Source organism: Malania oleifera, chromosome 2 (genome assembly GCF_029873635.1).
Source record: "Malania oleifera isolate guangnan ecotype guangnan chromosome 2, ASM2987363v1, whole genome shotgun sequence".
In the NCBI taxonomy this organism is placed as follows: domain Eukaryota; kingdom Viridiplantae; phylum Streptophyta; class Magnoliopsida; order Santalales; family Ximeniaceae; genus Malania; species Malania oleifera.
The window spans coordinates 136,390,391-136,534,569 of NC_080418.1; the positions used below are offsets into that span (position 1 = coordinate 136,390,391).

The 144,179-nt window shown below is 36.2% G+C and overlaps 2 protein-coding genes across 7 annotated transcripts; both read left to right on the forward strand.

Moving 5' to 3' along the window:
• The first annotated feature begins 5,242 nt into the window (after positions 1-5,242).
• LOC131149033 (rho GTPase-activating protein 7) lies at positions 5,243-120,441 on the forward strand. 6 transcript variants are annotated; one of them, XM_058099069.1, is made up of 22 exons: positions 5,243-5,719; positions 25,551-25,587; positions 35,095-35,171; positions 36,240-36,310; positions 36,457-36,535; positions 36,678-36,822; positions 37,068-37,187; positions 37,817-37,897; positions 38,004-38,059; positions 38,142-38,211; positions 45,126-45,213; positions 51,083-51,326; positions 55,039-55,260; positions 66,311-66,661; positions 74,280-74,329; positions 86,360-86,420; positions 86,509-86,592; positions 95,449-95,562; positions 95,646-95,815; positions 99,009-99,078; positions 119,383-119,589; positions 119,885-120,441. In XM_058099069.1, exons 1-22 carry the CDS (start codon positions 5,666-5,668, stop codon positions 120,071-120,073), a joined length of 2,640 nt encoding a protein of 879 aa, XP_057955052.1. In that variant the 5' UTR covers positions 5,243-5,665; the 3' UTR covers positions 120,074-120,441. The 6 variants fall into 6 exon arrangements, with proteins under 6 accessions (XP_057955052.1, XP_057955057.1, XP_057955054.1 ...); XM_058099074.1 differs by having other exon boundaries at positions 5,255-5,719; positions 37,820-37,897; positions 119,830-120,441; XM_058099071.1 differs by having other exon boundaries at positions 5,255-5,719; positions 37,820-37,897.
• An 18,308-nt stretch (positions 120,442-138,749) lies between these two features.
• Positions 138,750-140,849, forward strand: LOC131149656 (uncharacterized). Its single transcript, XM_058100296.1, has 3 exons — positions 138,750-139,036; positions 139,734-140,396; positions 140,520-140,849. Exons 2-3 carry the CDS (start codon positions 139,802-139,804, stop codon positions 140,669-140,671), a joined length of 747 nt encoding a protein of 248 aa, XP_057956279.1. The 5' UTR covers positions 138,750-139,036; positions 139,734-139,801; the 3' UTR covers positions 140,672-140,849.
• The last annotated feature ends 3,330 nt before the right edge of the window (positions 140,850-144,179 follow it).

Consider the following 144,179-nt stretch of genomic DNA (forward strand, 5'->3'; position numbering starts at 1 on the left):
TTATCATGTGATGGAGGAGGATTCTCTAGCTACTGTGTGGCGAAAGCTTGAAAGCCGACATATGTCTAAATCTTTGTCGAAAAAACTTTTTCTTAAGCAAAGATTGTATTGACTTAAGATAGTTGAGGGTTCGGATTTGAACTGACATATCAACATTTTTAACTAAATTGTGAGTGATTTGGCACATGTTGATGTAACGTTCAAGGAGGAAGACAAAGCATTGATGCTATTAAATTCCCTTCCTACATCTCAAACTTATGAAAATTTGGTTACAACTCTTACATGGGGCAAAGATAATCTGAATTTGGAAGAAGTGACAAGTGCATTACTTGGTTTTCGTCAAAGAATGGTGATTAACAATGAAACTTCACATGGTGAAGGACTTGTTGTAAAAGGTAATCAAGAACATGGAAGACATAAGTCCCAAGGTAAATCTCAGTTGCAGTTTGGGAAGAAGAAGAAGAAGGATGCGAAATGCTTTAAGTGTGGTGAAATTGGGCACATAAGGCCAGAATGTCTAGAGTGGAAGAATGGGAATTTTGAAAATTAGTAAGGTTCGTCAAAATCTGCATGTGTTGTGGAAAGAGATTCAAAATGCAGTGATGGAGATATGTTATGTATTTCATTGAGTTTGGAGTGCCTCACATAAGACTCTTGGATTCTAGATACCGGATGCTCTTATCATATGACAGTAAAAAGAAAATGGTTTGACAACTACAGGTCAGTCAATACTGGTTGTGTTTTTATGGGAAATAATATTTCATGCAAAATACTTGGTATTGGAGATGTAAAAATAAAAATGTATGATAGTGTTGTAAGAACTATATATGATGTAAGACATGTGGAGGGTCAAGGAAAGAGTGTTATTTCATTGGGTATTTTAGACTGTAATGAGTATAGTTACGGGTCTGAAAAAGGAGAAATGAAGGTGTGTGAAGGCGATTCGATAGTGATGAAAGGAGAAAAGATAGAGGAAAATAGGCGATTTGATAGTGATGAAAGGAGAAAAGATAGAGGAAAATATCTATGTACTGCAGGGGGTTGCGATTGTAGGTAAAGATGCAACTACTGAATCTAAATCAGTTACTTCGTGGTATATGCAGTTGAAGCATATGGGTGACTACATGTATTCGGACGTTTGGGAACCGATGATGATAGCATCAAATGAGAGACATATGTATTTTGTGAATTTATCACAAAGGGTCTTGGTGTTCTTCATGCAGTGGCTGAGGTGGAGAACCAGACCGGGAGAGAAATCCTTATGTTAGATGTAGGGTGCTGAGTACACTGATTTCGTTCAAGAAGTTTTGTAAGCAGGGTAGGTTATATGCAGGGCTTGCAGGGTACTTCTTGGTGAAGTTAGTGAGTATGACGCGTTTCTCGAGTAATTGATCGCCAAAGGTATCGCTAGATAGGAAAGTTGCAAGTGAATTTTAGGCATGTTTTTGCGGTAGACTACTGGTGTACTATTCTAGTGATGAAGGATCTAGGCTTGGTGTTTTTTCAAGACAGTGCCTCTTTCTTTATTCACTAAGAAAGGAGGGAACAACCTGGGTGATCTTGTGGCAAACAAAGAGGTGATCGAGGACATGACTTTTTGTTGATAAAGTCATGGGGTAGCGTACTCAGGTAAAGGAAGAGAAACATAAATGCTAGCAAACTGCGGCAATAGCAATCATGTCATTCAGGTGGAGTTAGGGACTCGGGGTAGAAATGCAGGGAGTTCTAACTCAGGTTAACAATAACACTGATTAAATGGACTTGTGATGCAGGTAGAGCAACAGACTCAAGGCAGAGATGACATTGGTCATATTGTAGGGAGTTTCAGCTCGGGAGATCCTTAAAATCATGGCAAGCTTATGTGCACTATCAAACCATCACTTAGATGTGCGAGGTGGTGAGGCTTCCAATATGGAAGAGGGTGATAAGATGCAGTGGAGTGATATGTTTGTTGTGTATGAATGACATGTTATTGGCTGTAAATGCTTTAATCGAGACTTTAATTAGCTGGAAACTCTGTTGAAAGGTTTTGACATGAATGTATTGGGTACAGCCAAGATAGGCCTTGGTTTGTTGATTCACATGGACAAAGCTGCAGGGAGATTGGTATCATCTCAAGGTGGCTTTGTGGACGGAACCGTAGGAAGACTTCGTTTGTCATCTCAAGGGGGTTGTGGAGAATCATTGTGAAATGTCTACCGCTCGGTACCCAAGGACTGGATGTGATGTCTGAAATATGTTAAAGGTCCTCCATGATTGTGTAAATAGGGTGTTTTAGCAAGCAACAGAGTGTACCGACAGTTGTGAGATTTGTTGAAGACTATGCAGGGGGCTTTAGTAATATAAGACTTGCAGCAGTGTTTGTTTACTGTTGTTGGAAGGCTTTGTTGGAAGCCTAGGGTGAAGTCTTTGGGTGATGAATTTATGACTGCAACGGGGTTGATGGTAGAAGCTGAAGCTGCCATTGGTAAGTTCAAACGATATTGTTTGGATTTGGTATTTGACTCCAAGTGTTAGAAAGGAGACATAACCCAATCGGGCGATTCAAGTTCAAGGTGGAACAGTTCATATGTTTTTCAGTATTCTCCTAAGGGGGCATATAATCGCCAAGGTGGAGATTGTTGTTTATGGTGTGGCTCTTATACTTGGAGTTTCATAGACAAGGAAGAAAGAAGAACACGAAGGGGTTGCACAGTAGGCACTCGTCAACGAGTAGATACCGAGAGTCAGAATTTCTCATAATTGAAGACTCGTCGACGAGAGTATGGACACGTTGACGAGTGGTCTCCTTAGTATCGATGATGAATCCTTGTACTCTTCGACAAGTGTCGCCTGGGTTGCAAATAGAAATTCAAAATTTGAATTTAGACGTTATGGTAGTTGGGTATTTAGAGGGAAACCTCTAAGAAACTTCTATTTATATACTTCTGAATGTATTTTTTTTAAAGAGAACTTTGTAAGATTAGTGAATTGTTGTTCCTCATATTATAGTGAATATTGAGTGCCATTTGCTTTATTCTTATGTGATAAATTGTTGTTTCTTATTCATATTGGTTGTGTGTTGTTGAGACTTAGTGATTTGTTGCAAGTTTATATCTTTCGTTGTGTATGTGTGTATCCTATACTCGATTCAAATCACAACAAGTTTGTATCAATGCTTTCAAAGCATCAAATGATTTACTAGACCTGTAGCATTGTTGTAATTGTATATTGAGTTCGTAATTAAAGGTCTCTTCCTTATATCTTGTATGAACAAAGCTATAAAAACTAAAAAGGATCGCCCCTTAGTCATTGACTTAATCCCTAACCTCTTTTATTAGCCATTCAAGTCGATCATTAATTTTTCTTTATCTTATCCTTATAAGTCAATTTCTTACATGCTTATGAATTCGCATGTGATAATTTGGTGATAAACTCGATCACATTTGCAAAAAGCATCTATACGAGACGAGATAAATTTTTATTCAACTTTTCTTTATTCCTTTTTCTCCTTCTTTAACCACTAGATCCTATTCATTTGCACTGATTAATTCCCTTTCGCTCTTCCCTTTTTTTATGTTTAGGTCAAGAAGTAGTAGGTGTGCTCCCATTTTTGTTTGGATTGTTTATAATTTCGACTTTTTACTTTGGAGAGATGTTCATGAGCTTGTTATAAATATTCTTTACTTGTGATATAATGGAAAACAATATTTCCAAATTTTATTTCAGTAACCCACTTCACGAAAATATTATGCAATAATTTTGCATAAGTTCAAATTTGGAAAAATTCGGACCTGGATGAGAATATAAAAGGAGTTTTTTTTCTTATTATTTTTTTAATTCTATTTTTTTTCTTGTGACTAAGTTTTTGTTTGTAACGATAATATTGTTTTTAAAATATTAAGCATGTGGTAGTGGCTAATAGATTTTTAAAAATCAATATAATTATGTATAAACGAACTCTAATTTAAGAAATTTTCAATAACCTTACAAAAATCTTATTAACTACAAACAAAAATATATAATGATTAATGTGTAAAATTTCATTTTGTGATTTAAATAATTATTATCTACTGTACATTATTGTTCTCAAAATAATATTGATTAATTTGCAAAAACTTGATTATTCTTACCTAGAAAATATTATTTGTAATGTATAAAAATATGTTACACAAGCAACACACCTGCCTATAACTAATTTAAGAGGATACAAATAAATGTGCATTTATGTAAAGGTTTCAATGCATTTCAATTTTGGAAATATTATCAAAATAGAGTATATTTTTTATTTTTAGCTATATTTCTATTTTTTGAAATTTCATAGGAATATCCAACTATACTTTTAATGAATGAGTAGATAAGCGAACATAACCAACAATGTCCTCACTACTATTTTTTTTTTATTAAGTGAACACGAGTGGATAAATGAGCAAGCATCAACATTATCTCTCCAAACTTAATTTGATTTTATCCTTGAAGCAAAACATTAAAAAAAAAATTTATTGCAAATTGCTCCGAACAAAGTAGAAAGAATAAAAAATATTAAAAAACAATAAAATAGGATAAAAGTTCATTGGGGGTACTAAATTAAACCGGTGAGATGAACAATAGAAACTCAACACGAGCAGCGGGAGCGAGAGCAGGAGTTGGACTAGTAATGCTTTAAATTTTAGTAAAAAAATATTATTGGCTGGTGTAGTAAAAAGATAAGAATCGATTTGGCTTGTGATTACGTGGCTTCTATTTAAAAATGCATTTTGATTTGCTGTATGAAAAATTATGTGTGACACTATAGTTATGTTTGTTTACATAAATAATCTACACGCAACCCTAAACCCATTTTACACGTGAACAACTTTATTTCACTATATAATCTTTAATTAAAACTTACCAAATACGATGCACCAAGAAAAAAGGAAATATAACTTAGGTTCAAAAACTTTAATTTCAAATCTCATATTCTACTATTAATAAGAAAGCTACCATTACCCTTACTCAAGTTTATTAACTCTCAGTTAATTAACAAGAAAAAGACTTTGACCATTTCATGTTATTTTACCTCTTAAAATTTACCTTCAATAATGTAAATTTACAAAAGCAATTCTGTTATGATTATGCAAAGTTGACTTAAAAAATCAACTGTTTTGTATGGACTCGAGTTTTAATTTTACCTTCTGCGCAGATGGCAGGTGTAATCCCGTGCCGACCGTAGAGGAACAAAGCCCAGTTGTTTCTCCCTTCTCACCAGAGTCCTCCGTCTGACCAAAAGTAGTTGAAAAGCAAAGACTAAGAACATAATCAAATGCCAATATACCACCGCGGCCACTATTACTCTCTACCTAATCGCACTACGGAGAGGAGACAGAGAGAGAGACACAAACACAGATAAGAGAGAGAGAGAGAGAGAGAGAGAGAGAGAGAGGGTGCTTTGGTTGGTGCTTCTGCTTACTCGCCATCCGGTATCCGTTCAAAACCCTAGCTTCAGATCTTGGCGATTCTCAGCCCGAGTGTTCACTCTTCGATCTCCGAATCTGCGCGGATTGGAACTCGGCGCCGACTGCCCGACTCTATGGGTGGGTATTGGGGCGATTGGCTGGCTTGAGATGTTGAGCATTTGGAGTAGTGACTGCTCGATCGAGGACACTCTACATGTCCTTACTGCAGCATTCATATTAGTATGTGAAAAATGTCAGCTTCTTTGGCGGCTCTCGAGCGTCCCAGAATCGGAGCTTCAAACACGGTATGCTGTTTCTTCGCTCCTCTGTATTGGCTTCCCAGGGAAGAAATGTATGGAGAGACTCGGATCTTATGTTTGGGTTCGTATTAGGATTTGCTTGTGTGAGCATTTTCGTTTTCTCGGCTTTTAAGTTGTGAAAAGTTCAAGGTTTCAATTTTTGTTTTTTTAGTTTTTCTTCCCCTCGCATTTTTCCGGGACACCAAACTGGAAGTTATTGTCGGTTGAATGGTTTTTATTGTTTGGGGGCGGGGGGTGGATTTTGAATCTTCAAGTCTTTTTGAAAACGTTGTAATATGTAATGATTTCCAATAAGCATTACATATCTCCCCTTTGTGTTAGTTTTGCAATAATTTGAGGGGTGTATGAGCAATGAAAAATTGAGTTGGAGTCACCCTTTTTAGCCCTTTAGTTGTCTATAGTGACATTGTACAAACTTTTGGGAGAGATTATTTGGAATGAGATTCTTAGTTTCATGAGTGTTAACGATGTTGTGTTTTTAGCTAAGGCTTCATTTGGTGATTAGGAAAGCCTTAATTGCTATTCTGGGAATATTGGATACTTTTAGGGTAAGAAAGATATCTGCTTCATCACTGTGGTGGGAAGTTGCATTCTTTCTAAATTTTCTGAATTTCTACCATTTTTCTCTGAAGCTATGCAAATTTTTTTTACTTGGTCTAGGCACTGTTTTGTTATTTTTTCCACTGTGCTTTTCTTACCAGCATCATTTTGGTAATTAGGGACTGAATTTGTGTTCATTTTTTTTTAATCAACTGAAGGTGCTTTAAAGTGATCAACACATTGTTATGCCTACTCTTCACCATTTCATGTTGACTAAAAAAATAAAAAAAAAAGCTTAATTAGTCACTATAAAGCAAAGGATGAAAATTTTGATTCTTTTCATATAATGAAAAATATATTAAGAAGAGAAAAGAATACAGAAAGAGGCTAGGACATCTTCTGAAGAACGAGAAGCAGAACTAAAGGAAAAAAAGTAAACCAATGGAGTAAGGAATTCTAGTGCCAAAATCTTGATATATCATTCAGGGATGTCCTCTAAAATTTGTAGAAGCTGAACACCAAAGAGAAGCTAAGAAAACTATATTGCTCCATAGAGGATCAAAGGACATTGTTCTTGCATTTTATTCCAATCAAATACAGTGAGGAGATGCATCACTTGGGTTGTCCTGAATGCCTCCTGAACGGACAACGCTCTCCTGGAAAGGGTTTCTTACGCCTTAGAATAACATAGGAATATTTTTGTTTGGAATCACATGGGTATTCTAATGCTATTTCAATAACATTACCAAAATGCCCTTTACTTGTGATAGTTTAATTACCACGGCAAAAACGACAATTGGAATTATTTAATCGTAAAAATGAAAGTAATAATGGCAGTTTAATAATAATAAAATAAATTAAAATAAAAAATAATAATTTAGGAATATTTTTTGGTAATATTCATAGTAATGAAAATAGAACAAATAATAAGATTAATAATAAATTTTTTATAATAATAACAGTAAGTATTGTCATTAATTAATAATAACAAAAATATGAAAACCAATAATAATAATAATAACAATTATAATAATAGTGAATAGTTATAAGAATATTGAAAAACCAACAATAATTATTATTATAATAGTGCATAATGAGAATATTGGGAAAACAATAATAATACCCATAGTATTAACAATGATAATAATATTTTTATTATTATTAGTGAACAAGGGAGAATCTTGTTACAGACAATAAATATTTGGTAATTTTTGCCCCATGAAGCAAGATTACCTACGGGAGATATGGGTGTTGAATACCCATTTTTTGGGGGCATCTTGTATTTCTAGGGAATCCAAGATGCTTGCCATGAGTTCTGAAAGAAGGGCACAACATTTCATAGATTATATTCCCTGGAATTCTGAGAATAACCCGAGCTGAATGCCCCCTAAATAGACATGAAAATGGCATAGTGCCAAATAATTTTGCCTCCTTACAACCTTCAAGACCCTGTATTTCTAGATAAAAGAACTTTCAAAGAAGAAAAGTATAGTGTCTAGTTTTCGATGATATCAAATAGGTTATTTTAGATTGCACTAAGGGGGCATGTAGTTGATCTAAATGGCTTTTGAATAGAGGCTATGCTTGAATCACGTTTGGTGGCAGCTCTTATTTTTCCTAAAATTGGTTTTGAATGAATCAAACATATTCTTATATCTGATTTGGTGAGAGAGAAAATTCAGAGGTCTAGGGAAAAAAAAATTGGCTGAAAGTCCAAAACACAAATGAAACTCTATAGCCTTTGACAATCCGCACTACAGATGATAGGCTGCAATTACCACCCATCTATCACCTTTGATGAAGAAGCTCATCTAGCTTGCAATAGCTTCCCCTTCCAATGGTTTGCCAAGGCAACAAGGTGCACTAGTTTCCCTTATGTGGGTGGTAGCTTCTTCTTCTTCTTCTTTGTTCTTCAATTTCTTTGCCGTTGCTTCTTCTTGATTTTTTGTAACTGATCGAAGTCTTAATTAGTGTTTTTTTTTTCACTTGTCCCCATGAAAATGTTGTATCCTCCATTTTCACTAATATGAAGACCTCGATCACCTCAAATCCTCATGCCAACTTAATTTGGAATATGACCTGATTGCTTTTTGGTGCAAAAAAAATAAATTAATAAAGAAATTATGAGCACCTTTCAATTTCAAAAGCCATAAAAACTATAATATGTGTGTGTGTGCATGTGTATGTGTGTGCATGATCCACAACTTGAAACACTGTTAAAACTTTTTGATAAAGAAATATTGATAAATTCAAGATCTAATCCCAAAAAAAAATTGTCAAAGTTAAAATAAAATGTTCTATTTTTGTCTAACAATATTTATAATATTAAATAAATATATGACAAGAAAAATATCATTAATATTAAATTAAAAACTTTGGTTTATGCAGTCACTTGTTAATTAGACCAAACAATTCTGCTCTAGACAGTTTAAAATTAAAAAACAACACATATTCAGGTTTTAAATAGCAAGTGATTTAAGTAATTTAATATTTAGATTCAATGATTGGTTTAAGTTAAAATTCTAAATGGGATCATGGAATCATATTTGAATTGGATGTTTAGCACTTAACACTCAATTTTTCCAAAAGGTTCCTGGGAGACTGTCGTATAAGGCTTCTTTTCTGCAACAAAGCTACTAGTATTGACTTGATTAAGAACAATGCTCTAGACAAATGCCCTAACTTTCAGCGGGTAATCTTCCAAATAAAAGCATTGAAAGAAAAAATGGTTTGAATTTAAATTATGGACTAATGGGAGAAGAAAGACTTGCAAGGAAAATGCTAGAAGTATCTGGAATCCAAATCTTTCGATTTTTTACATTGAATTTGATATTATAATGGAAGGGATTTATTTGTCGTTGTTTTGATAGAAACGTTTAGAGTTGCATGGACAACAAATCAAGATTGCTGAATTTAATAGCAACACTTGTCTCCTTGATTCAGCTCAATAGATGAGGCTATAGGTGAGCTGGATGTTGTAGGTACTAGGTAGTGGTTTAGGCATAGATGTGGGGGGCTTGCACTTTAGAGGTTCACGTTTTTGAGTGGGAACAAGTGCATGCTTGCCTTTAGGAGCTTCCAAGTTTTGGCATGTAGGCACCTAGGTGGTATTTAAAATTTTTGATTTGAAAATAAATAAATACCCAAGACAGAGGACAAGAAGTGCACCCCTAGAACACACGCACAAAAATTCAGCCAACAATGTAAAACTCAAGAGATCAAAGCTCTCCTATTGTGCTGAATATGAGTGGAAGGAACTCTTGCAAAAGAACCTACATCTGGAAATCAAAGCAAGGCAAAGAAAACCACTTCAAAATGTTTTATAAATACTGATATCTATCAAGGAATAGTTATAGAGATGAACAACCAGTTATTGTATATTTATATAAATTCATAGACCTAAGATCTTTCATTGCAATAGAACTGGTATTTATTTGATTAGTAGAGCTGCCCATTTTAACGACGTATAGGTTGGAAGGATTTCATAGTGCTCAAACTTTTAGAGGATGTTGCAATAGATTGAGCATTCATGTAGTCAACCTCAATTGTTGAGGTTTTAGGCATGTTGTAGTAGTGAAGGAAGAAAAGCTTAGCCCCTTTGGTTCGTCTAAGATTTTGTTAGAATTTGTATTTTTTAAAGGGTGAAGGCATTGGGTGAGGTATTTTATTGCCTGCAAGTTCAGAACACAGGCCACAAGGCTTGAGGGATTCTGGCTTATATTAGTTATGAACTTTTACTTTCAGAACAATGAAATGTACAACAACAACAACAACAACAACAACAACAACAACAACAAGTGTGCTACTAGGCAATTTCCTCCTCTAGCTTAAGAGCTATTAAATCCTTCCTCACAACCTTATTCTAGGTTATTTTAGGTCCACTCGTACTCCTTTTAATGTCAGAAATAATAACTAGCTTATTGCTCCTCACAAGTGTGCTACTAGGCTTGTGTTTCAAGTGCCCAAACCATCTAAGTTGCCCCTTTCTTATCTTGTCTTCGACTGGTGCTATGCCTAGTTTATTGTGTATATGTTCGTCCTTAATTTATCTTTTAGTGTTACACCACTCATCCACTTTAACATTCGCATTTTCACAATTTCTACTTTTTGTACATGCTATTTCTTAGTTGTCCAACATTCTAATCCATAAAGCATTACTGGCCTTATAGTCGTCTTTAGAACTTCCCTTTTAATTTTAAGGGTATTCTACAATCACACAAAATGCTTGACGTACTCCTCCATTTTAACCAACCTGCTTTAATTCTATGCATACATCCTCTTCAATTTCTCCTTCTGCTTGTATAATAGGTCCAAGATATCAAAATTTACTAGTGCTATTAATGTCTTTGATGATCAAGTTTAATCTTCTCTCCAATGCTACTCATTATGTTATTGAAATTACATTTCATAATTCTGTCTTATTCATATTCATCCTAAAAACTTAAGACTTTATGACAGTTGTCCAAAGTTCTAACCTAGATTCCACACTGCTCCTACTTTCATCAATCAATACAATATCATTTGCAACAACATATGTCAAGGGATCTCGTTTTGGATATTCGTAGTGATTTCATCAATCACTAAAGCAAAAAGATAAGGACTTAAATTAGAACTTGATGTGCACCTATTGTGATTAAAATTCTCCAGATTCCGCTCATACAGTCCTAATGCTAGTTGTTACTTTAGCATACATATCCCTAATGACCTCAAGTATATCTACTATGGACTCCCCTTTCTTTTTTTCCCCTAAAACCACCAAAAAACTTCCCCAAGTACTATATTATAGGCTTTCTCTAGGTCAATAAACCGTATGCAAGTCCCTTTTCTTTTTCTTAAATTTTTCCATTAATCTTATTGAAAGATAATGGCTTTGACCTCTCTAAAACTAAATTGAATCTTTGAAACTCTTGTTAATTGTCTTATTCTTTGTTCCATTACTCTTTCCCATAGTTTCATCGTATGATTCATAATCTTACTTCCGCGATAGTTATTACAATTTTGAATATTGCTTTTGTTTTTGTATAAAGGTATTATTGTGCTTTTTTTTTTTTCCCAATTTCTTCGACATTTTCTTAGTTTTTATCATAGTGTTGAATAGATTAAAGAACCATATAATTCTTTTATCCCCTTAATATTTCCAAACTTTAATTGGTATGTTATTTGGTTCTAAAAATTTCCCACTTTTCTTTTTTTTAAAGCCATCTTAACTTCAAGGATTCTAATTTTGTGAATAAATCTCCTATTTTTTAGTCTTTTCCTCATTTTTCACTTCCAAGCGCAAGCTTTCAGTTTGGTTTTCATTAAACAACTAATTAAAGTTTATTTGCCACCTCTCTTTTATGACTTCTTCATTGATTAAACATTATCGTTCTTGTCCTTTGTACATTTTATATTTTATCTAAATCTTTGCATTTTCTTTCTCGACCTCAAGCAAGTTTATAAATGTCTCTCTCCTTTTATATTTAGTATAGTATATAAAGTATCATAAACTCTATGTTTAGCTTCACTAGTAACCTTTTTTGTATTTTTACCTCTTTTTACTTTTCTAGATTTTTTATATTTCTACAACTTTGCCATGTTTTATATGGTTTATTTTTGTCTTTATGGCTTTTTGGACATCTTGATCCCACCACCAACTTTCTTTACTGCTTGAGCATCTTCCTCAAGATTTACCTAAAACCTCTTTTGCTTTGTTTATAATAGAGTTAACCACACTATTCCACATAGTGTTGGCAGCTACCTTATCCCCTATTGTCGAATCACTTTCTTTAATAATTTTATCTTTGAATTTTACTATATTTTTTCCCTTCAAGCTCCACCACCTAGTCCTCTTGCATTGATTTATGTTGCTTTTTCTCATCCATTTTTTAGTGTGTGTATATGTCTAATATTATGACTGTATGTTGTGTAGTTGACATAGTAGTTAGAGGTGCAAGGCGAGCCGAGGCGTAAAGGGTCTTTGAAGCCGAGGCGCTAGGCGAAGGCGCGTTTAAAATGTGTATTTGGGGTAATTGATATATGAACATATGAATATCTAGTAATATTATAATTTAAAATGCCAAAACATTCAATAATAAAATTGGAAATTTAATAAAATTGCCAGGACCGAAGCCCAAAAGCATCAACAATTCAACATAGTTCAACATCAAAAGAAAAGAGTACAAATAAAAAAATAGTAGCTAAATTTCAATAAAAAGAATAAATATTATGTATTAGTTATAATTTATAAACTTACATTAATTAAACTAAATATTACAAATTAAAAAACAGTAGCTAAATTTCAGTAAAAAGAATAAATATTATGTATTAGTTATAATTTATAAGCTTACATTAATTAAACGAAATATTTAATTTATAAGTTTACATATAAAGAAGAAGAAGAAGAAGAAAAAGAGAAGCAGCAGGCAGCAGTCAGCAGCACGCTGCACGCAGCAAGCAGGCAGCAGGAAGAAGAAGAAGAAAAAGAAGAGAAGCAGCAGGCAGCAGAACGCAAACAGCAGAAGAAGCAGGACGCAAGAAGATGAAGAAGAAGAAGAAGAAGACTTACGAAGGTTCGAAGGCAGGCAGACGAACTCACGAGGGCTCCTGCTGGTTCGAAACGAACTTGTGAAGGCTTCCAGCTGGTTCAAAGGCTCGTGGACGAGCTCATGCTGCTGGTTCGAAGGATTGCTAAGGCTCCTGTTGGTTCGAATGTGCAAGACGAACTCATGAAGGGCTTCGAAGGGCCGAAAGGGGCTAGGGCTCTGTTCGTTCGAGTCGAATGAGGGCTACGGGTCTGGCTGTGGCTTTTTCTCTCCTTTAGATGATTAAAAATTCACAAGGCGGGACTCACTGTGTCTTGTCGCCCCACTGCGCCTCGTCTCTCCTAGTGTCCCCTCTTGCAAGTCGCCTTGCCCCACCTGGTTTGAGGCGCAAGCCTCTTCGCCTCACTGCACCTTGCTCCCTGGCACGCTTTTAACTACTATGGTAGTCAAACTTTCACCTTGGATAATTTTACAGTTTTTACATGATAGATGATCCCCTCTCCTAGTTAAGAAGAAATCTATTTGGCTTTTATTTTGCCCACTCTTGAAGTTATTAAATGTTTTTCTTTTTTTATAAAGTAGGTATTCAATATGACCAAATCGTAGGATATGACAAAATATAAACTTGTATCACTAGCTTCATTTTTATATCCATGACCTTCATTTATCCTCTCATAACCTATATTGTCCTTCCCAATGTGTCCATTCAAGTCAGCTCCTTGCCCGGGTTATGATGTATTTTGTTTGACCTGGGAATGCCCAGTGTATTTGTAAGTATTCTTTTGATCAATATATTTTACCCCATTTTGATCAAAAAAAAAAAAAAAGTCAGCTCCTATAAATATCTTTTCAAACATTTGTTTCCCTTGCATAATACTATCCATATCTTCCTAAAAATTGTCTTTTAAGGTTTTCTTTTAAGCTTATTTGGGGAGCTTACACACTAGGCCTTGAGCTATCTTGATTTTTATAATCTTATCCCCTATTTTTTTAACTTATATTACATAATCTTTTAAGTCTTTCTCTACAATGATCCCCATACCATTTTTATATTTCTCCTTTCTAGTGTACCCAAGTTTAAATCCATATTTTTCAATTTCTATAGTTTTCTCCCTACCCATTTCATCCCTTGAAGGCAGGTTAAGTTAATTTTCTTTCTAATCATTTCCACTATCTCCATGCTTTTGCCTATGAGTGTCCCTATATTCCAAGTTGTTAATCTAATCCTAGTTTCTTGTGTTAACATCTCTACTTTCTCCCGTCTAGATTGACCCGGTCTACTCCACCCTTCTCAATTTTTCATTGCACTCGAGTGGTATAAGTGCAAAGTGTCGCTCATAGGGAACACCCTAGTGAATATTTGGTAAGGATTCATGTTAAAGATGTCAAGTTTTATATTGGCTGTCAGTTACCTAACGCAACCCTACTCCTTTATTCAAGCTTGGGACCGACATTGTGTACAAAGATAATTTGTGTTACATAGGCGAAGTACAAGAATCAACAATTTTGTGTGTGTGTGTGTGTGTTTTTTTTTATATGTTCATGCGAACTTGTTTCACAAAGACAGAGAAGCAAAAACTAAAAACCCATACAACTTACCTTGAGCAATCCAAACTAAAACAAAAAATTATCTAACCTACCCCTACAGTTAGGTGACAATTTTCTAAAGCACACCCTAGAACTAGATCTAAAAATCACACGTTCATCGCAATGAACCTAAAATCTAGAGCATGCAAATTCGGCTTGTGAAACAAAGCTAGACTAAAATAAAAAAACTCGTGCGATGGTACTTTTGGAAAATTTTTGTATACTCCAAGAGTTACAAAAGGTTTTTGTCTTGAGATCCAAAAAATGAGAAATTAAATGCATATGATAAGCCTATAACTCAAAACTTACTTTACTAACCACCAATTAAGGACATTTGAGAAAAAAAAAAAAAAAAAACAGATCAAGAGATTGAGAAGATCTCACCGGCGGCCAAAAAAGAAGCTAAAACATATTTGGTCACAACGAAAAAAAGAAATGCTTCAATTGAAAAGCATAGATAACCTTTGTAAGAATCCAATTCAAAACCTGGATCCTGAGCAGAAGAGCTCTAGGGCTGACGTGTGAAACCTTGGGGTTAATTTCAGGCAAAGTTGGATGCCCCAATACAACACCATTGACGGCTTGCTGTGAAATACAGCAGGAAGTACCCCTTGATGTCGGCTGGAAAATTTAATGCCAGCAGCGAAAAAATTCTACACCAAGATCAATTGATTGGAAAATATGGAAAGCAATGAGCGATTGCGGGAATTCTTCAATCGAAATTCAAGGTTTGGTGATGGAGTTGAGGTATTGCTGCTGCAGAGACATTGATGCTTGCTGAAGACAGAGAAAGAGAGATATTTAAACTTGCTAAAGCTAAAGAAAGGAAGAGTAAGGACTTAGGAAATGTAAAATGTATAAAAAGTGAGCATGATATTGTCTTGGTTAAGGACGAAGACATTAAAGAAAGATGACAAAGTTACTTTAGTAAGTTGTTTAATGAAAGCAACTAGAGGGCTTAAACTTAGAATTGTCAAATGAGGAAAATACTAAAAATATGAGATTTATTCGCAAAATTAGAGGTAACGAAGTTAAGTTTGCACTAAAAAAGATGAAAAATGGGAAAGCTATTGGACTGGATAACATCCCAATTGAAGTTTGGAATTGCTTAGGTGATAACGGAATTATATGGTTACCTAATTTATTTAATACAATTATAAAAACTAAGAAAATGGTAGATGAATGGAGGAAAAACACTTTAATACTTATATACAAAAATAAAGGAGATATTCAAAATTGTAATAACTATTGTGGAATTAAACTTGAGTCATACGATGAAACTATGGGAAATGGTAGTTGAACAAAGATTAAGGCTAGAAATGAAGGTCTCAGAAAATCAATTTGGTTTTATGCCTGGGAGATCTACCACAAAAGCTATATATCTTTTAAGAAGAGTAATGGAAAAGTTTAGGAAAAAGAAGAGGGACTTGCATATGATATTTATTGACCTTGAGAAAGCATATGATATGATACCTAGGGAAGTTCGATGGTGGGTTTTAGAAAAAAAGTGTGTATGTAGTAGGTATACTGATGTCATTAAGGATATGTACGATGGAGTAATGACTAGTATAAGGACTGTAGATGGAGAAACTAGAGAATTTCCAATCACCATAGGTGTACATCAAAGATCTGCTTTGAGTCCTTATCTTTTTGCTTTAATGATAGACCAATTGACTAAGAGTATTCAAAAGGAGGTTCCGTGGTGTATGTTGTTTGTAGATGATATTGTATTAAGTGATGAAATTAGGGACGGAGTAGAGGCTGAGTTAGAATTATGGAGAGAAGTTATGGAATCTAGAGGCTTTAGGATAAACAGAATATATGAACTGTAATTTTAGTTATAATAGGAGGAATATTGGAGACAAAGTTAAACTTGATGAAGAAAAAATAAATAACGCTTGTAGATTTCGATACCTTGGATCTATTATGCAAGCTGAAGGAGAAATTGAAGATGGTGTAATGCATAGAGTTAAGGCAGGTTGGGTAAAATGGAGAAGTGCTTCAAATGTGCTATGTGATCGTAGAATACCCTTAAAATTGAAAGGAAAGTTTTATATGATTGCTATAAGACCAGTTATGCTTTATGGATTGGAATGTTAGACAACGAAGAAATATAATATGCAAAAAGTAAAAGTTGCCGAGATGAGAATGCTTAGATGGATGAGTGGTATAACCGTATAACATTGAAAGATAAATTAAGGAATGAACATATTCACAGTAAGTTAGGTGTAGCTTCTATAGAGGATAAGATAAGGGAGGGACGACTCAAATGTTATAGACACTTGCAATGTAGGCCACATAATGCATTAGTGAGGAAGAGTGAGTTAATTACTATGAGGGACGGTAGAAGGGGTAGGGGTAGACCTAAAATAACTTGGGAGAAGATAGTGCGTAAGGATTTAATATCCTTGAATCTGTCAAAAGAAATTGTCTATGATCACATAAATTGGCGAAAAAGGATTCATGTAGCTGACCCCACCTAGTGGGACTTGAGGCTTGGTTTTGTTGTTGTTTGTATATATATTATATATATTAAAAGTTTAAATATAATATGTGTATTATTTGTTTTATATAAATATTAAAATATTAAATCGGTTAACCGATTTAACAGAAATTCAGTTTGCTTGGTTTTGAGTTCGGTTAATATGGAATTTCGGTTTGGTTTGGTTTGGTATGAGGCTTTTTTAATCGAAATTTTTCGGTTAATTAGTTGAATTAACCGTACTAACCAAATGCTCATCCCTAGTTACAGTGTACATATCCTTGCACTTGCTTTTTTATGCAGAGAGGTTGTTTCCTTGGACTCAAACCTGTGACAAGCCAGTTACAAAGGAGCAACTTTTCTGCTGATCCAAGAAGCCCAGCCTCAATAAAATATGATTATAATGAGTTTAAAATAATGAAAAATGTATCTTTAAAAACATATAAATTTAGTTGGTGGCTTTCTTCTTAAGTACTTAAAGAGGTTTTGGGAGGTGCAAGAATGTGAGCAGGCTATGGTGGTATGCAGTTTTGGCTGTTTTGTGGGTGGTTTTGGTGGAGAGGAATGCTTGCAACTTTCATTGTGACTTTTGGTCTATTCATTTGATTTGGAGCAGTATCATCTTTCTTTATATACCATAGGATTATACTTGGTGTACTACAGAGTTAGTTTAAAATTAAAATTATTAAGTAATTACTATTTTTTTACGTTTTTTTTTATCAGTAAAGAGATTTATATTAGCAAGGCATCAGGGGGATGCCAACCCATGGTACAAAACATCAACCACTCTAGGGAGTGTCACAAACATTAAGGATTACAGATCATTAACAATTTGCCCACTAAGCTAGCTGGAAACGACAGCAGTCCACTACTCTCTTTTGCAAATCTGAAGCTGATTAGTTGCATCTTTGACGGCTCTCTTATTTCTTTCTTTCCAAGCACACCAAAAATGACATGAGGGATGAGGTTCAAAGCCTTTCACTTCTCCTTGGTGGCTCTGATGCCTTTCCAAGCCCAAATCTCTCCAACTGAATTTTCCGTAACCCACTGCTGTCTAGTCAAGGATAGAACCAAATTCCACAAGCTCCTTGTTCAAGGCAGTGCAGAAGAATGTGGTTGATTGATTCTGCATCAGCCATACAAAGAAAACACCTATTTGTGACTGTAAGCCCTCCTTTCTGCAGATTGTCAAGGGTTATATTTCCATGTGTAGACTCTTAAACAAAAAGGGCAACCTTTTTATTACAATATCTTTAATTTACATTATTTTTATTTTTCATTATTTTAATTATATTTTAATCAAATTTTGTTATATAAATTGTATTTGCACAGCGGAAATTAAATGCAGCAAACAATGAAAGAAATAGAACACAACCATGCAGTATATCTAAAAGCAATGGAAACAACACAAGGAATTACGTGGTTTGACAATGCCTACATCCACGGGAGCAATTGACAAAGTACTTTACTATCTTGGTGTTAGAAGATACTTACAATGATCTTATTACATTACAAATACACCCAAAATAGTGTATATATAAAGTTCCCAGAGCGTTTTCCTACAAACCCCAACCAACTTAATGCCTCTCTTTCAAAATTCAAAAATCTGGCTGGGTTCCCGAGCCAAACCATTGACGGATTGGGCCAAATCATAGACGGTTTCAAACAAAATGTAAATTGTCCGAATTTTGGTACCAAACCGTCGACGGTCCTGGCCAAATTTTCGACGGTTACTTGTTGCTCCTCAGCACTATGATTTTTCCACTATGTCTTCTCCTTGTACAGGCATCCCATCGAGTATATGAGCCACATATCACAACAATCTCCACCTTGGCGAATATACACTCCTTAGGAGAACCCGAAAACATAGCCCGTTGCTCCACCTTGACCTTAGGATGTTATGTTGGGGACCGCTTCCTGTCTAGCAACTGGAGACAAACACCAAGTTGTAGATGTTACACCCGAAGACTTCACCCTAGGCTTCCAACAAGGCCTTCCCACAATAGTAAACACAAAAGCTGCTGCAAGCCTTCTATTACCAAAGTCCCTTGCATAGTCTTCAACAAATCCCACAACTGACGATCCACTATGTTTCTTGCCAAAACACCCCATTGCACCATCATGGGGGACCTTTCACATATCCTGGACATCACAGTCCGTCCTTGGGTACCGAGCGGTAGACATTTTACATTGATTTTCCACAGAACCCTTTGGGACGGCGAACAAAGTCTCCTTGCGACTCCATTTATAAAGCCACCCTAAGATAACACTAATCTCCCTCTAGCTTTGTCCACAAAGCCACCCTGAGATAACACTAATCTCCCTACAACTCTGTCTATGTGAATCTTCAAACCAAGATCCTTCTTGGCCGTACCCAACACATTCATGTCAACAGAATTCCCAACTGATTAGCCTCAGTCAAAGCCTTCTTAGCCAATAACATGTCATTCACAAACAACAAATCACTCCCTTGCATCCTATCACCCTCGTCTTCATTGGAAGCCTCACCAAGTCCCATATCTGGTACATATACAATGACTTCATCTCTTCCAGCATAGCACTTAACCATCTACTTTTCCTTTGCCGTGCACCGCAACTTGAAAAATAGTAGGAACCTTGCTGCAGGTAGTAATGAATACATGAAACATTAGAATGCTAAATTTGTACCTGACTGGTGGTCTGATAGTGCACATGGGCCCGCCGTGATCGTGCTGGTCTCTCGAGCTGAAACTCCCTACAATATGAACAATGTCATGTCATCTCTACCCTAAGTCTGTTGCTCCACTTGCATCACATGCCCATTTAAACTGTGATACGGTTGACCCGAGATAGAACTTCCCGCATTTCTGCCCTGAGTATCTAGCTCAACCTGAATTACATGTTTGTTGTTGCCGCATTTTTCTAATATTTGTTTCTCTTCTTTTACCTGAGTACACTGCCCCATGACTTTCTCACTGAAAGCTATGTCCTCAATCACCCCTTTGTTTGCCACTTGATCACCCAGCTTTCACCCACCTTTCTTATACCCCAGAAAGGTGTACTGCCCGGACATAACACCAAGCTTAGATCCTCCATCACAAGAATAGTGCACCAGTGGACATTCACTCATACCTGACTAGTTTACCGCAAAAACAGCCCACAATTCACATACAACTCTCTCATCTAGAAATACCTTTGGCAATCGGTCATATGAGAAACGCGCCATACTCACTGACTTCACCAAGAAGTTCACTGTAAGCCCTACATGTTACCTGCCCTGCACACAATCCTTCTTGAACAAAACCAGCGTACTTAGTCCTAATGTTTGACTTGATTATCTTTCTCCGGTTTGGTTCTCCAGCTCAACCACAAGTTAAACCTGGTAAACACCCTAGACTTGTGCCACATGAGATAAACCAAGACTTTTCGTGATACATCCACGAAAAACATATGTTTGTCTTGTGATGCTATTCTCACCGGTCCTCAAACATCTGAATATATGCAGTCACCCATATGCCCTAATCACATATGTCACAGAATATTTAACTCAGATTCCACAACTGCAGCTCTACCTCCACCTACAACTGTGATACCTTGCAAAGCATAGATATTTGCTGCTACCTTTTCTCCTTTCATCACTATCGGGTCGCCTGCACACACTTTCATTTCCCCACTTTCAGACTTGTAACTATATCCGTTACAATCTAAAGTGCCTGAAGAAATTACATTCTTCCTTAGACCCGGTACATGCCTTAAATCTCATCTCATATAGTTCTCACAACACTGTCATACATTTTGATTTTAACATTTCTAATACCAAATATTTTGCATGAAATATCATTTCCTATCAAAACATGACCAGTATTAACTGGTCTGTAGGTGTTGAATCATTTTCTATTTGCTATCATGTGATAAGAGCATCCGGTATCTAGGATCCAAGAATCATCCGTGAGGCACTTTGAACCCGATGAAACACATAGCATATCACCATCACTGCTCCTTGAGTCTCCTACCACTACATTTGTAGATTTTGATGGACCCTGCTGATTCTCAGCATTCCCTTTCTTCCACTCCGGATATTCTGGTCTTATATGCCCAATTTTACCACACCTTAAACACTTTATGTCTTTCCTCTTCTCGGACTGCAATTGAGATCCGCCCCGGGACTTACGTCTTTCACGTTCTTGGTTACTCTTCACCACAAGCCCTTCACCATGTGAAACTTCATCACTGTCCATTTTTCTTTGATGAAAACTGAACAATGCGCTTGTCACCTCTTCCAAATTCAGGCTTTCTTTACCCCATATCAGAGTTGTAACCAAGTTCTCATACGTGTGAGACGTTGGTAGGGAATTCAATTGCATCACTGCCTTGTCATCTTCCTCGAATTTCACATCAACCCGCATTAAATCGCTTATGATTTGATTAAATGCATTGATATGTTGGTTCAAATCCGAACCCTCTACCATATTAAGCCAATATTACCTTTGCTTAAGAAAGAGTTTATTTGTAAGAGACTTAGACATGTACCGGTTTTCAAGCTTTTGCCATACAGTGGTAGCAGAATCCTATTCCATGACGTGATATAGCACGTCATCTGCCAGACACATTCTGATAGTAGCCACCGTCTTTGCCTCCAATTCCTTCCAATTTGCTTCATCCAGGCCTTCCGGTTGAACATCATACAAGACTTTCACCATCCCGTGCTGTACAAGCAAATCTTTCACCCTTCTTTGCCATAAACCGAAGTTCCTGGTTCCATTAAACTTGACATCATCAAATTTTGCAGACGAAGTACCAGAAGCCATTACAACAATTGCTCTGATACCAATTTGTTGTATAAATTGTATTTGCATAGCGGAAATTAAATGCAGCAAACAATGAAAGAACAACTACAAAACACAACCACGTAGTATATTTGAAAGCAGTAGAAGCAACCCAAGGAATTACGTGGTTCAGCAATGCCTACATCCATGGGAGAAATCAGCAAAGTACTTTACTATCTTGGTGTCAAAAGATACTTACAATGATCTTCTTACATTACAAAACACCCAGGACAATGTATATATATATAAAGTTCCCGGAGGGTTTCCCTCCAAACCCCAACCAACTTAACGCCCCTCTTTCAAAATTCAAAAATCTGTGTTAGGTTCCTGAGCCAAACTGCTGAGAGATTGGGCCAAACCGTCGACGATTTCAGACATAATGTAAATTGTTTGAGTTCTGGTACCAAACCGTCGATGATTTACCTGCTGCTCCTCAGCACTATGATTTTTCAACTATGTCTTCTCCTTGTACATGCATCCCATTAAGTATATGAGCCACATATCACAACAAATTTATTGTTTGATTTATGGCAGTTGAAGGATGGTATAGAAATTGATTGATATTTGATCCAAAGACAAAAGTAAGCGTGTGTTCAATCAGGTTTTTGTTTTTTTTAGTTTTGAGAATAATACCATATGCATTGCCAAATTTTTTGTTTTTAGTTTATTTTATTTTTTTTCTTGTTTTGCTTGTTTTCATAATTTTTAAGGTTATACCAAACACCACCTTGGTTTCTTTGTTGGGGTGCAACTTGCAGAGTTTTAAAGGAGGAGTTTTCACATTGGGGGTTATTGCTCCATTATTTTGTTGCTTCCGTTTTGTTTTCCTTTTTAGGAGGATATCTTATCCTTGATCTTGTATTACCATTTCCTCTTTCTTTATAAATTTCTTCTTTAATTGAAAATAGTGAGTTTCCATGCATTTATTTTTCTCTTTCTCAAACAAATTTAGAAATGAAAATTTATCCTAAATATTGAAGATTAAGAAAGTGACGTGTTAAAAAAAATTGCTGATTGATTGACTACTAGATATTTGTTTCTTTTTTATGTATTGGTGGCTAAACAAAGGAAAGTCCGAAATAATATATCAGAAACAGAAGTTGCTGGAGATTTGCTCTATCATTGGGGATTTTTTTTGGTGCTGCAATTGGTTGTTTTGTCAAACTAAAAGGTTCCTTGGACCTTGAAGGTTTTTTAGGTTTTAACAGTTGGTTAATGCTTTTAGTTTTAGCAGTTGGTTAATGCTTTTTTTTTGTTTTCAATTATGGTTTCATACTTTTTAGTTTTTAATGTTGGTTTATTTTATTTAATGTAGCTCAGCAAAGAAAGAAAAATTGTTTACTGTATGGAAATATGTACCCATTAAGCATACACTGATACGCTTCAGGGCTCAGGCTAAAATCTGCCCACCAAATTCACTAAAGCTTATGCCCATTTTGAGGAGTGCCTTTTAAAACATTGGTCATAGTAACTTGAGGTCATGTCCAAAGATGGTCAAAGTTACATAAGTAAGCGTAGAATTGTGACATGAATCAGGAACGTCTTGTGACACTGAAAGTGATACCTCAGTTAAGAACTGTCAGATTCCCACTCTACCTTAAATCTTAAGTTGTTTGGTTGCGGGCCAACAATGCATATCAAGTCTTAACACTCCCCCCTATGTGCAGCCTGATTGCATGTGGAGATATAAACAAACTATAAATGTGGGCAACAAGGCTAGGACTTAGGACCTCCTGGCTTTCCGCAAACAAAGCTCTGATACCATGTTAGATTACCACTTCATCTAAAAGCTTAAGTTGTTAGGTTGTGGGCCAACAATTTACTAAGAACTAAAACAAGAATTAGCATTGTCGGTCTTAAGGATTAAAGAGTGATCTTTGCTGTACAAAGTATTGTATAATTATTTTTAATATTTAATTTGCATAAATCATAGAATATAGGACTTAAATCTTCAAGCATGCTTTACTTATTTCTATCAAAATTACACTTGTTGCTTATTCATCATGGTCAAATTTTGCGTAAATCAGTTGAAGTCTTCAAACTTTTAGGTGCATTTGAATGTCCTATGGATTTTTCTTAGTAGGTAAGTTAATAGCCTTGATTGAGATAGAGAATGTCTTGGCGGGAGGGGATGGGGTTGTGTTTGAACAGGTGACCATGATTCCTGTGGTGCAGATCATGCGGATTCATACCCCATTGGTTTTGGATGTCCTGTGGAATTTGAATGATCTCATTTTAGGAGAACCTCAAAATGATCCCATGGTATCAAATTGAGCAGTACTCTATTTTCTTAATGATTTTCAAGTTAGAGGAAAATGCAATGTGTCCATTTTAAATTGTTGGGGATGGGTGAACATACTCTTGCTTGATCTAAATATCAGTATTTTTTTTGATAACAAAACAAATCTATTGAAGAGAAGAACTAATTACAATGATACGAAGATAAGAAATCCTCCTAGAAAGAATGCTCAAAAAAGAAATAGATACTAAGAAATTACATTAAAGCTGCCTTCCAGTCGCTTTGAAGTTGGGACAGTGAGCCCCCCGAAACCCCAAAATTGTGTGCCCAAAAAGAAGCAAGAAAAATAACTTTCTACCATAGCAAACTTGGTGAAGTCTTCTGATTTTAAAAATTCTAGCATTTTTCTATCAATCCAAAGCAACAAAATAAATGTAAAAATAGTAGTCCCTAAAGATCCTTCCTCTCTTTTTCTTCCCAAAACCCTAGAACTTGACCATCCAAGAAAGTCCTGAATGGGTATCTGGACTCTGAAGCCGCCCAATCCTGACCGGAATACAAAGACAAATTGTTCAACATGTATCTTGCTACCTTACAATGAATGAAATATGGTTGATAGTCTCATTAGACTTACAGCACATCATACAAATATCTGGGCAAAGGGCTTTGTGAGGCCTCCTTATCTGTAATACATAATTTGTGTAGATCTTGTTGAGAAATAGAGTCCAAATGAAAGCCTGGATATTAAATGGAATCTTTGCTTTCCAAAAAACTTTATGTAAAAGGACAGGGCTTGGATTTGTGGATTTTGCGAGATTGGAAAAGAAAGACATCATTGAGAAATACCCTGAAATATCCCCAATCCAAAGCCTTGTATCCCTCTGCGAATTTGGCAAGAAAGAATCCAGCATGCTCAGTAAGCAAAGTAACTCATCAACCCCTCTTTTCTTGACAATCCAGGAAAATGGGACTTCCGTGAGAAAGAGCCCCCCTCAAAAAAATAGAAAGCTGAAATTAGTGCATTGTGAATAGAAGAAAGTCTAAACGAGTGCAGCCCCAACAGGTCCAACGATGACTCTCGTCAACCCCCAAACATCTTCACTGAAGTAGATCTTATCCCCAATTCTTGTTTTTAAACTTGTGAGAGGAAAGAAAAGGCAAGCAACCTGGGAAACAAACTTCCAAGGACTCGCAGGAGTGGCACTGCAACTCCCTCTTGAATGCCACCCATTCTTGTGTATTTCGTATAAACTCTATTTTACCTTGTGCCTATCAATATATTGATTGCAAGTGAAGAAATTCCTGGGGCCACAGGCATGAAAAAAGTCTAGAAATGGTTATAGACCATGTCTTTTGAATAATTAGATTTTTTTGGGTAGCTTGGGCAATATTTTGCTGCTCTCGTAAGCCATAAGAAGTATAAACAAAATATGTTCTTGTATATACTTTGATGTGTTCTCAGTTCTCTGTGCATTCACCCTTTCTGCGCATATAGACATTTGTTTTTATTTTTTCTCCTGTTCTGTGTTTGTTCTGGTTTTTCAAGTGTTTTTAATGCTGAGCACATAAATTAGTTTCAGACAATATTAGGCAGGTGGGTTGGTTTTTTTTTCCCCTAACTAACGGGAGAATTTGACAGGTTTTCAAGAGCGGGCCACTTTTCATATCTTCAAAAGGTTAGTCTGTTTTTTTTTTACCCTATTAGTAATTTTTTCCTTGCCTGAGTTTTCCCTTCTCATTTGAGTTTCAATTTTTTTTTTGTCATGTTGCTTATCCTGTGAGTTTTGGACATGTGGCTTATTTGTCTGTGTGGTCTGTTCATGATAATGATTGCACTTCAATCTGTATTTTAAAGATCTGCTCTTGTATTTATTAATCTCATTTATCTTTCAGTGGGCTGTTGCTTCATTCAAATCTTACCTGTAGATTCATGCATATGCTTTGCATGTTGTCAGCAATGTGTGGAGTGTATTATATGGCATATATGCTGCAAGATTCACTACGCGCAAGGGTTGATGTGAACCAAAATGTTCTTTAGTTATCATGCTTATAACTCTCCAAAACATTGCTAATTACTGCTGCGTATTCTCAAAGTGATTGATATTAATTGAATTTTAGTATATATATATATAAATACATGGCGCATGAATATATGCATGCATATGTGTACATTGTGGCCTGCCCCTTCCCCAGACCCTGCATATGCGGGAGCCTTGTGCACCGAGATGCCCTTATATGTTTACATAGATATAGATACACACTAACATGTGTGTATGTATATATATATATATATATATATATATATATATATATATCTGTTTGTATATACATGCACTTGTGTATGTGTGTGGATTTTGGGAATTTATGCATGTGTTGTGCATGTATTTGTTAGAAATAAGGGTAAACACAAGAATGGGGAAGGTATAATCTCTTCTATAAGGAGAAGGAAACAAAGGCGAACGCTAGAAGACTCTGATAGATCAGGTGATGGCAGCAAGGATGAGGAGTTACTGCCAAGAGAGAATTTGAGAGAGATGTATGAGAGAAGGGTAATGAACAGAACAGCAGTAAAGGAACTGCCTGGGGGAGAATAGGGAGAGGAGAGGGGAACGATGAGAGGAAGGAAGAAGGAAGAAGGAAGAAGGGTAAGAAGAAGATACAGGTGGGGGAAAAATCTCATACGTTCAATTTAATTCAAAGTCAATGAGAAAAAAACGAACTCTTATGTGGATTTGACACTGTATTTATAATTTATAAGAATTACACATAAACCCCTATGTGTACAAGAAATTACAAATAGATCCCTGAGGAATACATATTACGAACCAATCCCAAGTACAATGCACACACAAGCCTTGTACAAATTAAACATGGCTCACTTAATAAGCTACAAATTAATTGAACATGTTTGGGTTTAGGACCCAACCATGCCTTACTCAATTTTTCTGAATTAGTCTCCAACAAGGGTTTAACTATGGTCTGGTTTCTTGTTCTACATCAAATCCTCCCATTTGGAAAATATTCGGCCTCAAATTTTGAAATGTTGGAGGATCAAAAGTAAAAAGCCATGAACTTGGAGGGGATTGCTGTCTATTCAGATTGAATGGAAATCAATCTGACACTGGATAAAGTGGGTAAGGGAGATTTTATGTATGTTCTCGAGTGTCATCCAAAGCGAATCGATGGGCGAGGCATTCTGTGGAAGCAGCGAAATGTTTTCCCCGATGTTCTGACTTCAAATTTTTTGCAGGCTGGGAAGGAGTTCTCGAAGCATTAGGTTTAGTAGTGTTAGGTATTGGTTGGTCATTCGACTGACAATACTTGGGTAGCCCTTGGACTTAGGGCTGGGATGGAAGGGACGATGTTTTTTGCTGTTTGTTCCTGGAGAACCAAAAGGCAATGGATGAGGAGAATTCATGCAAGAACTCTGTACAGCAGTTAGGGTTTTCCCAAGTGAAAGGATGATGCTTGTAAAACTTTACCGGGGGGCAGATGTTCTTGGAGCCAGGTGGTGTCTGTGGGGATAAATGTAGTTGCATGATAGCAACAAGGAATGCAGCAGCAGCAGCGAAGCAGCAGATGCAGGTGCAGTATTAGATGCTGGTGCAGCAGCAGTTTGATTGTTCGTTGGTGGGACATTGCGTAATGGGACTATGGCTCTGTCAGAGGAGGCTAGGGTTTTGTTGGGTGATGGGAGTGTGGTGAAAGTGGGATGGAGTCGGCTGGGGTGCCTGACCATCAAGATAGACTTGGGCTGGATTTTGGGTACTCCTGGATTTGAGGACCCAGGCTAATTAATTAAATGAACCATAAGTCCAAATGTCCTTAGTTGTGATTTGGCCCAATTTCCAGTCCAATTTGGAAAAAAGCCAGAGATCTCTTGGAACTCATAGCTGTTTAGATCTTAATGGGCTCCCTGGCCAAGTCCAAAATTCTAATCATCACAAAGAAGTTAATGAGCCTGTTACTGGTTATTTTGGTCATTTAGCATGTATTATTGCTATGTTAGTAGGCGCGAGTTAGTAAGGGTATTGTGGTCATTGTCCTGTACTTGATATACATTATAAATAGAGGGAGAGGCCTATCATTGTGATTAGGTCTTCCAATTTAGCAAATACATCAAAATGGTATCAGAGTAAGATTTGATCTAAACTCCAAGTGCATATCCGCCACCAGGCCAACCCCTAAACCTCATAATCCTACACAAACCTGCTGCTGTAGAAGGATCATATGCAGCATCGAAGACTCAAAGCAAGTCCAGGAGTTGCCAGAAAACACTGTAGTCACGAGAAAATCCTGGATCCTGCTGTCCTTTCAGAATCTGATGAAACCCTTCATTTTTTTTGCAAAATTGACCCCATAACAAGCCACAGAACCTGCCAATCTGCTACCTTGCAAATTTCCACAGCAGCCCTCATGCATAGCCACATGGCAGCTGAAAGCCGGCATCTCTGATTTCACACATTGACATGTGTGAGTGTTTTGAGCAAACTTTTTGCTTTGATTTCTTCCATAATGTCTTGAACATTTCCATACATCATAACATTCAAGTTGTTGGTCATGTATCTTGTTCAAAGATCCAACCTTGTTGTTCACTTGTAGCGCTTTGTTAATGATTGTTGGGTATTGTTAGGGCTGTGTGTTGGTTTCTTGTGGCTGTGGCAGCCTGGTTTTTTTGTGACTCATTTGTGCATCCACCTTGTTTGTGGTTGTCTTGGTTGTTCCAGTCGTTAACCTTGTTTATTGTTGGTCTAGCTGGTGAGTATTGTGATGGAGTCCCTAATTCCTAAGAGTATGTTTCCTTCATCATTGCTGTAGATAACAACTGAGGAATTAAATGGAGTGAGTTATGTGCAATGGTCTAAGGCTGTCAAGATCTATTTGTTAGGCTTAGGTAAGTCCAAACACTTATTTCAGTCGGGGCCTAGTTATGAAAAAAATGTGTGGATTCAAACTCAATGGAACCCCATATTGCACAGGCACATGTGAATGGATGCAAGGAGATTTGGGATTACGTGAAGCTCTTATATTAGTAACATAACACTAATATATGATCTATCCTTGGAGTATTTAGTTAAAATTGGGGAGACATTAGTGTTGCAAAGTACTTTGCAGAGATGAAAAGCATCGGGAGGAACTTAAGCCATAACTGTTGATATCCGTGAGGTGCAAAAGCAGAGGAAGCAGGTAGTTATTCGTATCCTAGTGGTTTGAAGCCCAAGTTTGAGGCAGTCTAGTGACTCTAATACACATTTTTTAGCCCTACTTCTGATGTTTCAACTGATTGTTTTGTTACACAAGTTGAATCTGGTTTTTCACCAAGCAATCATAGAAGTTCTTGGAGTGGTTTGGGCGGTTGTGGTGGAAGGGATGGATGCGGTTCCCCTTGCAAGTGCACTCATTATGGTTGAGGGGGTCACTCAATCGTCTAGTGTTGGGATCTTCATAGTAAACCACCACACATTGCCAATGCAGCCACCAAAGATTCCTCACTCTGGGCTTGTATTGGTACTGTGTGATATAGGAAGATTATTCCAAGTTCCAGCAGTTTCTAGCGTCTTAGCAAGCTTCTCTTTTTATTGCATCTCTTACTCAGATGGTAACCCTATAGCTTGTACATTGTCTAGTGTTTCTTGCACTAGACCTTGGATTATAGATCTAGCCGCTATTGATCGTATGACTTGTAAAACTAATTTATTTTCCACCTTCAGTATTCTACTTCCTCTATTTCTATTTCTTCTATTTTTTATACACCCAAGTTGCGCTTTCAAATCTTATGTCAATAAGCAAGATTACGAAATCCATGAATTGTTAAGTGACATTCTTTCCTAATTTTGTTGTTGTTGGATTTGAAGATGAGGAACACGTTTGGTGGAGGACTTTAAGGTGGTGGACTGTACCACTTTGAGTCACTATCTCCTATTATTGTATGCACTGCTGCTTCTACACCACTCCAAATCCATTGTAGCCTTGCTCATTTTTCATTAGAAAAGTTAAGAACACTAGTTCCTATGTTGAGTTCTGTGTCTAGTCTTGAGTGTGAATGGAAAGCACCATCATGTTTGGTTTGATTCCCAAGTCAATAAAAGGGGAGAAAGCCCTTTCATGTTAGTCCTTTATGATGTTTGGGTTCTTTGTTGAGTAGCATCAGAGTTGGGTTTTCGATACTTTTTAACTTTTTTTTGTTGATTATCCAATGATGACTTGGCTTTATTTGATGTAGGAGTTGTTTCATAATTTTTGTGCCTTCTGTTTTGAAATAAAGACTCAATTTGGTTTGCCTGATCGGATACTTCGTAGTGATGATGCTAAGGAGTATTACCCAATTCACTAGCTATATTCTAAGCCTAATGTTGTCCATCGGTCATCTTGTCTCCATTCTCCACAACAAAATGACCTGTAGAGAGGAAAAATAGATATATCCTCGAAATTATTCATACCCTACTTTGTTAGATGAATGTTCCTAAAGTGTTTTGGAGTGATGTTTTACTTGCTGCCTGCCCTCTCACTCAAGAGAGGATTCCATCCTCATTCTTAGTGGTAAAATTCCTACTTTGTTCTCTTCCCATATGCTCATTTATTCTCTTTACCTCCTCGTAAATTCTATGTGTATAAGTTGGATCCTCATTTTGTAAAATGTGTCTCTCTAGGCTACTCATGTACTCAAAAGGGATATCAGCTATTGTAGTCCTACCTTGCATTGTTTCTTTGTCACTTTACCTTCCTTGCATTTGACCTTGATGAGTCCCTTGAGTCACACTCAAATCATCTAACCAAGGAGAACCAAGTTGTAAAGGGCCAATATCCATATGTATGATGTCACATGCAAAATTATCAAAATAATCATCCATTTGGATAGGAGCCAAAGACCTTTTGTCAAAATGTAAAGTAGTGTTATCTACCCAACATATCTTATAAGGTTGTGGGTGAGGTTATGAAATTGCATACGAATAATACCATTTTTAGAAACTACATTCACAGGCACCTTCCATTGATGGAAATTTTTGGAACACTTTCTCCACACTTGAGAAAGGTATGGAATGGCTTGATATTGGGCCTGAAGTATCACCAAAGGCATTCCTTTTTCCAATAATTTGTTGCCATGTTGCTGAACACGCACACCCTGCTATATATCATCGAATGCCCTTAACACAATTTGCCCATAATTCTCAGTCTATTCTGCAAAACTTAGCTCTCAAATTTTCAAGAACTACCTTCAAATTCACCTTTATTGTAGACTCATGGAAATTAAACAAGCTCTCATCAACAACTTACACATTGCAGCAATTTGGTCTGATTTTGTTGGTGGCAGTGTATGAGTTGCTTGAATCTCCAGCAGTGATTTTTTTGTGATGACAATTGTGGTGAAGGTAGATCAGAGGGTGATTCAGGGGCGGTAGTGGTGTGATGGGAAAAATACAGGAAATTAATGATTTGAAGAGCCAACAGTTGGGGACTCTTTCTCTGGCGCATGGAGTCACATGCCTTGTCAGATGGTGATGAATTTTGGGAAAGGGGCTAATTGGCAAATGGTTTTATATATTTATTTATTTCCGCTGATGAACATGGTAACTGTAGACTCAAATAGGGAGAGGGAAGGAGAAAGAGGAGGAAAGGAAGAAGATAAAAATGGAGAAGAGAAGTTGGGGATTCTGCCGAAGTTTTATCACTGCAGAGGGGAAAAAAGGAGGCTGGAATTTAACAGAAAATAGAGGAAGAAGAAGCGATAGGCGGAAAATAGGGATTGAAAGCGGAAGAATGGTGATCGTGGTTGGGCGCTGATACAAAAACAAAGTGGCAGCAGCTAGGATGAGGAATTACTGCTGGGGGAGATTTTGGGTGAGATGGAAGAGAGAAGGGCCATGAACAGAACAACATTAAAGGTGCTGCCCAGGGGCGAATAGGGAGACAAGGGGGGAAGAAGAAAAAGGAAGAAGGAAGAGGAGGAAAAACAAGATTATACAGGTGGGCGAAAACTCACACATTCACTTCAATTCAAATTCAACAAAGTTAGTTAACTCTCACATGGCTTTTTACACCCTATTTTAAATGAAAACCTAAATTACTAGAATTACACATATACCCCTAAAGATACAATAAATTACAAATGGACCCCTAGAACACACATACTGCAATTAATCCCAAATACATATAAGCCTACTATAGTAACTACTAATTAGCTAAACAAATTTGGGTTTAAGAGCCTGCAATCCCTTGATCCAATTCTTCTTAATTCATCTTCAGCAAGGGTGTACCCATTGTTTGGATTCTTGTTCAACATCATGAGGAAAAGGGAAACAAAGGACATAAAAGGTCTCCAATAAATATCTCCAAGGTAGATGCTCCTTGCTCTCCGATTGTGATGATCGCCTTAGAATTGTTTGATTTGTAATCCAAATTTATCAACAGTCATTCATGAGTTGCGTGGTTAATGTCAATGATTAGCCTGGATTGGGCACTTGGCCCATGGGAGGCATAAATCCAATTTTGCTCAGCAGACAATGTCAATGATTAGAAAGAAAGAATAGTTCTGCCTGGATTTGAAGGCATTTTTGTTTGCTTCATTATGTGGTTTTGTTGGGGATGAAGGAGCTAATAGGTCATAGAATAGTGTTGTTTTGGAAGTAGTTTGTTACCTGTTCTCGGTGAGGAGTATTTATGTTTTCAAGGGCTACTTTCTGCCTTTGCAATTACTTCATGAGAGGATATTGGGTAGTTTCTCTTGCCTCCTTGTGGGCTTGGAGTTTCTAGGAGGATTTCTCCTTTGTATCTCTTTCCTCCTTTAATGTAATAATTTTTTTGTCTCTTTTCTCTATAATATAATTCTTTTTCTATCCAAAGGGAAAAAATTGATAGCTTTTGGAGATAAATTATTGTGGCAAAGATGGGATTATTTACAAAGATGGATTTTTCTCGACTGGATAGGTTGTTTTGGTGTTGTATCATGTCTTTTTGTTTGGCTGTTTCCTTTTGTTTATGGTTAATATTGAGGGTGATCGTGTTCTTGTGGTTAGTAATGGAATGGCTTAGCAACGTCTTTAGAGAGACTAGAAGGTTTAAGGGATCCTTGAATAACTTATTGTTAAGCTTTAGAAGGCTTGAGCTTTTCTTTAGAATTATTTTTTTTTTCAGTTGTTCCACGTATTATAAATTTACGACTTCATTTTTGAAGGGAGCACTCAATGAGGTTTTAAAATTGGATTGTCTCATATATAGAAATCTTTAAATTACATGTGTCAAGTGCAACGGCTTGTTTGTAGGAGATGTATCAGTTTCTTATTTATGACACGGCACATATATGGTGTTAATTCTTTGAAAGATTTGAGGATGTTCATGAAGCATTTAGAAGTTGGGAAAATATGTTGAATAGCTTGATATCTACATTGTTGGCCCACATCCTATAAACTTAAGCTTTTATGTAATGTGGTTGACTGGTTGGCTAACATGGTGTTAGAGCTATGGTTATAGGAGGTCTTGGGTTCTAGTCTTTTTAGCTGCATTTTCACCTGTTGTCTCTGTTATAGTGTGCTTTGTTTTGTTGTGCCTTATATCTTGAAATTAATTCATCAAGTTGATGATAAAAACCCCTTAGAGGAATTCCGGTGGACATTACGCAATTATTACACAAAAACCCCTTAGAGGAAGGGCTAAGTAGGGGGGGCAACGAGTAGGAGAAATGGAGATTTGGGCTCTATAAGGATTTGGTGCTGCTTATATTTTACAAGAGACGCTTACTTATAAATCTGATCATATTTGAGCTCGTTGAATGCGAGAGCAAGTGTTTAATATGTTGATATGCAGTTGGCACATCCGAACTGCCAAAGCTTTTAGGTGAAGTGGTTGTTTAACAAAGTCTAAATATCAAATAAGAGAAGATTGCTCTTGTTGGAAATTATGCCCTTTGTGGTCATTAGGGGTGTACACGGTTCGGTTCGGTTCGGTTTTTGCCAAAACCGCCAACCGAACCGAACTCCTAGGTTTTCAAAATGATTGAACCGAAACCAAACCGTATATCGTCGGTTTATGAACAAACCAAACCGTGAACTTTGCGGTTCGGTTTGGTTATTTTCGGTTTTACTGAATTTTGAACTATCAAACAACAATAACATTACTTGAGCCCAAGTTGGGCTGCATCAATAGGCCACAGCCCATTATATAACAACTGGGCCAAGGCATTAATTGCAAAACCAAAAACATGAGACATGCCAAAAGTAGGATCCAAATAAAATATATAAGGTGGGGATACTTGTTTTCTTCCCATTTCCAACCAATGTGGGACGCAGGGACGGCTAGCATCTTGTGGTTCCTGCGTCTTAAATTCTTCTCTCTGGTTTTCTGCATGAGAAGGTCGCCGCCCACCGGGAAAGGCTGCAGGCTAGATTGTTTGGCGAGGCTATCTTGCCGGAGTTCATGGAGTTGGAGTTGTCAAACATGTTGGCGGCAGATTTGAAGGCCCAAATGGCGTCAAGCTTGGAAAGAAAAATTGGTGTTGAATGCTGATTACCCAGATCTGAGGATGCATACAGCTTCGGGACTGGTTATAGTCCATTCCAGATCGAAGATGGAGATTGACGATTAAACCTAGAAGAACTACCATAAGCACTTGAAGATGAAGACGAAGAGACCACACTTTAACTATTCCGACTTTGGTAGCCATGGTGGATTCGGAGGTGGTTTCTGGCCGGTGACTGGCGATCCAACAGGCAGCATCTATAATGATCAGTATTATATAAAATTATACAATTATTATTTATTAATTCGGTTTTCAATTTTTCGGTTTGGTTTTGGTCCAAAACCGAAACCAAAATTTTTTATATTTCGAAACCGAAACCGCAAACCGAAAAACCGAACCGAAATGTGTTTCGGTCTGGTTTCGGTTTTTCGGTAATTTTTGTACACCCCTAGTAGTCATATTGATGATTTGGAATCAATTGTCATTTGTCTGAGGATTGTTGATGCATTTTTGGTAAATAATTTATTTCAGAAATACCTATGAAAATCGCATGGGAGCCTTGTGCATTGGATGTTGCGCTTCCTTCGTACCTAATATATTTTTTACTATTCTTTTACAGAAGCATATAATACAGGGGGAGGGAGATTCCTTGAATGTTACTCACATGGTTTTTCATTATTTTTTTTCTCTTACGATATGCTCAAAGTTAATGTTGAACTTCTGCATGCAGGAATAGGTTGGAAGTCTTGGAAGAAGCGTTGGTTTATCCTCACTCGCACTTCTTTGGTTTTCTTCAAAAATGATCCTGTTAGTATTGTCCAATTATTATTCATTTTATTTTAAATCATTATAATGTCTTCCATTTCTTTCTGTTCTCCAATTCTACATTCCCATTATTTTACATTAATCACATGATTTTATTTATTGATGCAAGCGCTTTGTGAGTTCAGCCCCCAAAATGATATGTGTCAGTTACCATTGATGCAGAAGCAAGTGATGATAATGGGTTTTAATTTTATGATGTAAAAAGATACTGAAAAAAATTGCAGATGCAAATGTTTGTTTTGACCTCACTTTTATATCCCTTTATGATATTATGGTTATGTAACAATATTTTTTTTAATCATTAAAGGAGATACAGAACATTTTTATGGTGGGAGTGGCAAATTGCTGTTAGCATTTATCGCAATTTGCAATGATATAGGCGGTGCAATGCAGTTTGCATGGATATTGATTTTGTTAAAATTTTAGTGGAAAATTATAGACCCTATGTTGTGCATTAAAAGTTGCTGTTGAGCAGAATTAGTGCAACTGAAGGATATCTCTGAGAGATTAAAAAGGGAACTAGAGTAATGAGTTTCTGCGGCTTTAGCTGCAATAGACAACTAAAATCTGAATTTTTATTACAATAAAGCTTGGAGAAAATTTTGCAGAAGCCTCCATAGTAGAGTTGTAATCTGTAGAAGCTGTACGATCCTGGCTTTCAGTCTATCTTGAAATCTTTTAATCTCAACCCTACCCTCCATTTTTTTTGAAAGGCTGAATATTGGTCATGTGACTACTTTAAAAGACTAGGACAAGAGTAACCTAAATAAAGGAGTTGAGAAAGATGTAAAAGCCTGGAAAAAAAATCTGCTACACTATCATGGTTAGTAGCATGAGCAATTCAATTGTTGAATATTCGTATGTGAGGTTAGGATGTTAATATGTTTGTATGTGAGTGTTATTTCTGGTCTGTTGATGGAACGCCAGGATGTTATTTGATTTGGCTCAGGCTATAGTGTTTCTGGGACAACCTTATCTTTGAGACGCCTATTTTCTTCATAGTATTATGAGATTGTGATAACAACTGCTCATTACTTTGCTTTCATGTAGAGTGCACTTCCGCAAAGAGGCGGTGAAGTAAATCTGACCTTGGGGGGTATTGACTTAAACAATTCTGGGAGGTATGCATGATTTATGTTATCTCAAAGTAGTCATTTGTATTTAATCTGGCTTATTGTGGTAACTTGTCATCTGTAGTGTTGTTGTGTTATCTCAAAGTAGTCATTCATATTTAATCTGGCTTATGGTGGCAACTTGTCATCTGTAGTGTTGTTGTGAGAGAGGATAAAAAACTCTTAACTGTACTGTTTCCTGATGGACGTGATGGGCGAGCATTCACTCTTAAGGTGCTTAATTCACCATCTGATTTCTTTGTTATTTTGGGTTTCTTCTTGTGCATAAGCCATAACTTGAATTGGTCTTCATTTTTGAATGTTCTTTTACTATGTGCTCATAATTTTTTGGCCTTTCCCCCCTTTAATATTTCAGGCTGAGTCATCAGAGGATTTGTATGAGTGGAAGACTGCCTTGGAACATGCTCTTGCGCAAGCACCAAGTGCTGCCCTCGTCATGGGACACAATGGAATTTTCCGGAATGACACAAGTGATACAATTGAAGGGTCTTTCCATCAATGTTTGTACTTCACCATTATGCCCTGACATTTTTATTGGATTAGTAAAATTAGTTCTCTATCCACAGGCAGTCACATGTTTTTTTATTTTTGTTTAGTGGTGGGGCTCAGAAAGAATTTAGGTTTTTATTTTATTTCATTTTATTTTTGCAAGGGGCTTAGAGAGAATTGTGAGTTTCTTTTACTGCAACTTCATCATATATTGTGTTTTTTTTTTTTTTGTTTTTTTGTTTTTTGTTTTTTACAGGGAGGGATAAGCGCCCTGTTAAATCTTTAGTTGTTGGACGACCAATTTTGCTTGCACTAGAAGATATAGATGGTGGCCCATCTTTCCTTGAGAAAGCGCTTCAATTTCTTGAGAAGTACGGTCAGTATTGATCTCTGATTCTCAACTTTGATTGGGATGTTTTTGGAGTTTCTATGTCACCAGTGTTCCCCCTCTCCTTCCTTCTCTCCCATCTTTTTTTTGGTTGATGCTGAAGCTAAGGCTGCAGCTTGTTCTTTTACATTCTTTTTGTTGAAAGTGTATTGTCATGCTATATATAAGTATGTTCTGTTATTTCTATATTAACTTGTTGAAAGGGAGAAGTCTTTTCTCCTTTGTGTAAGTTCCTCTCTTATCTATGAAATCTTTTTTTTGTTATCGGGGGAAAAAAATCTTTCAGTTACTATTTATATAGTTTCACCATATTTTTCCAAGGATCTGCTATATTGTTGAGACTTAGAATTTAGTTGGAGGATTATAAACTAATAATGAGATTGATTTTATTAAAAGAAAAAGAAAAAAATTACCAAATGTCTCTACTCCTTGGCCATTTTGAGAAAATCTTTGTTAATCTGAAAACAACATTTGGAAGTTTGATTGATCTGGATGTGTCGATGAAAACAATGTCTGGTGATAGACAAGTATTCGGTGCAGAACCCCACAGGAAGAAAGTCTAATGTTGTGCCCCTATTCATGATATGACTTAGTTTTTCTGTAATGTTTGTCTCCAGCAGCAACTAAAGTAGAAGGAATTTTGCGCGAGGCTGCTGATGTTGAGGAGGTAGAACGTAGAGTTCAAGAATATGAGCAAGGTAGCTTCTCTTCTTGGTGCTTGGTTGAAAGTTCCATTTTTGGTTATGTAGTGTATACAATATATTCATGCACATGCCATCATAATGAGGATGTCCTCTGTTTTAGGCAAAATTGAATTTGGTTATGATGAGGATCCTCATGTTGTTGGTGACTGTGTTAAGGTACTCTTTCCTGATACTTCATTTGATATCTTATCTTCTGTGCTATTTTGTTCGATAATCAGCCAACTCTTTTTGTCTGCAGCATGTTCTTCGGGAACTACCTTCATCTCCTGTTCCAGCATCCTGCTGCACTGCCTTGTTGGAAGCATATAGTAAGTCCAGCTTACTTCTTCTTCTTCCCCCATTCTCCAAAAAAATGGTTGTCTCTAGTGATTGAGAGACTTAAATAATTAATGTGGTTGTTTGGTTATTAAAAGATTCATTAAGTTTGGTTATCGCTATTTTTTGTGGCATTTTTTGGATAGATGATTGCAGTGGATTCTTTGTTTGGTCATTGAGATGTTTTTTGTATACCGTTATTTATTCATGAATGTATGCAATTTTAAATTTAGGTCGCAAGACTTGTTTTGATATCCTTGTGTCCCATTATATATTTTAGTTTTTTTTCGTACTTGGTTATCTGCTGACTGCCATACAAGCAGCTGTGACATACAACAAAGAATAACTGAGAACATGTAATTGCAACAGGATGGATAATGTGATTGTGGTTTGGTTCCTTTAACTAATTGCTTGGAGGCCTTTCTGGTGGCGCAATCAAATCCAGAGCAAGGGAGGTTGGATTGGAGTCTGATCTCAGAGGATAGGGCTTTGTGGGTTAGAAAGGTCTTTTGAAGAGGAGTAGATCAAGAAGGCTACGTTTGGTGGATGGAGATGGGGCTCTGGGTCCTGATTGTTTACTTTGGATTTCCTTCAGGATTGTGATTGGTTATGAAGGATTTTTTAGAGGTTTTTCTGGAGTGTTTTTTTTTTTTTGCTAATGGTGTGGTTAATAGGAACACGAGTTCTATTTATTACCTTAATTCCTAAGCAAGGTTGTTCATTTAATTTTATTTTACGTGTTAATATTGCTATATGGATTCCAGGATGGAGCCACCTAGTACATGGAAGAAACTTGACATTTTAAAAGCCAGGAAACAAATATGTAATCAACAAAAGGAATTAGGGCTAGATAGTAATCTTATACCATTCATAAGAAACCGTCATGGACAGTGATTCCATGGGTGCATTTAGGATAATCTGAGCCGGATGTTCCGTCCCTCAAGAGATTGAAAGGGTTCTTTCGACTTTGTTGTCTTGCCTTCCTTTTAGCCCCACTGTCTATAAGGAGGTTAATGAGTCTTGAGACAATCTTCCTGCTCCTTATCATAAAAATTACTCCTACATCTCAAGTCCTGTCATAGTTTATTCCCTTCCATCCAAAACCGGCAATGGACAGTTGTAGTATAACTAGTTGCTAACCTGAAAATCCTCAGAAATTGTTCCTTGTGAGAGGCTTGCCTACACCTCACATCTTGCTTAAAAACACGGACTTCCGTCACTCACTTTGAATGCAAGCCTGGGGAAATGCTCTTTTCAACCCTTATATCCTCCCAAAACACATATTTTGAGTATCCATTTCTCTTTAGGCATCCACATATTAAAAAGTCTGCAAATATACGAGTCATTGGTATCTTTCACAAATTATTTTTCTTCTGTATAATTCTCGATAGTTACTTCCCAAGAACGGCCTTGTTGCTAATGTGAATATCCTGGGTTGGAGTTACTTTTTTGATCAGGTTTACCTGCTTGTTATTGAGACTATATTTTTGCATAATCTTCTGATTACCTTTTTTTCAATTTACAGAGCGGCACCTTTCTGTGGGATTTACATTTCTCTTGGAATCTAGTTAAAGCCAAGTTGGTGAGCTTGTCATTTTGATGAATATTTTGGATTCTTTTGTTCCTTATTGAAGAGCAATCCTCATATGTGGAAACATTTTCATCTAAATCTTCCCTCCTGATTTGGGATACTCCTCAGTGTGCTTGTAGGATATATTTTCTTTTACGATTGTTTATCCTCTTTAATCTTTTGGAGATTCGTGGAGAGCTCAGGTATGATTTTCTTTTGTTTATGGAGATCTGTGGAGAGGTCAGCTATGGTCTTCCTCTGTTTATGTCCTGGTCTTGGGTTCTTCATTTTGTATGAGTTAGTATTTTTTGGTTTTTCTTCCAAATATTGGGTGGTACAGTTTGGTTTTATTGTCATTAGTTTCCTAATGAAGAGTGTGGTGGTTCTGGACTGGCTTCTTCTATAATGGCTTTTGATAGCATTATTTTTGGGAGTGTGAGCTGTGGGATATCCTATCATCTAATGCCCTATCTACCTGGTCTATGTAGAGGAGGAGGAAGAGGGGGGTGAGGAACTTTTGGGTCATCTGAATATATTTCTTTGTTTTTTGGGAGTGGCCTTTTTACCATCTTTCTCAAGAGGTTCTTTCTAGACATATTTTGATCATTTTCCTGTAGTGTTTTTACCGATTCTTTTTGCCCCCTGGTTGATTGTGGAGAGCTGTAGAGGCTGTTCTGCCACATGGTGGGAGCCGGGAGGTATATAGAATTATGAGAAGTTAGAGCATCTTAAGGTGGTTTTAGAAAATGGAAAGTGAAGGTTTTTTTTTGGGTACTTCATCAGATCATCTGGTTACTGGGAGAGTAACTTATAAAAGATTGAGCTTGAGCTGTTGGTTTTGAGGGAGTTCATGTGTTGGAGATAGATGGTTAGGTTTGGGGGACTGTGACACAATTTCTTGTTCTAATTGTGCCTTTGTTGGTGGTAGCTGATTCTCAATTCAAATTTGGTGGCTAATGAGGTTCTTGAGGATATGCAAAAGTGAGGAATAGGAAGGGCTTGTCTTAACATGGGGCTTTGACAAAGCTTATGATTGGGTTAACCAGATTTTCCTAGATAAGGTGCTGGATAGGAAGGGCTTCGGTTCTAGATGTGGGAGTTGAATTAGATGTTCTTTGTATTCTTTTACCTTTGGCGTTATTAGTGGGGGGAAATCAAACTTGGTTTCAGCTTCTAGGGCGTGCATCCAGGTGATCCATGTCTCCTTATATGTGATCCGTCGTCTCCTTATCATTTCATGCTTGCGGGAAATATTTTTGAGTAGATTGATTGATAAGTTGATTGAGGATTCTTTGCAACTGTTCTTTCTTGCTGTGTGGGAGTATCACTAGGTTGACAAGGATTCCTTGCATGTTATTTTTCCTTATCTTTACCCTCTTTTTCTTCTTCATAATGGTCCTATTTCTAGTTTTGTTCTTGGCAATGGGGATTTTTTTTTTCCCTGACGTTTTCATTTTTTCGGAATCTCAATGATGGTGGGTGGAGGATTTATTGTTGCTTTTTAGCTTGTTAGTCCTTTTTCTAGGAGGGATACGGAGTTTGTGGAAGTTGGAGGCTTCTTGGTTCTTTAGTCAGCTCTTGACCTTGAAAGCTTAAGTTGTTAGGTTATGGGCCAACAATGCATATCAAGCCTTGACACTGCCTTGCATCTGCAGCCTGGTTGCATGTGGAGAGGTAATTGAACAATCACTAACACTGTCTTCAGGGAATATGATAGTTTTTAGTGAACACTGAACAGACTATCAAATCTGAAAAAAAATGAAGTGACATTTATGGCAGTCAAGGACTAGAACGTGCTGGAAACCATGTCTGTGATACTCTGTCAAGGAACTGATTCATCTCAATGCTTAAGCTGTTATATGAGGCCTCAAGAATGATTTAATTATCTCTGACACACCTGTGTTCACAATTTCCCACTAGGCTTGAAGAGTGGATAAAAACATGATTATTTATGTTTGTTAAAATTTTAATTTTAGTTGGAAGATATAGGATGATGAGGTTTGAAATCTTGACTTTTTATCAACGAAGCTCTAATACCATGCCAGAGAACAAATTCATCTAAAACCTTAAGCTATTGTATGTATTATGTGTCCTTGGGAATTGTTTTAGTTTTCTCTTTGACTTAAAGGCCTATGGTTTAATCCTCCTTGAAAAGCAAGGTGTAGTCCCAAGAAAAAGGGGGGGGGGGGGTGAATTTTCTTTTAATTCCTTTTTAGAATCCTTAACCTTCTTTTATTTCTTTGAGCTAATTCTTGACTTGTTTGTTTAATCACTCAAGAACTTAGTTCTTTTAATTCAATCAATCAACACAACTATGTAAACAACCAAGCAACCAAACCAATAATTCAAGTAACCAAGCCAATCATCCACAATTTGAAAACAAACAACCAAATGATTTGCCAAACACAAGTTACCTGCAGCACTTAAAATAGTTTGTTTGTTTATATCCCCTGTATATATAAAATTTGTACTTGTTGATATAAAGCCCTGTATTGATTGTTTTGCTTCTTCAATATGATGTGCAATACAACATCCAATCAACACAATATCTACACTCTTCTCAACATTCAGAATCAACTAAACTCTCAGTTAATTTATCCTTGGGCTGTTAACCAAGTAATGTACTCCCATATGGTTTCTGCAAGGTATGGTACAACCAACGTACTCCCTTTCGGTTTCCGCAACCCAAATCAAAATTAGACTTTTAGTTTACTTGATTTCTATATTACATAGTATATATGATTATCAATTAAACCATCCACTCAATTTAAATATGCTGAAAATAAAGAGTAAGGGAAAGAGAGAGTAAGACGGAGATTTTTACGAGGTTCGGCTTATACCCAGCCTGCATCATCATCTTTGGCAAACCACCAAAGGATTCACTAAACCTGTTCCTTTGACGGGTGGAACAAACCTTTACAACACTCCTTGGTTAAGGCTAGAGCCTGCCTTCTCTGAACGGTATCCCCTCATCCGGTCACTCCTTTAGGCTAGAGCCCGCGTCTCTAAGCAATATCCCCTTGCTTAGCCAACGATCCAAACAATCCTTGGAATCGTCAATCTACAAGAAATAAATCAAATAGATGCGTACAAATAATGCTACACAAAGAGCTGATTAGTACACTTTAGAAACTAATATACTTCAAATTCAAAATACCAAAAGAATGAAGTAAGAAGCCCAATGTAAATATCACCGGTTTACTTCTCTTTGATGAGGATCAAGAACTTAAATCAGATACTTCAGAGAAGATGTAAAAGCTCAGAGATTTCTCAGAAATTTCGCAACAATTCAAAGCTTTAAAACAGATAGCAAGAAGCTTTGAGTGAAAGAGATCTTGAAAGACTATTCAAAGCTTGGTTTCTATGTGAAGATCATAAAACATGTATTTATAGACTTGAAAAACATTCACTTTCGTGCTGCACAAGTTTACTTGGAGTGCCCTCCAAGTTTCTGAAAAGATTGGGGGGCGCAAGTCAATTAGATTTGAAAATTAGAAGTTTAAAAAATCTGACCGTTGCTGTACTTCGGTTGCTTGAAATGCAACCTCGGTCTCCTGAAGTGAGTTTAGGAGCCTGAAGTTACAGGGTCAGGCGCCTGAAGACACACTGCTTGTTTTAAGTTTCTTCAGCAAAAATCCTCGGTCGCCTGAGGATTTTACCTCGGTCGCCTGGACAGTACAAAGTCAGTTTCCTTCTTTCTTTTTCAAAGATATTTGGCTTCCTTGCTTTCCAACTTTTGAAAGATATTTTCTGGGGTTTTAATATAAAGTCTCTATGTCCATTTATGTCCCCTAATGAGATTCATTTCATTCATAATGATATTTTTACCTTTGAAGTACTTACATGAAGATTTCCTAACAAATAAAACATTTCTTGTTCTTTGAAAACTTCATGGTCTTCTTGAAGCTTTGAGTTCATTTCATCTTTAGATGTCTTTGAGCTTCCCTTTTTGATCACTTCATCACGTGCTTTTAAACTTGTTGATGATCTTTCAAAGCTTTGTTGATTTTGGCTTGTTTAAGTTTCCTAAAACCATCATTACTTGAACACATAATGATATTAAAACCTTTTATTTGTTACCATCAAAACAAGAGGTGAAAGCCTTGTTAGGCTAACACTCATCATTCCCATTCTTCTAATTAAAATCAAAATTTTGAATGCAAGGTTTGGTGGGTCTCTACTTTGTCTTCTCCTCAAGCTCGTTGGCTTTCTTGTATGGGGGGAATGTTATAGAGATTAGAAACCATTTCTGGGGCAGTGGAGCCTCACCTAATGGCCTAAGATTTTTGGTTAGAGTGGTTGTTTAGCAAGGTATCGCAACCATGGTTGCGAAGGGGTCTTGGTTTCTTATCTCATTGCTTATGTTTATAATCATTTTCTTAAAAATTATGTAGTACCCTTAAATGCATGATATATACTGTTAGCCTGCAACCTAATGGCAAAATTTTTAGGTTCACTGGTAATTATATAAGTTGCAAATCTTTTTATTCTCATTTGATTGCCTTGCCTCCTCTTTCTCCTTTTCCATTATAGTATATTTAATTTGGAAAGCCAAACATCCTTTGAATAATGGGGCTTTTTGTTTTATTGAGTTCTGAACGAGTTATAGGACATTCTGTTGCACGTTTGAAAACTGAACAAGGCTATTCCCCTTGATGTGTGTTTTGTGTTTGTATAGCAGGGAGACTTAAGAATTTGGTGCAGCACTTCTTTGTGGTGACTTGGTGGGAGTGAAATCCATGAATTTTTAAGGATTGTTTCTTGTTTTTGCTGCTGCTGTGAGTGAGGATAGTTCTTCTTGCTTCTTTGCAGTCTTTTGCCTGGTTTCTTCAAAGCAATATGCTTTTGTGATGTTCAGCATAATTGGAGTTCTTCTCTTTTTATTCTTTTTGTTTTTCTGGTTTCTTTGCTTTGTTTCCTTTTTGAGTATTCCTTATGCTCCTTTAAACTCTCAGTCCTTAAATTAATTATATTCTTCTTTTATACTGCAAAAAGATGTGCGCACATAAAATTTAGCCATATCTAAAAAATGAGGCTTGGGTTACCCTTTATTTGTATCCGGAGTCTTGAATCATGATCTTCATCATGCATAAATAGGTGTTAAAAAAATGGATTTAAGAACATTCTTGTCAATGTGCAAAACTATCATGATAAAGGAAGGGAAATAGAACTGCTGGTGAGGGGATGGACTGAACCAAGAACCAGCTCTGCCTGCATTGTGTGTGTGTCTGTGTGGTGTGTGTATTGTATCTTCGTTTACGTGTGAAAATTTTTGCATATTTTATTTGTTGAAATTAAAGTACCTTGTGTTTTATGGTTTTCTGTTGTATGGATAAGGAATTGATCGGAAGGAAGCTCGTGTTAATGCGATGCGCTCTGCTATATTGGAGACTTTTCCTGAACCAAATCGGCGCTTATTGCAGAGGTAAGATCTGTTTATTCCTTTTAGGTGATTCCTTTTTTCTCATCTACAAGTTCTACTTTCTTATTTGGTGTTAAGTTCTAATCACTCCCTTGTGATATATGGTATGGAAATTAATATGTAGTGCAATCTGCAGTTTTTCCTATCATTTTTTGGTGTATGACTTTCATTAATTGTAGATCATTCTTGTAAGATGATTTTGAGTTTTTATTGAAGTTGAATGTGCTATAGTTGAATGATGATACGTGGAAAACATGCTTTTAGAATGATGTTCTAATTATTAGTGTTAAGGGTTGATATACATTGTTGACCTACAACCTAACAGCTTAAGCTTTTAGGTAAAGTGGTAATCTAACATGGTATCAAAGCCATGGTTGCCATGAGGTTGTGGGTTCTAGTCTTGTTGCCCGTGTTTGATATATGTTTGTTAAGAAATCATGTGTTCCTATTATGGGTGTTATTCGCTGTGTGTTTATGTCTACATGTGTAATCAGGCTGCACATGTTTTGGGGGGGGGGGGGTGTTAAGGCTTGATATACATTGTTGGCCCACAACCTAACAGCTTAAGCTTTTAGGTAAAGTGGTAATCAAACAATTACAAACAAAGCCCTTATTATGTAGTGGCTTTTTAGACTTCCAAGAGATAAAGCTTCTATATAGGCTTAAACCCTAAATCCAATTAAGGAATTAGATAATACTAAACAATATCAAATCTCAATCTCTAAACAAATAAAATTACAAAATAAATTGTTTTTTTTTTCCAGTAAAATGAAGCCTAACATTGAATGTATATAAAATTGAATATTTAATAATTAAGTATCAATGAATCTCAAATCTTTTTTTTTTGCTCTCATCAGAACACCCCTAAAGAAGGGGTATTGCAAAATTATTGTGCGAAAACAGACAATGTGATAAAATTATATTCAAGAGTCTTCAAACTCTGTTTGAAAAAAACGTATGATTTTAGTAATTAGATGGTGCAGATGGGCTTTTTTATTATTAAAATTTAAAAGAAGGCAGACCTGGAGCTGTATGTAACTCTTTGTGACTCGTGACTGCGGCTTCTACCTCTGACCTCATCAACTCAACTTCTATTCTCCTTTTCTGACCCTAAGTGTTTTATTTTCTTTAATATTAATTCATTTCATATTTCTAACACAGTATCAGAGGATTGATCTCCTTCAAATCTGATTAGTCTGAATAGATGTTGAGCACTGTTTTTTATTTTTTCTTATATTTGCCTGATTAGTTCTTAAAACTGATTGTCTGTTTTGTGGGAGAGTCATTTTAGGATGCTCTTCTTCTCGGTTCGGTCTTGCAGCAGCATTGGTTTTATGCTGTGTGTGTTTGTGGACTGCTCTTATTTTTCTGATGTTCCTTGGCTGGTTGTGGCATGAAGATGCTTTTTAACGCTCGATGTGTTCGTGATTGACTTTTTGCATTCTTGTATGAGTTGCCCAATTGGTTTTTGATTGGTATTCGATGACTCTATTTCCTGTTCTTGCCTGCACTTGCTTCTGGTTGTTGCCAGCTATAATTCCTTCAGCCCTGTAACTGAGTAATTTTTTTGTTCCTTTTATTCTTTTGGGTGTGTGGTTCCAAAGTTTAAGGCATAAGGGGAAGTCTAAATATCTGCTGCATTCTCCTCGGTGGAATGTCATGGAACCATGAATTGGTACAAACATGATGTTTTGTTAAATTGCTGAATCTGTATGGGATGATCTTTGTGAGAGCTTCTCACTTGATGAAATTTAAAACCTCTTTTTTACCTGTATGAGAAGTTTTTTCAAATTTAACCAAGAAGGGTAGCTCCATCAATGAGTATTATAACACTCTTTAGGGCATGTGGGAGGAACTCAATATCTATCAGAGTTTGTGTTGACGTTGAGATGTTTAAGAGGCAACTGGCAGAGTTCTTGGTTGCCAAATTTTTGTCTCGGTTGAGTTCTGAGCTTCAACCTGTCTGTGCTCAAATTCTTGTTGATGAATCCATATTAGATGTGAAAAAAGCATGTGCTAGAATACAACATCTCACCAAAGGTTGCTCTTAGTCCTTCTGAAGCTTCTTCCTGTGACAATTTAGCTATTGTTGGGATTGTCTCTTACCATGGTATGGGATGTGATGAGGCTCATTTTGGAGGGTGATTATGTCAAGGGTGGTGTATGAGAACGAGGAGTTCATTGCGGCGATTCTGGCATTTGCATAAACTAAGGTGTGAAAAATCATATAGATGATCCATGTTGGGATCTCCATTGGAAATTGTCTTTGGTCAAAAAGTCTCTTTGCAAAGATGACTGCATTGTTGACACTTTGAGTGCACTTGAATTCTCCATTGGGAGTTAATGTACATTATCATGTCCTAAAAGGTGCATAACAATCTTGTTTATTTTTCAAAAACTTAAACTTTCTGGACATTTCTATCTCAGATTTATGATTATTTCCTTCCTAAAGTCAAGTATTGTGTAATGGGCAGATAATTCTCTTTTGGGAGGACCTTTGGGTGAGGGACATGCCTTTGGCTGTTACCTACCCTTGTCTTTTTCGGTTATCGAATCTTTATGATACCCTTATTTCTGCTTTTCTTTTTTATGAGAAGGCAGGCGTTCTTAGAACTTCCATTTTCAGAGAAATTTTAAGGAGAGAGAGAGATTAATGAGTTGGCTCCTTTGACTAGGTTGCTTGACTCTTTTTATGTTCAATTGGGTAGTGATAAAAGGATTTGGGGCTTAGATGCTTCTGGGGAATTCTCTTGTAAATCTTTTCTGTTCTAATTGACTTTTGATGCTATTGCGGATCTTTTTTGCATTTTGTACTTTGATTTGGAAGCTAAAGGTCCCTCAAACATAGAAGCTTTTGTTTGGACTACATTCTTCTCTCTAATACAATTCTTTGTTTGTCAAAAAATTACACTCCAGCTTGAGGGGGAATGTTAGAAGGGAATATATTATTATGTTATTTAGGTGGTGTGAGGTGGGGGCTATTTATGCCTTTTTATTACCACCCCCTAATATAATGTATCTGGCAGTAGAATTTTTCAAGAAAACCAGTCCAATCTTCTCGAGTGTGTCCCACAGGTAGGGTTTTTTTTAAAATTTTTTTTGTATTACGACCATCAAATGTGTAGTATTTTTTTCTTATTGATATAATACGTTGACAATTCAGATAAATTGATGAAAGGTTGAAGAGAAACTCCAAGGCTCTAGTTTTGAATAAGTTAAGGAACAGGAAAGCAACTCTGGTTAAGGATAGGGAGAAGAACAAAAGGCTATGGATCAGGTTTGGGCCTCTCTGGAAATGGTTGCTGAGTTAGGGTTGATTGATGCTGCATTCATGAATATGAAGTAAAATGGAAGAGGGTAAGAAATTATGGTCAGTAGGCTCAGCCATAAGGAGAGACATGAAAAGTTGTAATGTAATGTGGTTGTTTGGAGTACTGGCTGTCATAACATGACAAGGCAAAGCAAGTTGAAAAAGTACCTTCATCTCGTAATTGTATATTTAATGTGTTTTGAAGAAACTAATGTTGCCCCATTTTTTGGCAATTATAGTGTATTTATCATCATCAATGTCAATGTTAAAAAGGTCAATTTGGAAAAGTTAAGGAAGATGGGCTAGGATGGATGCATGATGTAGGAAAAAACGTAAAGAATATCTAGCCTAGAAGCTTTCGAAATTTGTGGGGAAGATTGCTTGTGTAAGTACATTTTACTACAGTGATGGTCCTGATTGACTATCTACTGCATCCTTGATCTATGACAAAAAGTTTATATTAGATATTTTATTATTTATGAGAGAATTATTAAATATGGAAGTCTAATTTGAATTTCTATTCTCAAATGCAAAATCTTATCTTTGTAATGAATGAGACTCGTCTAAGTTGAGTAAAAATATCTAAAGATGGTTCCTGTGGTATGTTGGAGAGAAGTTTAGGTTTTTCTTGTAGTTTATGACATTTTAGAGTTTGCATTAGGTTTTTCTTCTAGTTTATGACATTTTAGTGTTTGTATTTGGAGTATTGATTAAGATAATTTGCTTACCTTGTCCTTGGGAGCTTGGGTCTAGACTTTGGAATTGGAATTATATGGATTTGGGCCTATTGACGACCTCGCAGTAACAAGATGTTCTCTTTTATTCTTGCTTGACCCTAACTAGAGAAAGTCATGCATTGTCCTCTCCAGTATCGATGCTACACTCTTGGGCACACTAAGATGATATAGGAAGTATATAGGGACATTAGATAGGGCAACACTAATGAGAGTGGTGTGGCTCCCTAACGAACAGTGCCCCTTGTCCCACCCCTCCAGCCTCCTACTAACTCTCTCAATCATATGATCCCAAAAAAATCACAGAATTAGAGTTGCCTCCATGAGGGAGGCTGGGATAGGAGAGTGGTCATTCCATAATAGCTCAAGGAGCTCGTTCATTACATATACGAGTGATTCCTTGCCCAATTTTAGGCTTGTTCAACAAACAAGACGAACTTGTAGATTAATGGGCTCTGATCATTTTGGCTTGTGAGTGGCTCAGTTGGGCTTGTTTAGTAGGCTCAGATTATGTAGACTTGGTTAATAGGGCTGAATTCCGCTTGATAGATTGTAATGGGCTTATTAGCTTAAAACACCTCTTTAGCCCCTAACTTCATAATCTGAATTCAACAAAAGGACAAGGTCAATGCTCTAGGCTGGCTTCAACCCATGGTCAATTGGCTGGCTTGATAGGAGCAAAATCTCCTAAGACAATATGATTAGTGCCCGTTTTAACTTTTGCCTATGAAAACCCTAAGAGCCTTCTGCATATCATAATATGAGGTTCCAAATAACCAAGTTATTTGTGGGCAGCTTCCTAGCTTGGCTCAGTAAGGGCTTTTGCATTAATGAACAAGCTTGAGCAAGTATTTTCAAGCTTGGTTTGAGCTTTGCTCGAGCTTAGTTAAACAATTTAATAAACAAGCTTGCACATGGTAAAGCACTGCTCGGATGGGCTCATTTGCAGCCTACTGCCAAGGCCTTAAACTCCTCCAACTCCCTACCTTACATGTTAATGCCAGACATGGCGCCACTCCTCTCTTGGACAAGTTGATGTGCAATCTTGAAACCTTTTTGAAAATTTTTAATTGCCTATCAGATTTTTTTTTTTTTTTTTTGGGACAATGACCTTTTGGACTTTTTCTACATTGTTCTCAAGAAACACCATAATGTCATCAGAAAATTGGAGTTGTTGTTAAGAGAGGTCGTGAGGTTGCGCCAAAAAATGAAGGTGCAGTGGGTTACTGATGGGACTGTAACTCAGGATTATTTCAGAGTGGCTTTATTAATGACCTGGAATTGGATTCTGGGAACAGGGTTAGTACTCAGATGCGTGCAGAGATTATGAACTTTTAGAACACCTATTTGCTGAGGATTGCCCGAGTCGGCTGAGGTTGGAGGGCTTGGATTGGAGTCCTATCGGGGCATCCTCAGCTCGATAGTGGCTTAAGAGGTCTTCTGAAGTTGAAGATATTATTTTATTTTATTTGAAATTTTAAATATGGCTGATGTATCCCTCATTAATTTTTTTTAAAAAATTTTAAATATGGCTGATGTGTCCCTTATTAAGTGATTGTTAGCCATTTTTAATGATACTTCTGTTTGATGATAAAAGAGGAGCCATTTTTGACAACCATAATTATGTAATGCTGATATTGAGCAACTAATCGACTATATCTACAACTGAAACAAAAAGAACACTGTTATGTGTGAACGTTTCTTTGTGCTGTTATTGTTACTTGACATTACTTCAATTCTTTGTCTTTTGGAGTGAGCGTCCTTCAAAGTTACAGATAAACTTGTTAATGCCTTCCTTATTTCCTAATATTTCTTTTTTCTTGTGCAGAATTCTGAAGATGATGCATACAATTTCTTCTCATGCTTCTGAGAATAGGATGACTCCATCTGCTGTTGCTGCTTGCATGGCACCCTTGCTCTTACGTCCTCTTTTGGCTGGTGAATGTGAATTGGAGGATGATTTTGATGTGAGTGGGGATAATTCTGCTCAGCTTCTGGCAGCTGCAAATGCTGCAAATAATGCTCAAGCCATAATCACAACTCTTTTGGAGGAGTATGAGAACATATTCGATGTGAGAATATCTCAATCCAGTAATCTGTCAATTTGGTTAATGAAATAATGATCTTATTTTTTCCTGTATTATACCCTTTACATGATTGATCACAGGTTTTTTATGTTACTGTTTTCTCAATAACCTCGTGGTCTTGAGTTTCTGAAAGGTAAAGGTGAATTTGATATGAAGATGAAGTGGTTGCTTACTTCATTGCCCTTGTAGTTGCAAGTTGCAACTCACAACTTTAAAGCTTAAGCTTTCAATATTTAATTTGTAATAAAAAAATAAGGGCAGCCCGGTGCACAAAGCTCCCGTGTATGAGGGGTCTGGGGAAGGGGCGGACAACAATAGGTCTATAGTACATAGCCTTTGTAAGAGGCTGTTTCCACGCCTCGAACCCATGACCTCCAGGTCACACGACGGCAACCTTACCATTGCGCCTAAACTTTCCTTCTAATTTGTAATGCAACATGTTATATTTAGTAACCTAAAATTTTTATTTAATTCCATCCATTTCTTCTAAAACTGAAAAAATGGAAGGAGTTATGAGTGCAAAAATAGAACTGATTAAGGCTCTCCAAATGATTTATTGTTCAAGGAAAATGCTCATGTTCAAGGAATATATGTGGCTGAAGTATTTCTGGCATGAGTTATTGAGGTGCAATAGCTTTGTGGGCTTTTAGTCGAGCTGGTGGTTGTAGTATCAACAAGGGGGAATGATATTGCTTCAATCTAATAAAGAAATCAATAGTAACAAAGGTGGTTAATCTGCTGCTTCGTTGTGGTGTAAGAGGGTTTGACGAGGCTAATTTATTGCTAGGCTTTTGCTCTCCTGTTTGAGATGTAAGAAAATCTCAAATAAGATGGCTTTCTTGGGTCTACCACCTCTCCTATGTTGGCGCTTTCTTTTTCAGTTGGTTTGAGATGTTTTTTTGGTTTTGTCTTTGCTGATTTTGGGGCTTCAAAGATATGTCCTGGATCATTCTGGTTTTTTAACAGGAAGGTGTAATAACAACAACAGCAACCAACCAAGCTTTGTGTCCCATTAGGCGGGGTCGGCTACATGAATCATTTTCTACCAATTTACGCTATCATGGGCAATTTCCTACACCAAATTCAAGACTATTAAATCCTTACTTACTATCTCATTTGAGGTTATTTTAGGTCTGCCCCTACCCCTTCTATTGCCCCTTATAGTAACTGGATGACACCTCCTCAGTAGGGCACTATTTTGGCCTATGTTGCAAATGCCCAAACCATCTGAGTCGTCCCTCCCTTATCTTCTATAGAAGCTATACCTAATTTACTGGGAATATGTTCATTCCTTAGTTCATTTTTAATGTTATACCATTCATCTACCTTAGCATTCTCATCTCGACAACTTTTACTTTTTGCATATGTTGTTTGTTAGTTGCCCAACATTCTGATCCATATAGCACAACTAGTATTATAGTGTCCTATAAAATTTATCTTTTAATTATAAAGATATTCTATGATCACACAACACATTTGAAGCACTTCTCGATTTTACCCAACCTGATTTAACTCTATGCATTACATCTTCGTGAATTTTTCCTTCAACTTATATAATAGATCAACGTATATAAATCTACTAGTGTTATTGATTTCTTGACCATCAAGTTTAACCTTTTCTCCAATATCCTTCTATAAATGAAATTACATTTCCTTTATTCTATCTTATTTGTACTTTTCCTAAAACCTTTAGGTTCTAAAGCTTCTCTCTATAATTCTAATTTAGTTTTTACTCCACCCCTAGTTTTATCAAACAAGACAATATCATCTGCAAATAACATACGCCATGGAACCTAATATTAGATACTCGTAGTAAGTTCATCCATCACTAGAGCAAAAAGATAAAGGTTCAAAGCAGATTCTTGATGTACACTTATTGTGATTGGAAATTCCCTAACCTATCTACTTATAGTTCTGATGTTAGTCATTGCTCCATCGTACATATCCTTAATGACATTGTTATACTTACACATATGCCCTTTTATCTAAAACTCACCATAGAACTTTCGTAGGTACCCAAATCATACGCTTTCTTGAAGTCAATAAAAACCTATCCAAGTCCCTCTCCTTGTCCCTTAACTTTTCTATTAATCTTCTGAAAAGATATGTAACTTCTGTAGTAGATCTCCTAGGCATAAAACCATATTGATTGTTTGAGATCCTCATTTCTAGCCTTAATATTTGTTCAACCACTGTTTCACACAGTTTCATTGTATGACTCATAAATTTAATTTCACGATAGTTATTACAATTTTGAATAACTTATTTATTTTTGTATATAGGTATTAAAATGCTTTTCCTCCATTCATCTGACGTTCTCGTAGTTTCTATTCTTGTGCTTAATAAATTAATTGACGATATAATTATGTTTTCACCTAGGCATTTCCGAACTTCAATTGGGATGTTATCCAATCCTATAGCTTTTCCATTTTTCATCTATTTTAATGCAAACTTAACTTCATTAACTCTAGTTTTGTGAATAAATCTCATATTTTTTTGCCTTTTCCTCATTTGTTAAATTTAAGCTTTCTACTTGCCACTTGGTTTTCGTTAAATAGCTTACTAAAGTAACTTTGCCACCTTTCTTTTATGTCTTCTTCCTTTACCAATACAATATCATCCTCACTTTTTTATGGGTTTTGCATACCTTAGTCCTTGCTCTTTCTTTCTCTACCTCTAGATCTTCCCCCTTCTTTTGGATCTAAACTAGCATATAAATTATTAAATGATATATATTTAGCTTCACTAACAGCCTTTTTCACATTTTTTTCTCGCATCTGTAAACTTTTCATAATTTTCTATGTTTTTCTTTCTATGAATATGTCCTTGATTTGATGGTCATGGGTAATAAAAGACTTGAGCTGTGTTGTTAGCAATGTTGAAGATGATGGTGGATCTGCTGATTTTCATTGATCAAGTTCTTAGATGGGTGTTGGTTAAGCACTTATGCGTAGGCCCTTCTCAAATTGATGGTTTCTTGTGTATATCAATTAATAGGGTTCAGAGTTACTGTTGCCATGAGTAGGGGTTTCCCTACAACTTGTTCGCTTGGTCTTATGTGTTGAGATATATAATTTGCTATGGAAGATGTTGTGTTTTTTGGTTGAATGTTTTGGTCCATATATAATCTGAAAACTTTTCTAAATTAGAAACAGCTTATATTAAAAGGGATAAAATTTGTTTTTGCCCAATGATGTTGATGTAGTTTTGTATAGGCCATCTGGTCTAATTATTAGTGGCAAAGCACAGGTGAAACCCAAGGCAAAAAGCTGAAGCTAAGAGATGCAACTAGTTCATTTCTTCCCCCTGCATTCTCTAATATGCTTTATAATTTTATTTTCTCTATGAAAATAGAGAGGGAGGGTGTGAGAGAGAGAGAAAGGGAAGGAGGGACGGCCCATATGATCTCCATCAGAGGGAGGGAGTTTTGCTGCCATAATCCAAACAGTATTCATTTCGATGTAGTGATTCTGTGGTGTTGGATTCTTATGTTACTGCTAAGATATTGTTAAAAATATGCTTTAGTATGTGCGTTCATCCCCAATACTTTTATGTTTTGTTGTAAATAGTTTTATTTGTTTTCCCCTCTTGATTTATGATTTTGCATATTTTTTCCTCATAATTGTGGATTTAGCAGCTAGTGTATTTTAATTTGGTGTTTATGGCGGTGCTTACCAATTGTGATTTCGTGCTTCAGGATGAAAATCAACATAGATGCTCTATTTCAGCTGATTCTCGGATTGAAAACGGTGCGAGTGAAGATTCAACAGATGAAGACAATTTGGATATGAAAGATAATGGTTTTCATGATGCAGAAAATGAAGTTGATCCGGAGACAGATGATGATCCTGAACGTGTACTCAGTGGAAAATCAAGTGAAAGCAGCTGTTATGTTGGTAGCGATCTTTATGACTATAAGGTTTCTTCTGCACTCCTACTCTCCCTCCCTTACTCCCTTTATTTCTCTCTGCCTATATGTGTGTATGCTGTGTATTGTTCATTTTTGTTTCAATAGACCTATGGTCTTTTTTGTTGGATTTTCTTGATTCCAAGCTGCATTATGCATGAGGAAATGTGTGCTGCTTTATTTTATTTTCTCACTTATAGGCAACAATAAATATGTTATCCTTAATAATCTGTGGTTGGGATCAGCAATAATTTTCATCTAAATCGCTTACTCTTAATGATTAATACCCCTTTAGGAGGGATGTATGGGGAATGAGGGGAGAGTGTGCTTGGGCAAAAATTTCACATAATCATCCGTTAAAGTAGATAACCAAAACTTACAAAGTAACCCAATTACAGATAATCCCAAAGTAATTATATCCAAAATAACACCTAAATTTTATACAATTCATAGAAATATCCATATTTCTCAAATTAAATCCCTAATTTCTAAATCTTCGAGCTGAATGTGGTCCCCTATCAAACTCCCCTAGTTAGAGAAAACTCGACCTTGAGTTTTGTGGTAGAACAACTTGTGACTTGTGAACAACTTCAGCCAAATAGCAAAATGAAGAACTAGATCATATCCTCAATGGGCATTAGAAAGTAGCAAATTGGCCCTCAAACTAAGGGCTTATTGCTGGAAAAATCCAAATCATCCATTTCATGGTTCATATGTGATAAAACAGATGAGAACCATGTAAGAGAGAACTAAAGAAGATAGTGACTTCTTCCACTCAAAGAGAGAGAGAGATGCACATCATACATAAAACATATTGCATCATCTCATACATATATGGTTCTTATTTGCAGCTGGGTCTATAAATAAGTAGGCTTTCAATTTAAACCTTTGCATTATTAATGCTCCCCTTTCTGTCTTGCCTTCCAAGACTCATGATTTCATCCTTTTTTCTTTTAGCTTAGCTTCCATGGCTTCGGGCTGTTCATGTGCTAATGTTGGGCACAGAGTTTACAGAAACAACTGCCACATTTGCACAGGTCCAAACATCATGTCCTTTGACAATGCAGCGGCTCTTAAGCAGCATTTTGAGAAGGCAGTCCCTAATGCCATTATACCAATTAGTCACATCTGATATGCAAACATCCTTTAGATTGACCAGAAAGAACACCTCGACAATGCAGGTTGTTTGAAAAGAAAAGAGTGGGTTTATATGTGTGTGGAGAGAGAGAGAGAGAGTGGTCATCTTATAGCAGGGCAGGGCTGGGGCTTTTACAGGCCAGGGACTCGGGGTTTTACAGCATAGTCTTAAAGCAGGTTTCTGCAAAGATAATGTGAGGGTTTTAAATGAATTATTGTCAGATGGAATACTGCTGGATTGTTTGCTTGCCTTTTTGTTTACGGTTGCACTATTAACGAGCGGTAAAGGGTTTTCAATGTGAGAGAGCTTTTAACAAGAAATTCATGCCCCTCAAGCATGCAATCCTCATATTATGATAAGTACAGTCTCTTTTACATACAATGGAAAGAACCCTCTTATTTTCCATTCAGAGCGCTAAAAGCCACGTACATAGGGATAGACTTCACTGCTTTTCTTTTATGTTTTTAGGAGACTTGTCCTTCAGCCTTAAGAAACAAAGTTGAGAGATACAAACAAAAGCTGGAAGCACAAAATAGTCATTCAACAGAAGCAAGAGACAGTTAATTTTTTCTACTTCAAAATTCTAACATATGCCTAACCTTATATGCTCTCATACTTGCAGTCCTCCATAACAATTGTATAAAATTTGTGTTTACAAATGTGAACATCACATTGTAATCATTAGGCATTCTAAAGTGCTTTACTCTGGATCAAGTTTATTGTTATATTCTGTCTAAATTCATGTTCTAAAAATTGTTCCTTTATGCTGCACTACTCATTCATGTATTCTTTATTTATTGCCTCTATACACTGGGCTGTTATATGCCTAATATCCTCACTGATTTTCTGATCTTGTCTATTTTCATGAACAATTGCATTGGACATCTATACCTATCTCAAATTAAAGTTGGGCAGCTTGAAGCTTTGGATAAAATGAATCCCTAACATGTACCTGATGAAAGAAGAAGAAAAGAAGATTAAAATAAAGATCCCATGTAAAATTGTTGTACTCAGTTTTGACATGAAAATTCTTTAAAGGAGGAGACAAACAGGATCCTACAAGCCATACCCTAATTATTTGCAATTGAGTTCACAAATCAATGCGCAATCTGGTATCATTGAGACGTCAAGCGTTAATAGATTGGTGCCATATTTGTAGAACTCATCAGTTCATGGGAGGAGAGGGGGTTGTGGCCAAGGTTTAAATTTCAATTTCAACTCAAATTTTGAAGCTCTAAAAGTATGGAAATTTTGACGAAAATTTCAATTTCGATGTCAATTTTGATTTTGATTTAGAAAAATAATGGAAATCAATAGTAAAGCATTGAATTCTTTGTGAAACTTTAGAAATGGTTAATAGACATAATAATGTAAGTTTTAGGACTAATGTATTACAAGTTAAATATATCTATGTTGTGTATGAGGTGGAAAAGTTGTAATATAGTATGTGTATAAAAATTTTCTAAGATAATGTACATTAAACATATTCAGTTAATACAAATGAAATTCATAAATCATTTAAATATTATTCATTATACAAATAATGATAATTTAGACATGAATGATTAAATAAAATGTTGCTGTAAGTTTATTTTTTCATATAATTTCAAAAGAACTTGTAATAATCTTTTGTTTTGATAAAAGTAAATAAAATAAATTAGGAGAGAAATTTCACTTCACTCCTAAATCTCTCATTTGAATTTTGAGGAAATTTTATTGTATAGTTAAAATTTTGAGAAGTTTCGCTAAAATTTTGAGATTTTGATAAATTTTGAATGATTAATTGAGATTTCGATGGAAATTATGCAAGATGGAAATTGACTGCCATTTTGATTTCATGGGCGATGGAAACCGGAAATTTTGACGAAAATTTGGACAATTTCAAGTTTCGTACAAATTCAACGTCTGAAATTTATGCTCCCAAACACAACCTTGCTAAGTTGTCAACACACACACACACACACACACACACACTAGAACTGGGCTTGCATGCATGATACCACCATTGAGTAGAATATGATTGCCTTACATTACCCATGGGTGGCCCAGTGGCTATCCTTTATGGCTTTGTGTGATCCTTTAATGACCTTTTCTCAGTTAGTATCAAAATTGGTGGCCAATCCTTTTTAATATCATTTGAGGAAGAGGAAACACTAACCTTCTGTAGTAGTTGTCTCAAAATTGGTCTTTTTGAATGAAAGCATATATACGTCATGACCTTACTCTAATAAGAATCTATGCTTCAAATTTTGTTGATTTTTTTCCAGCCTGTATGAGTTTTAAGGCGTTAGATATATATATATTTTTTTAATGTTAATGTCCGAAATTAGGAATAGCTTCCCAAGAGGGGGGGGGTGAATTGGATTCTAAAAATTTCTTTTAATTCCTTTTAAGTTACCTTGAACTTCTTTTATTTCTTTTAACCAATTCTTGACTTGTTTGTTTAATTTTTTAATCAATCAAGAACTTAGTTCTTTTATCCAATCAATAACACAATTAAACAACCAATCAATTAAGCACAATCAAACATTCAATCTTCAACCACACTTTGAAAGTAGAAACAATTAAACAATTAATCACAATTTCCAAACATACACCCAATTTGATTGCCAAATATAAATTCACTTCAGCACAATAAGATTGATGTAAAATTCAAGATTTAGCACTTTTGGAATACAAACACTATCCAATCAATCTTAAGCTTTATACCATTCAATCACATCTTTTATTGTCAGCCCTGGATATGAAATTGTAAGCCCTGTAGTTGAATTATAATTTATACTTAGCTGATATAGATTTGCTTCTTCAATATGTTTTTCAACAACGCATTCACACTCTTCTCAATATTAAGAACTCAATTAAACTCTCAGTTAATTTATCCTTGGGCTGTTAACCAAGTAACGTACTCCCGTAAGGTTTCCGCAAAATATGGTATAACCAATGTACTCTCTTTCAGTTTTTGCAACCCAAATCAAAATTAAACTTTAAGTTTACTTGATTTCTATATTACGTAGTATATATGATTATCAAATTAAACCAACCATGCAATTTAAATATGTTCTGAAAATAAAGAATAGGGAAAGAGAGAGTGAGACGGAGATTTTTACGAGGTTCGGCTTATACCTAGCCTACGTCCTCGCCTTTGGCAAACTACCAAAGGATTCACTAAATTTGTTCCTTTAACGGGCGGAACAATACCTTTACAACACTCTTTGGTTAAGGCTAGAGCCCGCCTTCTCCAAACAATATCTCCTCGTTCGGTCACTCCTTAACTAGGCTAGAGCCAGCCTCTCTAAGCAATATTCCCTTGCTTAGCCAACGATCCAAACAACCTTTGGAATCGTCAATTTACAAGATACAAATCAAATATTTGTGTACAAGAACTTGCTCACATAAAGAGTTGATTAGTACAACAATTACAGCACAACAATAATACTTCAAAATAATTCAAATATAAAAGAATTTGAAGCTCAATACTTAGTATGAATCACCAAATATCTTCCAAAATATGAAAGATTCTGACTTTGAAAGCTTTGCTTCGGAGTTTGAATCAGTAGCAATTTAGTAATTGAACACAAGAAAGTTTGAGTGCCTTTGAGAACTTGGATTGCTTGAAAATTGCTTGGATGTCTCATACCTTTGAGGATTGGGGCTATTTATAGATGTTTAGAAGCAATTTTTTACCCCCAAAGTTTCCTTAAAATAGTTTCGAAGTTTTTTAAAATAATTATGTCAAAAACTTTGTTTAAAAAAATCTTCCCGTTAAGAGTTTTTAAGCCAACGTTCGAGTGACAGTCGCCTGTCATAGAACAAACTCTCAACACAGAATACTGGTAGTCGCCTGCCAGAACCAAGGCAGTCGCCTGGTGTCACGAGCTAAGCTTGTTTAGGGCATTATGCTTGCCTGTGACCGCTTATCTCGTGTGCTTAGAATGTGTTTCGATCATATAAATACTAGTGTAGGGTTAATTTCTGCTAGTAGAGTCTTTGTAAGCCAAATAAGGCAGTATGACTCCTCGGTCATTTTGATGTTTCCTAGTGCCAGGATGATAATTACATAAAAATCTCTTTAGGGGAGGGTGAGTGTTCATCAGTTATTGTAAAATTCACTAGCAATTGTCAACGTGCTTAGCCTACTTGCCTCCCTCGCTAAGTACAACATGTCAACGGAGGATTTGTTAATGAATTACGTTTGCTTCAATGCTTACTGCTTGCTTGCCACAACTTTCATGAATTGATTACTGTTTCCGCTGCTATCTGAATGAATGTTAATGAAAGTGTTTCGTGGATGAATGTTGGTAAACGATAGGCTGACTAGTTATGCAAGAGTGCTTTAGCTAGCGCCGCACGGCCCTTCACAACGGTGTGAAAATAGTCGGACCGTGAAATTTGGTATCAGAGCCAAGTCGGTGACACTTGGTGAGTGCCCAAGGTTGAGTTGCTACGTGAATTCGATTGCCTTCGTTGTTGGATTTGGGAAGCTTTGGTAAGTGACCATGGCACCAAACACTGCTGAGAGGATCAGCGTGCTGGAAGCACAGGTTGAGACCATGACCAACACTATGGCCGCGGAGGTGGCCCAGATGAGAGAACTTGTTGATGAGGTGATGGGATCACAAAAACATCAAACAAGTTTGATAGGCGACATGTTAGAGGACTTTCGCCACACCGTTGAAACTTTGCAGTCGCGGATGGTTGATCTGGATGCAAAGGTGAATCTGATGGTTCTTGCTATGGGGAACTCCAACACTCCGGGAGTTAGCAAGACCAAGGTGCCAAAAACCAGGACGTATGGGGGTGCCCGAGATGTCAAGGAGTTAGAGAACTTCTTGTTTGATGTGGAGCAGTACTTTCGCGTTGCGAGGATGGCCTCAGAACAGGAAAAGGTGGATACTGCGACCATGTACTTGATTGGTGATGCCAAACTGTGGTGTCGTACCAAGCACAGAGAAATTGAAAATGGAAGCTGTGTAATTGACAGTTGGGCAGACTTGAAGAGAGAGCTCAAGGCCCAATTCTTTCCTGAGAATGTTGAGTATAATGCAAGGAGAAAACTGAGAGATCTCAAGCATACGGGGTCAATCAGCGAATATGTGAAACAATTTTCTGCTTTAATGTTGGATATTCGGGATATGGCGGAGAAGGACAAGTTGTTCTATTTTCTAGAGGGGATGAAACCATGGGCAAGAACTGAACTTCATTGGCAAAGGGTTCAAGACTTGTCAGCTGGACAAGCGGCTGCAGAACGCTTGATTGACTACGCTGGTGATGATACCGCTTCATCCAAACGGTTTGGCGGAGAGGGAAACAGTGGAACCTCTTTCAAGAATGGCAAACCCAAGAGTGGGGGAGCCGACTCTAAATCATCAACCTCAAAGGAAGCTTCGTCGTCTCAAGGGTTCAACACACCAAATGGAAAGGGGAAGAGTAAACTTGAGTGTTTCTTGTGTCGAGGTCCTCATAGAGTTTTTGAGTGCCCTCACAAAGCATCACTTAATGCTTTACAGGCTTCCATTGCAGAACAAGCAGTGGAAGACGATGGGGAAGAGGATGATGCTCTAAGGGTGGGTTCAGTGCGGCTGGTGAACGCATTGGAAAAATAGGCCAAAACACCGAAAGTTACACGAGCAAAAGGGTTAATGTTTGTGGACTTGAGGATAAATTGGAAGAGTACTCGTGCTATGGTGGATACGGGGGCTACTCATAATTTTGTTTCGCAGTTGGAAGCATGGAGACTCAACTTATCCTTAGAGAAGGATACAGGACGCATGAAAGCAGTTAACTCTGTAGCTCAGCCTACTCTAGGAGTAGCCAAGCAAGTGGCTATAAAGTTTGGACAGTGGGAAGGTCATGCGAATTTCACAGCGGTGCCATTGGATGGCTTCCAGTCATTCTAGGAATGGAGTTCCTAAGGGGGACGAGGGCAGTGCTGATGCCTTCGGCTGGTTCTCTGTGTCTGATGGGAGATCACTCGTGCATGGTGCAAGTCGTTGCAACGAAAGGAGACGACGGGAAGTCCCTTTCAGTCATACAACTCAATGAAGGATTGGGTCAGGGTGAGCAACACGTCTAGCCACAGCGGTGGTAGACAAAGAAGTAGGCCAAGAGCTGGAGCCTACGACCATCGAAGCGGTGTTGGATGAGTATAAGGAGGTGTTGCCGGATAAGCTGCCTCACAATTTGCCTTCACGAAGGACTGTGGAGGATGAGATCGAGTTGTTATCAGGAGTGAAACCACCTGCTAAAGGGCCATGTTGGATTGCGCCTCGAGAGATAGTAGAGTTGGAGAAACAGCTTGATGAATTGGAAGCGGGATGTGTTCGCCCTTCCAAAACGCCGTTGGGAGCATCGGTGTTGTTTCAGAAGAAACATGAAGAGCATCTACGGAAGGTGTTCGATAGGTTGAGGGGAAACAGTCTAGATGTGAAGAAGCAGAATTTCTCTTTCGCTCGGCGGAGCAACAAATTCCTTGGTCAAGTGGTTGAACAAGGTCGTATCCAGAGGGGTATGGAGAAGGTAAGGATGATTCAAGAACGGAAGATCCCCACGATGGTGAAGGAGTTGCGTTCCTTTCTTGGCCTTGCTAGATACTACAGGAAGTTCGTTGAGGGGTATTTGCAGAGAATGACTCCAATGACAGGACTACTGAGGAGGTATTATTGGCCGCATACGCGGGATGATGTGGTTGATTATACCAAAACTTGTCTCACTTGCTAACAAGACAAGGGGGAGTGGAAGAAGTATGGTACTTTCATGGCCGCACCAAAGTACTGTTGGGCAGAGGAGACGACACAATTGTTCCTTGTGACTGTTGTGAAACATTGGGGTGTTTCCCAAGTTATTATTTGTGACCAAGATTTAATGTTCACTGACAACTTCTTAACAGAGTGTTTTAGGATATTCAGGTCACACCTTGACATCTCTTCGAGTTATCATCGACAGACAGACAGACAGATGAAGAGATTTAGAGAGCTGCTAGATGAGTACTTGTGCCATTTTGTTAATGACAACCAGAAGAATGGCGTGCAACTACTTGATGTGGCTCCATTCTGTGGCAACGCCCAAAGGCGCTCAACAACCAACAAGAGCCCTTTTGAGTTTGTTAAAGGCGAGCTGCCGCTGTTACCTCACACAGTGGGTGAGCCGTACAGACGAAAGAGTTTTAGGGCATACATCTTCACCAGTGAAGGGAGACAGAATGCAGACTTTGCCCAAGCCTATCTGGAGAAAGCTTCTAAGCAGATGAAGAAGTGGGCAGATCAGGAGAGAAGACCGCAGTTTCATGTCAACTACCTCAAGCCATTCAACGCCAACACCAATGACCTAAGCAGAAGACAGTCAAACAGCGCAGAGTTGAAGACAGTGCAACTTGACAGACATGAAGTTGAAGAGATCCTTGCAGATAGAAAGTTCATATCTTCAAGGAAGAAGCGGAAAAAGTTCCTAGTGAAGTGGAAGTGCCTTGATGACAAAGAAATCAGCTGGATTTCTGCGGAAGGTATTCAATCGTTCGTGGACAAATTTGAAGTGTACCTACTGCCAAAAGTCTACGAGGACGTCGACCGCATAAGTGGGGGAGAATGTCATGAGCTAAGCTTGTTCAAGGCATTATGCTTGCCTGTGACCGCTTATCTCGTGTGCTTAGGATGAGTTTCCATTATGTAAATACTAGTGTAGGGTGAATTTCTGCTAGGAGAGTCTTTGTAAGCCAAATAAGGCAGTATGACTTCTCGGTCACTTTGATGTTTCCTAGTGCCAGGATGATAATTACATAAAAGCCTCTTTAGGGGAGGGTGAGTGTTCATCAGTCATTGTAAAACTCACTAGCAATTGTCAACATGCTTAGCCTACTTGCCTCCCTCGCTAAGTACAACATGTCAACGGAGGATTTGTTAATGAATTACGTTTGCTTCAATGCTTACTGCTTGCTTGCCACAGCTTTCATGAATTGATTATTGTTTCCGCCGCTGTCTGAATGAATGTTAATGAAAGTGCTTTGTGGATGAATGTTGGTAAACGATAAACTGGCTAGTTAAGCAAGAGTGCTTTAGCTAGCGCCGCACGGCCCTTCACAACGGTGTGAAAATAGTCGGACCATGACACCTGGCATGTTCACGCAGGCACCTTACATGTTTAGGCAGTCGCCTGTCTTGCTACTGTCTTTTTGAAAAAACCCCTTACTTAATTTGGTAGTTGCCTGGCCTTTCTTTATTTTAAAAGTTTTTCTTTGTCAAAACCCTTTCTTTTCATTGATTAAAAAAATATTCTTTAGAGTATATATAAAAATATATTTCTGAATATTTTGAGAGCTTCAGTTCAATTCATATTTGAAATTAACTTGAAGTACTTAAATTTTGAACATCCTTAAAAAAATGATCCTTTGATCTTCAATATTGTTAGTTTTCGATCTTTTCTTTGGGCTTTCAATGTTGATCACTTGAGCTTTTATTCTTGAAGCTTTTTCTTTAATATCAATGCTCTCATGATCTTCAGGATTTAAACTTTAAATTCATTTTTGAATCCATGCTTTAAGCTTCATATTGAATTCATTGTTTGAAGTACAAGCTTTCATCAATTCTTTAACGCTCTATCCTTGAGTCCTGAAAATATATCACTTAAACAAAACATGCTAAGTTCTACTTGTTTGTTAGCATCAAAATAAGATGTTTGGCCTTGTAAGGCCAACAATGTCTACAAGAATAAGTACAACCATATACATGTTTAAGCATAGTTTCTGAACTGAAGATGATATGAGATGACTTATCCTGAGTGTGTAGCCATATAAGAGTGTGGCATATTGATATGTGCATGATCTAGCTACTATTCTGTTTCTAAAGCGAAGGTTTGATTGCATTTTGATCTCCCAAAAAATATGCATTGAGTGTGAATTATTAACAATGGTTGTAGCTTGATATGCATTGTTAGTCCACTCCCCAACAACATTAGCTGTTGGGGTGATGTAGTAGCTTATGGTATTGGAGCTCTTGTTTTTTAGAGGTGTTGGGTTCAAACCTCTTACAACTGTTTGTATAATTAATATTTTGGAATGAAAGATTTTATTTAGCTAGGAAGAAAGAATGCAGAGGATGGGGAGCAAGAAGTCCACCAATAGGAAAATAAAAAATAAAATACTGACAAAATAAAATTCGGTCCATCAAAGCACCCTAGTTGCACTGAATATGAGTCAATGGAACTTCTGCAAAAGCCTGAACCAATTTGATTTTTTTTTTGCTCTTCTTCTATTAAAAGATCGTGTGCCTTTATGTACGGTGGGGCTGTAGGTGAGAAAAAGAAGGAAGGATGGAGTTGCCGGGGGGGGGGGGTGTTTGCTTGATAGTTTTTCCACTGCTAAGAGTTGAAGCTTTTGGAACCTAGTGGTATTTTAGTGAGGATAGATGGGCAAGATGGTTGTATTTTTCTTTGGTATAGGAAGGAGATGAGAAAGTGACTAGGAACTTAGAAATACTTATTTTGATATTTTCATGTCTCTACATTTGATTGGTTGATTAAAGTCTAGGTCACACAACTTGGATTGCTCCATGCTATTGTTTGGACATTTTGCTGATTGTGGTTTCTTCTTGTGCAGTCTTTGCCTTGGCAGGGTACCTCCTTCCACTTATTAATCCTTTATTTTCCCCAACCCTAGTGGATGGGTCTTTGATGGATTTACTGTAATAAAAATTAGTGGTCTATGTAAACTCACACGCCCCCCCCCCCCCTTTCTGCAGCCACACACACTTTCTATATTTCAAGCATATGAAATTTCTGATCTCGAGTTAGTAAGACATATTGAGCTTGGTTTATTACATGCTGCTTCCTTTTAAGTTTTTCTCTTTTTTATTCAACAATTATCCAGCTTCATTATTATGATTTTTTTTTTTTGGGGTTCTCATTAACATGTACATTCATTTTGTAAACATACAGGCATTTGGGGGTGATGATATAGACATTGGATCCCCTAGAACAAATTTTACTTCGGGAGTGAATACAGATTTACTCATCGATCCTCAACCAATTAGAGATTCCAATGTTCATTTTATAGAGCAACTAGCTAAACAAAAGAAAGGATCTGAAAATTCAGTTAATGAGATGGAAATGCCTAGTACTTTACCTACTGGCGAATCTCACCGATCAATGGGGGAAATTCTATCTTCGATGGAACAAGGCATTGCTTTACCTGGCCCTGGACCTGAATCTTCTGCAGAAAAGCCTATGGGCAAGCAAATGAGCTCCAGCTTCAGTGCAAAGCGATCATCATTTTGGGGAAGAACAGCTGTGAGTTGCCCTTCCTTGCACATGAGCTATGTAGTGACGTTTCGATATTTTTTTTTCATATAACTATTATATTCATCAAATGAAAATGATAATAATAAAAAATACATAGTCTCTCATTCACATTTATTATATTTAAAATTATTTTTTGTTGGCATTATTTTATTTTATTTATTTTTTTATTTTCACTTCTGCTACCATATGTTATATGTTTTGTAAAAAAATATTTTCTTTTCATTGCCAGGACTAGTCGTTTTCTTTGATTTAATGTTAGATTGTATCCTTTATTTTTTTCCACTTGGGACATGCAGCCATTTCATTTATTCTTTTGATTATTTAGATTTTTTGTTTTTCTATGTGAATTGTTGCTTGCTAAAGTTTTGCTTCATTGTAATTCTGCTTTAGTGGTTAAATCAATTTGCATTGATAATAAGTTCATGATGCTTTCTGTGATTGATTTGCATTCAGAAATTGTACTTAATGTCACACTTTATTAACTTAGAAGCTTGGATTTCAAGCTATGCTGCGATAGTGTGGGCAGTGGAGTTGGAGTCTAGCTTTGGTAAATGGTTCTAAATTTATGGTCTGGGGTGGTGGCTTTTGGTAAGCAAATTTTTATATTTTGGTCTTCACTAAAATTTCTAAGCTTAAAAAAAGACAAAAATTTCTGTGGAAATTTCGAATTTGATTTTGATTTCAATTTTAATTTTAAAAAATGATGAAAATACATACTTCTTAAGTGAAACTTTAGAAATTGTTAGTATGCAATAATACAAGGCTTAGGACTAAAATATTGTGAATAAAATACATCAACTTCATGTGTATGGTGCAATAATTATACAATAAGTTCCATATCAAAATTCTTCAACTAACATAAATAAACTTTTTGAATCAGTTAAATTTTTACATTTTATGCATATACAACTGGCTTATACATCAGTAGGTCGAATAAAATGTTCTAATCATCTAAGTTTTATTTTGCATAAAATTTCGAATATTCGGAAGCTGTTATTGCTATCTTTATTTTGAGTAAAAAAGGAAGATTTATTGATTTGAATATTTTAATTTGGTGGATTTTGAATCTAAAATTTCAATATGAAGGAAATTTTGTTCCAATGTCAAAAACTCTTAGAGAAATTTTTTTGGATATCGGAAATCTGGATTTCCACAAATTTCAGATGATTCATGGCATCTGAAGGAATGGACTGCTATTTTTATTTTTAGAGTGGTGGAAAAGGTATAAGGGGTGAGATTGTCTAATTTGAGGTTAATAAGTTGGAATGTTAGAGGGTGAGGTGATTTTTGAGAAAGGGGTTTAGTTTAGGAATTGGTGTCTAGATGCTGTTTTGATATTTTATTCTTACAGGAAAATGAGCTAGAATGCATTGGTGGAGGTCTTGTTAAGGAGATCTGGCTGAGCAGAGGAACACATTGAGCTATTTTTTCCTGATGAGGGGCATCTTGGTGAATTTTTGACTGTGTGGGGCACTCAGATGGCAACTGCGGTGATCTATTGGAATGAGGGCTGTCACAGTTTAGCAAGCTTGTGGTATTGGAATGAGGGCTGTTATGGTTTAGCTCAGGTTATTGTCCTTCAAGACCTACCGTAAGGTCCTAGTTTTGGGAGGAGTTGGGGGGCTGTCAGCTGTCTATGGGTTGTGTCATCCAGGTTGGGTAGTTGGGAAGTGACTTAAATGTAGTTAGGTTCCTGGCAGGAAAAAAAATGATAGTGGGAGATTTTCTGCATGCATCGGAGATTTTCTTCTTGAAGGAGAGCTTAGGCGCAATGGTAAGGTTATCGCCGTGTGACCTAGAGGTCATGGGTTCGAGGCGTGGAAACAGCCTTTTGCAAAAATGCAAGGTAAGGTTGCGTACTATAGACCCATTGTGGTCTGCCCCTTCCCCGGACCCTGCATATGCGGAAACTTTGTGCACTGGGCTGCCCTTTTTTGTTTTTTTCAGAGATTTTCTTCTTGCACGCAGTTTTTTGATAGGTTCATCAGGGAGTGTGTGCTGTGAGATATTCTTTTGCAAAATGTTGGTCAGGGGGAGGGCAGGACGGTTGCTAGTTGGCTAGCTAGACCTGTTTTTGACCGTTGTCCTGTTTGGCTGGAGCCTTGAAAGGTTAAGTGGGACCCTTCTCCTTTTTGGTTTGTGAACATGCGAACTGATTATCTTGGATTTCGTCATTTAATTAATGTGACTTGGATCAATTGCGATATTGTGGGTCGGGAGGGTTTTAGGTTTATGGAGAAGCTTGTGGGGGGTTAAAGAGATGTTAAAGAAGTGGAACTTAGAGGTGTTTGGAGATGATATAGTGAAAAAAGTGAGTATTTTGAGCGAGTTGAGTATGCTTGAAAGTACAGGACATGAAAGAGATTGAGGAGGGGCTTTCAGTATAGGATGGGGTAATGAGTTAGAGATTGTGATGGTTAAAAAGGTGAGGAGTTGGAGGCAAAAGCCTAAGTTTAAGTGGGTGAGGGAGGGGGATTGTAACTCAAAGTTCTTTCATAAGGTGATGAATGGGCAAATGAGACATAATTATTCAAGAGAATAGGAGTTGAGAAGTGGCAAGGTAGTGAGTGATGTTCAATTGATAGCATAAGTGGAGGCCTTTTGAGGTGGATGAGTTTAGGGCATTATTGTGTACATAGCCTTTTTGTTTCCCCTCCTCCATTTTTTTTTCCCAGGAGTTTTGGGGTTGTAGTAATGGAGGATTAAGTAATGGTGTTTTATGATTTTTACGGAAATGGAGTGGTGGGGAAGAGTGCTAATTGAAAATTTATCATCTTAATTCCTAATAAAATTATGTTGACTATGGTGTTGAAGTTACAGTCTCTTAGTTTGGTCCTTGCTACTAGATTGAATTCAGTCCTTTGTTATTCCTCTTGCTCAGAGTGCCATTCTATGTTTTTTGGGGGGGGCAGATTTTGGATGCTATTTTAGTTGCTAATTATGAGGTGGCAGTGGATGTACGTCTTAGAAAGAAGAAGGGCATTGTAGATCTGTTGGTGGATAAGGTGCTACGGAGTAAAGGGTTTGGCAATAGGTGGTGAATTGGTAAGGGAATGTTTATTTAATGGTTACTTTTCTGTGATAGTTAATGGGCTGCCAAAAATGTGTCTCAGGTAATCTAGTGAGGTTTGGCAAGGGGAACCTTTATCCTTGTTTTTATTTGTCTTTCTGGTGGATGTGTCAAGTAGGATGATAGTGAGAAGTACTAAAGTGGAAATGGAGAATGTGGTAGTTTCACATTTGCAGTTCGTTGATGACTCTACTTTTTTTAGCTGACTCTGTTGACTCTTTTGTAAACATCCTCACTATATTGCAGATTTTTGAGAACATCCAGAATTAATTTGTGAAGAGTGATGTTGGGCCGGTTAAATATTTGTTCTAAGGGGGTTTTTGAGTTGACCTCCCTAGCTGAGGGCAATGTTTGCGAGTGGAATTTGACTTATTTGGGTGTCCCTTTTGGTGGAAAGTTTTACTCTTTAGCTTTTTGGGATCCTGCTGTGACCAAGGTAGTCAAGCTGTTGGATGGTTGTCCCGGTGCATTATTCTCTTTATGAGATAGAATTACTCTCATACAGGGCTGCTTGACTGCCACTGCTTGGCACTTATGATCTCGTTTAGGATTCTGGGAGTATTATCTCAAAAGCTTGAGAGGGTTGTGAGGGATTTTCTTAGGTCGGTTTAGGGGTTTGGAGAGATCATTTGATTGAGTGGGAGGTAGCATGTAGTTGAAGAGGGAGTGAGGGTTGGGTCTTGGTCATATGGTGTCTAAAACCAGTGCCTTTTTACCTAAATGGTTTGGCGGTTCCTTGGAGGTTAATACCCTTTCGTACAGAGTTATAAAAAGTAAACGTGGTCTGCAAGAGATTGTGTGGGTTGCTAATTTGGGTTTTGGAAGTTGTTTTGAGAGTCCTTAAGGTTCATTTCACAGGTAGCTGTTTTTCTACCTCAAATGAAGTTTCAATTGGGTGAGGGTAATCATATTTGGTTTTTGGAATATGTTTGGGTTATGTGTGCGTGTCTTTTGGGGGTGGTTGGGGGAGGGGGGGTGGTGGGGGTTGCATTACCCTGTTCCTCTGCTTGATCCTGCCTCTTTTGTTCTCGTCACAGTGATGTGATTGCCTCCTCTCTTATTATTGGCAGGGATTTTTCTACCTCAAACAAAGTTTCAATTGGGTGAGGGTAATCATATTTGGTTTTTGGAATATGTTTGGGTTTTGTGTGCATGTGTTTTGGGGGTGGGGGGGGGGGGGTTGCATCACCCTGTTCCTCTGCTTGATCATAGCTCTTTTGTTCTTGTCACAGTGATGTGATTGCCTCCTTATTATTGGCAGGGATTCCTTTTTCTTGAAATTTTCATTTTGGAAGGGATTTAAATGATGAAGAGTTGGAGGAGCTTTATTATTTGCACATTGTGCTGGATGGTATCCATATATCCATAGAAATGGTGCTAGAGTTTCGACTTTGGGGTTCATCAGGTGATCATTTGTGTAAACCTTTCTTTTCTCTTCTTGTTAATGTTGACATGTCTTTTGGGGCATATGGGATTCTAAAGTTCATTCTAAGATAAAGGTGTTTTTGGCTGGTGGCCTCTTAAGAGAGTTAACAGCAACAGCTTTGTCTCTAGATATGTGTCTCATGTGGGAGTGGTTCTCAAAATGCTTCATTTTGTTTCTACACTTTATATCGATGGGGATTGTGGGAGACATTATTTGGAGAAGTTTCGGTTTGGCCGTAATTGGTGGAATATTTATTTTGTTGGTTTTACGAAGGGTGAGGATGTTGAAAGGCTGTGGAGGTGTGCTTTTTGTCTTGTTTAATGGGGAATTTTTTTGGAAAGGAATGTTAGAGTATTTTATGCAACGTGACCATCAAGAGATCTTAATTGGACAGTGTGCAGTATTTGGATTCTATTTGGGCTTATAATGCCGGCTGTTTTAAGCACTGTTGTGTTTAGGATGTTAACAAAGATGATGCTGGTTTTTCTTTCTATTTTTATCTTTGAGGGCTTCTCTCTCTCTCTCTCTCTCCTGGCTAATTTCAATAAAGCTTTTTTTTGTATCCAATTTTCTTTTCCTTTTTGTAAAAGTGGTGGAAAGTGGAAACTTTGAGTGCCATGTGGTTGGATGATGGGAGGTCATGAGTCGAATCCTAGGGAGCTGTTTTGGCTGGATTTTAATCCATGACCTTTGTTCTCAAGTCTATGCCTTTATTCCAGTTTGCCTCTGGTAGACTGGGTCAAGGTCTTAAATTTCGATGTCGACTTAAAGTTTGAAGCTCCAAATTTCAACCAAAATTTCAATTTTGATTTGAAAAAGTAATGGAAATCAGTGATAAAACTTGAAATTCTTTTATGAAACTTTAGAAATGGTTAACATGTGTAATAATATAAGTTTTAGGAGTAATGTATTACAAGTTAAATACATATATGTTGTGTGTAAGGTGGAAATGTTGTAATATAATTTGTGTATCAAACATATTTGTAAGATAATGTGCATTAAGAAATAAGCATATTCAATTAATACGAATGAAATTCCTAAATCATTTAAATATTTTATTTTACACAAATAATGATAGTTTAGACATGGATGGTTAGATAAAAAAATGTTATTGTAAGTTTATATATTTTTATATAATTTCAAAAGCCTTTGTAATAATATTTTTGTTTCAATGAAAAAATGAAATAAATTGAGAGAGAAATTTCACTTCGCTCCTAAATCTATGAGGAAATTTTTTCTATAGTTAAAATTTTAACAAGTTTTGCTAAGAGTTGAAGATTTCGATAAATTACAGATGATTCTTTGAAACTTTGATGGAAATTATGTAAAACGGAAATCAACAGCCATTTCAATTTCGAGGGCGAAGGAAATTGGAAATTTTGACAATTTCGTGAAAATTTAAGACCCTGGATTGGGTCAATGACAGTTTCCTTCAGATTGGGCTGGCTCTTTTTAGGATCTAAGGTCTACAACTAGATACTACTTTGTGGGAGGTGATGTTATTACATGGTGTAGAAACAAATAGCAAGATCTAGTGTTGAAGTAGAATAAGGAGCTATGGCTCACAATGTAATTGAGCTCATGCGGTTTAAATATAGATGTGATTCTTGGTAACGAAGCCCATAGGTATGCTTTGTGGTAGTCAAGCTGCTATTTCTGTTTGCTAGTAGTCCAGTGTTTCATGAGAGGGGAAAGCGGATTGAAGTTGATTACCATTTTTGTGTGGGATGCTGTGTTGAAGAAGGTTGTGAGGACTCCTTTTGTGATATATCTATGGGTCAGTTAGGTGATGTTTTCATGAAGGTTTTACTTGATCCTGTCTTGTCTAATGGTTGTGACAAGTTGGGGTTAGGTATATACTTATACACCTATAGTGCGAGGAGAGGTAGAGGCGGAGGGGGTTTAGAGAGATTATATTATTTTGGATATTAGGTGGTGTATGGGTATTTTGGCCTTCATGTGTTTTTTATTATTAATATATTAGGGCAGACCTTGATTTGTACATATGCTCCAGGAACTTTTTGATTGGCTTTCTCCCTTTTTTCTCTTCTTCTTTTCTCCATCTTTAACCCTATGTGCTGTATTCCCTTCATTGAAACTTCAACTTATTTCAGATTTACAACAAATTTAGTTTCCTAGAGGCAAGTTACTTTGCTCCTCTGTTTGCCAACATCTAGAATCGTGTATGAATTCGTGCATACTTGGCATTGTTTCTAGGCACTATAAGGATGGGTTACTTCTGGGTGATGACTTACCTCATCCTTGCCTTTAGTAGCATAAGTGCAACGCATCGCTTGTAAAGGATGCCCCTGTTAATAATCACAAGGATCTATATTTGACAATTTTCTCATTGGCTGTTAGTTATGTCACGTAAACTTCCTCCTTTATTGGGGCTTAGGATTTCTTGTGGTTGGTAAATGTTTATTAACACTAGGGATAACGAACACGTAGTTTTTCGTTCCGCGTCAAGTATGGCGTTTTTCTGTTGGTTTAAGGCTGCATATCACCATGTGTATATTCTGCTGTAGATTGGAATTTGTAATATTTTAAAAAGGAAAATTTGAATTTTGTGCTAAAATCTGTCGAGGTTGGTTGGGTACATGCCTAGCGTGGTAACCATGGTTAGTAGTTGTATACGTGGCTTCATGCAAGACAGGTTTTTGGTTTATTATTTGGCATGACTGTAACATGAAGTTTCATTTGGAGGAAATCTAATATGATATAAGTTATGTCTAGTTTCAATATTTGAATTTGGAAAATGCAAATATAGTGACATTTAAATATTATTTAGGGCAAAAGACATTCACCTCCCTTGCGGTTTGGCAAAATGGCAGATACCTCCTTTGAGGTTTCAAAACCTCCCTTGAGGTTTGCCAAAAAGACACAGACCTCCCCTAAAAAAGCTTATCTTTTTGCAAGATATAAGGGAAGGTTTGTGTCTTTTTTGCAAACCTCAAGGGAAGTACTTGGAATTCTTGAAACCTCAGGGGAAGTTTGGAATTTTTGAAACCTCAAGGGAGGTCATTGTCTTTTTACCAAACCTCAAGGGAGTTTAGTGTCTTTGGTCCTATTATTTATTTATTTATTCATTTATTTATTTACTTTTGCAGGCAAGGAAGACACCCTCAATGGAGTCAATTGATTCTTCTGGGGAAGAAGAGTAAGACATAGACTCTAATCCTTTAAAAAAATAAAAAATAATATACACCCTATTAAACTTCTTATATTCTTGCATTGATTCACAAAATCTCAGCATGTGGATTTTAACTTTGTGCTACTTAGCTTATAATGTTAGATGAGAAGCAATTAAATTATTGACCTCTTTCTATAAATCTTGTTATTACTTTATAAAATATTAAATTGCTCAAATGCTTAGATGTGAAACAATTTGTGGTCTTTTAGTTTATAGGAAATATATTGTCTATGATTGGGCCAACATGCCTGATTCAAAAATAGCGATGTAGAATAAACCTTTTGCTTTTTGGGAAATCTATAGTTTATTTAAAATATAATTGGATGATCTTTTTATTTTTGGCAATCTATATTGTTGATGTGAGCTTGTGCTCATTGGTACTAATATTTCTAATAATGAAAGGGAAACAATGAGCTTAGTTAAGCCATTGTCTTGTTTTCTTGAGAATGGATGAGATCGTTCATGAATGTACAAGTGCAATGCAGAGCTTCATGGGCCAAATTCGTCACATCTTGTGAAGTGCTACGCAACACTAGTTATAACACTCTTGCTTAATTAGTTGGTTGAAAGTATACTGTGGTTTCACAACATGAGCAAATTCACAACCATCAAATAAAAAGTTAAGCAGAAGCAGTGAACAAGCATGTCTAGACACGAGTCAAGAGGTAAATTGTAAAGCAATGGAATTCATCACTTGCACTTCTTTAGGCAATGTGTGTTTAACAAGGAGGCTGAACACATTTCTAAAAGCTAGTGAGTTCTACAATGGTTGATGGGCACTCACCCTTCCTTGAGTACTTTCTATGCTATTCTAGCTTTGGCATTGCGAACATTAAAATGATTGAGGAGTCATACTCCCATTTTACTTTAAGGCATTATCCAACCAAAATAATAAATCTAGCACTACTATTTATAAGATGGTTACCAATCACATGCGCGCAAAACAAGCAGTAATAAGTAGGCGTAATGCCCTGAACAAGCTTGGCTCGTGACATTCGTTTTTCCACTTCACTGAGAACTCATGTCGTTTCTTCCTTGATGATGCAAGTTCTCTATCTGCAAGGATGACTTCGATTTCTTGTTTGTCAAGTTGCGATGTCTTTAATGATGCTTTGGTTGGCTGACTTATGTTTGGATCTTCCGTGTCGATGATGAGTGGCTTGAGGCAATAATGTGAAACAAAGGATGCGCCTTCATCGAAGTCAAAGGATCAACCTTGTTAGATGTATTTTTTGACTTTGTCCAAGATGGGCACTAATCCTTTATATTTGCGAAGTGATATCCTATCTCAACCTGTGACTTGATTTCTTCTGGATGGAGCTTAACAAGCACCAAGTCACACATGTTGGTGTGCAATAGTCTTCTTCCTTGATCTACCAACTTTTTCATTTTCTTGGAAGCTTTCTTGAGGTAATCTTGGGTGATCTTTGCATTTTATCTCTATTTTTTGGTGAAGATGTATGCTCTCAGACTCTTTCCTCTATACAACTCGTGTAAGGGAACAACAATTGCTGGCTTGTTATAGATTCAAAAGGACTCTAGTTGGTTGTTGAGTTTTTCTTGGGCATTGAAATTAAACTAAGCCACGTTGTGTAGTTGCACCAATTCTTCTAGTTAATAGTGAGAAAATGGCGTAATACTCCTCTAGTTGCTTATTGAATATGTCTGCCTAACCATTTGTTTGTGGTGATAGCTCAAAGAGATGTCAAATTGTGAATCAAGGGTTTTGAAAAGTTTTATCCAAAAATTCTTCGTGAATCTTGCGTCTCGATTGTTGTCAATGTCTTGGGAAATCCCAATTCATCACGATATGCTTGAAGAATAACTGTGTTGTCTCCTTTTTTGAGTTGTGCTTTGGTCTTGATAAGAAAGTACTATGCTTGAAAACCTATCTATAACCATGACAGTAGGCCCTCCTTGACTATGGGTAGGTTGGTGTTGAAGTGAAGTGAAACACTTGCTTATGGTCATGTTGGTACTTAAAGAGGCTTTATCTAGTTTTTTGGGGCGGGGTGGGGTGGTGGGGGAACAAGTTTGGGTATACTGAAGCACCTCATCACACATATGTGGCCAATCCTCAACTTCAACAGTGCCAAAGTCCATTGCCATCTTAGATGAATTGCCCACATGGTGTGATGATGCTCTCTTAATTGTGTCTTCCTCAGGTCACAAGCTTGAGGCAGAAAGAATGGGATACCATGTGTTAACAACAATGCATCCTTTATTTGGAACTTATGCATTTTACTTCTTTTTGGGGTTAATTACAAGAATGATCACTAAACTTGTCACTTAAATCTAATTTGGTCACTGTACTTTATTTCCTGCAATTTAAGTCATCCATGTTCTGGAATTGGTTCAATGCCATCCAAAATCCAACCCTTGTTAAGGAGATTGGACGAAATGCTGCACTGATCCCTCTCAGATTAAAGCAATAACAGTTGATAAAGATATAAAAATTGTAAATGAATTTGATTAAAATTATATAATTAATAGCCCAACACTACTGTCCTTTGCCTCGCTGTCCTCTGCACCACCACCTATTGCCCTTACCCCCTCCCCACCCCCACCATCTCACCGCTTTCCTCTAGCCACTCTTGTGCCATTGCGGCTGTCCTCATCGTTGCTCCACATAATCCAAGGAATTGCTGCTGATAGAGCTCGCAATCCCGAATTGATGAACTTCGATGCGCCCACTCAAGGATCACCTAGTGGCCTCACTAGACCATGTTGATGTTGCCTTTGCCGTTGCTGAGGTATTGGGAGGGGAACTTTCTAGTGACTCTCTCAAGGATGATGATGCCGAGGTAGTAGACGTTACTTTTAGGGGATGGTGGCAACAATTGGCGGTTGTTGGTGGTGCGGTCGGGGGTAGCTTCAGAGTAGGTGAAGAAGATGGAGGTATAGATGATTTCCATGGCAAGGTTGATGGTGTAGATAGTGATGATGAGGGTGTTATCAGGGTGAATTAGGGGCAAAGATACACATGCCGGCCAATTGCCCCTCTCACCTTTTCAAGAAAATTCTAATGAACTTACCAAACTAATGAAAAGAAAGGCTCAAATTTAAAAAAAGAAAAGAAAAAATAATTATAATAAAAAATGAAATCATGGGCCATGTGGGGAGTAGCTTGCATGCATAGCCCATGGGAAAGGCCATGTGCCCTCTCTCGTAGCTGTATAAAACATAAAAAAATTGCCCTTTTGCATGCATGTGGCTGAAGGGGTGGGGTTGTCTCCAATTCTTCTTTTTCTTCTTGTGTAGCCATTTGCCTTCCCAATAATAGCCTGTGCTTTGGCCGAGCATGATGCTTCTATTGCGTTGACTTGTGTACTCCTATGGCCTTTGGTGAGGACTTTTATGTTGTTGACAAGTTAGTTGTCGAATTGGAGGTGGTGGAAGATGGTGGGGTTTATGACGTGGGCGGAGGCGAGAAATAGCCATGGTGGAGGTGGATTCCAGAGATGTCACAGGAGGACTTTCTGTTGTTTACGTGGTAGTTTTCGAATTCGAGGTGGTGGAAGACAGTGTGGTTTATGATGTAGGCGGAGGTGAACTGGGCACAATGAAGGTGGATCCCAAAGATACTGTAATCGGAGAAAGTAGATGTTCATCATCCTCACCGTTTACGTTGGGATTTCTACTTGGAGAGGATTTGTTGGACCTTGACCTTCCACTATGTCCATGTTCAAGCACTTGGTTAGTCCCCATTACCAATCAAGTTGAGTAACTATGTAAAAAAAATTATGAGTATGCATGTGAGGGAGAGTCGTTTATTGATCATAAATTGAGTGGGTTTCAATTGAAACTTTGATTATAACTCAATGAGGCCAATTGCATCATACACCTAGAAAAAAGATAAACAAATGTTCATCTTTACCAAAGAGAAATAATCCATATCATTAATTTCTGCAAATCGAAAATCTCGTTGTAATGATAATTGCCATCTTCGAGATAATAAAGGTAAGGAGAGGGTGGAAGGCGTGGTTAGTGAGGATGGGTGGGGAGGGGCCATTGGTGGTGTTGAGGATGGCGAGGTGGAGGGCAAATCATACTCATTTATAATTTTATATTTTTATTAATTTTGATAAGAGAGGATTGGCTGCTGATTGGGACGCTAGTGCAAAAATCCACTTATAGTCATTAGCAAACTTTGGATTTTGGATGACATTGAACCAATTCCAGAACTTGGATGACTGAAATTGCTGGAATTAAAGTATAGTGACCAAATTGGATTTAAGAAAAGTTCGGTGACCATTTTTGTTATTAACTCAATCTTTTCCATTTACGTCATGAGGTTTTGGGTGACTGTATCTTTGGGACAAGATTTTCCTTAATTTGCTCCTGCATTGTTGTGGTATTCTTACTATTACATGTGTTACCCAATTGCAAGGCTACAAACTCGACCTTCCTGCTCAGTGCATTCATGACTTGATCCATCCGCCTTGCTTTGTGCTCAAAAGAGAAATCAAACTCCAGTAGGAATTTCAACAATGTATCACCGCTAGCATCTGCTTGTCTTGAGTTGTGCTCTTTCGATTAGATTCACCAAGCTTATAGCTCTTGTGTGCTACTTGATGCCCATCTTGTAACAAAATTTTACCAAGGGTATAGTCTGATGCACTTGTCTGTACTTTGAAGGGCTTCACAATGTCTAGAACAGAAAATACCTGATCTTACATCATGGCTTCCTTCAAGTTGTCAAAGTTTCCTTGGCAGCTTTGTGCAGTTCCAACTATGGTTTTTTTTCCCCCAGTGGTTTTGTCAATGGGTTAGTTCTCCTTCAATACCCCTGCACAAACTTGCTATAGTAGTTTGTGAGTCCAAGAAAGGAATGTCACTCCTTGACTATCATTGGGATCTTGCAATCTTGAATAGCTCTCACTTTCTCCATATCCATTTGGACATGACCTTTATATAGCACATTACCAAGGAATTTGATGCTCCTTTGAGTGAAAGAGCTTTTCTCCTTCACATTAACACTACCATCTTTTAGCCTTTCAAACATGTCCAGTGAATATGACAGACGCCTAGTTCATTAGTGTGCAGAAAGTTGTTGGTGCATTCATCAGTTTGAAGGGAATCACCAAGAATTCATACGCCCCAGACTGTTTCAGGAAAGTAGTCTTTGGCTCATTAGCATATGCTATTCTCATGTGATAGTAGCTTGCCTACAAGTCAAGTTTGGTAAAGTACTTGGCATGACTTGGCTGAAATAAATCAACCGTCAGTGGGGTGAAATACTTCTTGTGCTAAGTCACTTTGTTGAGTGTGCGGCAGTTAAGCACATCTTCATGCTCCTATAATTTTTCCTTTGAAACAACACCAATGGTCCGAACAATGCTTTAGAAGGAGATATATAACTGGTTCCAATAAATCATTAAGTTGCTAACTTTGGGGGCGCCATCCAATATGACCTTTTAGTAGGAGGCTTCACCTCTAGTAACAACTTGATTCCATGCTCTACAACCCATGGAAACAAGTTGTGCAGTATCTTATTTGACATCACAACTTAGTTCTCATCCAACACTTTTTGGATGGTAGTAGGAATCTGCTATTGACCAACTTATTTATTCATCGCCAATGTAGCAAGATATGTTTACTCACCCCTTCGTAGTCCATTCTTGAGTTGCATGGCTGAGCGGAACTTCTTGTCGTCCTGTTTTTTTTGGCAGTGACATGCACGATGGAAGGGTGATCTCCCCTTAGACAAAGGGAACCAACAAACACATTGGTACCTCCTTAGTCTCTCTCAAGAATTCCATTCTAAATATCACCTGTAAATCGTCCATATGCATAGCTGTGGAATTTACATGTCCTAGCCACTATCCAAGCTTCATGGTCACTTACTTGGACACTCCTAGAGTAGGTTAAGCTGCAGAGTTAAGTTCTTTCATGTGTCATGAATCCTTATCCTAGTTTAATTTGAGTCTTTACACGTTCCCTTTTGAGACAAAGTTATGGGTAGACCTGGTTTCCACCATAGCATGGCTGCTTTTCTCATTGATCCATAGATCCACAAACATCAACTCTTTAGCTTGCATAACTTTCAATTCTTTCGTTTGCCTCTCCAATGTGTTGGGTAACTGCATTGCACCCTTTCTCAGGGTTTCCTTTTCCATCCTCATTCTGTCCTTGTGTCTCCTTTACAATGGAAACTTGCAAGGCATTGAGTGGTAACTTGATAGAGCAATCGACAACTCTGTGGGGGCATTGACATAAGAAACATTCCAACTTACCCTACCACTGGATGTATTGAATGTTTGAAATTATGAATCTTCCTTTGAAGTTGATGCCTTGGTGTTGGTACCCAATGCGCTACTCTCTTTGGACGTGGTGAAACACTCTCCATTGTAGTCGGTCAAGCGTTCTGCGAGAGTATGTGCAATAGGAAAGTCTAGCACTCTTTGTCGATAAGTTTAGCTCTTTGTCAATCCTTCAAGGAAATAGAACAACTTGTCTTTCTTTGACATGTCTCAGTTATCTAATGTCAAAGCAGAGAACTGTTTCAGATAATCCTTTACTGTACTGGTATGTTTATAATCTTGTAGTTTGGGTTGAGCATTGTAATCAACGTTTTTAGGAAAGAAATGGGTGTTGAGCTCTCTTCAAGTCTGTCATTCTTGGTTGGAGTTGCATGAAACTATAGTTGTAAATGAGAATTTGATAGACAGAAAATTTTTCTAAATGGATAGTTTATTTGACTTGTGTAAAATCTTTATTTTGAACAATTTGACCTGAATTGATACAATAGTAGTGGTTTCTAAAAGAACAGCCGCATCTTATATCTTTATAAAAGGTTTTGACTGCACTAACCCTTTTGAGCATGTTTCTTTCTCCGGGGTCAAGCTTTTTGTTGAATCATGTATTTTCTGGAACATAATTCATCTTTTTTCTTTTGTAATTGCATTGCAATTTTTTCCCGGAGTTCTTGTTGTCCTCAAAATGTGTTCTAGTTGAAATAATTTTGTTTTTTCAATCATCGTCCCCATGTAGACCCAACTATGGGTGTCGGGTATGAGCTTTTGCTTATGTGTCAGCTTGGCTTGATTTCAAAGCATGGGACATGTGGATACGCTAAACTATACAAGTGCTTACATTGGATATGAATGTATGGGTGAAAGTGTTTGTCAAGGTGTGGAATCAATTGGCTTGCTTGGTGGAGGCCATGGATGTGGGTCAAGTTGTAGATGAAATGTGGTGATTGGGCTGCTATATAGTTTAAGGAATTTGAGTAGCATTCTCAGTATGATCTATTGCTTTTGGTGCAGCAGCAGGCACTTGATCATACAAGTTGTATGTGTGCAGAGGTCTTAGGCATAGTTGTTAGAATCGTACGATTCTTGATTCGAATCATACAATTTGTATCAAGGAAGGCATAAATTGGTTCAAATCGCATGAGAGAGTCACAGAAGGCAGTGAATCAAGGTGAATTGGTGAATCAAATCGAATCGTGCAAATTGTAAGATTCGGATGCTACTCCTCTAAAATCCAACTTAAATATTTTGAAACCTTTTTCTTTTCTCATTGCGGCCTTCCATTTGCTATTTACATGAGTTTTGTCCTTAACAAGGGAAAAAAAAAGTCTGTTGGCTTGGCCCTCACATTCTGCACCTCTTATTTTTGCCATTAGATAAGATTAGAAGAAAACCAGAGTTAGATAAGGAAACCTGTCTTGAGAAGAAAACCAAAGTCAACTAGGTGGGTGAACTTTTGGTTTGGAAGTTGCCCTCTCCACTCCTCTGGATTTAAAGATCTGATTTTCATTAGTTTCTATATTTTAGTGAGTTTGGTTTATGCTTTTTATTTACTTTCTTCTTGTTTTAGTTATTAGAGCAAGCCCATGCATTAAAAATGACTTTTCTTATTAAACGCCATAAAGTTCAAATTTTTATTGTTTTCCATTGATTCATTCCCTTAAAAACCATAAATTTCAATTTTTCATTTAGTTTTTCTTGTTTCCTCTCCTTATTGTTTTTTTAAAGAAAGCATATGCATGAATTTTTTATTGTTAAACATGTAAACTTACACCTTGAGCATGAATTTCAATTTCTAAATTTTTTTTTGTGCCCTCATCTTACATTTTAGTGTATCTTGAACTCTTAGACTTGGTGCTTTAGTTTTGAGTCACATAACAAGTGTTATAGTTTCATAGAAACTAGTATAAACTTGTTAGTTGATTGAGGTGGAATGGTTAGATCATGGTATATCTTGCTTATATGGCTTGTTTTACTCTTATATCAATGCATGTATGAGTTAAATAGACCATGGTAGGGTTTAGACATACAGAACGTGCTTTAAAGCAAGCACCATTTAATTTATCAACGTGGATTATCCATATTTGTTGAAATTTCATTGTATTTTACTATTTTATTTGTTATATGTATATGCAATAATGCAAGTCATTAGGAGTTGATTTTTCAAATTTTGCACCAAATTTTATAATTCTATTCGATTCTTGATTCCTAACATTGGGATTTCAAGTCATGATTCGAAACTCGATTTCACAACTATGGTCTTGAGCTTGACGCCCAGTGCCAGTGGGCAGTTGCTTTTCTTGTTTTTATTTTATTTTATTTTATTTTTTTGGGGGACATGGCCAAGGTGTGGTAGCAGTTGGCTCTTCTTGTACCTGCTGTACTACAATATGAGAAAACTTACTGTTTTCATGCTGATCTGTAGTACAATTTTACAAGGACAGCATGCCTTCTGGAAAATCAGCCAGTATTGCTTTTCTTTACATCAGATGAACCTGAAATTATTCATAGAATGAAGGGAGCAACTGCAAGCCCAGTAGATAACTCTAACGTACCTTTATTTACTCAGTTGCTCCTTATTTATGAAGGAATACATATGCGTATAATGAACATGAATATACCCATTGTTCCAAAGAATTGTCTTAGCTGGTGTTACCATTACCAACTTCTAAAGAAGCAAATTCATTCCCACAGAATTGCCAATATCCAGCTTTGCCAACAACTGTGTAAAGCAGAAATACCCTTCAGGGGTTGAAGGCCTTTCCCCCCCAAGGGGGCCACAAACCCTACTTGTTGGAATCCCTTACAAAACATTTCTATTGTATTTGAAACTTTACACAGAACAAATAATCAGCATATAATTACAGATAAAATCAATTTTCCCAGTCTTTTCGTAATTGCAATTAAGACAAGCTGCCCCAGTTTTATTCTGCCATAATTCCAAATGTAACTGTATATTTTGATTGCAATTTTTTCTTTTTGTTCTTTTTCCTTCTTACAATGATTTCTTAATGTCCTTTTTGTACATTCTTTAATCCTAATGATATTTCTTCTTTTTCTCTATCTATAAGAAAAGGTTAATTTAAAAATTTAGTTACACTTTTTCTAGACTTATCAAATAATAATTATGCATTTAGTTTTATCACTGTTTTTCCAAAAAGATTCAAAGAGCACAAGTTTAATACTTGTTAGAAGAAATAGGCTATTTTAGTAATTATGTGGTGTAAGTAATGGTTTTTTTTTGTCTTTCAAGCATTTCAATTATTAATATATAAAAGGGCAGACCTGAAGCTGATTGTCACTCCAGGGAACTGCCGCCTCCTCCTTTCTCTTTCTTTCTTCTTTTTTTCTTCTCTTCTTCTCGCCTCCATCTCTAAGTTTGCAACATGAAATCAGAGCTAATTACCAGGAGGCCCTGGGTTCTAGTCTTGTTAACCTCGTTTATTGTGTGGTGCTTAAAAAATTATTGTATCCCATATCTTGGATGTTATTATCGTGTGTTTATCTCTCCATGTGCTGTCAGATTGCATGTGCGGGGGAATGTTATGGCTTGATATACATTGTTGGCCCACAACCTAAAACCTAACAGCTTTAGCTTTTAGGTAAAGTGGTGATCTTACAGTACTTAACCTTCATTTAATTTCTTTCTCAGATGAATTTCTAAGTGAACAATGTGAATATTGAAGCTACCTACTATGGCTTCCAGATTTTCCAACTTCTGTATTGTTGTCTGCAAATTTTCTGTACTTCCTCCCTGATATTTCTGAACTTTTACCAAATTTTCTGTCTCCTTCTTCCTCTTTTTCCCCTCTTTTTCTTTCTCTCTCTAGAAGTTAGGTTTACAGAAATTGACTTGAGCGTTTGCTGGAAGTAATGTATCTAGATAACATTGCTGGGAAAGAATTAAGCAGTTACTTAAGTGTGCTACCAATTATATCTTTCCTAATTTAATAATGTCCAATTCTTTGGCTTTTTATGTTTTGATCCCAAATCTCTATATTGTTCTGTTTTTAACCTGTTTCTTCATTGCTGATCATATGCATGCCTACCACGTTTAAATTCAATGCACACTTATGTTTATCACCTTAAAGTGTGCATATTGGTTTCCTCTTAAACAATTGCATGCATATGTTTAGCATAAATTATTCAACATAATAGTTGATGAAACATAGACAATCATGCCAAGCATGCAATTATGTTTAGTAGCACAGGTGTGGGTGGGTGTTAGACTTGGCAAAATAGATAAAAATTTATTAATATGAGCTGAATCCAACTCTTAAACCGACTCATAACCAATTCCCACATTAAATGAGTCGAATATGGTTTGAAGTTTTTTTATCTACTTCTAAATGAGTCAATTGGCGGATTTAGAATTTTATACCATGGATATCCGCCTATCTGCTAACAACTAATGTTTAATTCATTGATAATCCTATATGCCCATGCTTATTAGGCATTAATCCAATTAACATAAGTTTTATTGGCCAAGACCTAGTCCCACACTTCCAACTCTTGCATTATTGTATGCGTCTTTGGGTCTGTCCATGCCCACATTCAAACTCAAGCCTAAATGCTCAATTTTTTCGCAATCAAAACAAAAGCCTCTAAATTCATGTTCTAAAAAATAAAAAAGTTATAATTTTGTGATTAGTCATTAAATGTCTAACAATTACCAAATTATAATTTTAAAAATAATTTCAGTTATTTTACAAAATAAATTGTTCGTTTGATGGTAAAAAAATTATATTAGGGATGGGAATGACAGATTATCCGCCATCCGCCATGGATTATCCGATCCGAACCGCCATAAATTTGCAACTTAAATGAAATAGATATGAATTATAATATCCTCACCCAATAATCCACCTAATCCGCCAAGGATTGTCCTACTCGATCTGCTTTGCCAGATTTGGTGGGGGTAGACACATATGTACACAACACCTTTTCTGGTTTTCCTGTTGGTGTAGTACTGTAGTTTCTTTCTCAATTGTGGTGTAATATTGATTATTATAAATTATGGCACAATTTAGAAGCAGAAACAAGGGAATTGTTTGGTGAATTGTCAAATTGTTTCTGAAAGAGTGGGAAAAGAACTTAAATGAGTATGAGAGAAACCCCACATCATTGCCTCCTTTATTATGGTTAAACATTCGTTGTCAGTCATGTCCCTTTTTCCTGTTTTGTTATTATTCTTACACTCTTACTATGGTTGGATAGAGGTTATTTAACGTATCAGCATATTGCCTTATCCTGCATTCCACTGATTTGTATTGGTTTTAGGAGCCTGTACTGCAGCACATCAGGGTTTCATCTAATGCTCGAGTGTACTTGCTTGGACAGTCCCTACTGTGTATACCAAACTCTAAATTGGATCAATACTGAATCTATATCACTGTGTGTTGACATCCTTTATATTAAGCTGATTCTTGATATGATGATTGAAAAATTAAATTTTTGAAGAAATTGATTACTAGTTTGATCAGTCAAATATGTTCTGTATCATGGTTCTTAGTTCTTTGTTATTTTCTTGTGGCAAGAGTGACCTGTAAAAGGTCTAGCAATGTGTATTTAACAGCTATTTTGTTCACATGGAATTTCTTAAATTTGTTAATGTTCTTATAATTTGCCTCTTGATTCCTAAAGCTATGGAAAGTATTTTGTAATTGCAGCTTGTTCTAGTCAATTCACCCTTTCTTATTTTTTGTGTCTGTTTTGACAAATTAATTTGTTAACTTGCATGTAGACTTGCTATTCAAAGGCTTGAGATTACAAAAAATGACTTGCGACATAGGATTGCAAAGGAGGTGAATTTCTCTAAATGTATATGGTTATATTCTCAATCATAAAATTTTGGTTTTGTCACTAATAAGATTTGACTATCACCTTTATTAGGCTAGAGGAAATGCAATTTTACAAGCTAGCTTGGAGAGAAGAAAGCAAGCTTTGCACGAGCGACGCTTGGCACTTGAGCAAGATGTACTAGTACTTATTGTCCATTTTAGGCAGCTGTTATGTTTTACTTTATTATCAGTAAATTTTGATTTCCTTTACTTGCTGTTGATCTACATTAATTTTTTAAAGTTGTGCGTGAGCTTCATCCTCAAATTTTTTTTTTCTTAAATTTTGATTTCAACTCAAATTTCGAAGCTTCAAAAGTACGGAAATTTCAAAGGAAATTTCGGTTTCAATGTCAATTTCGATTTCAATTTGAAAAAATAATGGAAAGTTTTCTTTGTGAAACTTTAGAAATGGTTAACAAACATAATAATGTTAGTTTTAGGACTAATATATTGCAAGTTAAATACATCTATGTTGTGTATGAGGTGGAAAAATTGTAATATAGTGTGTAACAAACATATTTGTAAAAATAATGTACATTAAACATATTCAGTTAATACAAATGAAATTCATAAATCATTTAAATATTATTTATAATACAAATAATGATAATTTAGGCATGAATGGTTAAATAAAATGTTGCTGTAAGTTTATTTTTTCATATAATTTAAAAGTATTTGTAATAATCTTTTGTTTCAATGAAAATAAATAAAGAAATTAAGGTAGAAATTTCACTCACTCCTAAATATCTCATTTGAATTCTGGGGAAATTTCGCGGTATAGTTAAAATTTCAACAAGTTTCACTAAAATATCAAGATTTTGATAAATTTTGGATGATTCATTGAGATTTCGACGGAAATTATGCAAGACGGAAATCGATTGCCATTTCAATTTTGAGGGTGACAGAAACTGGAAATTTTGATTGAAATTTTGACAATTTCGTGCAAATTTAAGACCATGGTTCTTACCACTCGATTAAAGCAGGTGGTTTCATAACTTTTGATGTGCATAGAAAGATGCAGAATTTCTTGGATTTAGGGCTGGGCTGGAGAAGAAAGCGAGTCTCGGTAGTTGTACCTCATAGGTTTAAAGGGGTTGTATGACAAGGCTTTGTTCAGGAATTGTATGCTCTGTGTGCGAGTTTTCTTTGTGGTACTGGTGTTGACGGTGAAGGGTTAGGGCACACTGCTTGATTGTGGTATCCTGTTGTGGCAGGCAGAAAGAAACAAGGTTTTCTAATTTGGGGTGCAATGCAGGCTGCATTGTCAGCAGCCAACCACCTGCGCATGGGGGTACAGCGATCATAACAGAGCTGGCTTGGGAAGCTTAAGACATTTGAAATTTGTGTGGGAGCCAGCGTGAATCATCTAAAGTTATCGAAATCTTGGAATTTGGGAAAAGTTTTTGAAAGATATGCCCATGGAACAAAATATTCTTGAAATTGAAACCTGATATACAAAGCCTAAAGTTGAAATTTCTTAATGGATCTTTTCTATTTATTGAAAATAGAGACCAGAAAAAAAATGGATATGAATTAAAACTTCAAAGATATTTGAAATTTTGTTAAAAATTGAACTTATATATTTAGATATAAGTTACTATATTATTTGACTTTTAGATTGGGGAAATGTGCAATAAGGCCGACTCGACCAACTTGTGTACTCATAGGACAGGGAGGCAGGAGGGGTTGGATAAGAGGAATTCTTTTGTTGATAGTTAAACGACTTCTGATGTGTGGGTGAGTAAAATTTTACAATGATTGCGTGATCGTAGCATGTATGTTGAGGACGATGAGCATTGCACAAAGATAGAAGCAGGTAAGAAGGATAATGAAGTAAACTGTTTGATGGAGAAAAAGATATAGGGTGATGCTTTGGAACATTGGAGTTTGATGATGATTGTTTCCATGATGATGGTTTATTATTGGATGGGGTTTGCGAACAACTTTGGCATGCTTTGATTCATCTGACTTTCTTTGGGGTACTTCTCATGTACTGCCATCTCCACTTGAAGATTTGGAGGATGTTTCTGTTTTGAAGGAAGATTGTCTGGGTAAAGCGCAGCAGGAGAATAAACAATGTAGGGATGGTATTTTGCCTACTTCCTGGCAGGATATTAGTAGGAAGAATCTCAAAGGTCAATCAATGGGCAAGATAGAATGATGGATTGTGGTTCTCTGGTCCTGGAGGGAAAGAAGTTTTCTTGGATGGTGGTAAAAGTAAAGCGAAAAATGGACAGTGTGAATTAGCAAAGTCGCAATGCTTTGGTAACTATGGTGGAAAGTGATTGAAGAGGTTTTCTGTGTACATATTTTTTAGGTTTCTTTGTTTTTCTTTCGTTTTTTTCATTTCTGAGGATTGGTTGTCCTCTAGTTTGTAGCTGACTCATAGCAAAATTGGGTGGTTTTAAAGCTTTCCCCAGAATGACCATTGCTTTGAATTACCAGAGAATGTGCAGGTATAAATGATGCAAATTGGGCAATACATTTAATCATGTAGTTCTTCAGAATAGATGGGAGCAGATTCAGCAGAAGGGAAAAATAGAATGAGGTTAGAAAGTAAAAGGTGGATAAGAATGAGGAGAGATGACTACAGTAATCTCCCCATTTCTATTAAAAAGCATGTACAAAGACATAGTTATTGCCACAAAACCACATGGCACTCTTAATCTCCATAACACTCCCCCCTCCCTCAATTTGGGTTGCAAAACATGCTGAAAGATTGTACTAACACAACTCCTTTTGTAGGTGTGTCTGCAAAACTAAAATAAATTCTGGTTATTATAGAAAGCATGCAATCTCCAGCTTGTCCTTGATCTGCCCCTTATATTCTTGGCCCTATCAAAATGAAAAGGGTTGTAAGCTATACTGATGGCTGCCTTGCTATTATTCTACAGTTTCATCAGAAACTGAACTTCCTATGTAGCTGCTTGTGAAGAAACTTCAACCACATGAGCTCACAATATGAATGACAGCTCTATCCTCATCTTCAGCACTTGATTGAGCTTCCATAGATTATTTCTGAGTCTTACTTTATGAATTGACGAAATTACAGCGTTTAAAAATTAATTAAATTTTTATACCTCCTTTCAGATATAGAGCTTGTCCATTCTGCCTCAGTGCATGCTTCTACCTCGGATTGCACACAGGAAAATCTTGCCTGGGCAAGATTTTTCTACTGTACCCTATACCTGTCTTGAACGGTTGGGTGTATCTGACTTAATGCCTAGCTTGTTATTCTCTTTTGACAGGTTTAGGGCATACTTCATCAGGCAGACATACAAGCTCATTTCTGAGTGTACCACCTCAATTCTTAATAAGTATCAAGGTTTCAGAAGTACTTGATTTCTGATTACTTCCCTATCTACTCGCCAATGAAGATACGTTACATAATTCATCACCCACAGGCATAATGTCGTTAACATGGATGATGGGAGTTGTAATTTTGTGTTCATCATTGATGGAGGGTGACTAGGAAAAATTACGAATATTGCTTTACACTTTGGTTGTTTGGAGGAAAGTGAAGAGAAAAGAAACTTTTAGTAGAGAAGTTAACTTGTTCTAGTCCACTCTATTTGCTGTAATGGGAGATATTTGAAAAAGCCTAGAGAAAGAAAAAAAAAGTCAATTATCATTCACAAAAATACCTATTTGGCCGTTTTTAAAATTTTGAAAGGCGTTTCAGTCTTTCTGAGTAGTTTCTCTTTATTTCTCTTCAAATTTCTATCATTTGAGCCGAAAATAATGATCCTTTCCCCCCCTTTTTCTATCCCCACTACTTTCTAGTTTTCTCTTCTCAACACTATGCCATCCAAATAAGAGTCATGGAGAGAAATGATGTATCTTTAATGGTTTGTCGTTGTCCTTTCAGGAATATGATTGCTTTCTTATATGTGATTGTGTGTTTTCTGAACTTTTTGCAGGATCGGTTGGCTTTATTTGCTGGATCTTTCTAATGTTTTGTTTTTGTTTTTCTTTTTCATGTATAATACCTTTTGTTTTGGTCTCTGCCTTTTTTATGTTTGCTTCCAGGGGATGCCTTAGGCCTTATCCTCCCCTTTGTATCTCTTTTTGTCCACCCATAAATTTTCTTTTATCCTATAAAAAAAATTAATGAGAGGAATACTATGTGTGCTGCTGAGCATTCTCTTTTTAAAAAAGGACTATTAGGTTTGGCACAAGAGACGGATGCAGGTAATTAAGAGAAAAGAAAAGGAAATTAAGAGAGTAAAAGATGAAGATGAAACTCAATCAGGGCTGAATGCTTAATATTCTAATCTGCCTCCCCAGGGTTACACATCAGGCCTTTTATATTGGCTTTCTTCTAATACTAAATAACTAAACAATTGGTAGGATTAATATTAAATTTTAATTAAAGAAACACAGTTTCAAATCCTTGAAACTGAGGCCAACACATAATTATAAAATATTTAAATCATAAGAACCTTATATAATCATAATGACCCCAGATATCTACTAGGCTGTTAGCTTATAAAATTCTAGTATGAAAATGCTGCAAAAATAGGAAAAGTCTTTAAAATAATAAACTTCAATATTTTACCCAAGATGGCAAAATTCTAAAATGCCGAAAAATACAATTTGAGCCCATGCAATGTCCACCACCCCCCTTCCCCCTCTCTTCTCTCCTGCCATTAAGATACCTTCCCCTTGCATCCTGAAGCTTTAGAACTGGGAGTCATCATAGACCCTTCTTCCTGGATATCACCATGCAAAAATGACTTCTGTTATTTCTTATTGGAAGAGTGGTCAACGTGGATTAGCATCCTGAGAGAATATTCTGAGGATACAATGTTATAGAAATTTGACTCCTAGACTCCTGGTTGATTTTTATATTAGTTAGGCACTTATGTTTATTTCCAAAAAAAATTACTTGCATTAGAATTTTTAAAGGGACTAATTAAAGTCTCCAATGCAAAAATGAGATTAGATTTGGATTAAAAAAATTTTGAGTTTCCAAGATTTGATCATCAATATTGAACTCTATGCTGTTTGATACTTTTAAATTGATTCACGATCATTTCTTATTTTCCATTTTATCCCAATCAAAATGCTTATTTGCACAAGTCTATATGATTTTCTGCCTGACAATGCTGTGTATTTTCCAAATCCTTGCAATATATCCTCGGAAGTATACATTTTATTTTATGTTTCTTCTAAGCATGCAATCCATTGGCTAAGGGCATACATACATAGTTACATGAATGTACACAGACACACACTGAGACAGATGTGTGTGTGCCCCGTGGTTTCTCATATACATTCATGCAAACACACACAAACAAACACACACACACAATATATAAGCATAGAGTTATTAAGAAAGAGTATTGCAAAGAGGATAAGGTATCCTGTAACTAACAACAAAAGACAAGTAAAGAATATAAGAAAAAAAAAAAGCTACAAGATATCTAGTGAAGAACTGCCCATCAATCCTTTTATAAAACAAACAAGCAAAACCAAGCCTTAGTCCCACTAGGTGGGGTCGGCTATATGAATCCTTTTCCACCAATTTATGCAACCATCAATCCTTCTCTAGATAAGAGAAAAATTCCTTTGAGGAAACTGTCACCATAACATCACAGAAGAAACGATCATCGCTTTACGGTGATATTTGGTCAACCAGTGTGGTGGAGCCTTATAAATTCTTGCATTGTGCTCTAACAAGATGCACCAAAGGACTCTTTAAGTGTTTCCTTTCTTCTGTTCTACCAAAATCTTTGAAAGAAAGAGAATTCACGCTGCCCTGATAGAGAGGACAGCCCATTGTTCTCCAAAATGAGTCAACAAATTATTCTGGATTTCTGATGAGTGGGATTAATGTAAGAATGAATGGGAAACAGTCTCCCTATTCTCTTGACAAAGCACACACGTATCTGGAGATAAAACTCATATCTGTAGATAAAGCTTTTTTTTTCCCCTTTCTAGAAGATCGCCTGTATTAATTTTTCCTAGGACTGCACTTTGAGTGAAAGCCTTGATTTTAGAGTGAAACTTGTACTTCCAATGGGGAAAACATCACTGGGATTATTGGTCAAATGGGTGAAAGAAGACTTCACAAGAAAACATGTCAGAAGAGTCTAAAACACATCTATCATATTGCCACCCCCAGCCCAAGAACAAAAAGAACAGAAAGACAGAAAATTCAATCAAAAGGAGCATCCCTAACCCAAAGATCTTTCCCAAACAAACCCTTTTCCCATTCCCTTCTCTGGTAGCCAGTTGTTGCAGCATGCCTGTACTGGTATTTGATGCCTGGCAGGAAGAAAATGGGGTAAACTGTTTCTAATTCAATTGATCGCCAATATTACGTTTGTGTGTGTGTTTGTATTTTTTTTAAAGTGTGGTTAGGTCACTTAATTATCTTCCAATTTAAATGAATTACTAACTTGTAATGTAGATTCATTAAAAAGGGCAGATTTTGGTCCGTGTTATAGAGCTAGATTCAGTAGCACGATTATGTGTAGAGAAGCTATTAATGTACCTTTTGTACCTGTTCAACAAACTTTAAAAAAAAAAAAAGGGGCAGCCTGGTGCACAAAGCTCCCGCAAATGCCGGGTCTGAGGAAAGGGCGGATCACGATGGGTCTATAGTATGCAGCCTTGCCTTGCATTTTTGCAAGAGACTGTTTCCATGCTTGAACTCGTGATCCCCAAGTCACACAGCGACAACCTTATCGTTGCGCCTAGGCTCCCCTTCAACAAACTTTACCAATTAAAATTGAATTATCATAAACTTGACTAAGTGGTCTTTAATTTTTCTTAACATCCAAAATTCCTTCCTTTAATATTCAGGTCTCCAAGTTATCTACCAATTTAATTGAATTACTCAGTGGCAACCTAGATTCACAAAAAGGGCAGGTTTTGGCCTATGTTATAGAAGTAGGTTCAGGTATGATTATGTGTTGAGAACCTATTAACGCCCCCATTGCAGTTGTTCCATAAAATGGTGCCATTTAAAATTGAATCATCATAAACTTGACTAAAGTTGTCATTCTTTTTAATCTTGTCAGCCAATTGTCTCATTTCTTTTATATTCATTTGCCGTGCAACTTTTCTCATAGTTAAGTATATAAGATTTCTCTCATCTCAAAAGGGAGCACTAATGCACCGCCCTTGAGACTCTATTGTTGGATTGATCAATAGAACAAACCTACCATGATCTAGAGTGAAAAGGAATCCAATTGGTAGAACCACATATATCAAAAGATGAGTAGCTCAATATTTCATGAGAAATATCCTTAATTACTCATTTGGATGCGCATTTTTGAAAACACTTCTTAGGTAGGAAAGTTCCTTAAAAGTGTTCCATTGCTCGTTAGCTTGTTGCTAGTGCAATATGACCCAATGATCCATCATGAGGAGGAGCACAATAAGAAAGATGGCAGGAACACAAATTTAGGGTCCACAAAAAATAATATAGAGAAAGGAATAATTAGATGCACATCAGTGGGTCTTGACGACCTATCAATAAATTATCCTCCAATGTGCTTCCCACATTTTTTCTGACTCCCCCCCCTCCCCCAAATTTTCTATAATGTTTTGGGACTTTTATACTTTCTATGAATTTTTAATTGAAAATAAAAAAATAAACATAAAAAGCAAAAGGGCATTTGGCTGCAGATTTGTATATGGGATCCTTGACTAGGGAATCAAATCAGAGTTCGAAAGCCTGTATGGACTAGGGTGCCAAACACCACATACATATGCACCATAGTGAGAGAAAATATGAGTAAGCATGCAAACAATATGAAATTAAAATCAAGTTATACTTTATCTGAAAATCTACCAGATTTTTTAAAAAGCTACATAAAAAAGGATGTACTTTTACTTGACAAGTAAGACTTTGTAGTCTTGTGTAACAGGATTTGGCAGTCTCGCTCCAACTCTTGCACTTCTTATGTAGTCTTATGTAACAGAATTTGGCAGCCTTGCTCTCTCAACTCTTGCACTTCTTACTTTCATTCCCTCATGTGTTTTTTTTTTTTCCTCCCTCCCTCCTAAGCTCCTGTTTATAGGAAAGCAAAAAGGTTTTTCCTTGGAGCCTAAGTCAGCCATCTAAGGTTGTTGAATCACTTACAGATTTATCAATGTTAGAAATTTGAGAATCTTCAATTCTTGGGCCTGACTTTGGGGGAAAGCATGGAAAGGGAAAAAAGGATAAGTATACAAACAGTGAGGAGAAGGCATCGCTTGGAGGTTGCCAAGGGCACACCCTCTGTCATTAAAACGAAAAAGGATTACTCTCTCTGTTCAAATTCAAGTTCCCTGCCCCTTAAATTATTTGGACAAGTTGGGGCTACATGCCTTAAAACATCTGGGCAAAGTAAGTTGTAGTCTACAGGGGCAATAAAGCAGTTTCTTCATGTGTTATAAAGTATGACATTATCACAATATGCTGGGTTAATTGAGGACTCGCAGGGCTGATATGGTTGGGTGCTGGGAATATTTGATGGAAGCTAATCTAGTAGAAGAGTGGAGGCTGTTTGTATGAAGCTCAAAGCAAGCAAAGGAATAAATTCCTTTTATTGTATGAAGTGGGATTACATGGACACAGTAAGCTCTTATATATGCATTTGCATGATCGGCTTGGGGGCTGGCCGGCTTATACATTATATGCATGGCCCATGCACAGCCAGCTCATGCCAGCCTGCCATCCCCTAAGCCTTGAGGCTTTCTCCATTCTTCTATGACCTTCTGCTTCCAAAAATTTCTACAGCCTTATTCTTCTTATTTTTCTTATTTTAAACACAATAAAAAACTACAAATTACATTTTTAGCAAATACATCAGTAGTTCGCAGTGATTTATCTTCTTTTCTATATTCAATTCTATTCCAAAATATTGAGGCCTGCCCATTTTGCTGTGATTGGAAGGATTTTGACTCATAACATATCATGTTGAGAAACTAACATTTGAGGGTTTTTTTACGTTCCTGTTGCACATGTTTATTGACTTGTGGGTGACTCTTGATATAGGTTTCAAGACTGCAGGAGCAGTTGCAAGCTGAAAGAGATCTTAGAGCTGCATTAGAGGTTGGTCTTAGTATGTCGTCTGGACAATTTTCCAGTTCGCACAGTATGGATTCCAAGGTTTGTGTAAGACCAACACAAGTTCATTGTAATGCTTATTGACTACACATTGTAATGACTGACCCCCATTTAAACTTGTGAAGACGAGGGCCGAGCTTGAAGAGATTGCTCTTGCTGAGGCAGATGTGGCCAGATTGAAGCAGAAAGTTGCAGAACTGCACCATCAACTTAATCAGCAACGACAGCATCACTATGGTTCCCTTTCTGATGCATCTGACCGCCATCAACATGCACAAAATCATAATTCTCAACAGTAAGTTGTCCTCAACTTTTTTTTTTTTTTTTTGCCAAAGAATGCTCGTAAAGAGGTTGTTGTTGTTTCATGCAGTTTTTCTTAACCCCCATGGACTAATCTTGAGGACACTTTACTAACATAATTCCCTTTTGGCAGTGTTTCTGTTCTCATTTGCCCTAATATAGTGGTCTGTTTATTTCCATAAGTTAGAAGACAACACCCGTTCACTTGTGGTTGATTCATAAAGCATCGACAGAAACTGTTTCATAAAAATTCTTTTGATAGAAAAAAAGCTTTATTGAAATTAGGAAGGAGAAACCAAAACACTAAAGGAGAACAAGAAGTTGTGGCTCATGAAAACAGGAGGAATAACAACAACAACAACGACAATCTAATAACCATACGGTCTCAGTTGACATATTGAAAACTGCATCCCCTTAAACAGCTTGCACTATAAGGCCAAAGAGAAGCCAAATACCTCACCTTATTGCAAAGAAGCCTTACTGATAATCTCTTTAAAAAAAAAAGAGAAAAAATTCTGGAACTCTTTTCCAGCCAAATTCCCCATAATATAGCACAAAGAGCACACCTTCACAACCTCTTTACATCCTCTACCTTTCTCAAAAGCAGTAAAAGAAATAGTCAAGAGCTCCTCCATCGGCTTTGGACAAGCCCACACTTCACCATGAACTCCAAAAGAGTATTTCACAAATTCCAAGCAAGGGAACTATGTAGGACAAATGGGACACGCCTAACTATTACCACACATGAGATACACATTGGAAGAAAAAGCTTTAGAAGTCCTACTCTGAAGCAGATTGTTGGTGTTAACCCCATTAAGGGCCGCCAGTTATGCAATGCCTTTATCTTTGAAAGAACTTTAGCCTCCCATATACCCTGATTGAGAGGGAAAACCACATCAATCTTATTAAGTTGAGAAAAGAAAGATTTAGAACAAAAATCCTCCAATGAATCCAAAGACCAAGCTCTACCATCACTCCTGCTAGATATTTGGCGACCCTCCACAACAAATGAGCAATGAAGACAGCTCGTCCACCTTTGTATTATTCAAGTCCCTTCGAAAATGAAATTCTGGAGAAAAAGAATCCCTCTCATGAATAAAAAAGGAGGAAATTACATCATGGTGATGAGGAGAAAGATGACACAAACAAGCAAAAGAACAGGATAATATATCCCCCTCCCCAAAAAAAAAAAGGGGGGGGGGGGGGGGGAACATACATCCTCCAAAACCTGGAAAGGCTAGCCTGTGAGTAATTCTATCACCTAACGAGAACGAAGCTCCTCTCCAACTATCCAATGGCTTTGCTACCTCGGTCATCATGGATCACAAAAGCGGAGGAACAAGGCTAGCCTCCCAAAGGGACTCCCAAGTAGCTCAAAGGCCACTTTTAACACCTCACCTAGCTAGGGAGGACAGCTTCAAAACCCTCTCATGACTATGCTTAGCCAGTCATGAGAACAAAAGAGTCAACATGATCATAAAAAAAAATAATGGTGTCATCAGCAAACTGCGAAGGGGACATCACAAGCTCCTTCTTACCTTCTGTAATACCCCTCAGAAGCCCCCTATCTATTGACCCTCTATCTTCTGCTTAACACATGCCACATGGGCAGATAAAGAAGGGGATCAAAGGTCCCATTGCTTAACTTCCCTAAATGAACCAAAACATTCTTTGGGCTGCTCATTGATAATCACTGAAAAATAATGCATTAATAAAACACTCCTTTATCCAATTCCTCCGCCCAACTCCACAATCTTTCCTCATAAGTACCCTATCTAAGAACTCCCAACTAACTATATCATAACTCATAAGCCTTCTCAAAGCCTAATTTAAACACAATACTCTTCTTCTTTCTGTCACGAAAAATTGTTGCATGAAAATGGTTGTTGGTTCTATTTACTTGATGCTACATTAGGAATATTTGTAATTTAAAATGATTCCTTGCATAAAAAATTATCTCAAAAGCTTAAGCTGTTAGGGGTTGGGACCAAAAATGCATATCTAGTCATGGCACAATTTCCCTCAAGCAGTCCTCGTCTCTCATGTGGAGAGGAACGAATTGAACTTGGACAGGCTCATGAAAATGCATTGCACCAAGTGGATTCCAATAAACATGATGGGAAGTAAACACATATCACAAGAAGTAAACCCCTAGTTGCCAAAAATTGTTAACACCCTAATGAACAGAGAATTGGTATGCCATTTCAAAATTCAAAACGTTTTCTATTTTCTTTCTTGAACACTAAATCTCGTGTTCTCGTGATTCAAATTTTTAAGTCAATATTTTCCATATGATATTCTATTAGTAAAAGCAGAACATTATTGCACTACATTTTTTTCCAGGCATTTAAATTTAGAGACACCTCAGTGACCTTGCTTAATTATGTGAGCATTATTATACATATTTCCCCCATGTATCTATACAAGTGTTCCCCTGACATACCCATTTTGGCATGCCCCATTAAATGCATTTTCTGTTCTGATATTCCCTTCCCTTTCCATGGACTGGATATTTTTGCATTTTAGGTGATCACAACCTCATTGAAACAAAGCTTTGATATAATGCTAGTCAACCAAATGCTTAAGATTTTCATGAGTGTGCCTGACAGTGTGTGTCAAACTATCCAACAGGTGTTTAAGTGGTATGAATATAAAATGCATTCTTATCTTTTTTGTGTGCTTAATCAGACACAAGTTTCTTGCTTTGGCATGGGTGTAAGGCATCAGATATCACTGCTTCCAATCAGACAGTTGTGAGTGCAGTTGTCTGTGGCAAGCACACGCATTTTATAGAATTGCATGTACATGTTTATATGTGAGAGGGTGAGTGCATAGGTGGATGGGCCATAATATAAACAATATGAATTGTGTTTTTTTTTTTTTTTTTGAATATATATATAGATGGAGATGTTTGAGAATCCACAAGAAATTATTTTCTATGATGTCAAATAAAGTAAAGGTGATTTTATTATATCGTGGACTTCCATGCTTGTCTATAGAAAGGGAATGTAATAACTTAGAGTAGATTGTGATGAACCTTAGCTTCCATATTTCTTATTGCATTTTGAGTGAAGATATTATTGCATTCAAGAAGCTTGAGTATGAATATTATGGGTGCATGATGTGTTTATTTAATCTGTTTGATTCTTTCTATTTGTGTTACTTAAAAGGTATGATTGATGTTACAGGAAATTTCTTCAGCAAGATTTTGACACAAGCCTTGCTTACTGTAATCATGAGAGGAAACAAAGAACTGAGGTATGTCTATGAGATCATTTGTTTTTTAGTTTTTTTCTTCAACAACTTCCAGTTTATTTGAAACAGGTAGGTTAAAAAAAATGGCTTGCGAATCATTTCAATTCATTGATCGTGCATCATTTCTTTTCTTCTTTCTTTATTTCCTCTCTTATTTTGTTCTCCTTTCCACCAATTAATTGATAACTTTTTTTTTTTTGTTCTTCTCTTTTGCATTCTTATCCCAAAATACATAAATTTAATCCTTATCACAAGTGTTAGCATGACCAGCATAACTATCATACTAAAGCCTTGGTCAGACTCAAGAGCTCCAACCCAATTGCCTTAGATGCAAAGATAAAGATGCAGTTCACTAAACAATTAAATAGAGGGGAACAAAATTGGTGGCAACGTAGTGGCATGCAAATATAAGTAATATGATTTAATAAGAGTCTGTAACGATTTAAAAAAAAAAAAAAGGCTTGTGGAAGGCTAAATATATGTTGTCATGCCAACTCCTGAATTCCTAATAGCATAAGCATTTATGCAAGTGGTGATTTAAGGTGGCATAAGAGTTCCCTATTATGATTTTCTAGTGCACTTTGTCTGTATTAATGCTTCCGTTCAAGTTTGGCATGTTCACATAGTCATGTGCAAGATGGTGTCATGTGTGATTGGTAATTTTGGATAGCCATCTTTTTTTTTAATTTAGTGAGAGAGTTGGATGGATTGGAAAATGTTTTTGGTTTCATATTCTGATAGATTAAGTTACCAATATAATTGGTGATCTAAGAGACATGAAATTGAATTGCTCAAAACTAAGATAAGAAGAACAAGTACCATATATGTGCATGGATCCTTTTTTGCCATTCAGCATGATTTTAGGCATGGTTTTAAAAAAAAATGCAGCTACGACTGTTACATTGTTACTTAATGGTTTTTTGGGTCGCCGATGCCATTACACAAAGCTAAATTAGTGTGTTAGAGGTTATATATATGTATGTTAGTATTATTATTATTGAGTGTGTTAGTATGTTAATTAAAAAGAGTTAGTATAAGTAGAGAAAGAGAAGGGGAGCTTAGACGCAACGGTAAGGTTGTTACCGTGTGACCTAGAGGTCATTGGTTCGAGGCGTGGAAACAGCCTCTTGAAAAAATGCAAGTTAAGGCTGCATACTATAGACCCATTGTGGTCCGCCCCTTCCCCGAACCCCGCATACCCAAGAGCTTTGTGCACCGGGCTGCCCTTTAATAAGCAGAAGAAGAGACCTATCTTCTAATTAGGTCATTCATTATAATCAAATCTTAACATTGTATCAGACCGTGATCCAATCTAAACCCTATTACCCTCAGTCTTCCCTAGAAAACACCATTCCCGCGACTATCCCTCCCAGATCCACCTCCATCGCATATTATTTCACAAGACCAACCATACACCCATAAACAGAACACCCCCCCCCCCCCTCTGACGACCCACTCCACAAAAGCCCATCGCCGGAGGACACTCCAAGCGCCCCCACACGCCAGCGCGTGAGTGAAGTTCCATCCACTTTTTCCCCTTTTTTTTTCCTCTGCCATGCTCTGATTCCTTCTTTATACTATATTATCAAGCTGTTAGGCCAGTTTTTTGCTAAAAAATTCTTCCTTTTTCAACCATGCGCTCACGGTATTCCATTAATTTCTGTTCAGGGTTTGTGAAGGCTTCTTTGTGAGTTTTTTGGAGCCGTGGCAGCGTCTGTATGTTCAGTTGTGAGGCTGTGGCAGTGCTATATCTGTCAGTGAGTTGTTCACCTTGTCCATAGTTGCATCGGTGCTTCACATGGTTTGTGATTGGCCCGATTATTGATTGTTCTTCTTGTTTTTGGTGTGGTTGCTGATTTGTGAGTGCTGTGGCAGCGCTATATCTGTCGGTGAGTTGTTCACCTCATCTGTCGTTGTGTCGGTGCTTCACATAGTTTGTGATTGTCCCAATTAGTTTTGATTGTTCTTCTTGTTTTTGGTGTGGTTGCTGTTTTGTGAGTGTTGGGATGGAATCTATGAATCCAAAAAAATTGTTTCCTATATTGCTGCCACGAATAACGACTCAAAAGTTGGATAGAAAGAACTATGTTCAATGGTCTAAAACTATTTGGCTTTATTTAGCAAGATTAGCGATATCTGACCACTTGCTCCAGTATGATTCTTCTCATGAGAAGAGAAAAGACGTGTGGGTTTAGGAAGATACCTTGATTTTTTCCTTTTATGGAATTCGATCGAACCACAAATTGAATAGATGTGTATGCATCTAGATATGTGCAAGGTCATTTGGGATTATGTCAAACTTTTATACTCTAGTAACATTACACGTATGTATGACTTATCCCTAGAGTACTATCAGTTACAACAAGGAGATAGGAGTGCAGAGTATTTTGGACAGATGAAGTGTATTCATAAGGAGCTTAGCACTGTGCAACCTATAACTACCGGAATTCGTGAGGTGTAGGTGCAAAGAAAGCAGATGACTATTCTTCGTGTTTTAGCATGCTTGAGACCTGAGTTTGAAGCAGTTTGGTCCCAGATACTCAGTAGTGTTGAGCTGCCATCATTTTCCGATGTTTATTCTTGTGTCGTTCGTGCTTCCTTTAGCACGCATTCTCCTACTTGTGCATCTGGCTCGGAGAGGACAACCTTTGCTGCACAGAGGGATTCTATTTCTCTACCAAACAACTGCAAAAGTTATCATGGTGATTCGATTGGTCGTAGTGGTAGAGAAGGACGAGGTAGAGTTTCTTCTTGCAAGTGCACTCATTGTGGACGGAATAATCATACTATTGAGTAGTATTGGGATCTTCACGGTACACCTTCATGTGTTGCCAATGCAGTCACCACTAACTGGACACCTTTGGGGGCAGCCAATGCAGCCACCACCAACTCCTTACCTTTAGGGTGGAGTGGGGGGCAAAATACTGTATCTATGTTAGAGGAAGAGTATTCCAAGTTCCAGACGTATCAAGCGTCACAACAAGCTTCTCTTAACCATTGCATCTCTTGCCCAAATAGGTAATCACACAATATGTTTGTCACCTAGTACCTCTCGCCCTAGTCCCTTGGGTCATAGACTCCACTGCCACTGATCATATCACATGTATCCCTCAATTTTTCTTCGCTTTTCAATATCCTAACAAATTTACCTTGTGTTGCTCTTGTTGATGGATCCACTACTGCAATCAAGGGATTTGGAACTATAAATCCCATTTCTTTTATTTCTCTTCCTTCGATTTTATATATTCCCAAATTTCCTTTTAATCTTATCTCCGTTAGCAAAACTATTAAATCTATGAATTGTATAGTGACATCCTTCCCTGATTTTGTGGTTATTTAGGATTTGAATACGAGGAAGACGATTGGTGGAGGGTGTGAAGTTGGTAGACTCTATCACTTTGAGGCGCTATCTCCTTCTACTGCCTACACTGCTGCTGCACACCTTTCCAAATTCATTGTCGCCTTGGTCATCCTTCATTGGAAAAGTTAAAATGTCTTGTTCCTAGTTTGAGTTCTGTGTCAAATCTCGATTGTGTCTTGTCAATTGGGAAAACACCATCGTGTTTTTTTGTCTTCTTGAGTCAATAAATGGGCTGCAAGCCCTTTTATGTTTGTTCATTAAAATGTTTGGGGTCCTAGTAGGGTCATGTCCAAGTTGGGTTTTCAGTACTTTGTAACTTTTGTGGATGATTATCCAAGAATGACTTGGTTATATTTAATAAAAACCCATTCTGAGTTATTTCGTATATTTTGTGCCTTTTGTTTTGAAATAAAGACTCAATTTGGTTTGCCGGTTCAAATACTTCAAAGTGATAATGCTAAAGAGTTTTTCAGTGCACAATTCACTACTTGTATGACTCGATTCAGTATTGTTCATTGATCATCTTGTGCCCACACTCCTTAACAAAATGGGGTTGCAGAGCAGAAAAATAGGCATCTTCTTGGAGTGACGCTGTACTTACTGCTTGTCATTTGATCAACAGAATGCTATCCTCTGTTCTTAGTTGTAAAATTTCCTACTCCATTCTCTTTCATTATTCACCTTTATTTTCCTTTGCTCGTATATTTGGGTGTGTGTCTTTTGTTCATCAACTAACTCTTGGGGTGGATATGTTGAATCCTCGTGCTATAAAATGTGTCTTTCTAGGCTACACATATACTCAAAAGGTATGTCGTCGTTATAATCATGTGCTGCATTGATTTTTGTTTTTGCTGATGTTACCTTTTTTGAGTCTACACCTTACTACGCCCAGTCATTAAGCGTTTCTAAGCTTAATGAGTCTTTTCCTTTGCCTAATCTTCCAAATTCTACATTGTTGTCCTTGCCCAACCAACTATCTGAGTCTCCATGTAGTTTGAGTCCTTCTCATTGCCTTGATCATCATAATTTGCAAGTGTATGCACGACAGCAGCTCCAAAGAAGAGAGACCCCTCTAGCTTCTATTATGACACCTTTGGTTTCCTCGTATGATGATCATACTTCCTATGATGTTGATCCTCCTATTGTTGCTCGAAAAGGTAAACGCCTATCAGTACGTCTGTTTATGTCCTTGGCTGCTACTTGTCATTGGCCTCTACCTCAGCTAGATGTGAAAAATGTCTTCTTGCATTGTGACCTTGAGAGAAGGTTTATGGTTTATATGGAGTAACCACCAGGGTTTGTTTCTCCGCCCCGGGGGGGGGGGGTTAGGCTTAGTGTGTCAGCTCAAAAGACTTTATATGGTTTAAAATAGTCTCCTAGAGCATGGTTTGATCATTTCAGTGTTGTAGTACTTGAGTTCAGTCTTCGACGGTGTGTTGTGGATCATTCCATGTTTTATCGTCATACTTCATCAGGTAGGGTCCTTCTTGTTGTTTATGTGGATGATATTGTTATTATAGGCGATGATGATAAAGGCATTCAGAGTCTCAAACTTTTTCTACAGACTAAGTTTCAGACCAAAGATTTGGGACCGTTGAAATACTTATGGGTATAAAGTATCTAGGTCTCGTATCGAAACTGTTGTGTCATAGAGGAAGTATGCTTTTGATATGTTAGATGAAACTGGCTTGTTGGGATCTAAACAGGTCGTTAAACCCATGGATCCTAATAGCTAGTTAATGCTGGATATGGGTGATTTTCTACCTAATCCTAGACTACACTGAAGACTTGTTGAAAAGTTGAATTATCGCATAGTGACTCACCTTGTGAGTCAAAGGTGCAGTAATTTGCATCTTGAGATATCTCAAAGGTGCACCTAGAAGAGGTCTTTTATATCATGATCAGAGTCACACTTATATCCATGGATATACTGATGCAGATTGGGCTTGATTGCTTTTCGATCAAAGATCCACCACTGGGTACTGTATATTGGTTGGTGGTAATTTGGTTTCTTGGAAGAATAAGAAACAAATTATGGTGGCAAGGTCAAGTGATGAATTAGAATATAGTGTTGTGACTCACACTGTTTGTGAACTTGTCTGATTGAAGAACATGTTGGAAGAATTGGTTTTTTGGGATTCTCAGCCTATGTAGTTGATGTGTGATAATCAAGTTGCTCTTCATATTGCCTCCAACTCGGTCTTTCATGAGCAAATGAAGCACATTGAACTTGATTGCCACTTTGTTCAGGAAAAACTTGTGCAGAAGCTTATTACAACTGCTTATGTGAAGCCGAACATGCAGCTTGCTCATTTGTTTACCAAAGCGTTGGGGGGTGCTCGTGTTCAATTCATTTGTAACAAGCTAAGAGCATGACATTTATGCTCTTGATTGAGGGGGAGTGTTAGAGGTTATATATGTCTTTTAGTATTATTATTATTGAGTGTGTTAGCATGTTAATTAGTGAGAGTTAGTAAGGGTATTATTGTCATTAGAATGTATTTAATTTGTATTACAAATAGAGGAATAGACCTATCTTCAAGTTAGGTCATTCTAATCAAATCTTAACGTGGTGGGAAGAAAAATCACAGCTGTAGTGGCCTTCACAACCTGCTACCGTTGCATAACAGCCGTTATGGACTTCACATAACTGGCAGCGGCTGTTGCATTATTGCTATAGAACTGTTATGATAATTTTTCTTTAAAAAAAAAAAAAAAAGTTTCTTCTGTTTTTTCTTTTTTCTTTATCATAAATTATTCTAAGTAAGCTGTGAAAATGGATATTATGACGAGGATGATAAATTATACCAAAATTTATCTTCTTTGTATTCACAATACTTGCATTAATTGAGAATTTTATATGAATACTATTTTTTTTAAATATATATACTTATTTTATAATATAAGGAAGCTGATTTTCTTTTTAATTATATTTTTCAACATCAACTGTCTTTTTCTTTTCTAGTTTTTTCTTGTTAAATTTGTTAGTAATTTATTTATTTAATGATAATTTTTATGATTATATATTATATCGTTTATGCTTAGGTTATAGTTATGCAATATAACTTGTTAGTATACATTTATTAGTTTTTTATTAATTTAACAAGTAAAATAATAGTACTTGTTTAATTTATTGTATTATTTGTATGATTTATGTGCCTCATATATTAGTGGAAGGTATAATGATTTTTTTGTATTAATTTATTTATCAAACATATGATTAGTGAAAAAGTGAAAGTATATATATAATTTATTTGTCAATAGCTGTTTATAACGAATATAAAATTTGTTGTATTTATTAGAAAATGCTAATTGGTTAACTATAGGATCCTAAATGCACTACAACACTTTTAAGAAGAGTTAGGAGTTTAAAACATGCAAATCTACGAATATACATAAGATTGTGTGTGCTTGAAAAAAAAAAAATTCACAGCACTTACACCTGCTTCCCATTATGCGACCTTTGCTACTATTGCTTCTTGTTACACCCATTACAATCTCGGTGCAAGTTATTGTAGGCCTACCCTCCCCCTCTACTGCCTCTAGCAACAACTAAATCACTCCTTTCTAGAATGATATTTGGTCCATCATGCAACTGTGCGAACCATCTTAGCATCCCTACTCCTATACTAACTTACATGTGCCACACTTAGCTCACCACATATATTTCCATTTCTTACTTCGCCATTTAGGGTCATACTGCTTGTCCATCTTAGCTTTCTCGTTTTGTGCACTTTGCTTATTTGATATGTTGCTTCTTTGTGCCCACATTTGTCAAGTTTGATATTTTTCTCTATTAATATTAATCCTCCTAGAATGACTGAAACCTTATTGTATGTTTTCTGCTATGGTTCTACTTGTCTCAAGCCTTGTAGATTCTAATGCCTCTCTCTCTGTAAGTCCAACTTAGATTCTACTCAACCTGTACATTTTTCTACAACAACAACAACACAACAAAACCGAGCCTTAAGTCTCACTAGGTGGGGTCAGCTACATTAATCTTTTTCTGCCAATTTATGCGATTATGGACAATTTCCTTCGACAAATTCAGGATATTAAATCCTTACTATCTTATTTCAAGTTATTTTAGGTCTATCCCTACCTCTACTACTGTCCCTCATAGTAACAAATTCACTCTTCCTCATTGGCATACTATGTGACCTATATTGCAAATGTCCAAACCATCCAACCCCTCCCTTTATCTTCTACAGGAGCTACGTATAACTTACCACGAATATGTTCAATTATTAATTTATCTTTTAACGTTATACCACATGATTAGAAAAGTTTTATGTTGGCGGTCAGCTGCATAACACAACCCTCCTTTCAATAAGATTACCAAATTGCACACATGAACAATAGCCTTATTTTCATAAATATTATAATAACAACAACAACAACAAAACCAAGCCTTAATCCCACTAGGTGGGGTCGGTTATATGAATTATTTTCCGCCAATTTATGCGATCATGGACCATTTCGTTTGATAGATTCAAGGATATTAAATCCTTACTCACTATCTCCTCCCAAGTTATTTTAGGTCTACCCCTACCCTTTCTATTGCCCCCCACAGTAACTAAGTCACTCTTCCTCACATGTGCACTATGTGGCCTACGTTGCAAGTGCCCATACCATTTGAGTCATTCCTCCTTTATCTTATCTTCTACAGGAGCTACACCTAACTCATCCATCTAAGCATTCTCATTTCAGTAACTTTTACTTTTTGGATATTATGTTTTTTCGTTGCCTAACATTCGATCCATATAGCATAGCTGGTCTTATAGCTGTCCTATAAAACTTTCCTTTCAATTTTAAGGGTATTCTACGATCATAGAGCACACTTGAAGCACTTCTCCGTTTTACCCAACTTGCTTTAATTCTATGCATTACATCATCTTCAATTTCTCCTTCAACTTGCATAATAGATCCAAGGGATCGAAATCTACAAGTGCTATTTATTTCTTTATCATCAAGTTTAACTTTGTCTCTAACATTCCTCCTATCATTACTAAAATTACATTTCATATGTTCAGTCTTATTTCTACTTATCCTAAAGCCTCTAGATTCCAAAGTTTCTCTCCATAATTCAAACTCGGCCTCTACTCCGTCCCTGGTTTCGTCAATTAATACAATATCATCTGCAAACAACATACACCATGGAACCTCCTTTTGAATACTCTTAGTCAATTGGTCCATCACTAAAGTAAAAAGATAAGGATTCAAAGAAGATCCTTGATGTACACCTATGGTGATTGGAAATTCTCTAGTTTCTCCATCTATAGTCCTTACACTAGTCATTACTCCATCGTTCATATCCTTAATGACATTGGTATACCTACTACATACACCTTTTTTTTCTAAAACCCACCATAGAACCTCTACATTTTTCTATTGACACAATATCACCCACAAACAACATAAACCATGGAATTTCCTTTTGCATATGTTTAGTAAGTTCATTGAATTCATTTCTAAAGCAAAGAGTTGTTAAGTTAGAGATATAGAAGAGAAGAAGAATAAAAGAAGAGAAGAGAAGAAGAGAATAAGAGAAGAGGAGAGAAGTAGTTGCAGTTTCCTGGAGCCTTACATACTGCTCTTGGTATGTCCTTATATATTTTTTATATAAAAAAATGGAAGATAAAAATGCCACCACTTAATACAATATAATTACTAAAATAGCCTTATTCTCCTCTCACACTCCCCCTCAAGCCGGAGGTGTATAAATATCACCTAACTCCAACTTCTTATACCCACTAGACAAGGTTGGCTTAAATAAGGCCTTTGTGAAGACATCCCTTAATAGATCCACGGATTCCATAAATGGAGTTCTCACAACCTTCTTCAACATGCCATTCCCCACAAAATGATAAACAACTTCAATGCGCTTTGTCCTCTAATCTCAGTTTCTAGCAATATAAATGGCAGCTTGATTATTACAGAACATATGGGCTTGATACCAAGAGTCCCAACTTTGGCATAAGAGACTTCGGCCGCATAAGTCCACTCATAGTATGAGCATAGCACATTATTCTGCTTAAATAGTAGATCTCCCTACAATAGTTTTTTCTTGCTATGCTATGTAACAAGATTACTTCAAACAAATGTATAGTGTGCAGCAAGTACTAGACCTTCAATATCAGCCATGCCAGCCTAGTTTGCATCAAAGTACCCCATGATCTCATAGGAGAGCCTTGAAGATAACCATAGAATTCTACAAGCAGCATCCCATTTCCATAAACGGACTCACCACCTCCACAACAAAGAATATGTTTGGTCTATTAAGAGTCTAGTAGATCAACTTGCCAACGAATTATCTATAGCGATGCTTGTGTCCAAAGTTCTAGGTAATATCCCTAGACTACTTCATGTTCGGATACATTGGAGTATCAATTGGTTTAGCTCCGTCATACTAGTTTCACTTAGCAAGTCCAAGGTATATTTTTTCCAGGACAGATTCAACCCTTTCTTACACCATACAATCTTAATATCATTAAAGTAACACAAAGTGCCCAAGTCACTACATCACATCCTCTAGTCACAGTCAGTGATGATGATATTGTCATCATAAATTGCTAAAAGTACCACATTTGTTTCTTTTTTGCGAGCAAAGATTGGATGTTCGTTGTAGCATTGGACGAACCAAATGTGGAGACCATCATATCAAATTTGTGAAACCAAGCTTGAGGAGACTGCTTAAAAGCATAAATGGCCTTATGTGACCTTCATACCTTACTATCCTCCCCTTGAGCAACATATACAAGAGGTCGTGCCATGTATACTTCTTCTTGCAAATCTCCATAAAAGAAGGCATTTATGCTTCCAAGTTCCAAGCATAAAGGCCAATCAAAATTTACTACGATCAGTACACAACCATAATTTAGTTGAGTAATAGGAGTGATGGACTAGGAATAATCAAATATTATATGTTTGAGTATATCCCTCGGCAAACAATCGAGCCTAAAGCCTTTTAATAGAGCCATTTGGAATAAATTTGATGGCATAGATTCAACAACCCTAACCAACTCCTTACCAAGAGGAAGATCTTTCAAATCCGATGTCCTTCAAGTGGTCAAGGCATCTGTCTCTACCTCCATTGCATGTTTCCACCCTGTATTAGCAAGTGCTTCGACAAGTGGGGAAGGGATAGAAAGGTGGAGTACTGAAACATAATGAGCAATACGATAAGCAACTAACGACTGTTGAGAACATGTTTTGGTACCTTTCCTATGAGCAATTGGCAAATCCAAATCATGTTAGGATGGATCTCCGGAACCAAAAGTTTAAACAATGAAGGGTAGAAGAGGCGGTTGCCTGGTGATAGTGATGTCTATGCCTACTTGCCATCATTTATAAACCTCTAATTTTTATTTTTATTTTTGTGTTAATAATTGATCAATTTGGTAGAGGAGTGGAACTTTTCTCCAGAGACATAAGGGTAGGAATAGGAGGATCAACTCTATAGTGGGGACTAGAAGTCATTGATGGAATCTAATAGATTCATCCAAGGAGGACTCAATGCTAGAGAAATATGGTGTCCCCTTGAAAAAGGTAACGTCTACATTAACAAATTTTGTGCGAGTTTGGGGATTACAATATCTATATTCTTGATCCCGCAACAATGACACATTTAAGAAGAATGAACTTGTGTGGAACATGAACAAAATATGTGTACCCAAATACAGGAGGTATAACAAAGAACATGGTTATTTCTCTTACACAATAGGGAGGGTAATTTGTCCCCCTAGAACATTGGAGGGCATATTTTATGGGCAGTAATAAGATGATCAGTCGAAAGGGTTGTCGGAACTTGCATATGAGAGAGTAGAGACCATGCTATTTCAAGTAATTGTCTATATTTTTTGTTTAGCTACTCCCCTGACACATGAGATTTGATGAATAACCCCTTTGGCCAAGCAAAAAGATTGAAGCTCATTTTGAACACATTCAAGTGCATTGTAGGATTGAAACTTTGAATATTAATGCAAAACTGAGTTCTTTAATTTCTTGGTAGAATTGAGTAAATACCAAATACATTACGCAATTCAGATCAGGTCATGCATGAAAAATCATCCAGCTGACACAAAATATTGATGAGCGGTCAAATTCTTGACTCTACACATATGCCAAATATCTGAATCAATAAGAGAAAACAAAGACCTACAAAAATGACTCTAGACACATGAAGTGTCCTGATTTCCTAATTCACACGCAGAACATTTAGAAAGAGAAACACAATTGAACATGTGAAAAGTTGTTACAATTTTTGAAGAGATGGATGACTTCAATGAGTATGGAGTTGCATGACAAGAACTAGGTCTAGCACCACCACCACCACCACCATTGAAATAGTACATCCATCCTTCTCAAGATCCCCACCAATCTTATTTTTTGGAGATCCTTAATAACACAAATGAGAAGGGAAAAAGGTCACTGGACAATTATAAGATTTAGTTAATTGGCTAACTAATAAGAGATTGAAGGGAATTTAGGCACATATAATGCAGAGGATAAAGGAACGGATGGAAGCAAAAGAATATTTCCTAAACTAGAAGCCGAATCATAAGCAAGAGTAACTTAGAGTGCAAAGTAATGTGTTTCAAGTATTGAAATAATTTAAGACTACCTGTAGTCATAATGGGAGGATGAAGAGCAAAGAATATTAGCTATGATAGCACTAGATGTAGAAGACTGAGTTTGGAGTTGTTAAACCATGCAATAGATTGTTATACCCCTCTTGGAACATGATAGATGATGTACTTGATCCCTAGCGTGTCCAAGTGCACTTGAAGTGTGAACACTAGAATCACACATAAGAGACTTATTGACCCAAGTATGTATCTTTAACTTCAATCAACATTATGATTGTCCTTGACACAATGCTTGTAAATATGAGAATTGTCACAACAAACTCCTCATCCTAATACACTACCTCTGCCATAAGTGCCGTCCAGATCTCCTACGGTTAGTGCAAACCATGGCTGAACTATCACATGAGTAAGCTTGAGAAGACTTGAGAGCTGTCTTTGTTGATTCGTTGAATTCTAGCATACACTTCAACAGGAACGGGTTGAAGCTCAGGACTCAAACTTGGCAGCCAAGAACTTTGTCAATTACCTCCGTCATCTCAACACTAGAATTAACTTCAGGAAGAGGGGTAGTCTTGCATGTAAGCATAGGATTTCTGGCCAAGCCCACCCAACCCAACCCAACCCAACTAAGAAGAACCACACCTAGTAGACACATCTTTTTCCTTTTGGGAGGGTACTTGTACTCATAGGACCTCTACTAGCCTACTCAGGTCTTGCATGGATATGCTGGAAGGGGATTTCTGGCCAAGCCCACCCAACCCAACTAAGAAGAACCACACCTGGTAGACACATCTTTTTCCTTTTGGGAGGGTATTTGAGTAGTAGGTACTCATAGGACCTCTACTAGCCTACTCAGGTCTTGTATGGATATGCAGGAAGGGGTGCTTCTACGTTCGTGTAGGGGTTGCATTTTACCCTTCAGAGTGCTATAATACTTAGTGGTGGACCTACTTTTTTATCATATTTAAAAAAATTCCTCATACCTGTCAAAAATACTGGTAAAAAGCACGAGTTTGATTTTTATACGTTCGTGTAGGGGTTGCATTTTACCCTTCAGAGTGCTATAATACTTAGTGGTGGACCTACCTTTTTTATCATATTTAAAAAAATTCCTCATACCTGTCAAAAATACTGGTAAAAAGCACGAGTTTGATTTTTATCTTGTGAGAAGGTTTCACAAAGATCATCCCATACAGACTTGGTTGATCTGTGGAATATCACATTCGTAGCAATTCATGGCTTGATTCTACTCCACAATCACATAAGCACTATGTCATTCTCTTTCATCCAATCTTTGTAATCTTTGGATCCTGGAGATAGAGGAGAATGCAGCTGATACTTCTGTTTTGCATTAATATATACATGCATTGCCAGAGACCACAACAATTAATTAGAGGATCCATTCAATTTGATGCCTGTGACAAGCTTTCCATTACTACACTACAATCAGTGTGCACCAGTATACAGAATGAACAACAGAGCGACAATGCCGAGTCAGGCAGTACACACTATTGAAGAACATTATTTCTGACCTTAAAAGGTCCAGAACATCAGTGGCAGATATGACCATAGAACTGTGTTTACAGTGTTCTTGGAGGAGTCTCTTGACCACACTGAGAAGCGAGTGCAGCCAAGAACAAGAAATAGAATCATTGAACACCAATTGAAGCAGAGACTCGTACAATATATTGCTAGCAATCAGTCATGAGCATATGCAGCATGAGAACTGCCGACAACCAGCCAGTGGAGCATCACAACAGAAGCAGTATACTTCACATTAGAAAACTACCACGAAGACACATAACATCCAAACAAGGACGCTTCAGTCAGAAGAGTGTCTCTAGAGGACTCTTAAACCAATCAATCTGATTTAAGAACCAACTGTGGGAAGATAAAAAAAGGATTAAATAGAGTACCCAGAAATGTACAGAATGTCCTAGATCAACTCTGATAAATCAGAGTTAGGGGAGATCAGTGCTCTAATACCGTTTTGTAAAAATTAGATATAGAGAAGAGAAGAAGTAGAGAAGAGGAGAAGAGAGAGAAAAAACTGGCGGCAGTTTCCTGGAGCCTTACACCACTGCCTCACCCCCATGGTTTGGGAGCACTTTAAAAAAGTGCTTATAGCACTTATCACTTGAAAAAACTTTCAAAAAAAGAAAAAAGTATTGTTTGGCTTGCAGACCAATAAGTTCTTGTTGCAAAAAATGGTACTGTGGAACCACTCAAGAACTTTTTAAGTGATTATGAAATCAGGATGGATTTTTTACCACTTAATAGTCACATTATGGGGAGGCAATGGCACAATTGTAATTTTCATAACATTTCATGGTTCTGTTAAGTTGAAAATCTTCTTCCCCTCTCATTTCTCTCTCCCTATCTCCCAAGTGGCTATTGTCTGTAGGCCTCCCTCCGCTGCCGCCACCTCTTTTGTCGCCATCATCACCTTCTACTCCTTTGCCACCCTCACCTCCTCTGGCCACCTCCTTGCACCATTGCCTCCTCCCCTCCTTGCACTGCCACATCCTCCTCCTTTAGCCGCCTCCTCTGACCCCACCCTCATCAGCAACTTGGATCTGGGATGGGATAGAAGATTTTTTAATTAGAAAAAAAAATTTATGATGATAATTAAACTATTAGTTAAAAATAATATAATAATTTATTTAACATAAAATCTTAAAACTTCTAATAAAAAATGCAATGAACATAAAATAAATTAAGTTGTTAATTGTAAAATATGAATAACGTTAATTAAAAACCTTAATTAAAAAATATTTGAAACTAAAGATGTAATCTCAAGAGGGGGATGAATTGAGTATTTTAAAATTATTTATCGGAATTTCAGTTTATTTAAGCCTTTTAAAATTAATGCAACTACAACCTCACACCAATAACAGCAGCAAAATAATAATCAGGAAACGTACCATACCAATTGACAATCTTAGGTATATATATATATGAAGCTGAAAATACAATCCAAATTTAAACTTCAGTTAATTCAGTATTCAGTTCTGAATTTCTGCAACAATCAAGAGTTTTCTTAAGGCACAAATTCTGTAATACAAGTTAAGTTATCTTGATGCTTATGCTTCAATTAAATAATCAATCACAATAACTTTACCTCAGCCACTCACACCTGAATTCAGATAACAATACTTGTCTGATTTTTCATCCAATAACATAAACCAACTTCCAGTTTAATTACTTGATTCAAACACAATCAAATCTCAGTATTCAGCAAATTTCCCAATGAATTGAAAAACATACATGCAGATAATAAGGTGCCAAAATTAAAGAGGTAGGGAAGAACACCAGATTTTTTACAAGGTTTGGCCTACAGCCTACGTCCTTGCCTCAAGCAACTTGTTGTGAGGATTTCCTTTACCACTTCATTGAATAGGTGAAGTAACCCTCTCTTCGTTGGTAGGTGGAGACCTCTCTCTAGTGAGAACACCCTTTCGCTAGGCAATGATTTTTACAACCCTGAACTGTCAAAAATTGCATAACAGCAATACAATATTCGTACAAGAAAATAACTCTCAGCAGAGCAGAATTTGTACAAGTTTAAAGCACAATATACTTCAAATAATCAATATTAGATTGAAGCTCACAAGAAATCTAAAGGATTATGATTGTAAGATAGAGATTTAAGAAAAACAAATCAGAATTTCAGCTAGGGATTTCAGCAAAAGCTCACAGCAGATTTTTCAGAGTATAACAACAGTATAACACGAATTTGAATTGTATGTGTGAGTATTGGTTATCCTAATTTGCGAAAAAATAATCTTTATAGAGTAGGAAACTTTCTTATCGTTTTCCCGAAGTTTGGAAACTCAAATGTTCAAATTTGGAAAGAAAATTCGTGCTGTTAGAAGTTTAAAACATAGACTTCAGTCTCCTGATTCATGAGGTCAGTCGCCTGAACTTATTCAAAATAGCGCATCAGAATAGGCAATAGCAGTTCAGTCTCCTGATCCCGAGGGTTCAGTTGTTTGATCTTATCCTGTTTCTTATTAACACTAGCAGTAGCATATCAGTCGCCTGATAAAGAATCATCAGTCACCTGACCACTAAACTATTTAGTGTTTTTCACATTTTGATTCCAAAACTTGTATTTGTTTACTTTGAAAAGTATTTTAAATATTATAAAAATATTTTCCACGTTCTAAATCAGGTCTCTAAGTCCAAAATGAACCCTAAGAGCTTCAAATACAATATTGACCTTAGAAGTTCTTACATGAGACTTTAAAAATATAAATGCTAATAAATTCCTAAGTCTTCATGTCGCTTCAATAGTTGTCCGAGCTTTGATCAACTCTTTAATATGCTTCATATCCCTCATGATTTGTAGCTTTAAGTTTAAGCTTCATTCAATCTCTTCAAGTAGAATTGCTTTGTCTAATACTTGATTCCTGAAAGTTAACTTGAAAGCACACTTAGTAACCTTAATTTGTTATCATCAAAACGAGATTAAGCCTTGTTAGGCCAACAATATTAATATCATTGTTAACATAATCTTTATGTTGAAAAATAGTATGATCATTTTTAAATTCATACAGCACTATCCAAACAGCCCTTATTTTGCTAAAACTTAATTTTAAGCACAGAAGGGAAGCTTAGGCGCAATGGTAAGGTTGTCGCCGTGTGACCTAGAGGTCATGGGTTCGAGGCTTGGAAACAACCTCTTGCAAAAATGTGAGGTAACGTTGCGTACTATAAACCCATTGTGGTCCACCCCTTACCTAGACCCTACATACGCGGGAGCTTTGTGCACCGGGCTGCCCTTTTTTTAATTTTTAAACACAACTAAACATCACTAATGACTTTCAGCACTTGCTAAGTTCAGTGGCGCATTTCAGGAAAATACTTGTTCGTAAGTGGTTCCAAATGATCCCACACACAACACCAGCTCTGTCCTCTTATATATTAAAAAAACATGGAAGACAAAAGTATCCACACTCATGCCACATAATTACTAAAAATTGCAAATTCTCTTCTAACAGAGGTAAGGATTCAAGGCACACATTTGATGTACTTATATTGTGATTGAAAATTCCCTAGACTCCCCCTGGAGTCCTAGCATTCAATACCATATCTATGTCTTCTACCTACTCCCTACTTTTCTAGGACCCTCATTGGACTTCCATAGGTAACCTATCATTGCTTTCTCTAAGTCGATGAAGGCTGTGCACAAGATTCTCGTCCTTTCCCCAAAATTTTCCATAAGCCTTCATACTGGATGTATAGTCTCTCTGATTGATACCTAGAAGTTGCCAAAAACTGAGATATCCAAGAATCTGGGTAGGATTAATTTGCGATTTAATCATTTGTGAGTATGAAATTTTGATAAAGCTTGGGTGCACACCCTATCCTTGAGATTCATCCTCATCATGACATGTTCCTAAAGCTGGGCAAAAGCTATCACCACTGGTGGCAGTTCCAAATTTATATCTGTAGTCCTGTCCACTAACAGCTAGGGAAGCACCAATTAAATTGCTTGTCCAAAAAAATATTATGATACTTACTAAGGATGTCATTCCTATCATTCTGCACTAATTACTGTCAGTGTTTGCATCATATTATTAGCTTTGTGATTGAAATTTGTTCAAGATTGATTCAAAGAATTTTGGCCCCTCTGATAGGAAAATTTTGTGTCTTCGTGATTTCATATTTTGAGTTTCATGCTTGCATGTAATGAACAGTTTTTGTGTAAGCATCACTCAAAATAAAGGTGTGAATGCCTTTTCTTGTGATGATGTTGGAGCGCTTAATTTTTCCTTGATAACAATTCCTATTTGATTAAAGCAACAGCCAACACACAAGGTTCACTCAGCATATTGGGGGTTTGGGACAGCATAACCATACCTCCGCATTGGAGAGGCTGGTTAATCCAAGTTCAGAATGTTCCCATATCCAACCTATCAACAATGAATGCTATCTAGTAAGATTAACAGAAGAGGAGGTTCATAATCTCTATTCCATTCAAGAATCATTGTCAGCACAGTTCCTTTCATTAATTCTGCTGTGCACCATGCATGGAGCTCAAACATTTTTTTCCTCCATTGATTTAGTGAAATTCCTTCTAATGAGATGGTTGTCCATTACCACTTGACCTGCTTGGACTTTGCATTGGGATGGCAGATGAGGTGTTCTTTGAAAGATTGATGTTGTGTCATCTTTTCCCTCATCATCAGTGGGATTGTCGTATTCTGGTTTGTGAGTGGATGGCTGGGTCATCATGGTGGCTCGGGGAGGGGGGTTGTATCTCCTCTTCAGACAAACATTGGGATAATTCATCTTCTGTGATGATGGGAAGTGTTGGGAGTGGATTTTCTTCTTTTGGTACTTCTTCAGGATACTTTTGTGATGGATCCATCATCTCTGCTAGTAGTTTGGAAATTGAGTTTTCGTTCCCCAAGACTGTTTCCATGGCTCAAATGTCTTACCTTCAGGTTTCAGTGTAACACTCTTTGTCAAGGCTCACCCTATACAAGCCTATTTGATTCTCCCATAATTATCAAAGGTCATTAAAACTGGTCAAGAGAAAAATTCACTAAAATCCTTGATATACTGCTCCTATGATGCAGAACAATGCGTAAATCCCACTACTGGGCATTGAGCTTTTGAGTAAATCCTGTAGGTTCACCAAACTTTATATTGTCTTATTGAAGTCTCTATACTTCAAGCAGGTTGCAATGCCCATCATTTTGTCCAATCTCAAGGCTGTTCCATTGACACTGCCAATGCGGAAGGGTTTTCTGCATGCATGGCACCCTGAGACCCACTTTGGCCCACGTCGATGCACTTTCTGCCAGCGTAAATGGAGGTTTGCAGGCCTATAATTGTCAAGCTCACCCCAGTCAAGTTTGGGTTCTCTTAAGAAAACGGCAGTTCCCTTTCGCTAAAAATACAGACGAAGAAAAATAATAGAAAAATAAGAAGAGGAGGAGGTTAGGCCATCCGCATTAATGGCTTAGCTGGTAGCGATGGCAAATGCAAGTCATCTTCTTTCCTAATATTCATGGGCAAATTATGGACATTGCAACACTATTTGAGGTATTGTGACTCCAATAAAACAGTTTAAAGTTTAGTGACACCAATAGGATTTTGTCAAATATTCAGTGAACTCTGATGGAATTTACCTTGCAGAAGTAGGAAAGTTAATTTAAGATTGGAATTTGTGAGTTGAAACAATGTTAAAGAGACTATTTCAATAATTTGATTTTGGTCTCCCTTTCTACTTGACAAGAAGTTTTTGGTAACCACCACTTCTAGTTGAAACAATATGATTATCCAGCACATCTTCATTCTCTTCTTTAAACTTTAGGAATTGTAGGAAGCCAATTGGAACTTATAAATCATCCAAACTCTGTGGTTGTAATGTTTGGTGAGCCTCCACATCAAAGCTATGATTGACTCCTTTATCATGAGTTTGTTCCAGCACATATGCATTAGCTCTTAATATTGTTGAGAATCTTATCTAAGACCCTGGACTTCTTGATTATTGGAAATTTTATGGAAATTTTGATTTCTTTATAAACAATGGGAATTAGCCATAAAACATCAAAAATTCTGAATGTAACTTTGGGAGGTAAGAATAGACATGCCAAGATACTGTAAATAAAAATACCTAGGTGTCAATTGTCAACTATATGGTGTGTAAATCCCGAAAAGTTCAAGCTACTGAGCATATAATTACATTAACAGAATATCTTTACCATTTCAAACAAAACCTTCCTAAACCTAAGAAGTTTAATGCTGGGGTATATCATATTAAAAAAAATCTGCAATGCGTACCAAGTGAGATAATATATTTGTTTATCAATTCATGATATAATTAATGAGATCTACTAGTACATGTTTGGTACATAGGAATGGAATAAAATTGGAAGGAATGGAATCAAATTTATCACTTGATTCTGTCATACTCCCTATTCAAATTTTCATTCCATCCTTTTTCTATCTCATTCCATTCTACAGGCCAAACATGACATTATTTCATATCAAGAAGGGTCACCTTGGCTGTCATGAGCTTCTACATGTAAAAAATTGTGGATTGTTATAGCCCAGTCAATGTACTTTAGATAAAAGCACTCTTGGCCAGAGGAACCCCATTTCAACCAGACAAACATGTGACCTCAATTTCTTATTTGATGGTTATCCATCCAAATTGTCCAGTTTGAGTCGCCGTGGAAGCCACTCTTTGCCAGAGGAGCCCCATTTCAACCAGACAGACACGCCACCTCAATTTCTTATTTGATGGTTATCCATCCAAATAGTCCAGTTTGAGTCGCAGTGATTTGCAACCAATGATCTTCATATTTTTAGTCTAATATCTAATCCTTCATTCTGTTACAGGAGAGCTTACTGGGGGCCGATTGGAGGAATCTTAAGGGACAAGTATTAGCATCTGGCAGCAGTGGCAGGCAGCCTGCTAGGAAGCAATTTATGGATTCAACAGGCCTCAGTGATTCCAAAAGTACTGGGGCATCTACGATTGTTTCAATGGATGAGCTTTGTGGTGTTGATTCTGCTTCAGTGCCATCCACTTCAAGGGTGGTGGAGGTAATAACTAAATTTTGGCATTCTGTGCCTTAATATTTAATGAACATTTTTTTCCCTCATGAGGGAGTTCCTATGAATTTTCTGAGTGAGTACAAATTATGCGTAGAGCCTCTGTGAAACCTCCTTGTATCTTTTACATTTGAGAATTTAGGAACTACATAAAAGCAGATGAAATTTTGAATTAATCATGAAATTCTTGTCAACTTAGCCTTATATACTAGTATCTCAATTTTTCTGCAGCTCTTTTTCTGATTGATTTCCAAAAATTCCTGTACTGGAATTTCTCATATGGTAGCAGGTCATGGATTATCCTAGGCATCCATCAGCAGCATCTTCTGCTTTGGTAGAATTGACAACACGCCTCGACTTCTTCAAGGAACGGCGCTCTCAACTCATGGAGCAGCTCCACAACCTTGATTTGAATTATGGCTCAGCATCATCACAAGACTTTGCCTATAAACCATCCTCTCCCCCATGGAGCTGACTTGCTGAAGAGGCAAAGAGAGAGATGCACATCTTGCCATTTGTATATCCCTCGTTAGTTGCTGCCATTGCATATATCTGTATTCCTTGTAATTCTGTGTAACTATGTTTAATAATATCTTTTTTCTTCAGCGCCTTTTGCTGAGTATGTGATTGGATTTCTGTGAGGAAGCATTAGTTTTTTTTCCTTTATTTTTGGGAGGGTTGGGGTCACGAATCAGTGTAAGCATTTGAAGTATTCCTGGCATCATAAACAATAGAAATGTATTCCTCGTATCATAATTTGTGAGGTTGTCTTGTTGAGCAGACATCTCGAAGGGAATGCTACTTTATAAAAAGAAGGAAAAAAAAAAATCTCTCTTAGTTATAGTTGCTGGTATTATTTGATAAATTGATAAACATTTATGGGTACCCGGGACGTGCACCCGAGCTTTTTGATCCTTGATATTGATCGTAATTCTTTTGTTTTATACTTTGGAGTATGTTCTTGTGTATGTAGCCTAAACAATGATTCTCCTCTTCTTCTGAAGGAACAAAAGCCATTTATGGTTCTGTTTTGCTGTGAGATCCGTTTTGCACTATTAAAATTTTGTGGGAGTTGAATTTTTGGGTAGCTCTTCGGATCCAACGAATAGGGTCGGTGGTGGGATGCCAGGAAAAGCTTATTTTTTCTCTTAAGTTAAATCAGATGACAACACTATTACACAAATCTAGGGTCTATCTGAGTGAATACTAATTACCCAACAAAATATAACTGAGCAGATGAATGAAACAGATATACCACACTTAGTGTTTCTCAATTATTTAACGCATGTCTGTGAGGCAATCAATACAGTAGCCAATTTAAATCATGCACAACATACACGATATATCAATAAAAATATATATGTGCACAAAAGATAAATAGCTAAGAGAGAAATGTGCACAATATGATATTTGGGTTTGGCCAACAATGTCTACGTTCTCGCCTCAAGCTCACAAGTAAGAAGATTCTACTAATGCTCTCTTAACGGGTGGAGCGACACCTATTACAACCCCCTTTCCTTACTGGGTAAGGCAAACCCCAGGTTAGATTCATAGGGCTAACCCTAACTTTTACAATTACACCTTACAGTGCAAGAGGTTCTCCTAACCGGGTCTGAACTATCTGATGCACGTTACAGGTCAGTGCAATCCTCTTTCGACAAACACATGCTAGGAATACAATATAATCAAATTTTGATATACAATATAAATGCTTCTCCGATAAACAAATATGTACCAATATGTACAACACAACCAATGCACTCACAGGTGATAAAGATTTATGCTCAAGTGAGATTGGTCAAGTTATATATATCAACTCTCAAAGATGTGTATATGTATATATACGAGAGAGTGGTACTTTTGATTCTAGATAGTATACTCAAAAGAATAATCAAAGGAACCTTGAAAACCTAATCAAATATCTCAACAAATATATTTCCAATATTAAGCACAATAAAGATTAGGATCTAAGCTTGCAAAAATGTATCTTATCAAAAGCATAAGCAAGCTTTCGAATCTGGCAATGAGGATGCCAAGACTCGGAAGCAAATAATAGTTCTTTTCAAATAATATTTGTTGACCTTATAGGTCATACCCTATTTTGATTATGACAAATACTCAGGTATTTAATGTCTATTAAGTTTGTGTGCAGGTCCATATGAGTAGATTATTTGATGGCATATAAAGACTTTAAGACTAAAGACCCTAAAGACTCATTTATTGTTATTTACATTATGTTCATTTCGAGTCTGTAATAGTAAAATAGGAAAGGTCTGTAATATTAATGTATATCATGTATGGTAAGAACTATAAGCTCAAGACCCTAGAAAGACCTTAGGGAACACCTTTCGATCGATCAACGATAGGTTTTTGGGCTTAATTAAGAAGTTCAAAAATGCCTTAGAGAAGACCCTAGGTCCCTTCACTTTGATGCATGTTAATCAGGACCAAAATCGCATAAGAGAAGCAAGTTCGGTCAACTGAACCAGCCCAGTTCAAATATGCTAGTCGACCGAACCGCTGGGGAGGTCAACGTGTTGACCATGACATGGTCGATCGAACCATTTTTAACTTCACCAAGTTGGCCGACCGAATCCCCTCGTGGGAAACCCCAACGCTATGGTCGACTGACCAAACCAGTTCATTTTCATGCTAGTCGACCAAAGTTGGGAATACGGTCGACTGAATAAGTTTCGGTCACCGAATCGCGAACACTTTGGAATCACCCTAAGTCTAGTCGACCATCTTCTCAGTTCAAAATTGTCCCAGTCGACCAAACTGAGTCCCATGGTCGACCGAAACCATGAAATTGATCGAACGAACCTCTCGAGTTGGTCATTTTTTTAACGAAGTAAATCTAAGTTAATTTAAATTAAATTCACTTAATATTTTTTTCAAAATACCCAGCGTGTCCCCAACGACTATAATTCTTCTCATCTCTATAAATACCCCTTCATTTGCAAAATTAAAACAAGATTAAGGTTTTGAGATTAGCCAAATTTCTTTGAAAATCTTTTTGGCCAAAAATTATTTATACTCTCATATCTCTCCAAATCCATTGCCAAAATTCACTCCTTATATTCATTAGTCATTTATTTTGAATGAGATTGTTTTTTACATACTCATTATACAAGCTCACACTCTCCCTTATTCATATTTGATTGTGCATTAATTTTTTGGAGAGTTGCTTAAGGTTTTTCCTATAATATTTCATTCATAAATATTTGATTGGGAAAACCTATTACTTGGCTTAAGATCTTGCATCTTCATTGCAAGATTCATAAGCTTGCTTTGTGCTTTCACATTACTATCTTTTGCAAGCTTAAACCCTATTATCTTGTGTGTTTTACATTTGAAAAACATTATTGTGATATTATGTTAGGGTGATAGAGAGCTTGTGATTAATCACATTACAAGCATATTGACTTGACATCAAAAGTCTCACTCTCATATACACACATTGATATACATTCTGTTGAGCGTTAACACATTGGTTAAAAAAATCTTATTTGAGTTTAATATCCTATCATATGTGAGTGCATTATTTGGTTGAGCATATTGGTACACACCTGCTTAGTATAAGAAGCATATTTATTTGTGCGCAAATTGTTATATCCTTTGTATTCCAGGCGTGGGCCAGAAGATGGAGACTAGCCCTGTTGAATAGTCTTGGATTGGTTTAGATCCGATTAGGAAAGTCAGGTGCACCATCCTAGTAAGGTGCGGTTGTAAGTTGAGGTCAGTCCCGTTAATTGACTTGATTGTAACCGGTGTCACTCCACCCGTTAAGTGAGGGCGGGGACGTAGGCACAGTTGGCCGAACCCTAATAACATATCGTGCGTGTACTTTATATTTCCACAATTTATTTTTCGCACTTTTATTTTTAACACATGTATGTTGTATGCTTGATTCATTATATGTTGTACATGTGTTGATTGGATTTATAATTGCATAGACAGACCCTAGGTTGCGTAATACTGCTGATTTGAATAAACCAAGGTAGGACAAAATTTTAAATACCCAATTCACCCCTCTCTTGGGAATACACCAATTCCAACAATATTTATCAGTAAAATATAATGGGAATAACTTTAGCTTACTCTCAAAAATTAATATAAAACAATGCAAGTGTGAGAGAGTAGTAAAGCTTCAAAATAATGTATGATGATGCACACAATAATAAGAATCAAGCTCCCTCCAACTTGCAATTAATTTGCAAATGAGGAATATAAAGAAGAAGTACTCTCTACTTTAAAAATGATTTAAGCAAGCAAGAATGTGAGAGAGTATGATCAATATACTTCAAAGTATAAAGTATGTGCAATGAGAGTTCAAAGAATTTTAAAGAGAATTTTTGCTAATTATGTTACTAATCTCTCTAATCTGGACAAATGAAGGGGTATTTATAGAATTCCCTCAAAATATAACAGTTGGGGACACACAAGGAATTTTTAGAAAAGATTAATTAAAAATTAACCCCGATTAATCGCGGTAAAAATTGCTAAACCTAAGAGGTTCGGTCGACTGACCTTCAACGTAAGTTGACGAAAGAGACAGTGATTTTGAAATTAATTTTGGATTCAGTTGGCCGTGAAAGGTGACCGGCCGACTGAGCCAGGGCGAAAACCAAACCTTTGTAGGTTCGGTCAGCCAGGCTTAGGGTCGATTTGCCGAGAGGATAAGTTCAGTCGACTGAAGTATTTTTAAATTGTAAGTTTGGTTAGCCGGGGCAGATAGAAAAGGTCAGTTTTAAGGTTCAGTCGATCGCGGAAGCTTAGTTCAAAAGTCGTTCGATCGCCCGAGCAAAGTCAAAGATTTGACTTCCTATTGGTCGGTCGACTGAGGAGTTTAACAAGCAAGATGGTCGGTCGACCGAGGCTTTTAATTAAGCCTTAAAAAATCCAAAGCATTGTTAGATATATTTTAATATAAATATTAAATCATCATCATTAATATTTTGGTTATGTACACATATTATAACATATGAAAATTAATAGAACAGTATTAAATATTAAATATTATGATATAGTTGTGGTATAATTATTGATTTATTCTATTATTATTTTTTAAAATTAAAAATAAAATAATATAAAATATTTATTGGTATCATCAACTGTAAATATATAATAATAAATTTAATAATGATATAGTATAGAAAAAATATATAATACTATTGTATATTAAACATGCGCAGACATGTGTGTGTGTGTGTGTATATATATATAATATAATAAAATAAATACTACATAAATATAAAAAATAATATTAATATAATACTATATATAATATTCCATAATTAGAAAACAATACTTTTAATCAAAAATATTTTAATCATTCTTAGTAATAATTGTATTATATATAATAATATTATAACATACAAAAAGTAATAGAAAAGTATAAAATTAAAGAATACTATGATATAATTGTGATATGATAATTTATTTATTATATTATAATGTATGATTTCTTAAACTAAAAATAAAATATTCATTATTAATACCTTTATATATATATATATATAAAATAGTAAATTTTAATAATGATATAATACATAAATAATGAATAAAATACTATTGTGTAATAAAATATATTGCTATGGTGGTTGTTTCATTATATTATTATTTATATTAAATAATAAATTATGTTATAATGTTATAATATGTGAGATTTTTATTTACATCTAATCAATTACATATTTAAATATAATACTTATGAAATATAATATTAATAATACAGTTAAAAAAAATAATAATAATAATAAATATTATAAAATATAATATGCAAAGTATTATCAAGTACATGATTATCAAAATGCTTTTATTGTAAAAAAATATTTATTATATAGCTTAGTGAAATAATATTATATAATAATTATATATTGATAATATTATTATTTCATATTAAATTAACTGAATAACTTTTATACTATAATGACATAGTTGATAAAATAGGCTCATTTTTTATTCTCGATTCCTATGCCTATATATATCAAACACTATAATACAATTCCGATTTCGATATTGTGTCAAACCAAACATAAGAGAGGAATCTAACATTCTGTTTCAGATTCCGATTTTAGTTCCAGTTCTAATTCTAAACCAAATGCTTAATGACATATTTAGATTATGGACACTATTTTAAGTAGAGGTATTCATGGATTAAGGTTGGATCAGGTTGGGCCTAAAATTCTAACAGTTTCGTAGTCAATTTGGCAAGAAGCCAATTTAAGTCAAACTATTAAAATGTGGTTAATGTCTACTTAAATATTGGGGGTTGGTTCAGATTGGCTATTTAACTTGTTTTAATGTAAAGTAGAAAAGAAATATATATATATATATATATATATATATATATATATATATAGAATATTTGTCAAATATATTATGTACATTAAAAGTGCTATTTAATTAAAATATTGTCACACAAGTTAAATATATCAAATTAATAGGCTTCTTATAAAAAAAAACAATTATATCAATATAATAATATGACTAAACAACTAAGTATTTTACAATTTTCAATTTTACACTGACAATACAATATAAAGAAGGTTTCAAAACAAATCAAAAAAATTGAAATAAAATTAAACCATTCCAAAATGGATGTGTTCATTTCATAGCCCATCCTATGCATTCTTTCATAAGTTTTGAGTAATAGTAGCAATATATAAATAAATATATATATATATACCTAAATGGATGGTTATGACCTAGTCAGGTGAATTTTTGACACTAAACCCATAAATTGAACCATACGATCGGGTTATACAAAATGGAAAATAGCTAACCAATTCATAAAACATTTGAAATTTGGGTTTGCTCGATTTGGGTTAGTCGAGTTGGGATAGTTGGCCGGATTGCTCAGCGCCCTTAATAAGTGATTGTAAAGTATTTCAATTAATTTTACTTCATAATAGTTTTTAGTTGTCAAAAAAATTTGTTTTATACAATCAAACCTTTTTTCATTAAGAAAAGAATGATGAAAAAAGTGAACAAATCTATAATGGGCTAATATGCCCAATTAGGAGAGTAATAATACGAGTCACGCTGTTCAAAAATAAAATGAAGTGTCAATCGAATGGAGTAAAAAAAATTAGAGAACAAAAAAAAATAAAGTAACAAATTTGTTGGCGTTTTGAATCCAATCCCTGTTTTGAGACTGACAAACCACCAGTATCTTATGTGTGTATTTAATGTGTGAACAGGTTTTCATTTCAGTACGAACATATAATACTGGAAAATGAAAGCCAAGACAGGACTTAAAGGATACACACAGCTTGGGTATCCCATGAAGAAAGAGCAAAAGACGAAGAAATTTATTGTATTTGTATATACGTATAATTTTTTTATCTTTGGTCTGTAATAATTGCATACATCTTGCATGATATGTCTTAATGCTCAGACAGAACCATAGACAGACCTTTGGGCTGACTTCGGTCGACTAAAAGTCGACCAATGCCAGATTTTTAGGCTAAGTTAAATAGCTTTGGCCTTAGATAGACTTAATGTTCTTGCACGTAACTTTTTACTAAAAAAACAAGACTTAAGCTTAAGTTTGAAAGGGTTTCGGGCGACCGAACCTTGGCGTTGAAAATGCCTCGGTTGACCAAATGGTTGAAAAATCAGAAAGGTTAACTTGGGTCGGGCAACCGAACCAAAATAAAATAAGTGTCCTCAATTAACCGAATGTATAGTACTGACTTTTTCACCTTCTTAGGGCGCCCGAACTTTACATTCAAAACTACCTCGGGTGGACAAACTTTGAAGTTCAAGCGGCCGAATTTCGAGTGTAACACCCTGAACCCTTAAACTCGGTCCGGTGCATTTTACCTTATTAAATACATGGCAGAAAACATAACTATGAACATTAATCATGCAAATAAGACCAGAGTTTCCTATTTCTATCTATAATCCATATTATCCATTCATCTACCTGTATTCACAAATCTACATACTTCCAAAAACTCAATCCACAAAACCAGTATTCACAATCATTCCTTTCCCAACAAACTTAAAACATAAAAACATAAACTTAAACTTTATACAACCCAACAGTATTATCAAAAATATACCCTTTCTCTTTATAATCCTAAAAAATGCTATAAACCCTCGAGCTCTCTAAGCCCGACCTCGAGGATGTCCTGAAAAAGAAATATTTATATTCGGGTGAGACACATCTCAGTAAGGGAAGAAATGATATATTAAAAACAGCGTGTGGCTAACATAGTATCATATAACAACGTAATATTTAACATTTGAAAATCGATAACATAATTTTTGAAATCATCCTCAGAACCTAATCAATCACATACAAAAGATTTAACCCACGAGATTACCTAAGGATATGGGTGATTACTCGCCCATACAAGTAGCACCCCTCTGCTATAATACTTAGGCAACCCTCGCTGCTGAAGCATACCAGGGCACTCACCATACTCAGTAAACCCTCAAGTATTAGATTGATCTCGTACTCACACAGTTCAAACAAAAGTTTACCAGCGAAGGCTCCAAGAATAGGGAAATCTACCCGCCCATACAAGGAGGTTCCCTCTGCCCTAGTACGTTATGCAGCTACTGCCACATCTGAAGTTACTACACTTGCCTTTCTCAGTAAGCCCTCAGGCGAAGAGTACGCCTCGCCCAATCGTAACATGTTCTACGAGCATAAATACTTATAATATCATAATACATTATTCTTTCTGTCATTATTCAACCATTCACATCTATTCATGTTCATAACTTAAACATTGCATTGCATTTCACTTTAAGTGACTTTTTCCAATTTACATCGTTCACATTTCACATTTCATTCCATTTTCATTTCATTCATTCGTATTACAGCCGCTCTTTAGCCGACATCAGTTAGTCCATATAGAAATGAGCTAGAATCTGCTAACACAACTCCTTTTAACTGTCATCAGTTAGTCCACATAGAAATGCACTAACATATGCTAACACAGCTTTCAGCTGTCATACATTTACATGGTTGTATTAACATACACAAGCAGCATAGTTCATATCATATTTCATTCTCAATGCATTACTTACTTAGCCTACATCTCATACATTTAATATATATTTGCACAGAACTTACATGTACTCATGTCACACAATTTAGCAGTAAAATTCATACATATTCCTATAAAATAGGTCAATCAACTTTTAGTGTTCATATACTGAAAATATACCTTTCATTTCTTACATAATTATCGTGAAAATATTATTCACTTTCATTAATTCATTTTCACATATACACAACTAAATAAGCAACCCTAAGTTCAAAAAATATAATTTACATGATTGACATTTTATACCCACATGAAAACTCATATACATATATAACATAGTCCATTTTTATTTAATTCATAAAAACCTAATTTAATATACAATTTTCCCTTACCTGACTTCTGAACTACGCCGGCAGGATCCCCGAACCGATACCCACAACATTCACTTGGACCCTAAATCAAAAACCATAGTTTAATTAAATAAACCCCAACTGGCTCAAATCTTAGGAAAAATACTTATTTAATACTTCCTATGCTCCAAATAACAATATTCGTTAATAAAATTTCCAAAATAACTCATTTACCCTGATTTTGAGATGTTTCTCAAACCTCTCAAACCAACGATCAACTCCTGTAGCCTTGCAGAGAATGATCCTACGAACCTCGTGGTGGTTCCGGATCGTCAAATCAAGCCAAATCCAGCCCAAAATTGAAGAGAGAAGGTTGAGGATCCGTTTTTTAGAGAGAGAGAGAGAGAGAGAATGAAATTCTGAAGTTTCTCGCTGAAAATGAAAGACTCTATTTATAGGCAGGGCTTCGTCGACAAGACACGTAGGCTTGTCGACGAACTACAGAAGAGACTTCATCAACGAGAAGATACATTCGTCGACAAAATTCAAAATTTCAAATTACTCTCTCGAGATTCCTTCATCGATGAGGAATGGGAGTTCGTCCACAATCTCAAGAATGACACTCATCGACGAAGACAGAACATTCGTTGGTGAGACCTGCTATTCCTTCCTCTACAATCTTTCCTTTTTCCTTATTATCCATTAATTCATTTCATTTATTATACTTCCTAATTATTTTATAGTTTTAATTTTCGAGTCATTACATCGAGCGTTTGGAAAATCGTCTTGGTTCAACCACTAGATCATGATTTCCGGCACCTGAACTTGAAAAACACATTTTTCATCTGTGTCTGTTAGGGCAAATTGAAACTCTTGGGTTTGCCAAATTTAATTGCGATAATTAGGGTAAAAATTTAATTAAACTTTTTTAATAATACCATCTATGTCCCAACGGTCATATTTTTTAGAAACTGTATAAATATCTCTTTCATTTTTTTAATTAGTAACTTTGATTAACTCCCAAATCCTCTCAAATTATTTTGTTAATCAAAGTTCCCCCAAACCGTTTTTAATGCAAAATCTCTTTCATTGGGGCAAATCTTTTACACTTTCCAACTCTCTTCATTATTCTCTGAAAACCATCTTTACAAGAGAGTATATTTTCATTTGGACATTCATTTTGATTTGCACATATAGTTTTAAATGATTATATTTTGTTTTGTGTGTGCAATGCTTTTGAAAGTAAAATCCTAAACTCTCCTATTTCTTATTGCAAGTCTTTTGAGAGAAACATTTGATTTAGGGTCTAAATTTTTTAAGTCCTCATTATACATATTATATTCAAAGATTACAAAAATTATTTTTGAAAACACCCTTACTCCCTGAGCATTATTTCATATCTTTAGAGAATGCATATTTTATGAGCTCTATTGTGTACATCTCTGTTTGTTTTAAAAAAACATGTTTATATATACAAAAATGTTTTTCATGTATCGGCTGAGTTTAACCCAGAATTGAACTAGGGAGTCTCAGTCTTGCAAGTGAGACTGGTTCGATTCAACCCGAAAATTGAACTGGGGAGTCTTAACCCTGCAAATGAGACCGTTTTGGTTCAACCCGAAAATTGAACTAGGGTTTTCCTCGTCCCGTAAGGAGAGGATATAAACTATTTCTACTCCGCCTATTTAAGTGAATAGGTTTAGTGGAATCCTTGGAGGGTATGCTCAAGACGGGGACGTAGGCTAGTTTTACTAAACCTCGATAACAAATCTGTGTGTCATTCTCTCTCTATCTTATTTAAATTCCTACACTTTAATTTCAGCATGTATATGAATATTTATTTGATGTTATAATTATTTGCATACACACATTTAATTTAAATAAGATATATTGCATACGTGTATGTCTTCATTTATCGATTTATTATTTTATATACACGTGTGTATAATTTGTGATGAATCAGCGAAATGTTTAATTTATTCAAAATGTTTTAAAACCCAATTCACCCCCCTTTTGGGATCACACCAATTCCAACAAAATTTGATTCCATCGTACCCATGATATAATTAGATTCTAAATTTTGTAATGCGTTTCATTGGAAAATCTCGCTTATGTTTTGAAATATAATCCCGATTCCCACCCCCTCCCTTTAGCAAACTTCTAGTAATTATTTGTACAATATGAAAATATATTGAAAGGATCTCAACATTCTCATTAACGTACGGTCATTGGGCTAGTCAAAAAAAAAAAAAAAATGAAGCATTTTGGTGTCCAATATGGTACAAAATAAATGTTGAAAATCAAATGTAATATTTTAACCATATCCAATAACATTATGACTTACTTGAGTTTGGAGAAGAATTTAAAGTTCAAAATATTTTAATTTATGAAAATTTAAATAAAATTCAATGCATTTTGTCACTATTTTTTGTCCAAATCCATATAAATTGAAATACGAGAGATTCCAATCTCAAATTTTCAAATGCACAATAAGTACAATCTCCTCTAATTGATAATCAAAAAAGTATTCTGGTCACTAAGGTTTTTTATAAATAGACAAATTTTGACGGGCATTTTATTATAATCTTATTATAGTAATGACGTTTAAAATTTTTTATCTATATTAAAAAGAAAATAAATATATATAATTAGTATCTATAAATTTGTGATTGAGTAATTAATGACCTTTGTTAATTTTCTTCTAAACTAATTGTGTTATCTCAACTTTTAATTGTATGAAATGTTTCTTGTTCTAATTTATTTGTCATGGATAGGGCTGTGCAAACGTCGGTTCAATCAAATTCGGTTATTTATTTGAATTAATCAAAATTTTCAATTAAAAATCATCTCTAACCGAACCGATTAAATTAGGTGTTGTAACCGAACTGTACTCGACCGAATCAACTTTTCAAGTAATTCGGTTAACCGAATTTGAATGAAATAATTTAAAATTATTTATAAAAACAAAATATGATTGCAAATTTTAAAATTAATTATAAAATTAATGTTTACCCTTTCTTTTAATTGTAAGAGTTGAGTTAGGAGAATGACATTGATTTAATAAATAAATTAAGAAAATTGAACAATTATATAATATATAATATGTCAATTATATTTAATGTTACTAATTTATATTTAATTTTTAATTAATTAGTAATTTAGATAATTCGGTTAACCAAATTAAAATTCCCCATACCCGAACTGAAGACCGAATACCCGAAATTATCCAAATCTATAACCAAACTGAACCTCTATATTATCCGAACCGAGCAGACTCAGTCGATTAATTCGGTTAACAAATAGAGGATATATAGTTAGAGAGGAGGAAAGGACAAGGATACAAATATTCACCCTTCAAAAGGGGAAAAAAATAAAAATCCATAGACGGCGGTATTGCCTATAGGTTGTGATTTTAGTTAGAGTAATTTTATTTCAATAGTTAAATTACTGTTAACGAAATAAGTTAATGTGTCAACATTTTCAATTGTAAGAATATTAATTTGATTTTAATTTTTCAAGGGTCATATAAAACATGCATCACTTTTTAGGAAATAGAAAGAAGCAAAAAAAAAAAAATTTAGGTTCAGGCGGGTCGTAAACGGGTAGAGGTTAAACGGGTTCAAGTTCAAGTTGACTCATTTACTAACGTGTGACTAATATATAAACTCAAACCTACCCGTTTAATAAACGAATCATAAACAAGTACCCATTAAGAATCCGTTAAAAAATATAATTTATTTCTTTTTTATTTTTAAAAATATTTTATATAAAGTGACATTTTAAAAAAAAAATAGCATTCTTTTATTTTATTTATTAATATCTTAAAAACATAAAATAAAAAAAATAGTACATCTCTTTAATTAAATTTTTTTTAATGTAATATACATATTTATATATCAAATTAAATGGGTTACCCGGCAGGTACCCAACCCAAACTCACCTAACCCGTTTATTAAACGGGTCAAGTTCGGATTGACCCGTTTATAAACGGGTTATCTTCTCCCTAAATCCGAACTCGATTTAAATTAGCGGGTCATGGGTCACCCATTGGGCTTTGACCCATTTTGACACCCCTAGTTCGAGGTCTCAAGTTCAAATCTTGGAAATAGTGAACAAGAATTTGGAATGGAAAATTGGATATCTCTCGTTGTGGAGCTTAAACTTGATATAATCTTTCAATTAACCCAAAAAAAAAGTGAAATTTATTTGTAGGGAGGGAATAAGTTGAATGTCCACAAGAGATCCCTACACATCAAAGATTTACTTTTTACAAAAGATTAATAGGGGAACTTTTATACACTTCTTAAACATCATTTTCAGAATGTCCAAAGATTTTTATTGGAATGGATCATCCAACCTTCAATTGTTGAAAAATACTCAAGTGGCAATTTTTACATATAAAATTTGGAACTTGACAATAATTAAACATATTAGATTAATATTTCGATATACTAAAAAGGTACCATCAAATTATAATTCGTTTCGGTTAAAATATAACATGACATCTTGTCATTTACAAGCTAAAAATTTAATATATAAGAATTGCCCTCTACAAGTCTTTTTGCCAAATCTAATTCGTGATGAAAGCACATACTAAGAGCTTCTTACATTTCATCTTATTCTTCAATAAAAACCCTGGTCGGGGGCTCTAGGATGAGTTTAACCTCAATATCTCCTTTTTAAATGTAAATATAGGATATAATATATTATTTAAGTAGTTTTTTTTTTTTTGAAATTTTTAGAAGTTTTGATTTGATTTTTAAAAGCTAAAATTAAAATTGCATATTTCACTTTGTATGGTTCAAGTATTAACATGATATCTTATAATTGGTGGATTTCAAATCTCACATGGGCCAACTATTCCATCCAAAATCTGTTTCTAGTTACATTTCCTAAAAATACATATTTACTTTTGTTGGGTTTTCCCTCCTTGTGGGGCCTAACAATTGGAAAGAGTTTTTTTTAATGGTTGTTGACTTCTCAAGGAAGCAGTACTCACCTTCAGCACAAAAGGTCTCGCGCACAGCAATAGCCGGCTACCCCTTCATCTCCCTTTTTTCTTTTATCTCCATTTTTCCTGCTTGCTGTCATTCCACTCTCTAATTTTCAATACGAGCTCCCTTCGCCTGCAGCCAGCATCAGCGCCAGTCGTCCTCTCCATTTTCTGCAGCAACTCCACCAATCACTCCTGCAACTCAAGCTGTTTATTATTAACAATATATTGGTATGTTACTGGATGTGTTAATTTGGTTGGTTCTTTTGGGAGCTTTGTTCAGAATATTTGGTGAGGCTTTTTCATCTTGCTACATTTGTTTATATACTCTTGTGTATTTGTAAGGCTTATACCTTTTGTATCCACTTTATACAATATATTTGGTGATAGTGGATTTGGACCGCTGTGCCTCATGGACGTACCTCAACATTTGAGAGAACCACATTAAATTTCTTGTGTTTCTTATTTATTTATTTATCATTTGCATTACTCCATCGATTTACTTGTGGGAATTTGTTCATATATGTTATATTTTTCCCAACAAGTGGTATCAGAGCCGTGTTATTTTTATGCATTAAATTTGTGTAAATCATGGATGGGAATGTTGGTCGTATGATTATCTTCAATGGAAGCAATTAGGTAACTTGGAAAACAAAAATGCAAAATCTTTTATTTTGCAAAGATTTGGATTGGCTTATTGAGGGTGATAGCTGAAAGCCTAAAGACATGAGTGATGATGAGTGGAATAGACTTAATAGGAAAACCGTTGGTGTTATCCGGAAATGGATTGATGATAGTGTTTTTCATCATATTTCTATCGAAACTTCGACACATGAATTGTGGAAAAAACTGGAGGGTCTTTATGATAGAAAGTCAGCTACAAATTAAGCTTTTCTTTTTCGAAAATTGGTGAATTTGAAATATAAAGATGGTGGTCTTATTACCAAACATTTGAATGAGATGAAAAATATTATAAATCAACTTGCTACTATGAAAATAGTTTTTGATGATGAATTGCAGGCCTTAATGCTTCTTAACTCTTTGTCGGAAAGTTGGGAGACTTTGGTTGTGACAGTTAGTAATTCGGCTCCCGATGGAATTGTTACTATAAACCAAGTAACTAGTAGCTTGTTGAATGAATAAATTAGAAGAAAATTAGTTGGCTATTCTCATTGAGAGGCACTTGTGATAGAAAATCGGGGGAGAGGCAGAAGCAAAGGCAGATATTCTCATCGCAATGATAAATCAAGAGGTCGGTGTAGCTCAGTTTCAAAAAAAGATATTGAGTGCCACTATTGTCATAAAAAGGGCCATATGAAGCGGGAGTGTAAAAAATTGAAATTCAAGGAGTAAAACAAGGAGAAAAATTTTGAGAAAAAGCATGAAGATACAACCTCAGTTGCATATGATGGTGATCTTATGGTTGTTTGTGATGAAAGTTGCATTAATTTGACAAGTCAAGAGATTAATTGGATTATTGATTCTAGTGCGTCATTCCATGTCACTTCTCGGGAATATTTCTTCACTTCTTATTCCAAAGGAAATTATGGAGTTGGTCGAATGGGAAATAAAGGTTTGTCAAAAATTATTGGCATGGGAAATGTTTGCTTGGAAACAAATTTGGGATGCAAGTTGGTGCTTAAAGATGTGAGACATGTACCCGATATTCGACTAAATTTGATATCTACCGGAAAGCTTGATGATGAAGGATTTTATAACCATTTTGGTGATGGAAAATGGAAGCTCACAAAGGGTAATTTGGTGGTAGCTAAAGGCAAGAAGATGGGTACACTTTATATGATGCAAGGTAAAATTGGTAATGGTGTTGTGAATGCAATTGAAAGTCACTCTTCTACCGATTTGTGGCATAAGCAGCTTGGGCACATAAGTGAAAAAGGAATGCAGTTTTTGTTCAAAAAGAAGCTCCTACCCGGGATGAAAGGTACCTCTCTTAAAGCTTGTGTTCATTGTTTGGCTAGTAAGCAATATAGAGCTTCTTTTCATACAAAGTTTGTTACTAAAAAATCTAATGTTTTAGATTTGATACATTTAGATGTATGTAGTCCTTTGAAAGTTAAATCTCATGGTGATGCACTTTATTTTGTTACCTTTATTGATGACTGTTCAAGAAAAGTTTGGGCTTACACTTGGAAAACTAAAGATTAAGTTTTAGATGTGTTTAAGCATTTTTCAGGTTAAAGTTGAAAGAAAGACTGGAAAGAAGGTGAAATGTATGCGGCTCAGATAATGGTGGAGAGTACATTGGCCCATTTGATGAATATTATTATAGCCAAGACATTAGACATCAAAAGACCGTCAAGAAAACCCCACAACAAAATGGAATTGCTGAAAGGATGAACCGCACCATACTGGAGAGAATGAGATGTATGCTCCCTCATGCAAAGTTGTCAAAATCATTTTGGGGTGAAGCAATGAGGACAGTGGTGGACTTGATTAATTTGTCTCCTTCAACTCCTTTACTTGGTGAAGTTCTCGAAAAAATTTGGAAAGGCAAGGATGCCACTTATGATCACTTGAAAGTGTTTGGTTATTGTGCATTTGTTTACATTCCAAAAGATGAAAGATCCAAACTTGATAACAAGACAATGCAATATATTTTTCTTGGCTATAGGCATGATGAATTTGGATACAGATTGTGGGATCCAGTTGACAAGAAAATTGTTAGAAACCGAGATGTTGTATTTTTTTGAAGATCAAATAATTAAAGATTTTGGCACGGTTGAGCAACCACAATATAATAGGAATGATTTTGTTGACTTAGACTTACCTTCTCCACCTTTGGCACAAGATGAAAATTTAGAAGATGTTTTTCCACCTCTTAAAGATGTTGGAAATGATGAAATTCCTAGTGATGTTGGAGATGAAAATGAAGGGGAGCAATAAGTTCAAGAGCAAGTTCCGTTGAGGAGTTCTTCAAGAGAGCCAAGACCTTCAACGAAATATCCATCAAGTGATTATGTTACTCTAAAAGATCAAGGGGAACCTGAAAGCTATCAAGAAGCCATGAATCATGAAAACAAAGTTGAATGGATGGAGGCTATGTAAAAGGAAATGAATTCCATTGTTGACAATCACACTTATGTTTTGGTTAAAATTCCTCCTGGAAAGAAAGTTTTGAAAAATAAATGGGTGTTTAGGTTGAAAAATGATGGAAAGAATCTTCGGTACAAGGCTAGGCTTGCGGTAAAAGGCTTCGGTTAGAAAAAAGGAATTGACTTTGATGAAATATTCTCACCAGTTGTGAAGATGTCATCTATTCGGGTTGTTCTTGACATGACAGCATACTTGAATTTAGAAGTTGAGCAACTAGATGTGAAAACCGCTTTCTTATATGGTAACTTGGAAAATGAAATTTACATAAAACAACCAGAAGGCTTCAAACAAAAAGGGAAAGAAAATTTAGTGTGCAAATTAAAGAAAAGTTTGTATGGGTTGAAGCAAGCACCACGGAGATGGTACAAGAAATTTGATTCTTTCATGATTGATCAGTTACTCTAAAACCTCTTCATATGATTGTGTGTTTGTGAAAAAATTTTCGAATGATACTTATATTATTCTCTTACTCTATGTTGATGATATGTTCATTGTAGGACAGGACTTCTCCAAGATTGACAAGTTGAAGTTGGAGTTGAGCAAGTCTTTTGCTATGAAAGACTTGGGACCAGCAAAGCAAATTCTTGGCATGAGAATTGTTCGTGATCATGAAAAAGAGCAAATTTGGTTGTCTCAAGAAAGTTACATTGAAAAAGTATTTGAGAGGTTCAATATGGATAAAGCAAAACCCGTTGGTTGACCACTTGCTAGTCACTTTTATATGAATTTGTTGGGTTTTCCCTCCTTGTGGGGCCCAACAATTGGAAAGAGTTCTTTTTAATGGTTGTTGGCTTCTCAAGGAAGCAGTACTCACCTTCAGCACAAAAGGTCTCATGCGCAACAATAGCTGGCTGCCCCTTCATCTCCCTTTTTTCTTTTATCTCCATTTTTCCTGCTTGCTACCATTCCACTCTCTGATTTTCAATATGAGCTCCCTTCACCTGCAGCCAGCATCAGCGCCAGTCGTCCTCTCCATTTTCTGCAGCAGCTCCGCCGATCACTCTTGCAACTCAAGTTGTTTATTATTAACAACATATTGGTATTTTGCTAGATGTGTTAATTTGGTTGGTTCTTTTGGGAGCTTTGTTCAGAATATTTGATGAGATTTTTTCATCTTGCTACATTTGTTTATATACTCTTGTGTATTTGTAAGACTTATGCCTTTTATATCTACTTTTTATAACATATTTGGTCATAGTGGAATTGGACCGCCGTGTCCCGTGGACGTACCTCAACATTTGAGGGAACTACGTTAAATTTCTTGTCTCTCTTTTTTTTTTTTTTTAATCATTTGCATTACTTCATTAATTTACTTGTGGGAATTTGTTCGTATATATTATATTTTTCCCAACAACTTTAATTATTGTAAATATTTTCAAACACTTTACAACTTTTCTACCAAACACTCGGAAAAACACCCAATTCGTTTCTCTTTTTTTTTTTTAAGAAAGAATTTAGAATTTAAAGAACATAATTTAGAGAAGAGGGTTGGGAGCAGCGGATCACATAAGTTATAAAAATGTTCAAATAAAATATAATTCATTAAATTACCTTTATTTATACTCATGAATTTGAAATATTTTAATCAAAAAATAATTTATAAATTAAGAATATCATAAAAAGGATGATTGGATGGGAAGAACTGTTATTTTCAGTTAATAAATATGTATATGTACTTATATGGTTGTGATAAATGGGAAGATATGACCCGAGTGGAAGACAATCGGAGCCGGAGTTGGAGTTGGAGTAGGAGTCGGAGCATATGCTCTACTGATAAAAGCAAACACACTTCAAATCTCGCCACACCTGATTCTGCGTTCCAGCCCCAATCCCGAACATATACCACACATCCAGAGTCCATCTCTCTCTCTCTCTCTCTCTCTCTCTCTCTTCTGGGGGGGAGTGGTTTGCTTCCGCTGACTGCTTTCCCATGAATGAACATGCTCCGGCTTCTGATCCATGAATCAATTCAGGTATGCTTCCCGGCATCTGATCGTTTTGGTCTGCAATCTTCTTCTTTCCGTCCAAATCATGTTTCTCGCCTTTTTTCTTTTATGTTTTCTCTTTTTTGGGTGCCTTTTGTTTTTGGCTCGTACGGGTCGCTTCCTTGGTTTAAGCTTGGTTATACGTGGAATTATTTGATCCTAACTTCTGATTTCTTCGTTTTTTCTTGCTTTTTCATAATTCCTGCTCAAGCATTGCATATGGTGTGAAGCGATTGTTTTGGCCCTTTTTCTTCTTCTGCATTACTGCTGCTGGATTGTGATTAGAACTGGATTATCAGTTGTGATATGGAGTCGATGTAGTAGTACTATGCTCGTCGTTGATGAATTGATTAAGCTTCAAGGCTATTCTGCTGTCCTCCTCCCCGAACCCCACTCGTTAAAACCCATCTACGATCTAAAGAACTGTTGAGGGTCTCCCTTATTTAAAATTTGTGGAATTGATGAATTCGTTGTATATTGTGGCTGTGCTCATGTCTTCTAATGCATGTGCGTTTCTTATAGTTTTATGCGAATTCATTGGGGTTTCTATTCAATTATTCATTTATTTGCGCATACAAACGCGTGCAGGGTTATGCTTTGTTGAGATTTAAAGACTTGTTCACAGTTATGCTTTGCATTTACTAGGGATGGACATCTTCTGATATTGCCTTGTTATTTGTGGCAGGCCTACTGAATGGTTCGTTCTGTTTAGTTGGAATTGTGTGAGCGGGTGATATTTTGTCTATTTTATTAATGAATTTTGGGTTTCTTGCAAATATCCCCTGGGTTGGGGCTCATTCAGACAAGGGTTTGGGAAGATCCCTTGAGTCTGCAACTACCCTAATTGAACCACCCAAACAGAAGGACTTTTTCGGTGTCAAGCTGTGGGGATGGTCTCCCTCTTCAATTATTCCTTGGGCAATCACTGCTATAGAGCAAATTTGGGTGCCACACACTGTCAACAAAGAGTTGAAAAGGCGCTCACGGCCTCATAGAGTTGTTCAAACTGCTGGTGAGAACTTGCGTATTCGCTTCAGACCATATGTTTCGAAGGTGCCCTGGCATACAGGTCCAAGGGCTTTCCTTTCTCAGTTTTTTCCACGATATGGGCATTATTGTGGACCTAACTGGTCAAGTGGGAAAGCTGGCGGATCGCCTATTTGGGATAGACGGCCAATTGATTGGTTGGATTTTTGTTGCTATTGCCACGACATTGGTTATGACACTCATGATCAAGCAGAGCTTTTAAAGGCTGACTTAGCATTTCTTGATTGCCTGGAGAGGCCACATATGAGATCAAAGGGAGATGCACACGTTGCTCATCTTTATAAGACAATGTGCATCACAGGTATGTCTAGCAGGTCAACATTGTGGTTAAGCATGGATTTCCTTGCCTCTTTATGCGATTAGCAAACTTATGTTTGTTACGCTGTTCTTTAGTGTTTTGTCATAATGTTTTTGTGGATGGCAGGTCTCAGATGCATACTAATACCGTACAGAAAGCACCTTTTGAAGGTGCACTCAGGGCAGTCATTGCTTGAATTTGGATGGCTAAGCAATGTTAAATGGGGAGGGGGTAACCTGCAAACAAATGGGAAGTCAAAGGCAGTGGTGCGTGATTAATGTTCATAAGCGTCTTAGAATTGATAATAATTGAAAATAACATCAGAAGGGTATTGTTCGCTGCATGTTTCTATTGAGTTGAGACTGTAACAGATGTATTGGTTTGGAATCTTGCTCTCTGATGTGTTGTATTTGGCTTTCTCCAAGATGTATATAATGTAAATGGCTGCCTTCTCAATTTCCAGAGTTGCTATTAAGTATCCAATATCGGCATTACTGAGTCTTGAGAGGATATGGACACTAAATCTTCAAAAAAACTTGGAAGAGTTTCAACAGTTGTCATAGTCATGTCATATATAAGGGCTACATCTAGGTTTTTCTAGAATGCAAGTGTGCAACACTTTGACTATAAAAACGCTGCATAATTCAGGAGGCTGTGCTATTTGGAACATGAAGGCATGTACCACTTTTAGGTTCTCTCTTTTCTTGGACACTAAATCCTCAAAATATTTAGTGGTTGGCATTTTCATGTATATGGGCTGCTTCTAGGCTCTTCTAGAATGTAAGCATTTAACACTTTTGACTAAAGAAACTCTGCATAATTCACGAGGTTGTGCTACTTGGAACATGAAGGCATGTACTACTTTTAGGCTCTCTTTAAATGGATGCCTTGTAACACATGCCCTTTACATTAGAATATAACAGCATAATCCTTTTCTTTGAACACTAACTTGTTGATTCAACATAGTGAATGTAAATGATTGCTTTTTGGATCACTGCTTATGATATCTGGAATTCACAGTGTTGAAATGATAATGGTGTGTTGAGTCTTCCTTTGAATAGAGGATCTTGCCATTGTATGCCTCATGCTATTTCAAGTGAAATTCTTTGGTATGCCTGCTGTGGCAATGTGGATGATTGTCTGGAACTTGTTCTCGATGCATGAACAGTGAACAAGTGTACGAAGAATGGATTTTCTTTATATTAACCGCTTCGATCCTGTTGGGGGCGACTTAAGCATCCTTCAACTGAAATTGAGGAGGAGTTTATTATTTCATGTTGTCTTTGTTTTTGGTTGATTTTTCATCTCTCCTCTTTTGGGTTTGCTTTGGATCTATGATTTTGTTTGTGAAGGAAAAGAAAGTAGGAAAGATCATTTTTTTTTCAATTGTATTTTCTCTCTATATTGAATACTATTAAGAACGAAAATTTGTTCACAAATGATTAATTTTTTTTAAAATAAAGATTAATGGCATGCTTTGTTTATTGATTTATGGTATATTTTATTTAATGGCATGTAACATGATTTTCATAATTGATTATTATATTTATTTTTTGCTTACTTTCCTAGATGTTCAAACATGAAAAATTGTAAAATGACATGTAAAATAAAATTTTTAGTTCATTTATTATATTTTTTATTTTTGTTTTTTTGGTTACTTAGATAAACAGCCAGCAAAATGTATATTCCTTTATATTTTCATTTTTTTTTTCTTTCTCTAATATTTTTCAAGCCCCAAACAACTCTTTAAGCTAGGTTTTTTTTAGGTCAATAAAAAAAATTAGATTTTGCTCCATGTTCATTAACTATTCAAAACTTAAATACAGATTTATTTTAATTTAATTAAAATATAATATATAAAATTATATTAAATTTTGTTCAAATCTATACAATTATTAACTGTAAGCAAGAGGGACACACGTCTGCGCACAATGTTTCATTTAATTCCTTGAATCATGCTTAGTATGGCGGTCCAAGTTGATATTAAAGAGCACAACCTAGGAAAAACTTCTTCCCATAATTGCATTGAACAAGCTACATTGCTTACGTGGCCTTAGAACATCCAAACAGGTCCAATGCAGTCCCTTGACTTTTGTAGCACAAAGTCACAACCCATGATTGCAGCCTATTAAAACATTCAATATTTGATTTTTTAATTAAAAATTAAAATAGTATATGGAGTTTTAAAAATAGTATTTATTTTGGATGATAATTGAGGGTCTATAATTAATTATTTTTTTCAAATATATGAGAACTAATAGTAGGTATAATTGTTGTTTAAAAGACATGTTAGGTTTTTAAGTTTAAAATTTTTATATAAGATGTTTCGAGTTAGAATCTTGAGAGGGATCCGAAAAGGTTAGGATGAGAGATAAGTTATTTGCTATTGTGTAATTCATGTAATCGTTGTTTGAATTTTCGATTGACCACAAAAAAAAAGGTACCATAAAATCAAAAATGTCAAGTAGTAGGAATGATTATCACATTTAACTTTTAAAATTTCAATAATATGAATTGCAAGACCATCACTTTAAAATAATAAACTAAGTAATATGGATTCTAGTCATGTGCTACCTCTTATTAATGTATCTAAGTCAAAGAAATCATAATAATTCGATGTCAATGCCTTACTTTTTTCAAAAAATATAATTTAAAAAATTTATCTTTTGTATTCAATGTTTGGGAATGCATTCTTCTTCAAAATTAAGGATTCACTCAACAAAAAAATGGATAATTAATTTGCAAATTTTGATAGTTAGTAAACTTTGAAAAACCCATTAAACAAATCATTTTGCTTAAACAAATCATCTTTAATTTTGGATGAATATCTGGATTCAATTAGGTAGTAGCAAACACAAGGCGTTAGCCTTAAAGGTTACGTGAGGTTAATTATCTTGTTTTGATGATAACAATTCATTAGTGGTTCTACGTAAGCTTATCTTTGCACATCAAGACATGGTTAGTATAAATACAAATGTAAAGATTAAGTAAATTCTTAATAAGTTAGATATCATAAAAAAAGAGAAGATTGTTAGCCCTGAGGGCTACATAATCATGGTTTATATGTTTTGATGATATTAACCTATTTTGTTGTTTCTACTATTTCCTATCTTTGCAGATCATATTTAGTACAGGTTCCAATAACGAATATTGAAGTACTAGATCAAAGGCAAAGATCGGACCGAGTTAACGTTCGAATAGGGAGATCAAATGGACACATACTCGGAAAGGAGTCAAGCACACCAAAGGAAGTTTAATGTTGTATCTTATGTACTAGGGTGTGAGTTTGAGGTAATTTATGTTATAACACTTGCGTTTTGTTTCTACATGATTTCTGAGCAAGAGTTGAGCAATTGCACACGCATACTAGGACGCATTAGGATTTCACAAAGTCACAAACTCAACATACATATTTTTCAAATATAAAACAAAGAGTTTGTCAAACAAATCCTAAACTCAATTCTGTTTTCCAAAGGGACAAGTTTTCAACATCTTGGTTTTATAATTATCTTCATACCTAGTCCCGGTTTTATCAAAACGAGTCTTATGTCCAAAAGCTTCAAGAAGTCAAGCATATTTTCATTAAAGGAAAAATTGACATAAAAGATATCAAAATGAGCTTTCAAATGTGTTTTATCAAACAAGATATCTTATATTCAAGGGAAAACTCATTTGGACAAGTATTAAACTTTATTAGACTTAATATATTTCATATACTTTTGTCCGAGAATGTTTTAAGTCATCAAAAGGCTTTTTGACAAGGAAAAACCAAGCAATCGTCGTTTA

What these genes read in the sequence shown, in the direction of transcription:
- LOC131149033 (XM_058099069.1), top strand. Translation starts at nt 5,666, where the DNA reads ATGTCAGCTTCTTTGGCGGCTCTCGAGCGTCCCAGAATCGGAGCTTCA. An exon ending in TGAAGGGTCTTTCCATCAAT is followed by an intron (nt 36,823 to 37,067) that starts GTTTGTACTTCA and finishes TGTTTTTTACAG; the next exon opens with GGAGGGATAAGCGCCCTGTT. An exon ending in TTGTTGGTGACTGTGTTAAG is followed by an intron (nt 38,060 to 38,141) that starts GTACTCTTTCCT and finishes TTTTGTCTGCAG; the next exon opens with CATGTTCTTCGGGAACTACC.
- LOC131149656 (XM_058100296.1), top strand. Translation starts at nt 139,802, where the DNA reads ATGAATTTTGGGTTTCTTGCAAATATCCCCTGGGTTGGGGCTCATTCA. An exon ending in TAAGACAATGTGCATCACAG is followed by an intron (nt 140,397 to 140,519) that starts GTATGTCTAGCA and finishes TGTGGATGGCAG; the next exon opens with GTCTCAGATGCATACTAATA.